General features: G+C 34.1%; 5 protein-coding genes, 1 non-coding gene and 2 pseudogenes across 6 annotated transcripts in view; 6 read left to right on the top strand and 2 right to left on the bottom strand.

Moving 5' to 3' along the window:
* Window positions 1-2466, bottom strand: part of LOC140894657 (presequence protease 1, chloroplastic/mitochondrial-like) — a 9551-nt gene extending 7085 nt beyond the window's left edge. The window contains exons 1-6 of the mRNA XM_073303224.1: window positions 2132-2466; window positions 1861-2044; window positions 1171-1345; window positions 953-1085; window positions 750-820; window positions 485-568 (exon numbers count right to left, since the gene is read on the bottom strand). Coding sequence (XP_073159325.1) covers window positions 485-568; window positions 750-820; window positions 953-1085; window positions 1171-1345; window positions 1861-2044; window positions 2132-2399 — 915 coding nt within the window. The 5' untranslated portion in view covers window positions 2400-2466. The remainder of the gene's footprint in view (window positions 1-484; window positions 569-749; window positions 821-952; window positions 1086-1170; window positions 1346-1860; window positions 2045-2131) is intronic.
* A 30150-nt stretch (window positions 2467-32616) lies between these two features.
* Window positions 32617-32722, bottom strand: LOC140869946 (small nucleolar RNA R71). Its single transcript, XR_012146934.1, has one exon. It is a non-coding gene; the product is annotated as a small nucleolar RNA R71 (small nucleolar RNA).
* A 16911-nt stretch (window positions 32723-49633) lies between these two features.
* On the top strand, window positions 49634-61256 carry LOC140894662 (chaperone protein ClpB4, mitochondrial-like). Its single transcript, XM_073303227.1, has 10 exons — window positions 49634-49954; window positions 51062-51280; window positions 51358-51595; window positions 55507-55702; window positions 57039-57093; window positions 57728-57878; window positions 58269-58577; window positions 59306-59571; window positions 59649-60578; window positions 60787-61256. Exons 1-10 carry the CDS (start codon window positions 49691-49693, stop codon window positions 61087-61089), a joined length of 2931 nt encoding a protein of 976 aa, XP_073159328.1. The 5' UTR covers window positions 49634-49690; the 3' UTR covers window positions 61090-61256.
* Window positions 61257-71604: 10348 nt separating this feature from the next.
* LOC140862662 (uncharacterized) lies at window positions 71605-108003 on the top strand (annotated as a pseudogene).
* Window positions 108004-113854: 5851 nt separating this feature from the next.
* Window positions 113855-116377, top strand: LOC140862661 (uncharacterized). Its single transcript, XM_073265691.1, has 4 exons — window positions 113855-113959; window positions 114423-114473; window positions 115618-115854; window positions 115949-116377. Exons 1-4 carry the CDS (start codon window positions 113855-113857, stop codon window positions 116090-116092), a joined length of 537 nt encoding a protein of 178 aa, XP_073121792.1. The 3' UTR covers window positions 116093-116377.
* A 1103-nt stretch (window positions 116378-117480) lies between these two features.
* LOC140894749 (polyadenylate-binding protein RBP47-like) lies at window positions 117481-125251 on the top strand. The gene is made up of 6 exons (XM_073303348.1): window positions 117481-117920; window positions 119624-120101; window positions 120457-120536; window positions 120610-120740; window positions 122815-122911; window positions 124861-125251. Exons 1-6 carry the CDS (start codon window positions 117579-117581, stop codon window positions 124987-124989), a joined length of 1257 nt encoding a protein of 418 aa, XP_073159449.1. The 5' UTR covers window positions 117481-117578; the 3' UTR covers window positions 124990-125251.
* A 3258-nt stretch (window positions 125252-128509) lies between these two features.
* LOC140864608 (serine carboxypeptidase-like 26) lies at window positions 128510-131045 on the top strand. The gene is made up of 8 exons (XM_073268891.1): window positions 128510-129319; window positions 129415-129522; window positions 129609-129880; window positions 129964-130206; window positions 130292-130410; window positions 130536-130631; window positions 130712-130817; window positions 130899-131045. The coding sequence occupies exons 1-8, from the start codon at window positions 128851-128853 to the stop codon at window positions 131043-131045; spliced, it is 1560 nt and encodes a 519-aa protein (XP_073124992.1). The 5' UTR covers window positions 128510-128850.
* Window positions 131046-143812: 12767 nt separating this feature from the next.
* The window catches only part of LOC140862660 (serine carboxypeptidase 1-like), a 1986-nt pseudogene continuing 1619 nt past the window's right edge, over window positions 143813-144179 (top strand).

Raw genomic sequence — 144179 nt, 5'->3', positions numbered from 1 at the left:
ATCTATGAATACAAAGCCACATCCCCAGACTATCTTTCTTAAATAAAACTATGAGTTATATCACAACAATGCTACATGGTGTCTATACTTTTTTCATATCAAGACACTGTCCGAGGAATTTCCAATTCAGAAATAGACTTTGGGCCTGGTGCAGGAATCTCTTGCGATAGAAAATTTTCTTACAAAAAAACTTGTTCATGTTTTCATGAGGATTTTAGATCTCGTTACAACTTCAAATCCATAAAAACAATTGCATGGTGAAAATAAAAGCTTAGGTATGCTCGATGCTGTTGAGGTGATGATTCTAATTATTTGTATATTCCATTTTATAAAGCATTGAACAAACAAATTAATTCAGTAAATATGAATGACAGGGGAAACACAGCCAAAGAAGCATCATCTGAACAAGCCATACGAGAAAAGAAAGTACAAAAAATAATGAGCGATTGAGGCATTGAGCGCACAAGACACTTGACCAACCAACCTTGAATTCCTCAAAAGTAAGTTTTGGAATGACTTGTGGATCGCCACCACTATCAACTCCATATGTATTGTCAGGAAAAAGTGCCTACAAAAGTGTATTATAGCAATTAACACACTCACAACTTCCTTGATGTACAGAAAAAAAAAATTGTAAAGCAAAACAGAAGCATATACTTTTAAATATTTGAAAAAACACTCATACATAAGCTATGGTCATACAGTACACAGAATTCTACACAAATCAATCCACACGACATTAAGCTTGCCTGTTGGGAAGCACGGCCCAGTATGCTGTCTGGCTGAGAATAGACACCTTTCATCTCATTGAAAACTACACCTGGAATAGAACAATTATCAACAACAGAGAGATCGTAGGCCTATATAGAAAGATAATCTACACACAGATCCGGGTACATTAGGTGCTGTCACTTGAACAAAGATGATAAAATGATTTGCTGTAACCACCAACCTTTATAAGTTATGTCTTCTGAGGGGTCATTCAGTTCATAATGCCAGCCTTCCTGTTGAAATGTCTTTATGTCATTCACACACTTGGGGAAAAAGACCGCATCTAAGTATACGTCGACCAAGTTATAGAAGTCCTGTGTTAAAACAGCAGCCATATGTTAGTTTAAGCAAAAATTAGAGAGAACTTCCCAAATTTTCAATAGAATCTAACTAAAAGACCTTTGTGTTTGTTGAAGCAACAGGATAGCAAGTCCTATCTGGGTAAGTAAAAGCATTCAAAAAGGTGTGCAAGCTCCCTTTCAACAACTCGACAAAAGGTTCTTTCAACGGATACTTCCTTGAACCACACAGCACACTGTGTTCCAAAATGTGAGGGATTCCTGTCGAATCTTTTCTGGAATAACAAATTGGCATTCAGAAACTATTCAAATCACCTTAGAAAAGAAATTTGGGCAGGTGACAACTATAACACAAACAAGGAAAGCTAACTTTATAGGTGTTATAATTGCTGTAACTTAAAAAAAGAATCGAGATACAATACCAATACTGCAAGAAGGTGAGATTTAAATACAAATCAATCTCCGTCCAAATTCGAATTTTGCAACCGATTTAAGAGTACATTTTATGAATAAGCAGATAAAAAACGATTCATCATGTAACAACAAACTACCTAGATAAAGTTCGAATCTTTTCACTTTAACTACTTCTCAGAAAGCAACTTTCAAAAATCTTTCCGATTCAATTTAGCACGTGTTTACAAAAACACACCTTTGCTGAGAATCTCACCACATGCTCCAAATAGGAAAAACCCGAGTTGCATATAAAATATCAATAGCGTCATTATAATGAAAACAAGTTATAAAAAGAACCGAGATTAAATTGTTATCAGTGATAGGCGGAAACACTTACGGAGGGGTCCGGAAAACAATGCCAAAAACTTTATTTTCATCCTCGTTGGATACAGACATAATCTCGGCCCCAGTCTTCTTGTGCTTATACAACACGGCTCTTGACTTACACTCCTCGATAAACTCCTCCGACACCTTCTCAAAACCAAGCTTCTCCGCCACGGAATCATCAGCTCCCAAAGCCTCTGAAGACTCAAACACGAATAAAACGAGTCAAAACAACAATCAAATTCAACTAAAATCCTCAAACAACAAACACACCAACTTACAACCTGGAGCTGACTGAGGATTTGAGGTTGCAACTGCTTGAACTGAGAAATTAGAGAAGTGTTTCTTCAAATGAAGAGACGGGAGAGAGGCGGCGGAGACAAGTCCGACATGGCGGCGGAAGAGCGAGCTACGGCCAGTGTTGGGGATCAAACGGTGCCTTTTCGGGAGACGAGAGAGGCGGTGAGTGGAGCGGGAGAAGAATCTCGCTGATACGAGCACGGAGGAAGAAGATGAAGAGGAAATTGTGCGTAGCAGCGTAGCTTTCTCCATTGCGACAACCAAAATGAGCAAAGATAATATCTTTCAAACATATATATGCATAGCGTGGTTTCTTGGAGAGAAATTTATATGGGCAAATTGAAAATAAATCCCCAATAAAAATATAAATTTTGTAACATAAATTTTGTAATTAGTCCCTAGAACCTAAAGTTTTTTTCTGCAATCCATGATACATCACATTCTTTGTTTTAACTCCCGTTTCACATTTTCTTTATTTTTCCATTAAATTTTATTCTACTCATCTCTCATTGGCCATAGCGCTTACTCTCTTTTCTCTCTTCTTCGTCGTTTTTCTACGCCCCCAACCAAAAACCACATCTGAAAAATCTCAAAGCAATGATTCGCCTCTGCACAACCACAAGTCCTTCATTCTCCTTCCCTTTTCTCTTATTCTTCATGGCTAGTTTTGGATCTACAAAAAATCTCATTCAAAAAATCACAAAAAGTTTCATCACAAGATGAATTTGAGCGATGAACAACCGAAATTTCCCATCTTTCTTGACAGGTTCGATTCTTTTGATCAATTATTTTCTCCCTTTTGGTTTCCATTCTCCTTATTTTTAATCTGTTGGCTGCCCCATCTCTCCTTCTCAAATAGGCAACAAACAACCGAAGCCATTATCCATGGGAAATCATGGACAAAGACACGTGTGCAGACAATGAAATTCTGAAATCTATCTGCCACTCGGGTAGAAAATGACACAGGTCGTCAAAGCCCACCCGCCAACGACACTGACACAAATCAAGTGACTAAGAGAGTATTAAGTTTGTTATTTCATCTAATGTTTTCCCTTGCCATTTCTTGAACATTGATTTATATGTTTTGGAATTGATTTATACTAAGACGCATATGGTGGAAGCAATTACAATAATTCAAACAGGATCACTAGAATAAACAATTTGATAAATTTGCTATATTTCTCTCGATTCCATAGCCCGTTGAAATATTTTTTTGATTATATGGTTGGTTTAGAATTGATTTATACTGCTACTCCTGTGGTGGAAGCAATTGCAAGAATTCAAACAGAGTCGCTAGAATAAACAATTTGATAAATTTGCTATCTTTTTCTCGATTCCATAGCCCGTTGAAATATTTTTTATTATATGGTTTGAAATTGATTTATACTGGAACGGATATTTTTAGGTAATTTGTTGTATTAAAACGATCCTAAGATAGTCATTTTTAAGTTGACAATAAATTTTTTTTGCAGTCATGTTTATATCTTAAAGTTGATTCTGCAAATATTAAGATAATACATTCGATCCAATATGTTATTGGGTTGTTGGTGGTTATGCCTTGAATTTTTTGTTTTTATGAATTTCCATAGTTATTGTGTGATTCGTGCAAGTTTATGTTTGATTTGTGTTTGTGGTTTGTTGTTGTAGTATATGGTGTCATTATAATACATTCGATCCAATATATTTTTTGTTTGTTTTTGCGTTTGTTCGTTCAATTTGTGTCGAATTCTCTTTGGTCTATGTTGGTTTCTTTTATTTATGACGGTTTTTTCCTCAAATATTTCTTGTTTTTATTGAAACTGTGATGATCTTTTTTCGACACATGTTTATTTTTGTTTGAATTATGTTGATTTTTGTTTGAATTATGCTGATTTTGAAGCAGTGCATGATAGTCCAATGAAATCTATTAAATTATGTTGTTTTTTGTTATGACTTATGACACACTGTTTTATTTTTTTTAATTAGAAATGGTTCGAAAACTAGTAGGATCTGAGGTGAAAGCTAGTACCCGAAGGCCGTATGAGGTACCAAGTCGTAGCTCTGCTTCAATATTTCGATAAGGACTAAGAAAAATGAGAATGAAGTGAACAATTTTGTTGGTGTATTTTGTACTGTACTTTGATCGGATGGATAACTAAGTTGATGAAGTTTGTAGTAGCCCGTAGCCAAAATCAGTAATTAAGGAATTAATCATAATGACTTGGGAAGGGTTCGAAAACTCCGAAGGCAGGATCGGAAGCTCAGGACAAGATCGAAAGCTCCGAAGGTGAGTTCGAAAGCTCCGAACAGGATTGGAAGCTCCGATCGAATTACGTCAGGCATGACGTGTGGCAGGATCGGAAGCTCCGATCAGGATCGGAAGTTTCGATCACCTCTATCCGAAGTCAACCAGTGAGATTTTGACACGTGGCAGATAAGCGAGATTGGAAGCTCCGATGTCGGGATTGAACGTTCCGATCGTGATCGGACGTTTCGATCGAGGAACGGAGGTTCCGATCGTCGTCTATAAATAGGGGGTGCCGAGCTCACATTTGAGTGCACCAATTCCTCTCTTCTCTCTCAATTCCTTAGCCTTCTAACTCAGATCTAGGGAATTTTAGGCGTCCCGTAGGGAATTCGGAAGTGGCATAACGATCCAGGCGTCGTAGCGGAGCTGTGGCCTAGTTTTGAGGCACTCGACATCAAAGGGCTAACGACGAACGAAGGTATAGCTTTTGCTTTCTATAAATATTTAGGAGTATGCAATAGCTTAGTTAAGGCTTTTAGAGCACTATGATGATAGTAGTATCATTTGGCAGTGTAGAGCAGACTATAGGCGTGAACCTAGAGTTGGTAGAGCTTGCACTGATTTGAGTTATGCAAAACTAAAAATACAATGACAAATTGGCCATACACTACAACAACATACCATAAACACAAATCACACATAAACTTGAACAAATCACACAATAACAATGCAAATTTGAAAAACAAAGAATTCAAGGTATAACCATCAACAAACCAATAACATATTGGATCAAATGTATTGTCTAAGATATTTGCAAAATCAACTTTACGATATAAACATGACTGAAACATAAAATAATTTATTGTCAACTAGAAAAGTGACTATCTTAGGATCATTTTAATATATATATTTTTGGTTCGGTGCCTAGTGTCTCCAATATATACGTTCCACCTTCAGTTTTAATTAATAAAAAATTTAAGGTTTTACTATTTTTAAGACAATCTAAAGAAATTAAACAACAAATCGAGAAATATGTGGATCAAGTTAGAAAACACGGCAAAAAAAAAACACAAATTGAATGAAGGATCATAATTCAAAACAAACAGAAACAAACTAAAAAAATACAGCAAATTGCCTAAAAATATTTTTTTAGTATAAATCAATTCCAATAAAAAATATTTCAACCGGCTATGGAATCTAGAAAAAGATATAAAATTTATCAAATTGTTTATTCTAGCGACTTTGTTTGAATTCTTGCAATTGCTTCCACTACAGGCGTCCTAGGGTAAATCAATTCCCAAACCATATAAATCAATGTTCAAGAAATGGAAAGGGAAAAACATCAGATGAAATACCAGAAACTCAATACTGTCTTGGTCACTTGATTTGCGTCAGTGTCGTTGGTGGGTGGGCTTTGATGACTTGTGTCGTTTTCTCCCGAGTGGCCGATAGATTTCAGAATTTCATTACCTTCACTCGTGTCTTTGTCCAAGATTTCCAATGGTTAATGGTTTTTGTTGTTTGTTTCTCATTTGAGATGGAGAGATGGACATACAACAAATGAAAAATAAGGAGAATGGAGACCAAAAAAGGGCAAATAATTGATCATAATAATCGAAACTGCCAAGAAAAATGGGAAATTCCGGTTGTTCATCGCTCAAATTCATCTTCGCGATCTAATATACTGATGAAACTTCTTGTAATTTTTTGAATGGGGTTTTTGGTAGATCCAAGACTAGCAATGAGGAACAAGAGAAAATGGAAGGAGAATAATGAAGAACGCGGGGTTGGGAAGCGGCTAATCAATGCTTTGAAATTTTTCATATGAGAATTTTGGTTAGGACCTAGAAAAACGGCAAAGAAGAGAGAGGAATGAGAGTAATCCCAACGGGAGATGAATAAAAATAAATAAATAAAATATTTTTTTTGCAAAATAAATGGTGTAAATGTTGTTGGGGAGTGCAGAATAAAGCTTTTGTTGTGTCAGGGAGCTCAAATAAAAACAAAGGGACTGAATCACAACCTTAGTTTCTTGATGGGGATTTTTCTCCAATTTGCCCTAAGTCAAACAAATCATGTTAGCAAAAGAGAAATCAAAAGTTAGTTAATGGGTTCTTTGCAAGTTCGTCGATTCTAGTGTTTATTATGATACTGACCACACTTTGACATCCGGAGTACTACTTGCAATAGTATCCTTTAAGTTAATTAGAATTATTTATGAAAAAGATAATATAAAAACTTAACATAATGAAATATTAATTGGAAAAATTAATTTAGCTAAATACCAAAATAAACCATATGAGTTTCCTATATGACTTTCTAAATTAAAAACAAAACACAAATCAAATAAAGCTAGAATAATTCGACAATACACCAAAAGGGCTCAAATAAAGCCAACATGATTCGATTGAACCAGCATAAATCGAAAGAAACTAGAGACAATTCAAAAAATAGCACAAATAGAATACATAAAACACAACCACCAAAAAATAATGTATGCAAAACTGAAAATACAATGACAAATTGGCCATACACTACAACAACATACCATAAACACAAATCACACATAAACTTGCACAAATCACACAATAACAATGCAAATTTGAAAAACAAAGAATTCAAGGTATAACCACCAACAAACCAATAACATATTGGATCGAATGTATTGTCTAAGATATTTGCAAAATCAACTTTACGATATAAACATGACTGAAACATAAAAAAATTTATTGTCAACTAGAAAAGTGACTATCTTAGGATCGTTTTAATATATATATTTTTGGTTCGGTGCCTAGTGTCTCCAATATATACGTTTCACCTTCAGTTTTAATTAATAAAAAATTTAAGGTTTTACTATTTTTAAGACAATCTAAAGAAATAAACAACAAATCGAGAAATATGTGGATCAAGTTAGAAAACACGGCAAAAAAAAACAAATTGAATGAAGGATCATAATTCAAAACAAACAGAAACAAACTAAAAAAATACAGCAAATTGCCTAAAAAAATTTTTTTAGTATAAATCAATTCCAATAAAAAATATTTCAACCGGCTATGGAATCTAGAAAAAGATAGAAAATTTATCAAATTATTTATTCTAGCGACTTTGTTTGAATTCTTGCAATTGCTTTCACTACAGGCGTCCTAGGGTAAATCAATTCCCAAACCATATAAATCAATGTTCAAGAAATGGAAAGGGAAAAACATCAGATGAAATACCAGAAACTCAATACTGTCTTGGTCACTTGATTTGCGTCAGTGTCGTTGGCGGGTGGGCTTTGATGACTTGTGTCGTTTTCTCCCGAGTGGCCGATAGATTTCAGAATTTCATTACCTTCACTCGTGTCTTTGTCCATGATTTCCAATGGTTAATGGTTTTTGTTGTTTGTTTCTCATTTGAGATGGAGAGATGGGCATACAACAAATGAAAAATAAGGAGAATGGAGACCAAAAGAGGGCAAATAATTGATCATAATAATCGAAACTGCCAAGAAAAATGGGAAATTCCGGTTGTTCATCGCTCAAATTCATCTTCGCGATCTAATATACTGATGAAACTTCTTGTAATTTTTTGAATGGAGTTTTTGGTAGATCCAAGACTAGCAATGAGGAACAAGAGAAAATGGAAGGAAAATAATGAAGAACGCGGGGTTGGGAAGCGGCTAATCAATGCTTTGAAATTTTTCATATGAGAATTTTGGTTAGGACCTAGAAAAACGGCGAAGAATAGAGAGGAATGAGAGTAAGCCCAACGGGAGATGAATAAAAATAAATAAATAAAATATTTTTTTTGCAAAATAAATGGTGTAAATGTTGTTGGGGAGTGCAGAATAAAACTTTTGTTGTGTCAGGGAGCTCAAATAAAAAAACACTTACAGAGAGACTGAATCACAACCTTAGTTTCTTGATGGGGATTTTTCTCCAATTTGCCCAATTTATATTTCAATTTGATTTATTATTATATCGATCATATATTAAAAATATATAATTTTATTTTATAACAATCTTTTTTATTGAGTATAGTTTTTTTTTTTTTGGGTATAAACATACTGTTTTTGTTTTTTTTAAGACTCAATAGTTTTTTGTTAAGTATGAGACATATAATACATTTCTTCAAAATATATATATATATATATTTAAAAAACAGATTCTCAAGTTTAAAAAATTATCACATAAGAATACATACAGTAATTTTTTTTAAAAAATAATATAAATAGAGCAAAAAATATTTCTTTTAAAAAAATAATCATTAGTCTTGCAAAATATATTGGATAATTTAGTATTTATTATGTGCATATTAGATGATGTCTTTGCCAATCTTTAGTAGGTGTTAGCTTTGATCTTCATGGAGTTGTAACGTATACATGAAGATCTTGATGGGTTTCTTGTTATTATTTGCATTCTGTTTGTTACTAATAGTTGGAAATTCTCTGTTATCTTATATACTCTTTGTATTTGAGCACTTTTATCATACTCTGCTATATATTCCTACCTATATTTTTAGTGTCATAGAGATCACTAAGCTCTTTTCCATGATGAATAACAATATCATCTGTTGGTTGGGATCTGTCATTAGTATTGCATATCATGTTTTTATAAATCCGATATTTGAATACAGATTCTCTTCTCTTATTGTCTCTTAATAATAAACACATCCCTTCAGACTCTTTCTATGTAACTTGATATTTACTACCTTGCAGGTTCTTTTCTCCATTTTGGATTTCTTCGATGCTGAACATATTTGTTTGATGTGAATTTTAGTTGAATCCCATTGAATGAATGTCTTGATTGCTTTCATGAGAGCACAATATGTTAGAAGTTTGGTAGTTGTGCGAAGGTGAATAAGTTTCCTCAAGCCTTCTGTTTTTATTTTCTGGCAGCTAGTTTTTATTTTGAATGTTAAATCTTTTTTCAGATTTATAATTACTTGAAAACTTTTGAGCTCCTAACCATCATACAATGCCCTTTATAAATCAAAATTTTTTCCTTTAATAAAATCCATATGTTGGCCCTAAAAGAGTCCCCATCTTTCACACCTCGTGTTTACCTCCCATCTCAATTATTTTAGGATGCTTCAAATTTTGTTTCATGGGATAATATGTAAACTTATAAAGGGTTTGTTTGTGTAGTGATATATCTAACCCGTAATCACTAATTAACCAAAGCTTAAAGGATGCAAATCGACTTAAAAGCGATAATCAAAAAATTTAGCGGAGGCTTAATTAAAAAAAAACTAAAATCCACTGGTAGAATACAACCGGTCCAAACAAATACTATAACAACCAATAATGTTATACAACCCCATCGAAGGTAAACTAAAATCTCAATTATAACTGAAACCTGGTACAGTACAAATCCACTCTATTGTAGCTCAACGACCGCTACCACCAAGTCCGTCCAATCTGAGTCATGTCCTATAGAGTGGGGTATCCTATACAAAAACCAAAGACGTGTGCATAAAATACTGAGTACGAAAACATGAGTATACAAGTGTTATGAGTGCATATGCAAGTGAAAGGTAATGGGAACCTATAATGAACACTGCTCAGTCAAAGACGTCATGGTATGTAGCACGTTGGGCCGTCGCATCAGGAGATGGCTCTCATAACATAAAACCATGGACTATCCGGATCCAAAACCATAGCATCCATCCACAAAATAACATGGGGCTGAGCGACCCCTCTACTGGTAGTATCAATAAAATATATGCTCAATGTGCCAATGCATGCAGCATAATATCTGTGACATAATAAATGCGCATATAATAAATGCCACATAAAACATGCAATAGAAAATGCATATTCAACCAGGGTATCTCGGATAGTACGTGTGTACCTCAAAGTAAGCAACTTAGCGATACAAGTCCTCTAGTCCAAGCCTATAAGCAGACAATCATTGTATCACTATATCTTCCAAAAGCCTTAACTAGACTAATAGATACTCACTTAGACTAATCTGAGTCTAGTAGTATACATGTGTGCGTCGTTAGCCCAATGATGGCGATAGTCCCAAAACTTGGGCACAACTCTACTACAACCCCGGTAGCGTCCCGTCGCCTCCTGGCCCCAAGAAGAACGCCTATAATCTCCTAAAATCGACCTAGAATAGGAGAGGGAAATGGATTGTGCGATTTCCAAATGGGGCTCTCGGACCCCTATTTATAGGCGGAGATCGGATGATCCAATCCCCAAGTTCAAATCTTCCGATCGTCCCCAACGATTCCCCTCTGAACATGTGTCCCCTTATCCTGACAGCTAGTTGCCGACAGAGTTCGGATGGTCTGATCCCAAGTTCGGATCGTCCGAACTCCCTATGCTTCCGAAATCAATTGGAGCCTCCGAACAGATCGGATCGTTCGATCTTCTCTTCGGATCGTCCAAACTCCTACAATTGTCTAATCAAATATCGATTTTATCTTATCTTATCCAATGGAGATTGGATCATCCGATCCTAGCTTTGGATCGTCTGATCTCCTCGGAGCTTCCGATCTATTGCCTTGCCTAGTTCAGATCGTCCAAACTCCTAGGCACTAGGATCTCCCCTTGGACTATTTCGAATGTTCTGAATCCTATTTTCCACTCCTTTAACTCATTTGAATTCTGCTTAATCATGTTTTGAGAAATGGATTAGTTAAATTATTAGTCGAGCTACTACAGTTTGTTGTACCGGATTATGATAAGATTATTTCAAAGTCCTTTGTTTGACTCGTTTTTATCATGTTCGAGGATAACTACGGGCTCGGTACAAAATTCATGTCGACACAGGAAATTGATGGAAAACATAACCCAAGTTGAATTAGGTATTGGGAAACACAATTGCTACAATATATGGGAATAGAAGAAGTAATGCCCATTTTCTCCCTTGCCTTAAAATTATACCAACTAATTCCTTCACAATTTTACCGACAAAACACACGAAGCCTAGGTTTGGGCGACGAAATATGAATTGAAAACCTGCTCTCCTGCTTCAGATCTGGTTTGATTTCTTCATTTTGAGGTAAGTAAAGTGTTTGGATAAGGCTTCCTCGTTGTCGATTTTTTTTTTAGTTTAAAAAATTGTTGCACCTTATCAAAGTAAAACTTATCGGCCTCATTTACTCATGCGGTGATTTTTCCTTGTGCCCCTAAGAATCTCAGCAAACTTAATGTCGAGCAGCTGGTCTTCTCTTACATGATAGTTTTTAAATTTTATTTATCAACTTGAGGCTATTCATGTTTGAACTAATTGGTTCGATGTAATCTTTTTTCAATTTTTGCACAATTGTGGTTTTTAATGGTTATTGGGCGAAATATTAACCAGTACAAATTTTTCATTGAAATTAGCTAGTACCCAATATTGTGTTCAATCTAAGACCCAGAAAAATGGCAAATGCAGATAGATTTTTTGTACACCTTCTGTCCAACATAAATTTCATGATAAATTTATTCCAATGTGTTGTGCTTCCCCCCATTCGTGTATTTGTTTTTTACTCTATCTGTAATTTTCAAAATTGTATTACAGGTTGTACGGTACAATAAATTTATGTACGTCAAACTAATGAGTGGTCACCTTGATTTTTTGAGAGGTAATACTTGCAATTTTATAATCAGTAGTAATGTGTGATGTTACAAGATTTATCAACCAAAAAGAAAAATTCTCTTGTTCTCAAAGAACTGGAGAACATGAAGATATAAAAAAATGAACAATTGTATGAGCTATCACATTTGGCGTTCTACGAATATGGAACAACTTCACATTTTTATTGGGGCCTAAGAGATGTAGGACTGCAGTAGCAGCCGCACCGACGTCACCTTGATTTTCATTCAAGTAGTAGTTGGCAAAAAAATTATTCAATATTTCTGAATTTCCTACGCTAAATGTAAGGCCCAGGATTAATTATTATTAATCTGAATTTATTTAATTTTAATTCGAGTATATTTAATTTGGGAATATTTAGAGTTTTGATTTTAAATTCTAATATTCTTAAATTATTTATGATTGAAATTGAATTAAAAAGAGGGCTGAGGACTGAATTGCAATTTACGAAGTTGTCAGGGACTAAATTGCAATATTTAATGAAGTTATCTGATTTTAAGTCTATTACTCAGCATGAATACGTGTTCTTTGAATATCCAATTCAGAAAACTTGTATAGAGCCGAGTTCATCTTCTTGTTTCGTTGATTTCATGATTTTTGAATTGCCATAACTTTTGCTCCGGTTATCCGATTTCGATTCCGTAAATTGTTCTGGAATCATTACGACGAGGGCTTCGATCTCGTGTAAGTTTTGTGTTGTTTTATATGGATTTCAAAATCAGTTTGTGGCAGAGATCAGGTTTTGATTTCTTGATCATGTTTATCGTTGTTTATGCGATTCTATCTCGAAACCGGACTGAAGAGTTTGTATTCAATGTATCCAATCTTGATTCCAGTATGTTAATCGGTTATTATAGCTATTGAGATGAGGATTTGAATGATATATCAGCTGGTTATTTACTTGAATACATGTATGAGTTGGTTTGAAGTTAGAAATAATTTCGATAATTTGTCGGTTACCGATTTTCAATCGCTACGCCATGGAATTGAGTTTTTAGACTGTTTTGATGGTCTATATCTGAGCTGAAGCCTTTATCTAGATATTATGATTGTTATAGCATTTTTATTCTTCAGTTTCAGTTGAGTTTGGAAGGCCAACGAATCAAGACGTCGACTTTGTACCGAAGAAGTTTGATTGAGAATTGAAGAGTTCAGAATCGAGATAAACGAAGGTATAATGACGACATAGAGAGTCAGGGCTTTTGAAACTCAAGATCGATTCTTCTTGAGTTGTCCCGCTAAAAACCACATACGTGTTTATGTTTTGATTTGATTTTGATGTTGTCGATCCATCCCAGGTAGTGGATCTTTGAATTTGAGTCGATATGACGCTATAATGAATTGATTCTATGTCAAGGTTGCTGTTAACCTTATTTTCTAGCCCAGAATGGCTACGATAGATGAATATTCATATCAAGATCGGTTACGAATCTTGATGGCAATGAAGATATATGAATCAATTCTCGATCGTTCAATAGAAGCGTTAACTACTCTATTTGTTGAGTTGATTTTAAATAGAGTCGTTTATGATTTATTTAACGCTTTCTATATGTTGATTATACTGAGATTGTTTTCTCACCGGAGTTTATCCGGCTGTTGTCTTGTTTTGTATGTGTGCATGACAACAGATGGGGCAGAAGCTGGTCATCGACGTTATTGACAGCTGGGAGAGAATCTAGCACGTGAGGACTCGGGTTGTAGCTGAACTTAGAAGAGATAGAAGCGTCAATAACCTTAGAACTTGTTGGATTTGAAGTATTGTATGGAACTTGAGATAGTTATGCCTTTTATCAACCTTTGAATGAATTGTTCGATGGATATATATATGCATGACATGTTGCTTGAGACCCTGTTTATATGTAGATGCAAGTTCCAGATCTTTTAAACAATGTCTTGTATTGATTTTGGTGATGGGAATTGATGGTGCACGGTTTTGACAGCAATATTGATACTGCAGATTTTTGAAGCAGAGAAGCTCGCTCGATCGGGTGAACTCTACCGATCGAGCGAGGCCCTTAATTTTTAAAGCAGAGAGTCGAGCATTTTGGGCTCGCTCGATCGGTAAGATTTGACCGATCGAGCGAGGCCAAATATTGTGCAGACCGAGAGCATGATTTTATTGCTCACTCGATCGGCTGATTTTGCCCGATCAAGCGAGGCTTTGATTTAAAAAAAAAAAAAATTTAGCTCTTGGTTTATTTATTCTAATGTCTGATTAATTGACTTATTAATCATTAGTTGCCCTAAGACGAGATTAGCAACCCGAGGTCCCCGCAACAGGTGGTATCAGAGCTTAAGTTTCTCGGACTGAGAATAGATGAGCGGGGTAGATCGAGTCTTCTATTCTGATTTATTTATTGCTTTCATACTTGTATGATTCATTGATTACAGATGTTAAATTGTCACATGATGCTGTGATAATTTGCGAAGAATATGTCGTACAATGTTTTGAATTACATGTTATCTTATTATCTGATTGAAGTAATAACATGTATTGAATGAGTATGAATCAGAACTCGATCTCTTGAGAAGGCATAATTGTGCTAATCAGAGGAGGAACTGAAACAGAAATGTGTTATGATATGATGAACTGTGCACTAATCTGTTTGTTTATTAGATATGCCTCCCCGACCAGCACCGAGAGTTAGACAGACATTGGCAGTGAATGAACCAGAACACACAAATGTTGCACAGGTCCCAGTGACAGCAACTGAACAAGGACAGAGTAGTATTTCTGTTGATCTGTTTGGTGATGCCAATCCGATGGAGAATCTTTTGAAGCGATTTCAGTCTTTCAAACCACCGACACTACAAGGGACTGAGAACTCTGTTGACTGTGAGAACTGGCTGGAGGATACAGAGCAGTTATTCGAGTCACTTGATTATGCAGATGAACGACGTGTAAGATTAGTGATTCATCAGCTACATGGCCTGGCGAAAAATTGGTGGGTAGCGACAAAGAAAGCATTTGAAAACCAAGGTACATTTATTACTTGGACTGTATTTAAAACTGCTTTCTATCAGCGTTTCTTTCCTGTGTCTTATCGGAAGGACAAGGGAGCGGAATTCTCAAGTTTGCAACAAGGCCAAATGAATATCGAAGATTATGTTGCAAAATTTACAAGTTTGATGAAGTTTGCTCCACATGTTGCTGCCAGTGATGAAGCTCAAGCCGAAAAATTTATAAATGGCTTGAATCCTGACGTGTTTACTCTTGTAAATTCGGGAAGACCAAGTACCTTTGCTGATGCTCTGAATCGTGCAAAGGGTGCAGAAGCAGGAATACTGAAACAAAGAGGAGCTCAGTTTGTTCCCCAACCTATGAAGCAACCACAAGAACAGCCACAGATTCCACAGCCACCTCGATTTGAAGCTGGAGGTAGCAGCAGTGGAAAGAAAAGTTTCTTCAAGGGTAAGAGCAAACAGTTCAAGAGATCAGGTGGTAGTAGCTCTTCTAGTTCAGGTAGTTCCCGACAGTCTAGAGCTGGACAGAGGTCAAATGTGTATTGCACCAAATGTGGAGGTCGATATACCAATGAACAATGCCGAGGTGTATTTGGAAGTTTCCATATTTGCAACAAGATGGGACACTTTGCGAGAGTTTGTCCACAACGAGATTCTGAAGGTGCTCAGGGTATTGGATCGTCTAGACCAGTAGCTCAGACTGATAGACAAGTAACTTCAGTACACTCTTTCCAACCACAGACTACAGCACAGAGTAGAGGATGAGGTCAGACGGTGAATCAACCTCCGAGGCAACAAGCACGAGTGTTTGCATTAACAGAGGAGCAAGCACAAGCGGCACCGGACGATGTGATTGCAGTAAATTTTTTCTTTATGGTTATCCTGCCTATGTCTTATTTGATACTGGTGCGTCGCATACCTTCGTTTCTGAACAATTTGTTACGTTGTATTCATTGTCTGTTGAGTCATTAACTACTGTAGTGTCTATATCTTCACTGTTGGGAAAAGGTATAATATCAGTGAAGTCTGTTAGAAACTGTGTACTACAGTACGAAGGTAATGAAGTTGAGCTTGACTATATCGTTCTTGGTTTGTCTGATTTTGACTGTATAATCGGTATTGATATGCTAACCAAGTACAGAGCAACAGTTGACTGTTTTCAGAAGATAGTGAGGTTCAGACCAGTGATGGCTGATGAATGGAAATTTTATGGTAAGGGTGCTAGATCTAAAATTCCCTTGATATCTGTTATTGCTATGACTAATTTGTTACAGAAGGGAGCAGAGGGATTTTTTATCTATGCAGTTGATATGCTGAAGACTAGTCCGAAATTGACTGATCTACCAGTGGTGAATGAGTTTGCAGATGTATTTCCTGATGAGATTCCGGGATTGCCACCATTCAGAGAGGTAGATTTCGGTATTGAATTGATGCCATGTACTCAGCCGATATCGAAAGCACCGTACCGAATGGCACCGATTGAACTGAAAGAATTGAAAGACCAACTTGAAGATTTGTTGGCCAAAGGATATATCAGACCGAGTGTATTCCCATGGGGTGCTCCAGTCTTATTTGTTAGAAAAAAGGACGGATCGATGAGATTATGTATTGACTACCGACAATTGAACAAAACAACGGTAAAGAATCGTTATCCTTTACCTCATATCGATGATTTATTTGATCAATTGCAGGGTTCGTCAGTATATTCGAAGATTGATCTACGATCCGGTTATCATCAGTTGAGGGTTAGAGATGAGGACATTCCTAAGACTGCGTTTAGAACCAGGTATGACCATTATGAATTCATAGTCATGTCTTTTGGTCTAACGAATGCACCAGCAGTTTTTATGGGATTGATGAATAGAGTATTTCAAAGATATTTAGAAGACTTTGTGATTATCTTTATCGATGATATTTTGATATACTCTAAGAATCTGTGTGAACATGCTGATCATCTCCGAATTGTACTGAGAACATTAAGAGAAGAGAAATTGTATGCCAAGTTATCCAAATGTGAATTTTGGTTGCAGAGAGTTGTTTTTCTTGGCCATATAATTTCAGGAGATGACATTTCAGTTGATCCAAGTAAGGTTGAAGCTGTGATTAGTTGGCAGAGACCGACATCTGTGCCAGAAATTCGAAGTTTTATGGGCTTAGCTGGTTATTACCGTCGATTCATTCGAGATTTTTCATCAATAGTGAAGCCTATTACACAGCTTAAACAGAAGAATGCACCGTTTGTGTGGTCTGAAGCATGTGAAGCTAGTTTTCTCGAGTTGAAGAAAAGATTGACTACCGCACCAGTCTTGATAATCCCTTCAGGTACTGGTGATTTTGTTGTTTATTGCGATGCTTCTCACCAAGGTTTGGGATGTATTTTGATGCAGAAAGGAAATGTTGTTGCTTATGCTTCTCGACAATTGAAACCACATGAAGTCAGGTATCCGATTCATGATCTTGAATTGGCTGCAATCGTCTTTGCATTGAAGATCTAGAGACATTACTTATACGGCGAGAAGTTTGAAATCTTTTCTGATCACAAAAGTCTGAAGTATCTGTTCTCACAATCCGAATTGAATATGAGACAACGACGATGGCTTGAATTATTGAAGGATTTTGATTGTGAAATCAAATACTATCCGGGGAAATCTAATGCAGCAGCGGATGCACTGAGTAGAAAGATATGTGCTCTATCCTTGTCTACAATAGGTGTATCTAATTTGATTGAGGATTGTTGTATTTCTAGGTATGTATTTGAGACAGATAGAAGGCCGATGAGAGTTTATGCAATCAGTGCTGAGCCAGAATTGCTGATTCATATCAAAGAAGTGCAAAAAGCCGATCATAATGTACGGAAATCAATTGAAATGATCCGATCAGGACATCAGTCTGAGTACAAGGTTAGTGAAGATGATATCTTGTATGTGAATAACTGAATAGTTGTTCCCAATATTGCATACTTGAGACAGAATATTTTGAAAGAAGCTCATTGCAGTCACTTCAGTGTTCACCCTGGAGGCAGAAAGATGTACAACGACTTGAAGAATCAGTACTGGTGGAAACAAATGAAGTCTGACGTGACTGAATTTGTATCCAAATGTTTGAATTGCCAACAGGTGAAGGCTGAAAGAAAGAAACTGGGTGGCTTATTACTGAGTTTATCTATTCCTGAATGGAAATGGGACCACATTTCCATGGACTTTGTAACGAAGTTGCCACGATCATCTCGAGGATGCGATGCTGTTTGGGTGATCATTGACATATTGACGAAATTTGCGTGCTTTATTCCTTATCGAATGACTTATCGTCATGATCAAATGGCAGATCTCTATATTCGAGAAGTGGTAAGATTGCACGGTGTGCCAAAGTCAATAGTTTCTGACCGAGATCCGAGATTCACTTCGTACTTTTGGCATAGTCTACAGGAAGCTCTAGGTACGCGCTTACATTTGAGTACTGCTTACCATCCTCAAACTGACGGTCAATCTGAACGAACTATTCAGACGCTTGAGGATATGCTAAGAGCTGTAGTACTTGATTTTGGTACTACATGACAAGATTCTATACCACTCGTTGAATTTTCTTATAACAACAGTTATCAGACGAGTATAGAGATGGCACCATTCAAAGCATTATATGGGAAGAAGTGTCGATCGCCTTTGTATTGGGATGATGTTTCTGAGGTACCGGAGTTAGGGCCAGATATGATCAGACAAATGACTAAGAAGGTGAAACTGATACAGCAGAGAATGAGAACAGCGCAGCATAGACAAGCCAGATATGCGAATGTAAGACGACGGCCGTTATCTTTTGAACAGGGAGATAGAGTGTTTTTGAAGATTTCACCATTCAGGGGCACAGTCCGATTTGGCAAACGAGGAAAGTTATCTCCGCGATATATTGGGACGTACGAGATTCTCGAGAAGATAGGCAATCTTGCTTATCGACTCGCTCTTCCTATGTCTTTATTTGGAATACAAGATGTCTTTCATATATCGATGTTGAGGAAGTATATATCTGATGTGTCTCATGTGATTCGATCTGATGAAGCTGAGTTGGATGACACTCTTAGCTATTTCGAGCAACCTATTCAGATTCTCGATAGAAAGACAAAACAACTCCGAACGAAGACCATTCCATTGGTGAAGATTCAATGGAGTCGGCACGGAGTTGAAGAAGTGACGTGGGAAGTTGAAAAAGACATGAGACAGATATTTCCTTATCTATTTCACTGATGTGAGTTCTTATTCAGTTTTCTGTTATTCTTTATTCTTATGAGTATACAGACTGCATATCTATACTGCTTATGAATTCGAGAACGAACTCATGTCTTAGTGGGGGAGAAATGGGATTAATTATTATTAATCCGAATTTATTTAATTTTAATCCGAGTATATTTAATTTGGGAATATTTAGAGTTTTGATTTTAAATTCTAATATTCTTAAATTATTTAGGATTGAAATTGAATTAAAAAGAGGGATGAGGACTGAATTGCAATTTACGAAGTTGTCAGGAACTAAATTGCAATATTTAATGAAGTTATCTGATTTTAAGTCTATTACTCAGCATGAATACGTGTTCTTTGAATATCCAATTCAGAAAACTTGTACATAGCCGAGTTCATCTTCTTGTTTTGTTGATTTCATGATTTTCGAATTGCCATAACTTTTGCTCCGGTTATCCGATTTCGATTCCGTAAATTGTTCTGGAATCCTTACGACGAGGGCTTCGATATCGTGTAAGCTTTTTGTTGTTTTATATGGATTTCAAAATCAGTTTGTGGCAGAGATCAGGTTTTGAGTTCTTGATCATGTTTATCGTTGTTTATGCGATTCTATCTCGAAACCGGATTGAAGAGTTTGTATTCAATGTATCCAATCTTGATTCCAGTATGTTAATAGGTTATTATAGCTATTGAGATGAGGATTTGAATGATATATCAGCTGGTTATTGACTTGAATACATGTATGAGTTGGTTTGAAGTTAGAAATGATTTCGATAATTTGTCGGTTATCGATTTTCAATCGCTACGCCGTGGAATTGAGTTTTTAGACTGTTTTGATGGTCTATATCTGAGCTGAAGCCTTTATCTAGATGTTATGATTGTTATAGCATTTTTATTTTTCAGTTTCAGTTGAGTTTGGAAGGCCAACGAATCAACACGTCGACTTTGTACCGAAGAAGTTTGATTGAGAATTGAAGAGTTCAGAATTGAGATAAACGAAGGTATAATGACGACATCGAGAGTCAAGGCTTTTGAAACTCAAGATCGATTCTTCTTGATTTGTCCCGCTAAAAACCACATACGTGTTTATGTTTTGATTTGATTTTGATGTTGTCGATCCATCCCAGGTAGTGGATCTTTGAATTTGAGTCGATATGACGCTATAATGAATTGATTCTATGTCAAGGTTGCTGTTAACCTTATTTTCTAGCCCAGAATGGCTACGATAGATGAATATTCACATCAAGATCGGTTACGAATCTTGATGGCAATGAAGATATATGAATCAATTCTCGATCGATCAATAGAAGCGTTAACTACTCTATTTGTTGAGTCGAGTTTAAATAGAGTAGTTTATGATTTATTTAACGTTTTCTATATGTTGATTATACTGAGATTGTTTTCTCACCGGAGTTTATCCGGCTGTTGTCTTGTTTTGTATGTGTACATGACAACAGATGGGGCAGAAGCTGGTCATTGACGTTATTGACAGCTGGGAGAGAGTCTAGCACGTGAGGACTCGGGTTGTAGATGAACTTAGAAGAGATAGAAGCGTAAATAACCTTATAACTTGTTGGATTTGAAGTATTGTATGGAACTTGAGATAGTTATGCCTTTTATCAACCTTTGAATGAATTGTTCGATGGATATATATATGCATGACATGTTGCTTGAGACCCTCTTTATATGTAGATGCAAGTTCCAGATCTTTTAAACAATGTCTTGTATTGATTTTGGTGATGGGAATTGATGGTGCACGGTTTTGACAGCAATATTGATACTGCAGATTTTTGAAGCAGAGGAGCCCGCTCGATCGGGTGAACTTTACCGATCGAGCGAGGCCCTTAATTTTTAAAGCAGAGAGTCGAGCATTTTGGGCTCGCTCGATTGGTGAGATTTGACCGATCGAGCGAGGCCAAATATTGTGCAGACCGAGAGCATGATTTTATTGCTCGCTCGATCGGCTGATTTTGCCCGATCGAGCGAGGCTTTGATTTTAAAAAAAATAAAAAAATTAGCTCTTGGTTTATTTATTCTAATGTCTGATTAATTGACTTATTAATCATTAGTTGCCCTAAGACGAGATTAGCAACCCGAGGTCCCCACACTAAACCTGTATTATTTGTCTATTATTTAGTTCTTTTAGCAAGATGAACATTAAACATAGAAACATTCTCCTCGTTCTCCTTGTGTGTCAAATGTTACGTCAAAATTATTTGATGTTAAGTCTTTTAATACGACTACGTATGAGATTACTCGAGAAACCGCGTAGCTTCCCTCACAGAGCAGTTGCATCGTACACCATGATCGTACGAATAAATGCCCAACTGAGCCATTTGCATAGGGTAATCGACGAAGGAGATGTTCAATGTGTTGTGAACTTAAGAATGAACCGCAATACATTTGGACAGTTGTGTTATCTGCTAAGTAACGTAAAATGGATAGTTGACTCAAGATATGTATGATTAGAAGAGAAAGTAACTATGTTCTCGTCAATTTTGGCGCATCATAAAAAGAATTGTGTCACTGGACATGACTACATTCGTAGTGGGAAGATTGTTAATGCGCGTGATGAGAGCACTTTCGTAATTACATCTGTTACTAATGGTTAAACTTGCCCCTGTTGACGAGACTTGAACAAACGAGATTGGAAATGATTCAAGGTATTGTAAATTTCATTAATTTATCAAAATATTCTGCTTTACTTTTTTTTTGAAATTTCCAATTTCAGTTTTATAAGAAACTGTCATATGTTTACGACCATATTTAGGGTTGTCTTGGGGCAATAGACGGAACATATCTCAGAACATGTACCTTCCTGAGATAGTGCGAAATACCGAAGTAGAAAGGGTAATATTTGTAGCGACCCAACCCGGATCCACTACCTAATCAGAGTTAGAGCATAATTAAGCATGCATTAAATAAAATCACTACGGAAGACTTAAATAAAAGCAAACTGACAGAATACAACTGGTTAAACAAATTCGATGATACAACTCAATCGAATAAACTTAAATAAAACCTACAGCTAATCATGTTGTCTCCAAGATCACTGGCCTCTCCAAGCTCCTGGTGCACAATCCTGCACCTACACCTGCTCCGTTGTAGTGACCCTTACCCAGATCACCTACTAAACAAAACTTAGGCATGCAATTAACTTAATAAAACAGATATCAGAATAAAACTGCGGAATCCAATAACATTATACAATCCCAAGTAAAGGAATCTGTAATTATCCAATATTATACAACCAAATCGAATAGCTGTATAAACCCAAACAACAGTAATAAAACCTAGACGAAGCTCCAGCTGGCCAACCACTGACTAGCCCCTCCTGGATCCACCCTCCTCGTCCAATCGCAAACCTGCCCCATGGAATAGGGTGTCCAGAAAATACAGAGTACGAGACGTGAGCATAAAACGCTCAGTGCGAGAGTATGAGTATACATGCATGCAAAGTGAACTCCCTATAGACTCGAGGTCAAGGATCAGATAACAGAGACAGACCGGGCCCTGGTATGTAGCACGCTGTGCCGTCGCTTCAGGAGGTGGCTCCCATACCGAGATAACCATGGAAACGCCGGACCCAAATCGATGGAAGTCCATCCACTAACAGGATAGGGTACAACCCTACTACAGACATCTCGAAGGAGATACAACAAGATGAAAATGAATGCAGCATAATATCATGGCATATAAATCATGCAGTCACATAATACATGCATACTCAGTCAGGATATCTCGAACAGTACTTCCGTACCTCAATACTGTGAAAGCTCTACCAACTCTAGGTCCACGCCTATAGTCTGCTCTACACTGCCAAATGATACTACTATCATTAAAGTGCTCTAAAAGCCTTAACTAAGCTATTGCATACTCCTAAATATTTATAGGGAGCAAAAGCTATACCTTCGTCCGTCGTTAGCCCTTTGATGTCGATGCCTCCAGAACTTGGGCACAACTCCGCTACGACTACCGAACGCCTCGCCGACCTCCGGACCAAGCCTAAGAAGACTAGAACAGCTCCAAAAGGACTAGAAAGGAAAGGAGAACTCGGAATTGGCAAATGAAAGTGAAGTCTCGGCCTTCTATTTATAGACAACGATCGGAACTTCCGATCCTTGATCGGAACGTCCGAACCTCGATCGGAACGTCCGATCCTGCCATCGGAGCTTCCGAAGATCCTGATCTGCCACGTGTAAAAATATCACTTGTTGACTCCGGATAGGGGTGATCGGAGCTTCCGGTCCTGATCGGAGCTTCCGATCCAACCACACGTCATGCCTGACGTAATAACATCGGTGCCTCCGATCGCTCATCGGAGCTTCCGATCCTGTTCGGAGCTTCAGATCGTGCCTTCGGAGCTTCCGATCCGTCCAATACCCAATTTAATTAATTAGCATTAATCATTTAATTACTCAATTAGGGCACGGGCTACTACATCCGTCGAATAGGGTGTCCAGATACACAGAAAAGACTGGATGTGAGCGACTACGCTCAATACATAAGCAATGATATATATAATATATGCAGCACATAAGTGTATTTAAAACAAGGTAAAACAGTATACTCAGAGGTGCCGGGAATATACAGGGCTGTGCCGGATAGCTAGTCCGCGGTGCCGCTCCTATATTCCCTTATCAACTATAGCGTCTACTCCACCGTCGTGGTTGCTCCTAGCGATAGCAAAACCAGGGGCTGAGTCTCCCCAGACACGAATCCATAAGGAGTAACTCATCACCGATGGAAACTGTCATGACTCACATCATATCTGATGCAGTTTATCGTAAAAACATGCATGCGCTAAAGCCGAAGAACATGGTAAAACACATAGCACATACTCATGCAACACATATAATATATATCATGTTGGTCATCTCATTCAGTACTTACGTACTTTATTACATGCAGTCCTAGCAGTCCCACTCTAGGTTTCAAGCCTATCATCAGCTCTACAATGCAATTACTCATGCATCATTAATTAAGCTCTAAAAGCCTTAACTAAGCTAATAGATGCTCCTAAATAATTTAAGGAGACCATAGCTATACCTGCGTCCGTCGTCAGCCCACTGATGGCGACTGCCTCAAAACTAGGCCACAGTTCCGCTACGATGCCTGGATCGCTCCGCTACTTTCGAAATCCCAATAGGAAGCCTAAAAATCCTAATACTAGCTAGAGAAGAGAGGAGAGGAAAAGTAGCAAAGAGAAATGATCTCGGTTGCCCCTTATATAGACAACGTTCGGATCGTCCGATCCCACGTTCGGATCCTCTGAACCAGTTCGGAGCGTCCGAACCCTCTGTCCAAACTTCCTCAGCCAACCACGTGTCTAGCTTACAGAGGACGCCTGCCGACACGAGTTCGGAGCCTCCGATCCGTCTTCGGATCATCCGAACTAACCCTTGTGATGTTACCAATGACAAATTATTCTCGGAAAGCTGGCCATGCAAGATCGGATCCTCCGATCTGAGTTCGGATCGTCCGAACTCTTAGGACCCTACGATCCTTGGATCCGTTCCCAGTTCGGATCCTCCGAACCTGTATCGGATCGTCCGAACCTTCGGAACTTCTCGGCTAATTTTGATTGTCCTGGATCTATTCTCGGACTCCGTTAATCCATCTGAAATTTCCTTAATCATGCTTTAATTAATCTAAATATGATCACACGATTAATATACTCATTAATCGTTAATTCTGGATACGGGTCACTACAATATTACAATCAACGTTTTGGATGTATGTGACCGGGATATGAAGTTCATTTACACTTTGACTGGGTGAGAGGGATCAGCAGCAGATGCGCACGTTTTAAGAGATGCATTGACTCGAGACGAGTCTTTTAGAGTTCCAAGATCCTGCTCAGTAATTTATATTTGTGTGTCTTTGTTTTACAAATGCATCGCTAAATTGTGAGTTACAAATGCATCACGAAATTGTTTTACAAGAGGTTATATTCCTGCTTAATATTTTATATTTTATTTAGATTTCACAAACATAGTTCCAAATACATGGATATTATATTTCGTAATATTAAGATCTAAGTAAGGGTATTTTTGTAAAGAAAAAATGCATACACACCTTCCTTCAAACAAAAAACCTATCTGCTAATGTAGTAGCACATTCGCTTGCTTCTTTTGTTATTTTCTCCCTCTCCCCGTTTGTTTGAGAGTGGGATAGTTTTCCTTTTTGGTTGATAAATCTTGTAATTAAAGACCTCTCTTGATTTTATTAATATTACAAGCTTTTATCGTAAAAAAAAAAAACAAATTCTATGTTTATCATTAGTACTAAATATCTATACATATCTATAAAATAATCAACCAAAACACGTATCCTTTAAGTATCACATCCTCCTTACCAAACACACCCAAACAAACTTGATCGGCTGATATATGAATTAGTCTTTGGTTGGTGCATACACAATGATTAACTCTAAATCCCCTAGCGGCTATGTCTTTTACTATTTTTTGAGACAAGTTATGGAATTAGAGTTTTGTGTGCTAGTTAGTTTCTTGCATATGTGCCACCTAATAGGGGCCAAACATATATTTTGTGTTTGTGCTTTATCAGATTGCTTCTACAAAGCAGGTGATCTGTTTGCTTTGGTTTTCAAATGCAAATTTCAGATCTGGCCTTTGATTTATCATAAGAGCTTTTATACATCGAGTATGGCGAAGCAGTAATACTGTTCGTAATCCAGTCAATAAATTTTGCCACATTTTATCGAATAATGATTAATATTGAGGATCCAGTTTTACTACGTTCTCTTGAGAAGGGATATTGTAGTGGAGATTTTTTAAAATAGAACACTCGTGAAAATATGCAAGTTTACAATATAGTTTTGATGACTGAGAAGGATGGTTCAACAGGTTAATTTATAGGGATAGAATCTTATATGTTTTGGGGACATTCAAATTGGTTTCACTTTAGACTTTTAAACTCGTGATCATTCGATTTTTACGTGTTACTTTTTATTTGGGTCTAAATTTTTTGATCAAGAAATGTAAATAAACCTCAATTATACAATCCGTTGATTTGATTTTCCATCGAACTTTTCGATAGCTATATTAGGATTTTTATTTTAATACAAAAAATGTGCCACCTTCATGATAAGAGTTTAAAAATATCAAAATAGAGACGTTTTTATATGTACTAGAAAATTGCACGTGATTTTCAAAAGAATATTGGTGATAAAGAGAATAATATATATATAGAGTGCTATAAAAGAATTTGAACTAAACAATCTACAACTAATTAAGAAATACCTTTTCGTATATCGATATTGATGTTTTTCTACCCATGACATCAATGAACTGATAAGTGTAATCCTGAAATTGAAAATATTTTTATCGATGTATATAGAATGCTATAAAAGAATTTGAACCAAACAATCATGAAATTGAAAATGCTTTTCCACCCACATTTTTCAAACTGTCTCTTTGTTTTGCACTTTCATATGTGCAATTCGAGAAGAGAAATCTCGAATAATTATTTCAGCTAGTTTTTCTAGTTATCAAAATATATTTAAAATCCTCATATTTTCTCCCAATAACTAAAAAAAATAGACTGTGCTACGTACCTTTTTTAAGTTGAAGATTTATTTCAGCTGGTTTGCAAGTAATCGAGAATCAATATGGAACTTAAGATATTCTTGTGTAACTCTCCGTCATTGTCGAAGTTTTAAATGAATTTTTCCAAGAATTTTTTGGAGCTGATTTGTGTTTAGTTAAGAAATAAACCAAAATAATGGATGACAATTGTGAGTGAATTTAAAGAATTGGGGACGTATTCAAATCAAAGACCGTTCACTAAAATTAGAATTAGAATATATATATATATATATTTGAAATTTAAAAAGCATGATAATGTAGAGATTTAAAAAAGTATAAAAAAAGTAAATAATTTGGTAATTTGAGAAAAATGTGGGTCAATAATTGAGAAGGTTCATATTAAATAAATTAAACCAGAATAAAGGATGTAATATTTTTTAAAAATGTAATGAAGTCAATAATGAATAATTTATAATGAAATATGGATTAGAGCACTATAAGATTTGGGTCAATTTTTAAAGGGTCAATTTTTAAGTGAAATAACCATTAAAGCATTATAAGTTCGATAATGATCAATAAATGATGTAAAAAATTTTAAAAAAATGTAATGCTGTCATTAATGAATAATTAAAAATGAAATATGGATTAGAGCACTATAAGATTTGGGTCAATTTTTAAGGGGTTAATTTTTAAGTGAAATAATCATTAAAGCATTATGAGTTCAATAATGAATAAAGGATGTAAAAAAAAATTTAAAAAATTTTAATGCAGTAAATAATTAATTATTAAAAATGAAATATGGATTGGAGCAATAATGAAATATGGATTAGAGCACTATTAGATGTGGGTCAATTTTTAAGGGGTAAATTTTTAAGTGAAATAACCATTAAAACATTATAAGTTCAATAATGAATAATTGATAAAGATATATGAATTAGAGCACTATAAAATTTTGGTGGTTCACACTTCATAGTAAATAAATAAAAAATATAAAGGAGGTAAGATTTTTTTAAAAAAAATTAATCCGAAAAAAGTAAATATTTTGGTCAAAATAAAGGTAAAAAATGGTTAGTTGAGTCAATTTTTAAGGGTCAATTTTTAAGGAAAATAACCGTTAAAGCATTATAAGTTTAATAATGAATAATTAATAATGAGATATGAGTTAGAGCACTATAAAATTTGGATAGTTCACACTTTATAGTAAAGAAATAAGTTCAATAATGAATAATTAATAATGAGATATGAATTAAAGCACTATAAAATTTGGATGAGTCACACTTCATAAGACATAAAACCAAAATAAAGGAGGTAATATTTTTTTAAAAAAAAATTAATCCGAAATAAGTAAAATAATTTGGTCAAAATAATTTGGTTAGTTGAGAAAGATACGGGTCAATAATTTGGTGGGCCAAGCTAAATGTAGAAGTATTTGTAGAATGTTAAATGTGTCAATACACAATTGGAAAACATGTTTTTCTATCCAGACTTTTATATGTAAAAAATAAATATAATGCCTTAACTGGAATTATAAAGATTTATATTTTTAACACCTACATTTATTTTGTATATAATGCTTTAAGTGCAAATCATGGTTTTTATTAATAAGACGTTAGTCCCTGAAAATAAATAAGATCAACCCTATGGGGCTTAAATGTTTTAAAAGATTTAAAAAATTGACGTAAAACTAAATCAAATAGTTGTATTATTGAGAATCTTATTTTATTTTTAGGACTAACGGAAATAAGATCCACAACTTCATCGGGTTAGGATTTTAAAATAAATCGACATGATTGTGAATTAAATTATGCTATTTAGTCCTACAATTTTTTTTAAAAAATGTCTCTATTTTAACGGTTAAAATTTTCTTTTATGCCTTAAGTGCAACTCAAGATCAATTTTTCATCGATTTAATATTTATATATATGTTAAATCTTTTTAACAGCTATATCTATTATTTTGGATTTACTACCTTGAGGAACAAGGGAAAATTTTAACATGCATGCAATCATTAGTTGAGTTGTAACCACATTTTGAAGTTTAATAACATAACATTGGTTATTCTCAATAAAACATTACAAAGTAAAAAAAGCATTCATTGTTGATGATCATCTCAACTTTTTTACATAATACATATAGACCTTTTATCATGCTAGAGTACTACAAAGAGTTGCTCCTACTGATACAAGAATTTGAAATCTACACCGTGATTGATGTCAGACAATGCGAAGACCTCTATATTACATTTAAACAACAATAAAGTTGCAACAAATCTGAATATCATTTTAACACCAGATGAACAATGGCACCTGATTTCACAAACCAACTCTTACTATTCAAATTTTTATATCTTATGTGTTGGACTGGTGCAAGGACGGATCTAGCTTAGGCCAGTCCTAGGCTGTAACCCACCCCAAAATTTTTTTATTACATATTTAAATTGTTTTACTTAATCCAATAAAACTTATTTTTGACCCCGGTAGCCTAGCCCATCTTCTTAATTCTAATGCACAAGTTCATTTTTTAGAGGAAAATTGCATTTTGGTCATGCAAATTTGTCATTTTATGATTTTGATTCTCTATGTTATCAAATTTCAGTTTTAGTCACACAATTGTTTTTGGTAATTCTACTCTTTTTTTATTGGAAGTGTTCATGTGACACTATACACTCCAGTGTCATATCAGTACTATACAATTACTACATTGTTTCCATGTCAGAGCGAAGTCGGAAGACAAATGAATGTTGCCAAAAAAACCAAAAATAGCGGACTAAAATTGAATTTGACAACATAAATGATCAAAATTCTAAAAACAAACATATGTGACCAAAAATACAATTTTTCTATTTTTTTTGAGTTGTACAATGTATGAATTTTTTTATAATATATAATTTATTGATTAAGTTCTAGCACACCCCAGCTCCAATTTCTGGATCCGTCCCTGGACTGGTATGTCTCTAATCAGTTGGGTCTTTCAAGCATCACTTTGGATCAAGCTCATATGCCTCTCTTGTTTGGGCCCTATATAGACGGTTGGGAAAACTGTTAAGTTGGTTTCTTGGACAACCGAGTGATTTAACCAGCTGGTGCATGGGAGACAAAAGGAAGTGTACATGCTACCGGCTTAAGGAGAAATCAAGTGAGAGCTGAGAAACAACTTATTTAACTCAAAATATATATTAAACCAAACACTTATAAAATCTTCTCTCTAAACTTGTGTTATTTCTTCACAAATGTTGAGGTCTATTTATAGATCCTCAATTGAGAAATGTTCAAAAATAAATATATCATCCATTACATAATCAAAAATTAAAATATCATCACATCACCATCACAATAATTTTCAATCTAATTTTAATATATAATTTTCAATACTCCCCCTTGTGATGATGATCGTGATATTACGTGTTTGTATACTGCCTCGTTAAAAACCTTACTAGGAAAAACCCAGTGGGATAAAAACCATAGTAAGGAAAAAAGAGTGCAGCCACGTAAACTCCCCCTCATGTTAATATGATCGATTCTTTACATACGCTGTAGATTTCGCATCCCAATATTATATATATGTTTTCTGAATATTGTCGTAGGAAGCGCCTTTGTGAAGAGATCTGATGAGTTCTCACTTGATTGAATGTAACATATATCAATATCTTTATTTTTCTCAAACTTTTGAGTGTAGGCAAAGAACTTTGGGGAGATATGTTTGGTTCTGTCATTTTTGATGTATCCTTCTTTCATTTGAGCAATACATGTAGCATTATCTTCATACAACGTCACATGATTCTTGTTTACTGATAATCCACAAGAAGTTTGGATATGTTGTGTCATTGATTTTAGCCAAACACATTCACGACTTGCTTCATGTAGCGCAATAATCTCGGCGTGATTTGATGAAGTTGTTACTATGTTTGTTTCTGTGAACGCCAAGAAATTGTGATGAGTGCAATTTATGCACTTATATTTTATATGATTTAGCTTGGCTTTTGTTGTGTTTTGAGCGATATTATGCATTTTTCTTGTTGTTTGTGTTGTTTGCAGGAATTTAAGTGTTATTCATTTTAATCGGCCAAAAGAAGTGAAAAGGAGGTGAAAAAAAAGTTAAAAAAAAAAAGAAATAAAATTGCCCAGACTAGCGCCCCAGCGCTACAAGCCAAGCGCTCCAGCGCTACACGGAGCTTTCCGAAGGGTGAAAAGTCGAAGAAACCAGCGCTCCAGCGCTATCAAACCAGCGCTCCAGCGCTGTTGAGGAAATTGGACGGGCGCTCCAGCGCCAATGACTAGCGCTCCAGCGCTGCGCAATCCTAAAATTTGGAAAGTTTTTGATCGAGTTTAAGAAAGGATTTTAAGGCTGATTCCTAGGGATACGAGGGTTAGGGAGAATTTTTCAGAGCATAAGACGGCTATTGAGCGATGGAAGTGCACAAGAGCTTGAGAATTCGGTACGAAGACGGAAGACGGCGGCATCCGGCGACGGAGAAGCTTCATTCTAATTCGTTCTAGTTTCTCTTTGAACTTTGTTTTTCTTAGTTTATGGATTGTTGGAAAAACATGAGTTATTTGATTTTGAATTGCGTTATGAACTAATTTCTTAGTCTAGAGGTAGACGGATCTTGACTGGAACCCATGATTGACATATTTTGATTTATATATTTAAATTTCTTCACACAGTTTATGTGTGTTTTCCTGATCTTAATGCTTTCAATTTACTGGCCATAGATTGAATGATATTTTATTTAGAATTTATCACTCGAGAGAGGAGATTTTGAATACGACATAGGAAAATACATCTTTGGTGTTTATACTGTTTGAGAGGCATATAACTCCATAGAAGTCGTTATAAGAATTCTTGTGCTATTTAACGGATTTAATAATTGAACTTTGATAGAGATATTGAGTTTGTTATTGAATACGAATTTCTGCTTGACACTCGAGAGAGGTAGTAGAAAATAATAGGGATTCTTGGCTAATAAACTAGAAGATTTTATAATTGAACAATCATTAGAAATAAATTGTGGTGTACAGTCAAGTGAAGTCGAACCTCTAGCATTCATCACTTATTGAATTTTTTCTCTTGAACTCGTAGTTATTTAGTTTTGTTTCTAGCAAATTTTAGTTTTATAAAAATCAAATCAACTTCGTAGCTCTACATAGGATTAGGATTATATTAGTTGCAAATATTTGATATAATATCATTTATTCATTCTCCGTGGGAACGATCTGGACTTAAATTCCTGTATTATAACTTGACATCGTGCGCTTGCGAGCGAAAAACACGCAACAAGTTTTTGGCACCGTTGCCGGGGATTGAATTTTATTTGATTTATATTAAATTGTGCTAATTAGTCTTAATTTTGATTTAGAGCATTTTATTTTATTTGTTGGTTCTAATTTTAAATTTTATTTTTATTTTTGTCTATGCAGTTTATGCGAAAAAGCCAAAGTTACGACTCACTGCTCTTTGATCCGGAAATCGAGAAAACTGCTAAAGCCTTGCGAAAAGCTAGAAGAGAAGAGTTGCAACAAATGGCTGAAGAAAGAGAAAGGGAAAGAGCTGTCAATAATGCTCAGGTGCCGATCAGAGATCACTTTCGACCGGTGATCAATACACATTATTCTGGGATTGCTCGGCAGAACATCACGGCGAATAACTTTGAATTGAAGCCAGCTCTGATTAATATGGTGCAGCAGAATCAGTTCAGGGGTGCAGCTACTGAAGATCCAAATTTGCACCTGCGCACTTTTTTGGAGATTGCTGACACAGTAAAAATTCATGGTGTTACTGAGGACACCATCAAACTACGATTGTTCCCGTTCTCTTTTAGGGACAATGCTCGTAGTTGGTTGGAATCACTACCTCTTGGGAGTATCACTACATAGGATGATATGGCTTCCAAATTTTTGGCTAAGTATTTTCCACCTGCTAAGTCGGCTCAGTTGAAAATAGAGATTACTACATTCAAACAGCAGGATTTTGAGCAGTTATATGAAGCCTGGGAGCGGTACAAGGAGTTGCTTAGAAAGTGTCCAAACCATAATTTTCCGGACTGGGAACAGATTGAATTATTTTACAATGGTTTGAATGGGCCAACTCGTATTTCTGTGGATGCTGCAGCTGGAGGTTCGATATTTTCTAAATTTCCTGAACAGGCTTATGAGATGCTTGAGCAAATGACTGTTAACAGTTATCAGTGGCCGAGTGAGAGGTCTGCAATAAGGAAGCCTGCTGCTGGAATTCATGAAGTGGATGCATTCACTGCTTTGACCGCTCAGATGGCTACTATTTCTACACAGTTGGCTGCACTGACCAAAGGGAATCAAAGTTCTAATGAGACAGCATCACTGGCGACTGCCGTAAATTCTGCTGATGGATTTGAGAGTGTGGAGCAAGCTCAATATGTGAACAACAGGAATTACAACAATTATCGAGGTAATCCTGTACCCAATCAGTATCATCCTAGTTTGCGTAATCACGAGAATTTTTCTTATGCAAACAATAAGAATGTGTTGAATCCTCCACCGGGGTTCAATACTCAGAATGGTGAGGGTAAGGCATCGTTGGAAGATTTGGTGGGTAGTTTTATTGCATAATCATCCACAAGATTTAAGAGGAATGAAAATAGGCTTGACAGTATGGAGACACACTTGACCAATGTGAGCGCTTCTATGAAAAATCTTGAAACACAAATTGGTCAACTGGCTAATGCATTGAATAATCAGCAGAGAGGTGTGTTTCCTAGCAATACTGAGGTTAATCCTAGGGAGCAATGTAAGGTTGTTACTCTTAGAAGTGGTAAAGAAATTGGGACTGATAATCCAAAGGCAGTGGATGATGAGGAAGTTGATGAGATTGTGGTGGAGTCCGAAAATTCTGATAGCAAAACTTCCAGCAAGTCTGCAGTTGTTCCTGAGAAACCGCTTGTGTCAAAAGCTGTTCTACCATATCCTCAGCGGTTCAAGAAGAAAGCGTTAGATGAGAGGTTTTCTAAGTTTCTTGACATTTTCAAGAAAATTCATATTAATATTCCATTCACTGATGCTTTGGAGCAGATGCCACACTATGCTAAATTCATGAAAGATGTGATGGCGAGGAAGAGAAAGCTTGAAGAGTTTGAAACAGTGAAGTTGACAGAGGAGTGCAGCGCCATCCTACAAAAGAAATTGCCACAGAAACTGAAAGACCCAGGGAGTTTCACTATTCCTTGTATTATTGGTGGTGCGACTGTTAATAGGGCATTATGTGATTTAGGTGCAAGTATTAATTTAATGCCTTTGTCTATTTTCAGGTCTTTGGAGCTTGGCGAGGTGAAACCAACCACGATTACTCTGCAATTGGCTGATCGTTCTCTTACTTATCCTAGAGGAGTTGTGGAAGATGTACTGGTAAAAGTAGATAAGTTTATTTTTCCTACTGACTTTGTAGTGCTTGATATGGAAGAAGATCAAGATGTCCCTCTAATTTTGGGGAGACCATTCTTGGCGACTGGCAGAGCGTTAATTGATGTGCAGGAGGGTGAACTAACTCTACGAGTTGGTGGTGATGCTGTCACTTTCAATATCTATAAAACCATGAAATACCAAGAGGAGGTACATTCTTGTAATCGCATTGATTTATCTAATTCTTATGAGAATAATTTTTGTGCAGGATTGGAATTGGAGGACGTTTTGGCGAGGTGCTTAATTAATTCCATAACCCAATTTGATGGGGATGATTGGGAACTTAGAGAGCAATTTCTCGCTCTTGAAAGTTTGCCAAAGGAAAAAGATGGCCAAGAAAAAATTGAATCATTGTCTTCGGAAGTCGAAAAAGAGGTATCAGTTTCTACTCCTGAATTGAAAGAACTGCCTGGTCATTTATGTTATGCATTTTTGGGAGAAAATTCGACTAACCCGGTAATTATTTCATCTTCTCTTACTCATGATGAAAAAGATAAATTATTAAGAGTTTTGAGAAAATTTAAATCTGCGTTGGGTTGGTCAATTTCTGATATCAAGGGAATTAGTCCCAATATTTGCATGCATAAGATTTTAATGGAGGAGTCATATAATCCATATGTTGATCATCAAAGGAGGTTAAATCCTGCGATGAAAGAAGTGGTAAAAGCTGAGGTGTTGAAATTATTGAATGCGGGTATTATTTATGCTATTTCTGACAGTTCTTGGGTGTCACCAGTACAGGTTGTGCCGAAAAAGGGAGGTATGACTGTAGTTAAAAATGAGAAAAACGAGTTGATTTCAACTCGTACTGTTACTGGTTGGAGAGTTTGCATTGATTATAGAAGGTTGAATAAGGCTACTACAAAAGATCATTTTTCTCTTCCTTTTATTGATCAGATGCTTGACAGGTTGGCAGGTTATAAACATTACTGTTTTTTAGATGGCTATTCTGGCTATAATCAAATTGCTATAGCGCCAGAGGATCAAGAGAAAACAACTTTCACAAGTCCCTATGGTACTTATGCTTTTAGGAGAATGCCATTTGGTTTGTGTAATGCACCGGCTACTTTTCAGCGGTGCATGATGGCAAATTTTTCCGACATGGTGGAAGAAATCATGGAAATTTTTATGGATGATTTTTCTGTGTTTGGGTCTTCGTTTGATCATTGTTTGCACAATCTGACCCTTGTTTTGCAGCGTTGTCAAGAGAAAAATCTAGTGCTTAACTGGGAAAAATGTCACTTCATGGTGCAAGAAGGCATCGTACTTGGGCATAAAGTGTCATCTAATGGGCTTGAGGTGGATCGAGCAAAAGTGGTTGCGATTGAAAAGCTTCCACCGCCAAATAATGTGAAAGTCATTAGAAGTTTCTTGGGACACGCCGGGTTTTATCGTCGCTTTATTAAAGATTTTTCTAAAATTACTAAGCCTTTATGTAATTTGTTAGAAAAAGATACATCATTTATTTTTGATAATGCGTGTTTGCAGGCGTTCACGAAAATCAAGGAGGCACTAATTTCTGCGCCTATTATGATTGTGCCTGACTGGAAGGAGCCGTTTGAAGTAATGTGTGATGCCAGCGATTATGCTGTAGGAGCAGTTTTGGGACAACGAAAAGATAAGATGTTTCGGGCGATTTACTACGCCAGCCGCACTCTTGACGGAGCACAACAAATTGTTGTGCCTCCACGAGTAAATACATATCCGATTTGGGAACGTGTCTTATGTGGATCAGATAAATATCCAGCATCAGCATAACCAATGATATTTTGATTGGTGTCTTTTGAGTACAAAAGTCTCAAATCTGTCGTTCCTCATAGATAACGGAATATATGTTTAATTCCATTCCAGTGCCTCTTTGTTGGATATGAACTGAATCTTGCTAATAAATTTACAGCAAAAGATATATCAGGTCTAGTGCAATTTGCAAGATACATAAGGGCACCAATGACACTTAGATATGGTACTTCTGGACCAAGAATAACTTCATCATCTTCACATGGACGAAATGGATCTTTTTCTATGTTTAATGATCTTATAACCATTGAAGTACTTAATGGATTTGATTTATCCATATTAAAACGTTTAAGGATCTTTTCTGTATAATTTGCCTGGTGAACAAAAATTCCACATTCTTTTTGTTCAATTTGCAAACCCAAGCAATACTTGGTTTTTCCAAGATCCTTCATTTCGAATTCTTCTTTCAAGTACATCATAACTTTTTGAATTTCTTTATTCGTTTCAATGATATTTAAATCATCAACATATACAGCAATAATTACACATCCGGATGTTGTTTTCTTGATGAAAACACAAGGGCATATTGGATCATTTACATATCCCTTTTTCATCAAGTGCTCACTTAGCCGATTATACCACATTCGGCCGGATTGCTTCAACCCATATAATGATCTTTGCAATTTTACATAATAAAATTCTCTGGGTTTTGAACTTTGTGCCTCAAACATCTTAAATCCTTCAGGAATTTTCATGTATATATCACTATCAAGTGATCCGTATAAGTAAGCTGTAACAACATCCATAAGACACATTTCCAAATTTTCAGACACGGCCAAACTAATCAAATATCGAAACGTAATTGCATCCATAACAGGAGAATACGTTTCTTCATAATCAATTCCAGGCCTTTGAAAAAAACCTTGTGCAACAAGTCTAGCTTTATATCTTGCTATTTCATTTTTCTCATTTCGCTTTCGAATAAAAACCCATATGTATCCAACAGGTTTTACACTTTTAGGTGTGAGGACTATAGGTCCAAAAACATTACGTTTATTTAGCGAATCCAATTCAACCTGGATGACATCTTTTCATTTGGCCCAATCATGACGAGTTTTACATTCACCAAAAGATTTTGGTCCATGATCCTTATTTTCATTTATGATGTCACATGCCACATTATAAGAAAATATCTCATCAATATCTTCTATATCTTTTCGGTTCCATATTTTTCCAGTATTAATATAATTGATAGAGATTTCACGATTCTCGTCAGTTTGTGGTTCTGACAGAATATTTTCATCATCAGATGTTTCTTCTGGAACACCATTTTCTATTTTATGATCATCGTGTTTCTCTATGCCTTTTCTTTTCCAAGGATTTTTATCCTTGGAACCGACTGGCCTTCCACGCTTCAAGCGTTTTATGACATCATGAGTGTCTTCAATTTGTTTTTTTGGAATTTCAATTCGAGTAGGGGCATTTACAGCATGTATATATGATTTTGTTACCCCTTTTGTGTCTGCAAATGCATCTGGAATTTGATTTGCAATTCTTTGCAAGTGCACAATTTGTTGTACATCTTTCTCACATTGTTTGGTCCTTGGATCCAAATGTAACAATGATGGTACATACCATGTGATTTCCTTTTCGGTGTGTTTCTTTTCTCCCCCTAACATTGGGAAGATTTCTTCATTAAAATGACAATCAGCAAAGCGTGCTGTAAACACATCGCCTGTCTGAGGCTCAAGATATCGAATGATTGATGGGCTATCATAACCGATATAAATACCGATTTTTCTTTGAGGACCCATTTTTGATCGTTGAGGTGGTGCAATAAGCACATACACTGTTAGAACCTAATCGGGGGGGGGGGGGGGGGGGGGGGGGGGGGGGATTTAGGTTCTATTGGCAACTTTAGCAATTTAAAGCAATTATGCAAGTACGCAAGCGGAAGACTTAAAGCAGTTAATAATAAGTGCGGTAAATAAATGCGTAATGTAAATAAAGCAGTAAAAGGAATAAGAGATGTTTATGGAAGTTCGACGATAAATCGTCTACGTCTCCCCTTCTTGGTTAAGATCGATTAACCAAGGATCCACTAGCACTTCAACGTCTTGGCCTGGATGGCTCCAAGGATAGCCGTACAACTCAACACGATCACCGCGCCGATACAACTCGAACACTTGGCCTTAAGGGCTCCAAGGATAGCCTCAACACAACACTTGGCTTCACACTCAAGTGCTTACAACGATAGCACAACACACTTGGCTTCACACTCAAGTGTTTATAACAATAGCACAACCAACTCACAAACTATTTTTACAAACACTCTCAAATATATCACACAAACACTTTGATAGTGAGAAATTGCTTGCAAAGGAGAGAAGAGATGAGTTGGGATGTCTCCAAATGAACTTGGATGACCTCTATTTATAGTTGGCAAAGATTTGAATCTGATTTGAGTGCTTGGAGCGTGTGTTAAGAAGTCAATGAGAGACAAAAAGTGTTCGGCGCCGCTGCCATCTTTTTCCCAGCACTGAGCGGATTTTGTGGAAAAATTATATCTTCCAATCCAACCGTTGGATTAATCTGAAATTTGAACCGAAGCTTTAAAACATCCAGATCTTTATTCGGAACGGTGGAGATTTGATTTGAACTAGTGAAACATTTCCAGTAATTTTCGGAAGTCGCTTCATCATGTTTTCGAACCTGTTCTGTGCAACAAATTTGAAAAATTCATATCTCTTAATCCATCCGTTGGATTGACCTGAAATTTGGACATAAGATTTATAACATCATTATTCTGAATCTGATTGGTGGAGATTTGATTTGGATTTCTCAAACATTCCCAGTTATTTTCTGAAGTCAAATCTTCATGGTTTCGTTCCTTGCAGCATATATGGAAAAATTCATATCTCTCATTCTAGCCGTTGGATTGCTCTCAAATTTGTACAGTACTTGTAACACTTCTGTATCTAGATTATGATCAGTGAAGATCCAATTTGGAGTCATAGAAAATTTCCAATAATTTTCGGAAGTTGCTACTCCATACTTTGGCTTCTTCTTGTCTTTTTCTTCATATCTCTTAACAATGTTCCATCCATTCAATGAGCAATACAAGACTTTATAAATACATGTATAACTTCAAAATAACTTTAAATAATTTATTTTTCAATAAATCTAATCTGCAAAATCTCACTTTAAATGGTTAGTAACAATTAACCGAGTTTTGTAATCATCAAAACATAATATTATGAGATTTGTTAATGCATTAAAAACATTAATCTCATAACACGAGATTTGTATGCGTTTAAGGCGTAACAATCTCCCCCTTTTTGATGATCACAAAACTTGGTTAAATAGGAGAAATAAATGTACAATATTAAATAAATAATTTAAATTTGCACAATATAATTGCATGAATAAAACTCCCCCTAAATTAAACAATTAGTGAAGAAGAGTTTGTTTATCAAATAACCGATTTTATTCTTCATGCATTTAACCATACTAACTCTTCCCTTTAGTTAAAGTATTTAACCAAACTAATTCTCCCCCTTTTTGTGATAATCAAAAAGACTGGAAAAGTATGCAAAAACATGAGAATTGAAATATGATTTCTAAAATGCAACACATAAATTTCACATAAATAACAAAATATGAGCGTATAATATTGAATAAATACAATTAATTTGTATTATCCAAAATTAAGTTGCTCGAATTTTATATTAAGCTCCCCCTTGATATGTCATTATCTTTAGAATATGTAAACAAGTGATTACAACTCAATCATGCCAAGTTCACCACGCAAACGAATAAAAGTATTTTCATCTAGTGGTTTTGTAAAAATATTGGCAATTTGATTTGTCGTGTCAACATATTGAAGTTCAACTTCATTTCATTCGATGTGGTCACGAATAAAATGATGACGAATGTCAATATGTTTGGTGCGCGAATGTTGAATCGGATTCTTTGTTAGACATATGGCGCTAGTGTTGTCACAGAAAATAAGGATTTTTGAAAAAGAGACGCCATAGTCGAGCAATTGATGCTTCATCCAAAGAATTTGCGCATAACAACTACCAGCAGCCATATATTCGGCTTCGGTCGTTGACAACGCAACACAATTTTGTTTCTTTAAAAACCAAGAAACTAAACAGTTTCCTAAAAAGAAATAAGTTCCACTAGTGCTTTTACGGTCCACCTTATATCCACCAAAGTCGGCATCACAATATGCTTTTAAATCAAAGAAAGAATTTTTCGAATACCACAATCCGAGATTTGGAGTATTTGAAAGATATTTGAAAATGCGTTTTAAGGCGAACAAATGTGATTCCTTTGGACATGACTGAAATCGTGCACACAGGCAAACACTAAACATAATGTCCGGTCTACTAGCAGTAGCATATAATAAGGAGCCAATCATACTACGAAAGGAAGATTGATCTACAGTTTTACCATTTTCATCCTTGTCGAGTCTGATTACTGTGCTCATCGGTGTAGATGATGATTTTGTGTTCTCCATTCCAAACTTCTTTAGAATCTCCTTGATGTATTTGCTTTGGTTCACAAAGAACCCATCCTTGCACTGTTTGATTTGTAATCCGAGGAAATAGTTAAGTTCTCCCATCATACTCATCTTGAAGTGTTCCTGCATCAACTTAGAGAATTCTTGACAAAGAGTTTTATTAGTAGAACCAAAAATTATGTCATCAATATAAATTTGCACAATTAATAAATCATCTTTGTCATGTTTGGTAAACAAAGTAATATCAATCTTTCCTCTTGAAAAATCATTTGAAACAAGGAAAGTTGATAGTTTTTCATACCAAGCTCGAGGAGCTTGTTTCAAACCATACAAAGCTTTGTTTAGTTTATACACATGATCAGGTAATAATGCATCAACAAAGCCATCAGGTTATTCAATGTGCACCTCCTCTTTCAATTCACCATTAAGAAAAGCACTTTTGACATCCATTTGAAATAACTTAAAATTTCTGGAGCAAGCAAAAGCAAGTAGCATGCGAATAGATTCTAGTCTAGCAACAGGCGCATAAGTTTCATCGTAATCTATGTCTTCTTCTTGACTATATCCTTTCGCTACAAGCCTAGCTTTATTTCTAGTGATAGTACCATGCTCGTCAAGTTTATTCCTAAACACCCATTTAGTTCTTATGATAGATCTATCGTGCGGCCTAGGAACAAGATTCCAAACATTATTGCGTTTAAACTCATTCAACTCATTTTGCATAGCAATAATCCAAGAATCATCTAATAAAGCATCATCAATACACTTAGGTTCAACATGCGAAACAAAAGCAAGATGATTGCAAATATTATTAAGAGAAGAACGAGTGGCTACTCCCTTCGAAAGACTTTCGATGATAAGATCCATTGGGTGATCTTTGTGAAGCGTCCAATCCTTCGGAAGTGGTGTTTCCTCAACGGAAACATCTATATCATTTAGGCTTGAGGAAGCCAACTCTTCTTCGAGTAATTCTACATCATCAATATTAGTGCGAACAATAGTAGACATAGATTCATCAAAAATAACATGCATAGATTCTTCAACAAGTAAAGTGCGTTTATTAAAAACTCTAAAGGCATTACTTGAGGTAGAATATCTGAGAAAGATACCTTTGTCGGATTTGGCATCAAATTTTCCAAGGTTGTCCTTACCATTGTTATGTATGTAGCATTTGGAACCGAAAGCTCGAAAGTAAGAAATGTTAGGCTTTCTCCCTCTCCATAATTCATATGGAGTTTTCTTGAGAATTGGCCTTATTGATACGCGATTGATAATGTAACAGGCAGTGTTCATTGCTTCAGCCCAAAAATATTTTGGTAGAGAATGCTCACATATCATGGTCCTTGCAATCTCCACAAGTGTCCTATTTTTCCTCTCAACGACCCCGTTTTGTTGAGGAGTCCTAGGACAAGAAAAATTATGACCGATGTCTTTCTCTTCACAAAAGTTTGAAAAACTCTCATTTTGAAATTCAGTTCCGTGGTCACGACGGATCTGCTTTATTGAAAGATTTTTCTCATTCTCAACACGTTTCACAAAAGTTTTAAAATAATCAAAGACATCATTTTTGTGGACTAAAAACAATGTCCACGTGAATCGTGAGAAATCATCCACAATGAAAAATGCATAAAGCTTCCCTCCTAGGCTAGCGTTCCTCGAGGGATCACATAGATCTAGGTGAAGAAGTTCAAGGGGCATAGAAGTTGATATAAAATTTTTGCTTTTAAAAGATTCCCTTGTATGTTTGCCAAGTTGACATGCATCACAAATAGAATCTAATTTTAAATTGAGTTTTGGCATACCAACAACTAAATCAAGTTTAAAAAGTTTTTCTATGGTACTAGGACCAACATGACCTAGTCGTCTATGCCAAAGAATGTTGTCATCAACATTCAAAGATACAAGGCTTTTAATATTTGATAAAGATAAATTATTTAAAGAAACCTTGTATACATTTTCACTTCTATAACCTTTGAAATTTATGGATTTGTCAGTCATGAGTGATATGGTACAGTGTTGGGGAGTGAATTTGACTTCATAACCTCTATCGCACAATTGACTTATGCTTAGTAGATTATGTTTAAGCCCATTCACTAGGAGTACATCATCAATCAAGCAAGATTCAGATATACCTATTGAGCCGATTCCTTCGACAACTCCTTTGCTGTTGTCTCCAAAGGTGACAGTTCCCTTCTCCTTTGGTTTGATGGATTGTAGAAGCTCCTTGTTTCCCGTCATATGTTTAGAACATCCACTGTCTAGATAACATATGCTAGGGAGAACATTTTTCCTATTTCCCTACAAAAAATTTATTTTGGTACCCTTTAGTTCTTTTGGGTCCACAGTGTTAGAAAAGAGAGATACAAAATAGACTTCTTAGAGTTCAGTCTCTCATAGCAACATCATCGCCACTTTCTAAGAGTGCTCCCAGTAGTAGGTAGGGCTATGCCTCTTTAAAAACCTATTTTCTTGGACAGAGCAGCGTTCATCAGGAAGACCAGTCGCATCAAGGCAATTTAAACCGGTCTATGATGAACTCCCTTAGATCATAATCTCATAATGCCAACTGATGAGTTGTTAAGTACTCTTAGACCTCCATTTCATATAGCTCTTTTGATTATATTGAAATCTTAAAGATCTACATTTATGTCTAACATGTCCTATTTTACAACAATAAGAGCATGTAGGGGGTAATCTCATTTTTGCCTTTGCAATTAGGCTAGTAAAGTCAATTGATTTCATACCATACCCTATTCCACCCTTATCAAAACTACATTTCTGCATGCTAAGTAAGTTACTCAATTTATTGCTACTAATATTGAACTTATCAAATGATTTTTCTAAGTGAGCTATGTCATCCTTTAATCTTAGGTTTTCATGCTTCTTAGAATCTAATTCATTTTTAAGAAGTTTATTTTCTTTTCTAAGGGTTTTAGCCATATCAAACATAAGTTTATATTCTTGAAGTATTTCATCATAAGATGGTACCTCATCATTGTCGTCGGAGGTGATGTCATCATCTTTGGCCATGAGACAAAGGTTGGCTTCCTCATCGTCGTCATCGCTATCGCTCCAAGTGGCTATGAGTGCTTTCTTCTTGCCTTTGTCATATTTCTTCTTGAGAGGGCACTCATTTGCATAATGCCCTTGTTGTTGACAATTGTAGCAAGTAACTTCCCTATCCGTCTTCTTTTTGAAGTTGTTTCCTCGTATGAATTTTTTGAATTTTCTTGCGAAGAGAGCCATATCATCATCATCTTCTTCGACTTGGGTGGATAAGACAATCCCCTTTGCCTTGGTTTTCTAATCCTCCTTCTTTGACTCTTTTCTTGTAGCCACTTCCAACTCATGGGTTTTTAGTGTCCCATGTAGTTGATCAAGATCGTAGGATGCGTTGTCGCCTTTGTTGGACTCAATGATGGCCGTCCTCTTGGCATCCCACTCCTTGGGTAGGACGCGTAGAGCTCTTCTCCAAACTTGCTTGGATGGATACTTTTCTCCAAGTTGGGCTAACTCATTGATGATTTGAGTAAGCCTTCGGAACATTGTGTCGACGTCCTCATTGGTTTCCATCTCAAATGTTTCGTATTTGAGTTGGAGTAGATCGATCTTCGTCTCTTTGACTTGATTAGTCCCTTCATGGCATATCTCCAACTTGTCCCATATTTCTTTAGCGGATGAGCACATCGAGATCCGGTTGTACTCGTTCATATCTAAGGAACAATGAAGAATATTCATGGCTTTAGCATTTTGAGATATAAGTTTCATATCCTCCTTGGAAAAGTCGTCCATTCCCTTAGGAATTTTGACACCCTCAACCTTTTTAGTAGGTATGTAGGGACCTTTCACAGTAACCTTCCAAAGGTCATAGTCTACGGATTGGATATATAGGGACATTCGGTTTTTCCAATACCCGTAGTTTATGCCATTGAAAAGAGGAGGACGATTTGTTGATTGCCCTTGAGCATAGTCGCTCGCTAGATTTGCCATAGAGCCTTTTTGAAAATATTTTGTAAAAAGGTGGCTCTGATACCACTTGTTAGAACCTAATGGGGGGGGGGGGGGGATTTAGGTTCTATTGGCAACTTTAGCAATTTAAAGCAATTATGCAAGTACGCAAGTGGAAGACTTAAAGCAGTTAATAATAAGTGCGGTAAATAAATGCGTAATGTAAATAAAGCAGTAAAAGGGATAAGAGATGTTTATGGAAGTTCGACGATAAATCGTTTACGTCTCCCCTTCTTGGTTAAGATCGATTAACCAAGGATCCACTAGCACTTCAACGTCTTGGCCTTGATGGCTCCAAGGATAGCCGTACAACTCAACACGATCACCGCGCCGATACAACTCGAACACTTAGCCTTAAGGGCTCCAAGGATAGCCTCAACACAACACTTGGCTTCACACTCAAGTGCTTACAATGATAGCACAACACACTTGGCTTCACACTCAAGTGTTTATAACAATAGCACAACCAACTCACAAACTATTTTTACAAACACTCTCAAATATATCATACAAACACTTTGATAGTGAGAAATTTCTTGCAAAGGAGAGAAGAGATGAGTTGGAATGTCTCCAAATGAACTTGGATGGCCTCTATTTATAGTTGGCAAAGATTTGAATCTGATTTGAGTGCTTGGAGCGTGTGTTAAGAAGTCAATGAGAGACAAAAAGTGTTTGGCGCCGCTGCCATCTTTTTCCCAACACTGAGCGGATTTTGTAGAAAAATCATATATTTCAATCCAACCGTTGGATTAATCTGAAATTTAAAATGAAGCTTTAAAACATCCAGATCTTCATTCGGAACGGTGGAGATTTGATTTGATCTAGTCAAACATTTCCAGTAATTTTCGGAAGTCGCTTCATCATGTTTTCGAACCTGTTCTGTGCAACAAATTTGACAAATTCATATCTCTTAATCCATCCGTTGGATTGACCTGCAATTTGGACATAAGCTTTATAACATCATTATTCGGAATCTGATTGGTGGAGATTTGATTTGAATATATCAAACATTCCCAGTTATTTTCTGAAGTCGAATCTTCATGGTTTCATTCCTTGCAGAAGTGGGTACTGTGCAGCATATATGGAAAAATTCATATCTCTCATTATAGCCGTTGGATTGCTCTCAAATTTGGACAGTACTTTTAAAACTTATGTATCTAGATTATGATCGGTAGAGATCCGATTTGGAGTCATATAAAATTTCCAGTAATTTTTGGAAGTTGCTGCTCCATACTTTGGCTTCTTCTTGTCTTTTTCTTCATATCTCTTAACAATGTTCCATCCATTCAATGAGCAATACAAGACTTTATAAATACATGTATAGCTTCAAAATAACTTCCAATAATTTATTTTTCAATAAATCTAATCTGCAAAATCTCACTTTAAATGATTAGTAACAATTAACCGAGTTTTGTAATCATCAAAACATAATATTATGAGATTTGTTAATGCATTAAAAACATTAATCTCATAACACGAGATTTGTATGCGTTTAAGGCGTAACATACACCATACATCCAAAAATTCTCAGATGAGAAATATTTGGTTCTTTACCAAATGCAAGTTGCAATGGGGAGAATTTATGATATGCACTTGGTCTGATGCGAATTAATGCCGCAACATGTAAAATTGCATGTCCCCATATAGAAATAGGGAGTTTTGTTCTCATAATCATTGGTCTAGCAATCAGTTGTAGACATTTAATCAATGATTCAGCTAATCCATTCTGTGTATGAACATGAGCAACAGAATGTTCAACAGTAATTCTCATTGACATACAATAGTCATTGAAAGTTTGGGAAGTAAATTCTCCAGCATTATCAAGTCTTATTTTCTTGATTGTATAATCGGGAAATTGATTCCGCAATTTTATTATTTGAGCCATTAATCTTGCAAATGCCACATTTCGAGTTGACAATAAGCATACATGTGACCATCTGCTGGAGGCATCGATCAATACCATAAAATATCGAAATGGTCCACATGGTGGATGAATTGGCCCACAAATATCACCCTAAATACGTTCAAGAAATATGAGTGATTCTGTTTGGATTTTAGCTGGTGATGGTCTTATAATAAGTTTTCCAAGAAAACATGCTTTACATTGAAACTTATTATTCTGAAAGATCTTCTGGTCTTTCAATGGATGACCATGTGTATTTTCAATAATTCTTCGCATCATTATTGAACCAGAATGTCCCAATCGATCATGCCAATTGGTTAATATTGAAGAATTATTAACCACCATATTTGATTCTATTGACCTTATATGTGTATAATGCAATCCAGTAGGGAGCATTGATAATTTTTCAACCTCATATTTCTTTCCTGATTTATATGTGGTAAGACATATATATTTCTGATTTCCATCAGTTATCGTCTCAGTATCATATCCATGAGAATATATGTCATTAAAACTCAACAAATTTCTTTTCGATTGTGGTGAATATAAAGCATCATTTATCCGAAATTTTGTACCATTTGGTAACAAAAATTATGCTTTACCACAACCTTCAATTAAGTCTACAGGACCTGATATAGTATTCACCATTGTTTTTGTTGGTTTTATTTTCATGAAATATTTTTCATCTCGCAGAATAGTGTGCGTTGTACCACTATCCGGTATGCAAATTTCCATGATATTATTTTCATGTTTGCTCATAGCATTTTCCATATCAAACTTCACAAAAATGCAATAAAAAAAAATTAAGTACAATACAAATGCAAAATATAACGTGCTTTATAATACAAGAATGCATGAAAAATACAAATTTGTTACAATCTAGTCCCACCAATCTTTTAATCAATGTCTTCGAAATCATTCAAAAAATCTGCAGCATTGAAACTAGTTGAACCAATTAAATGGTCACTATTTTCAATAAAATTGGTCTCTTTTCCTTTCCCCTTTGTCGATTCTTTATAGAGCTTACATAGGTGATCAGGGGTTCGACAAATATGTGACCAATGTCCTGGAGTGCCACATCTATAACAAACACTCTCAGATCTTTTTGAGTGATTTTTATTTTCACTCGTATTTTCATGCTGCCTTTTTGGTGGGTGGTTCGTGACGTTCTTTTGAGATGAGTTATTGAAATAACTATCTCGATTATTTTCATATCCACGGTCACGACCACGACCGCGATAATTTTTACGTCCACGTCCACGCCCACTTCCTCGACCTCGTCCACGACCAAAATATTGTCTATGCCTTTGATTTTGGTTTTCATTTTTAATTACGACATTTGCTTCTGGAAATGCCGTTGAACCACTGGGTCGGGATTGATGATTTCTTACTAACAATTCGTTGTTCTTTTCCGCCACAAAAAGACATGCGATGAGTTCAGAATATCTCGAAAATCCACGCACTCTATACTGTTGTTGTAGAGTTATATTTGATGCGTGGAATGTGGAAAATATTTTTTCAAGCATTTCCATCTCAGTAACAACATGCCCACAAAATTTCAATTGCGAGACTATTCGATACATCGCAGAATTGTAATCACTGACTTTTTTAAAGTCTTGGAATCTCAACGTATTCCATTCATCACGGGCGGTCGGGAGTATAACTTTCCTTATATGCTCAAATCTTTCTTTCAGCCCTTTCCATAAAATCATTGGGTCTTTTTCTGTGAGATACTCACATTTCAATCCTTCATCAAGATGTCTACGTAAGAAAATCATAGACTTTGCATTTTCTTGTGAGGATGATATATTATTTTCTTTGATGGTATTATTTAGACCCAATGACTCAAGATGCATCTCTACATCGAGAGTCCATGACATATAATTCTTTTCAGTGATATCGAGCGCAACAAAATCAATCTTTGCCAAATTTGACATGGTGGTACTAGAAAAATAACAATGCATTTTATTAGTTAATTTCTATTAGTACGACAATACAAAATAATGAAATAACAAAAATTACAATTGCGTGTACAAATAGAGAAAAAATATGTGGTAGAAAATCGCTTGTGAGTACAAGACTCGTAAGCATGAAGATCATAGTCGTTATGAAAAATAGCCTTATAAATGCCATCATCTTCATCTTCGAAAAATCGAGGAGAAATTATTTTGAGAGAAAGAGTGAATTTGGTGTGATTGAAAATGAGTTCGAGTGAACATATTTATAGGGCAAAAACTAGTTGTTTGTTACCGTTGGGGGTAAGAAAAAAAATCGAGTATGTGTTGAATAAAAATTTGTGATAATCATGTGATGCATATAATGATAATCATAATTAAATATATGCAATAAAATATATATCATATCATGTTATTATAAGGTCAGTGTCCTAGACAACCTCTTATATAATAACATGAAATTATATATTGATATAGTTAGTATATATACATAATAAATATATATCATATCACGTTATTATAAGGTCAGTGTCATAGACAGTCTCTTATATAATAACATGAAATTATACAAATATAATTAGACAATAAAATTATATAAGCAGTAATGTATAATCATATCACGTTATTATAAGGTCGGTGTCATAGACAGCCTATTATATAATAACATGAAATTATACAAATATAATTACACAATAAAATTATATAAGCAGTAATGTATAATTATATCACGTTATTATAAGGTCGAGACAGCCTCTTACATAATAACATGAAATTATACAAATATAATTACACAATAAAATTATATAAGCAGTAATGTATAATTATATCACGTTATTATTTAAAAACCTTAGAGGCTTTTATACTTGTCGTATCCCTTACTGGGAGTGTGGGATGTCGTCTTAACATCCTCCCAGGATTTATAACAAGTCTTTTTTAAAAAAAACTTATTTTTTTTATTATGTCTGATAATAACATGATATTATATATTAAATATATACACAACAAATAAATAAACAATAAAATAAATATACTTACTTGTTAAATATTTTTGTCTTCTCTTTGTGTTTTGGAGCGTCGGAAATTATAGAGAACCTTTGAGCGATCGTGCTGATAACCTGTTGTGAAAATTAAAAATTTATTGTAAAAACTAAAAACTCTAAAACTCAAAATATATATCAAACCAAACACTTATAAAATCTTCTCTCTAAACTTGTGTTCTTTCTTCACAAATGTTGAGGTCTATCTCAATTGAAAAATGTCCAAAAATAAATATGTCATCCATTACATAATCAAAAATTAAAATAACATCACATGACCGTCATAATAACTTTCAATCTAATTTTAATATATAATTTTCAATAATAATAACAATAAGCACAATTTTTGTTCCCCCTGCCACAAGCAAGTAGAAGCTTCTGGTACCAAAGTGTCGATCGTGGTGATGTTGGCGAGTTCTCGAAGCTCATCCGCCGCGCGGCTGAGAAGGTCGGCGGCGGCGGCGCTGAAGTGGTCACGTTCTGGGTCTCCTGTTTTCAATCCGCTGTGCTCCTTGACAGCTTCTTTTCACTCCCGTATTGCTGCTAATGGCTATGAATTCTCTTCTACCAAGCCGTTCTTTGAATCTCTTCTACCAAGCCCCAGCCACAGGGTACACCGCTCAGCCCTTTCCCGGTTGTATTCTGCATCTGCTGCTGCTACAGGCCAGGTTCGTGCCACTCTGTACAATAAAGTGTCACCTTTGCATTCTGGGTTTTCGTTTTCGCCCTTTACAAAATCTATACATATAATGCCTGATGAATGTTCATAGGACAAGCATATTTGCGTTCTTTGATAAGAAGGCAGCTCGTACCAATAATGGTTTCACTGAGAGCTGCCATGAATCGCAAAATCTTATGTTAGCTGTTCAAGATTTGCAACGGCAGTTTGAGGGTCATGACAATTATACTCATTAAGGACATGACTTTATTTTAGGTGTTAATAATTGGTTGCACAAGACATTTCTTTTCACTATTTTACTGTTTCTTTGGATTGAACTCCCTTGGAGAGGACAACCAGTTACTTTGCAAAGTGACATCGATTAATATCATTTTACTTTTCCAAAACGATCCAAGGTGAAAAATTGATACACACGGTTGCTGTTTTAGCCTTTTAGTTACCACAGGAGCCATTCAATTAGCTTTTCATTTTGATTTTGATGTAAAACTAATCCCTTTGCCTTATGTGGTGCTATTCATATGGTGCATAATTGAGATTTCTTTGCATTTTTTCAAGGTTTTGGGCCTGTTGGCACATATTTTTTTCAAACATTGCAATGTCCGTTTTCTATTTGTGCTTCTCACATTGACGAAGGGAAACATATACATTTCATTGGTAGGAATGTCCATCTGAAGTGGATGCCTAGGAGTGTTTCTCATTTTATGCGTCTTTATACCTCACTTCACCTTGAGAACAAGTTAGTTTTGAATGGGGAGAGAATGATACATAGTGGAAGTTGGGTTAAGGGGCTAGAAGTTGAATAGCAACTCTAGTTTAGCATTAGAGATCATAATTGATGACATAATACATAGGATGAGTATATACTCTATGACATTTAGTGTCAATTAGTTCTTGTGTATTTTCCTTTTTCAGTTGGTTGAGCAATTTCAAATCCCATGCAGATGATGTATTGAAGAGTATATTGGGGGATAAGGAAGTATTGCAATTGAGTTTAACTTCCTCTTTCTAATCTAATTTTTGTCTCCTATGATTTATTCTTCCTTCTAATGGCACTTCTGAAGTTAAGAGCACACATGACTATTTAGCTAATTGACAGATTAGTAACTCCGAGTTTACTGAGATGGCATGGGATGGTATTGTCAGCGCTGTGGATGCAGCAAGAGAAAGCAAACAACAAGTTGTAGAAACCGAGCATCTAATGAAAGCGCTTTTGGAACAAAAGGATGGGCTGGCGCGAAGAATATTCACTAAAGCTGGGGTTGACAACACATCACTTCTGCAGTCTATTGACAGCTTCATATCACAACAACCAAAGGTATGATATACGGGAGCAGATGAACATACTCTCATGAAAGTTCTCTAAAATACTCCTTGTAATATTTTTCCTTGCAGGTGATGGGAGATACAAGTGGACCTATTGTGGGCTCTTATTTAAGTGCTATGTTGGACAGTGCGAGAAAGTTTAAGAAAGAAATGGGTGATTCATTTCTGTCTGTCGAGCATCTAGTGTTGGCTTTTCCCTTGGATAAGAGATTTGGATTTCAGTTGTTCAAAAATCTCCAATTAAGTGAGAATGCTTTGAAGGATGCTGTTCAATCCGTCCGTGGCAGTCAAAGAGTTACCGATCAGAGTATGTTTACACATCCTGTGTAGGTCTATGTTTGAAAATGTTACCTATCTGAAAAGGGGTGAAACCATGATTTATGTTTGGGTGGGCTAAACTAAATATAAATCATAATTTTTTTAGTGAAAAAGTTATTAGTAAAAAATTAATTCTTCAAGATATGGTAGACAATATTTCTACCCAATATATAAACAAATAAGTTGAAATGATTAAAAAATATAAATTCGGTTCAAGTACAATGAGTTAATTTGAGTGATACTATTTTTACTTGTATCCTTGTCATTATAAAAATATTGGAAATAGAAATAAAACTAAGATGATAATATTTATTTTATTTAAATGAGTTGAAAGACTGACATTTCATATAAATCCATTTAATATTTTCATTTAATATTTTCATCAAACGGGGATTATCTTGCTTTTTTAAAATTGAAGAAGAACACCATGACCAAAAATGGACGAAGAAGTTAAAAAATATGGACCATTGAATATATGCTTGTAATAATAGTAATAAAAACTAAAATAGACAAAAAAAATTATAGAAGATAAAGGGTTAAGTTGAATTATTTGGTTGAAGCCCACTTAAGCAAAGCGCTAAGAAAGTTATTTTGTTGAAGCCATTCCTTTTAGTGGTAAATTGAAAGAGCTATCCTATGGCCAAAATGAATGGGCTAACCAGGGCTGAAAGGTTTCGCCCATGATTTGAACTAGGCGGAAATAATCAAATAATACGCCATGCATCTTTTGTAATCAGAAAATGCAGCGGTAGGCTTTGCTAACAATCAATTTTTTATTTTGACTACAATAATGAACTATCTGACCAGATTCTTTTTCAAGTTCTATTCAAATATATTTCTACTAACTACAGTTGGATATTTAATTTTTCAAGCATACTTAATAATCAGAAGGAAATTATTTGTGTTTTTTTTTGCCAAATCATCTGGAATGCTGTTGATCCTGTGTTCTTCTGGTCTCAAAAGCATCATCAGTATGCATACTTTTGCAGCTTCTTTTCTCTTTAGTTTTTTGTAGTTCTTGAGCTTCAAGATTTGAATTTATTAGTCTTATAAATATATGAGTTTCAATTGTGAATTTTTTAATTTGCTCTTCTTTATCTTACATACTATTAATTAAATATTTTTGTCATTTCCAATGTTTTTTTAGGTTTTCCAATTCATTTTCTACATTAGTCAATAGTAATTGATTTTTTTCCATTTATTTATATTTATTCAAGGTATATTAATTGTTAATATTTAATTCATGTCTTATCTATGATCTATTATCTATTACTCTATTACTCTTATATACTCTTATAAATATATAAGTTCCAATTGTGAATTTTCTAATTTGCCCTTCTTTAACTTACATACTATTAATTAAATATTTTTGTCATTTTCAATGTTTTTTTAGGTTTTCCAATTCATTTTCTACATTAGTCAATAGTAATTGATTTTTTGTCCATTTATTTATATTTATTCAAGGTATATTAATTGTTAATATTTAATTCATGTCTTAAATTAAAAAAATTATTCTATGTCTTAAATTAAAAAAAGTTATTCTATTACTCTATTATCTATTACTCTTATAAATATATGAGTTCCAATTGTGAATTTTTTAATTTGCCCTTCTTTATCTTACTACTATTAAATATTTTTGTCATTTCCAATGTTTTTTTAGGTTTTCCAATTCATTTTCTACATTAATCAATAGTAATTGATTTTTTGTCCATTTATTTATATTTATTCAAGGTATATTAATTGTTAATATTTAATTCATGTCTTAAATTAAAAAATTTATTCTATGTCTTAAATTAAAAAAGTTATTCTATTACTCTTATAAATATATGAGTTCCAATTATGAATTTTTTAATTTGGACTTCTTTATCTTACATACTATTAATTAAATATTTTTGTCATTTCCAATGTTTTTTTAGGTTTTCCAATTCATTTTCTAGATTAGTCAAGAGTAATTAATTTTTGTCTATTTATTTATTCAAAGTATATTAATTGTTAATATTTAATTCATGTCTTAAATTAAAAAAAATTGTAAAAATTTGCGTGACAAAAAGTAGAAAATCACACTAAATTCAAATCGATTTTAAGTCAGACAAGTTATTCTTATATCTAAGTTACTTAAATCGTAAAAATGATTGATTATAAAAGTTTTTAACTTGTTTAAAATATGATTGTTCATCCTCTAAAAAATATTTTTTCTTCACATTTTTTTGTCTACTCAAATTTTTATTGCAAATAATATATTTAACATACTATTCTTAAAAATTATATATTAATTATCATACTCCATATAAATGTTTTTTATGACATGTACAACAACAAGTGCTTTATATGTATATCAAATTTAAAACAACTCAATATAATTGGATTATTATTTAAGAAAATTAAAAATAAAAACATATTCAAGTCAAAAATTGAGATCGGACATTGTTGAATTGTCAAAAATCACGTCAGCAATTGGACTAACAATAGTCTAAAATTAAATGTTAGTGCATCAAAACCAAATTTGACAACTCAATGAACTAAAACTCAAATTTGGACAAGTTAATGAATCAAAAAATCATTTATCTGAAAGAAATTATTGTAGCAAGTCAAGCTACAACAATTGTCTAATGATTAACATGGTTTATCAAAGAAAAATAATACATGATTTATATTTACTTTATCAATAGAAGATCAAAATTCATCTCTAAATAAAGCTTTTAAATAAAGGAAAAATAGTTTTTTTTTTGTTCACTAGCTTATTTAATATTATGATTTGGTCCAGTAAGTTTACAAAGTTTATTTGTGATACGCTAAATTTTAATTCGGCTACTTTTGGTCTAATTGGAGACGTGACACTAGAAAATACTGATTTATAATAAATAAAAAAATACTGATTGAAAGCACAATTTTTGATATGATGATTGTTTAGGTGCAATAATTGTCTCCTTGGGTTGAACAATTGAAACATGTGTTTCTTTGAACTGCGATACGATCTAAAATATTTGTGTTACACAATTACCACTAACTATAGTTTTTAGTATAACACAAATATCTTGATCCTACAGTTTGTAACAAATATATATATTTTACGTTTTTCAATAAATATATAACATATGTTATTGTTTTAAAATTGTTAGCCAAAAAATAAATCAAACTCAATGCATAAACATATAATATCACTACAAAAAATCGTCGATCAGAAACCGACAAATACAACAAAAAAAAAGTTTAATAGGTCATATGACCACTTCAGTAGCTAATTAGATATTGAATCATGGAGACTGAAGTTTGAACTTGCCCGTAAAAAGTATAACACTTGATTTTAATAAAGCTAAACATTCGAAATTTGATAACTTCGGTCTCAATCAAATAAAATTGTTGTTACATGCAACGCACGTACATTTTTCTAGTTTATTAAAATACATGTCTTCTTTTGTCTGACAGTGTGGCTTTACTAGTTCCTTGCTTGTGGTATTATTTAGAACTACTAATAAATTGTAAAATTAAATTTGATTGCGCTTTTCTTTGAGAAGTAAATTGGGAAGAGGCTTGGTTTGTTGTGGCGAATAGCTTACAATCATAAATGCTGCAGAACATATTTAAAAATACCAGTAGTTTTTAAAGATCCATGCGGTGAACCTTTCACATGAAAACCTTGCTTCACTTTTTATAATTCGAACTTTTGTTAGGTTTGTAAAATAAACTTTCTCGATAGTTTTCTCAAAGAAACAATTGAGTCATTGTGAAATGTATGTGACAGCTAGAGAGGAACAGTTTAATCCTTATTTTATATGATCTGATTGCTTGTATGAGCAATACATATGTCTTTTTCTGCTGGGATTCTCCGTTCTTAAGAGTATGCATTTTTGCAGTTATTTTCTATTGCTGATAACTTAATCTTTCTGTAATTCTGTATAGATCCGGAAGGTAAATACGAGGCACTTGAAAAGTATGGGAATGACTTAACTGAGTTTGCCAGACGCGGAAAACTTGACCCGGTCATTGGGCGTGATGATGAAATACGGCGATGCATTCAAATTTTATCGCGCAGGACAAAGAACAATCCTGTTATAATTGGTGAACCTGGAGTGGGAAAAACAGCAATTGCTGAAGGGTACCACATAAATTTTTTTCACTATATTTCTGTCTACTCGTTCAGTTGTCTGCAATCTTAAAAAAAGGCACGAGAATATCTCTTTAATTTTCCTTTAGGATTGATCGCATTGTTTACGGTCATACTTGTGAAACCTTGAATTATCAGTATATGTTTACTTCTTTTGCGAGCTAGGATTTCAAAATTAAATAATATTATTACTATTTTTTTTTCATCATAAAGAACATAAAACTAGCATTATGAGATTTCCATTAAGTAATACTTCCAGAAGAAGTCATTTAATGTTGGGATATGGGTTCATGACTATATGTAAAGCACCAGAATGAAGTTGCTCGATCAAAGAAATAGAAGATAATTTTTTTAACTTTGGCTATATTAATTTCCTTGTAAATTTGTGTTGGCTTTGAAATCCAGATATAACTTGCAAATGAGAGGTTATATTTCTTTAGCTTGCACTTGCATCATTTGTTGCATTAATTAGTCATACAAAACGATGAGATAGTCCATCTAACAGTAACTTCTTGGGGAAGATGGTAGGATAACCACGTGTTTGGTGCCAGATCACTACAAGTTAAGTACGATGTAACAACGTATGTTATTTCTCCAAGTATTTTTCATGTAAAAAATGCTTATGTTAAATATATTGCCTTTGAGTGGTTTCTTTTGTCTTGGAGAGTATCGTTGTGTGAATATCATGTTTCGTGTTAATTGTCGTAAATGTTCTCAATGATGTATTCAAAGGTTTTTGCCGTGGAAGAAGTAAATGTCATGTTTAAAAACATTTACTTTTGATTAATTGTGAAGTAATGTTACAGATATCAAACCGTTCTTCCTATAGTCGAATTTCGTAATGTTCCAACTTGCAAATGACTTGTGATGCTGGCATATTTATTGAGGTAGAACTACCTGCGAAGAAGCTTTGTGTCGCATTATGAGTTTAATTGCTTGGAGAAGCCAATGGATTAAACGTATATATATATTTAAAACTTTTCTTAAAAATTATAGTATTTGGTTATATAAACTGTTTAGAAAATACTTTTTTAAGAAGCTAAAATTTATAACTTTTGGGGTTTTTCTTTTATTTATATTGAAAATATCAACAAAAGTACTTTTCAATATTTATCCGAACAACAAAACAACTTCATTTTTTTTCTTTTTCTTTTTCAATAAAGAGAAGCACTTACAAAAGCTGGACTTATTTAAGTGCCTTTCTAAGCTGCAACTTCTATATCCAAACTGACTGTATGTATTAAATTCTAATAGATAGAGAATATCTTTTTTTTTTTGGAGAGTAGATAGAGAATATCATAACAACATGATAACATGGATTTTTCAGGTTGGCTCAGAGAATTGTTCGCGGTGATGTCCCAGAACCTCTTTTCAATCGAAAGGTTATCTCATCCTTACATATTAATTATTAGGAGATGGATGGAGGATTTCCTCTCGCAATTTTGCAAATTAATTTAATCTCTCTTTAGTGATTTTTTTGTTGATTGTCTTTAATTATGCTTTTTGAGCGGGTGATAGAGGTGCTTTTCTTTTATGTGCTATTGTCTTAGAGAAGTGATTGAGGGGGAATTATTATTATTAAAAAAAACTGTCGATGCAAACCCAATGCATGTACTCAACATCATCTTTCTAATCACGTGTCCTACAAAAATCTGTCTAAAACCTATTCTGCTTTTATCTCCCAGTTATGTAGTGTGGATTTTCTTTAGATGATACACGAAGCTCTGAATTCTCCAAACAGTAGAAGACCGTCCTTGAGGAGATGAATGCCCCGAAAAGAATATGAAATATGGGAAATAATACACTTTCTTGAAGGGATAAAGACTGGATTGCAAGTGGGTCCTCAAATGTGACAAAGAATATTACATGTTATAAATTTCTTATATCTATTTTGAGGCTTTGTTATTAGTTACACATATTAAATAGTGTTCTTTCAATCCCGTGATTTGAATTCAATTGGATCATTCACTGGAGCATCATTGTAATTTGTGTAATTTCTCGTGCTTACGCATTCAGTTAATCTCTCTGGACATGGGTTCTTTGCTTGCTGGTGCAAAGTATCGTGGAGATTTTGAGGAAAGGTTGAAAGCTGTGCTGAAGGAAGTCACTGCTTCAAATGGGCAGATTATATTATTTATCGATGAAATACATACTGTAGTTGGTGCAGGTTTTTAATTCGTTTCATCTGTGAAATGTTGGCATCTTATCTTTAAATTTTTCCGTTGTTTTGCCAATTGCTCGCTTTATGATTCATTGCATATACGCATTCAGCAAGTGTTGATTACTACATGCTTGGAATATATTGAACAATAGCTTCTCTATTTGCAATGAAATTCCTGGGGACTGAAAGTGGTGATTTGAATTAATCACTTTAGTCTGTGGTAAAATCAATTAATTTTATGTCTGCTCCATTAATCACTTGACATACATGGATACATTGTTATTAGCTAGCTAGGTCCGAACCAGAGGAAGTTAATTTGCAAATGGCATTTTTATTTGTCTTTATTTAAGTATTGACTCCTTGATGATGAGTTGTGATTTGCAATTTCACGTTCAGGGGCTACTGGAGGAGCAATGGATGCCGGAAATTTGTTGAAACCCATGCTTGGCCGTGGGGAACTCAGATGCATTGGGGCCACCACGCTTACTGAGTATAGGAAGTACATTGAGAAAGATCCTGCTTTGGAGCGTAGGTTCCAGCAGGTATTTTGTGGACAGCCATCTGTGGATGACACTATTTCTATATTGCGTGGATTGCGTGAACGATATGAATTGCATCACGGGGTCAAAATTTCTGATAGTGCTCTCGTTTCGTCAGCAATTCTTTCAGATAGGTACATCACAGAACGTTTTTTACCTGATAAAGGTATGCCTTGGATTTGTTTTAAAATCAAAGTTATGCTAGAATAATTTTTCATGTCATCAAAATCATGATAATTTGTTGTGTGATTTATCATAATTTATTTGAATATTTCACCGTAGAATCCTGCATTTACATGAGAGTGAACTAGCTTGAACTCTTGTATTTTTGCCAATAATGGTTCAGAAAAAGGAAAATGCTCCAAAATATTTTTTTGACTTTTTTGGTGAATCCAATCGTAAAATTGTACGAATTATTTAGTGTGGTAAGTCATTGTTTGCTTGAAGATAATGGACTATTGCCACTTATAGTCCTCTTCTCTATTGGAAATGAAATAACTACAGTAGAAAGCCAATAAAAGATGGGCATACATTCTCGTGATTGTTCGAAGCATCACCATTCCCTGGAAATTTCGTTCTCCAAGGAACAACTATTTCTTCTTCGATGTACTTCTTTCTATTCTCCTCATACTGGGGATTTTTTTTTTCTTCAAATTTTTATGAATTTTTTTTTTCCTGTTTTGCGGGTTAGGTTGGGTTTGGAGTTGGATGATCATAGGCAAAAAGCATTCTAACATGTCCAAACGTCTGTGTGCTTTGTTATCTTTCCACCCAGTGGGCTGGGGGTAGAGCGTAGAGGATAATTGAAGGGTCTTCCTGGGTCTAAATGTTAATTTGTTGCTCCAGAATATTATATATGCTACTATGTTAAAGGTAATGTTTGTTCTATTTTAGCCATTGACCTCGTTGACGAAGCTGCTGCGAAATTGAAAATGGAGATCACATCCAAACCTACTGAGTTGGACGAGATAGACAGGCTTGTCTTGAAGCTGGAGATGGAAAAGCTTTCTCTGAAAAATGACACAGACAAAGCTTCTAAGGAGAGGTTTGTCAAATTGGAACATGATTTAGGTGCTTTTAAACAGAAACAAAAGGAGTTAAATGAGCAGTGGGAAAATGAGAGAGAGCTCATGAACAAGATTCGGTCAATTAAAAAAGAGGTGATAGCCTCTGCAGAATTTGAAGACTATCATGTCAAACTCATATTGCCTTGTACTTATTGAAATTCTTTTAATAGATTGACAGGGTTAATCTAGAGATGGAAGCTGCAGAGCGTGAGTACAATCTTAATCGTGCAGCTGAACTGAAATATGGGACGTTAATATCTCTACAACACCAGCTCGAAGAAGCTGAGAGTAACCTAGCTGATTATCGGAAATCTGGAAAATCTCTGCTGCGAGAGGAAGTCACAGATCATGATATAACTGAAATAGTGAGCAGATGGACTGGCATTCCAATATCTAATCTGCAGCAGACTGAGAGGGAGAAGCTTGTCTCTTTGGAGCATGTCCTCCACGACAGAGTTGTTGGTCAAGACTTGGCAGTCAAATCAGTGGCTGATGCAATACGTCGTTCAAGGGCAGGCCTTTCTGACCCAAATCGGCCTATTGCAAGCTTCATGTTCATGGGGCCATCTGGTGTTGGTAAAACTGAGCTTGCTAAAGCTCTTGCCCGATACCTTTTCAACACTGAAAATGCGCTTGTACGGATTGATATGAGCGAATACATGGAAAAACATGCAGTTTCTCGGTTGGTTGGTGCACCACCAGGTTATGTTGGTTATGAAGAAGGCGGGCAGTTGACGGAAGTAGTCCGAAGAAGGCCATACTCGATAGTTTTGTTTGATGAAATTGAAAAGGCACATCATGATGTTTTCAACATCCTTCTACAGCTGTTGGATGATGGGAGAATAACCGATTCTCAAGGACGGACAGTTAGTTTCACCAATACTGTTGTGATTATGACATCGAACATTGGATCCCATTATATACTTGAAACTCTTAGAAATACACAGGATAACAAGAATGAAATTTATGATGTGATGAAAAGGCAGGTTATTGAATTAGCCAGACAAACTTTCAGACCAGAGTTCATGAATCGTGTTGATGAGTACATCGTTTTCCAGCCTTTGGATTCCAAACAAATCAATAAAATTGTTGAAATACAGGTAACAAAAGCTTTTCAACGTTAAATTCCTATTTAAAATCTGTGATTTATGCTCTCCGAGGTTGCTTTAGGAGCTTCTCTCCTTTTTTTTTTATTGAGACTTCAAGTTTTGCCGGTGGCATGCTTTTCCATTTATAAAATTGCTTAGATGTACCTTCCCAATTAGTTTATCTAAATATATCAAATGACACCATTATATTCATATGCAGCTACGTCGCGTAAAAGAGAGACTTAAACAAAAGAATATTGACTTCAACTACACAGAGGAAGCTGTCAATCTTCTGGCAATATTAGGCTTTGACCCTAACTTCGGTGCAAGGCCTGTAAAACGGGTGATACAACAGATGGTTGAGAATGAGATTGCCATGGGAGTCTTAAGGGGAGACTTTAAGGACGAAGACTCGATTATCCTCCATGCCATCCCAGAAGCTAAAGACATCCCAAACGAGAACAGATTGTGCATTAAAAAGATGGAGAACTTGTCTGTCGATACCTTGGTTGCGAATAATTGAATCTTGTTTTCCTGGTTGTAATGCAAAATTTTTACAAATTTATGCCTATGTTGTATGAAGAATGACGATACATTCGTCCTAATGGTGACCCTTTTTGGTAAAGTGTAATACTTCATTGCAGAGTTCGAATTTTAGAGACGGTAAATTGATTAATATATGACTAAAACTTAGAAATTTTTTATTGTCGCAAAGTTATCTCATGTTGTTGTTATGAGGGTGTACTCTGAATTCTGAAGAAACTTGTACAGCAAAAGCAATAAAAACAGCAACTAGTCGAGGCGAGAGAATCTCTCTATCCGCAAGACGAAATTGCCTGTTAACAGTGCTCAACGTTGGCGGCAATCGTCTCTAAGATACAACGATATTCAATCGAGATATAGCAGCACAACAAATATCTCGATCTTCGTCGAACTAAAATATGTATCAACTTTTCTTTGAGAAAGTGAGGGAGAGATTTTTCAGAAATCTGATGTATACGTTATCAGATTTTTTGTATATGATTTTGTGTTGTAACCACCGTATATATAGACTTATACACGAAACAACACGTTTTAAGGCGTAAGCATGCAACTCATGACAGAAAAAGCCCAGAAAAAGTCGTGACTTTTCAGTCTACAGAAGGCGCGCTCGGTCGGTTATTTTTGACCGATCGAGCGCCCCAATTTTTACAGACTTTCTGTCTCGCTCAAATAAGGGTGCGCTCGGTCAGTAAAATTTGGCGGACCGAGCGCCCAACTTTTCTGAAGCCCACTGTCTCGCAAGGTGAGGGCTGCGCTCGGCCGTTCTTACTAATTTTTTTTCTTTTATCAATTAAATTTTATCCAAAAAGAATAATTGATCATAAGACCTCGCCTCGCCGATCGGCCGCGCGCGTGTGTGTTTGTTGCATCGATTAGCGTCTTGCCCCTTTACAAAATATCCGGTGCCCTAAGGGCCCAATCCCATAATCCAAAGTTGGATTATATAAGGTGATCAACACATTGGAGTTGTTTCAATGTCGGACAACCAATTCCCCATTTTCCTCCAATTTATTTCACCAAATTTAAATTATTTGTAACACTTGGGACAAGCTTTTCAAGCCATTTGGGACAAGCTTTTCAAGCCCATTATTTCCACAATTCATTCAATAACAATTTCCAACAATCTCCCACATGAATGAATTTCACGTATATTAGCATTCTCACTAAAAAGTCATTTTGAGTTATTGTTACATCAGGATAGGTAGCTTGTGGCTTTGAACCTACCGTAGTAAAATACTATCGGATTTACTAGTTGCATAGTGACACGATGTCTTGAACTAGTCAACCGTTTATGTAAACCAAGACAATAGTACTTACATAACAATACTCTAACATATTTTGTTCTCACGTTGTGTCCATTTCGGCCCTGAACCATATCTAGATTCATAAGTGTTGCAATCAAAGCGGCCAATACTTTGCACTTATATAGGTGATCTCCTATCAAGAGTATCCTGCGTTACTCCACCTCATAGTATAGGAATCATTAAAAGAAAACTTAACCTCACCACATTTTGCAGGTTTATTGTACTTGGATATTTCAGGAATGAGTGAGTTATTATTCCAAGTACTCAAACTAATATTTATAACTTAGTTGTCCCATTGAACCAAGGTTTTGGGATCTCCAATTCTCAAGGTTGGGTTACCGCTATAAATATTTTAATTTATGGATTTTAAACTCATTCCTCCAAGTAGTTTGTACATTTGATCTCTATTTATACTTTTTGTAAGCGGATTCGCAAGGTTTTTCTTTGACTTCACATAGTCAACCGAAATAACCCCATTCAAGATCAATTGTCTTATGGTATTGTGTCTCCGACGAATATGTCGAGATTTACCATTGTACATACTACTTTGTGCTCTTCTTATTGCTGACTGACTGCCAGAATGAATCGTAATGAAAGACACCGGTTTATTCCAACATGAAATATCTTTTAGAAAGTTTTGAAGCCACTCGGCTTCTTCTCCAACTTTATCTAGAGCGATGAACTCGGACTCCATAGTCGACCGAGCTATAAAAGTTTGTTTAGAGGATCTTTATGACACCGCTCCTCCATCGATAGTGAACACATATCCACTCGTAGACTTGGAGTCTTTCGTGTCAGAAATCCAATTTGCATCACAATATCCTTCTATGACTGCATGATATTTTTTATACACTATTCCATAACTAGAAGTGTATTTCAAATATCCAAGCACTCTCATTAATGTTTTCCAATGATCCTCACTTGGATTACTTGTGAACCAACTCAGTTTGTTTACAGTATATGCAAGATCAGGACGGGTACAGTTAGTTAAATACATTAAACTTCCTATCACCCTTGCATATTCCACTTGTGAAATAGGTTCTCTTCTATTTTTGGCTAAATGTGTACCCAACTCTATAAGTGTTCTAGCCGGAGGACGATTTGTGGCATTAAATCGTTCAAGAACCTTTTCTACATAATGAGTTTGGGATAAAATAATTCTAGCAGATGTTCTAGAAACTTTAATCCCTAGAATAATATCACACAATCCCAAATCCTTCATATCAAAATGTTGTCTCAACATTTTCTTGGTTTTCACAATCAATTCATGGTTGCTTCCCATGATTAACATGTCATCTACATAAAGACAAATAATTACATATGCATTTGTAGTACCTTTAATGTAGACACATTTATCACATTTATTTATTGTGAAACCATTTGACAACATTGCAGTGTCAAACTTGTGATGCCACTGTTTAGGTGCTTGTTTAAGTCCATACAATGACTTGACAAGTTTACACACCTTTTGTTCTTTTTCGGGTACAACAAACCCTTCTGGTTGTTTTATATATATTTCTTCTTCCAACTCTCCATTTAAAAATGCTGTTTTAACATCCATTTGGTGTAACTCAAGATCATGCAATGTTGCAATAGCTATGAGAACACGAATGGATGTTATTCTAGAAACCGGAGAGTATGTATCGAAGAAATCATATCCTTCCTTTTGTCTAAAACCTTGAACCACTAGTCGAGCTTTATATTTATCTATAGATCCATCTTCTTTGAATTTCCTTTTAAGAATCCACTTGGATCCCAAAGGTTTACATCCCGGAGGAAGATCAGCCAACTCCCACGTATGATTATGTATGATGGAATCTATTTTATTTTGTATGACTTCCTTCCAAAAAGGAGCCTCAGGATTTGATAAAGCCTCTTGAAGAGTTTTTGGTTCATTATCTAACATGTATGTTAGAAAATCAGGACCAAACGACTTTTCAACTCGTGCACGCTTGCTGCGTCTTGGTTCTTCTTTGGTTTGTGAAGTTTCAATTGTATTTTCATAAGTTCGCTTGTTCGAACTTATTTCTTTCCTTTTTTTACAAGGAAATATATTTTCAAAGAATACAGCATTCCTTGATTCCATGATTGTGCCTTCATTTACATCAGGAATTGTTGACTTATGCACTAAGAATCGATATGCACTACTATTGTATGCATAACCAATAAATATGCAGTCAACCACTTTAGGCTCAATTTTTATTTGTTTTGGCTTAGGTACTTCTACTTTAGCCGAACACCCCCATACTTTGAGGTATTGATAAGAAGGTTTACGTCATTTTCACTGTTCATACGGTGTTTCATCTTTTCCTTTGATTGTAATCTTGTTTAGAATGTGAGTTGCTGAGAGAATCGCTTCACCCCACATATTTTGAGGTAAGCTAGAATTTATTAACAACGCGTTCATCATTTCCTTTAATGTTCAATTTTGCGTTCTGCAACGCCATTGGATTGAGGTGAGTAAGGGGCTGTCGTTTGATGAATGATGCCTGAAGTTGAGAAAAATTCTTTAAAAGGAGCCACATACTCTCCACCTCGATCACTTCGAATCATTTTAATCTTTGAACTTTGTTGTTTTTCAATCTTAGTCTTATATTTCTTGAAAGATTCGATCGCTTCATCTTTGCTTTTCAATAAATATACATAACAAAATCTGGTGCAGTCATCAATGAATGTTATAAAGTACTTATTTTCACCTCGTGTTTGTACCATTTTTAAATCACATACATCAGTATGTATTAATTCAAGTGGCGTAGTACTTCTCGTGACATTATGAAATGAAGCTTTAACCATTTTTGCTTCAACACAAATCTCACACTTGTTTTGTGGATTTCTTTTAAACGTATGTATTACATTTAAATTTGCAAGTCGTTGCAACGTATTGAAGTTAACATGTCCTAATCGTTCATGCCATATATCATAACTTTCAGTCAAGTAAGCAGAACCAATAACTTTATTCTTCGCCTCAGGGCGGATAATATTCATTACATTCAATTTAAAGAAACCACTATCTTGATACCCTTTACCAACAAATACACCGAATTTTGTTAATACAAATTTATCAGACTCAAACACCATTCTAAAGTCTGCCTTGCTCAAGAGAGAACCTGAAACTAAGTTCTTCCGAATGTCTGGCACATACAGCACATTCTTGAGCGTCACCTCTTTGCCCGAGGTCATTTTCAACACCACGTTTCCTACTCCAACAACTTCAGACGTTGTGGAGTTTCCCATGAGCAGCTTTCGTTCCCCAACGGTGGCATATGTGGAATACATATCTTTATCGGCACAAACGTGGCTCGTAGAGCCGGTATCGACCCACCATCCTCTTGGATCATCCACCATGTTGGTCTCACAAATAACGACACTTAAATCAATATCATTAATTTCTAAAGGTACATACCTTTCTTGAACCATGTTCACTTGCCTTGGTTTTTGATTTTTGTTGTTTTGATTTGGAAGTCGGCAGTCCCTTGCCATATGATTTGGTTTGCCACAGTTATAGCAACTTCCTTGAAATTTCTTCGCTTTCCCCTTTTGCTTTCCATCATGGGGGCGCTTCCTCTTTTGAGTCGTACTAGACTCCGCCAAATTTGCTTTGGCCTCGGTTTCCATTTTTTTATGTGACTTGGCCTCGATATTTCTGTTGTCCCCGTCGATGCAAAGTCTCACGATCAGATCTTCAAGTTTCAACTCCTTACGTTTGTGCTTAAGGTAGTTTTTGAAATCCTTCCACATTGGAGGCAACTTCTCAATGATAGACGCGACTTGGAATGGTTCATTGATTTTCATCCCTTCGGCCAATAAGTCATGCAAGATGATTTGTATCTCTTGCACTTGACTCATCACAGTTTTTGAGTCTACCATCTTGAAGTCCAGAAATTTGCCAACCACGAACTTCTTTATACCGGCGTCTTTAGTTTTGTATTTCTTCTCCAAGGAATCCCAGAGTTCCTTGGCCGTCTTGACTGAGGAGTAGACACTATAGAGAGTGTCATCAAGGCCATTCAGAATATAGTTTCTGCACAGAAAATCGTTGTGGTTCAATGCATCAACTGCGGTCCTCCTTTGGGTGTCAGAATCGCCATCAATGACGACAAGGGGATCTTCCTTGAGAAATCTAGACAGATTCAATGTGGTAAGGTAGAAGAGCATTTTTTGCTGCCAACGTTTAAAGTCGGCACCAGAAAACTTAGGCGTCTTTTCTCCATGTGCGGGGCGAAAGCGAGCGGAGTGAATGAAACTGTAGACATCTTCAGAATCCAATAAATACAAAATTTCGTCTTGCGATTGTTATGAGGGTGTACTCTGAATTCTGAAGAAACTTGTACAACAAAAGCAATAAAAGCAGTAACTAGTCGAGGCGAGAGAATATCTCTATCCGCAAGACGAAATTGCCCGTTAACAGTGCTCAACATTGGCGGCAATCGTTTCTAAGATATAACGACTATTCAATCGAGATATAGCAGCAAAACAAATATCTTGATCTTGGTCGAACTAAAATATGTATCAACTTTTCTTCGAGAAAGTGAGGGAGAGATTTTTCAGAAATCTGATGTATATGTTATCAGATTTTTTGTATATGTTTTCTGTGTTATAACCATCGTATATATAGACTTATACAGGAAACAACACGTTTTAAGGGGTAAGCATGCAACCCATGACAGAAAAAGCCCAGAAAAAATCATGACTTTTCAGTCTGCAGAAGGCGCGCTCGGCTCGGCTCGCCACGCCACGCCGAGCCGGCCGGCCGCGCGTGTGTGTTTGTTGATTAGCGTCTTGCCCCTTTACAAAACATCCGGTGCCCTAAGGGCCCAATCCCATAATCCAAAGTTGGATTATATAAGGTGAACAACAAATTGGAGTTGTTCCAATGTGGGACAACCAATTCTCCATTTTCCTCCAATTTATTTCACCAAATTCAAATTATTTTTAACACTTGGGACAAACTTTTCAAGCCATTTGGGACAAGCTTTTCAAGCCCATTATTTCCACAATTCATTCAATAACAATTTTCAACAGTTGTAGCATTCCTTCTGCCATCATAGAGACTGGAAAATTGATCATATGTTGCATGGGAAACAAAATAATTTTTCAGAGACTTTCAATTGATGCAATGATCACTGCAATTAAATTAATAATCCGATGTTACTTTAATCATAAGGGAGTATGATCAGCATTTTTACGACATTAATGATCGATCAAATCTTTTTTTTTCTTGGTTTGTTACTCTAAGCTTTTGTTATGTTTCTAGACAAATTTTTATGTTATATCGACATGATATAACAAATAAGCTCATGGTGATTGGAGCATTGGTGTTATCTTATGGTGTTGGCGACACCAAAGACAATCAGTGCTAGATTGAAATATCTCAATAAGTTGAATATCTCAATAAGTTGAGATATTAAAATTACGTCCTAAAAACTATAATACTAGTATAGAAAAAAACAAAAGGATAAAAGCAAAAACAAGCCGCGGGGAGAAAAGCTAGAAAGATCTTCAATAGGCAATGAAGCGACAAGAATTCTTCAACCAGAACTTTAAATCTTCGATTGCTTGATCTCAGAATTCTTGTTTTAGTTCCTGTGTATATTCGCTCTCTTGTTCTTTGTACCTTGTATGCAGCAATTATTTTCTTTTGATAGAATTCTACAAGATAAAACAAATCTTTAATTCAAAAATGACTTTTTGAAAATAAGAGAGAGAATAATATATAAATTATCGAATCAACCATTAGTTTCACTTAATAAAAGATAATAATCTTTATAATTAAGGATAATAAAGAGTCAAAGAAATACAAAAATATGAAAAAAAATTTAATTAAAAGAAAAATAATTGAAGAGAATCTATGTGACATATTTTCCTTTTCACTTTAGATGAGGTATTTCCTGATAGAGTAACACTCCTGTGAGACGGTCTCGTTCGTGAGACGGGTCAACTCTACCCATATTTATAATAATAAGTAATACTTTTGACATAAATTATAATACTTTTTAATGGATAACCCATACAAGATACCCGTCTCATAAAAATGACCTTGAGACCGTCTCATAGGAGTTTTTGCCTTCCTGATAATGATCTTTGATTGCCTAAATATCTATATTTATGTTGCAGTTTCAATGTTGGTTGCTGCTTAATCATGTGAATATTTTCTCTAAATTTATCATATGTGCACTCGCATGAAGGACAAAAGTAAAATTTTGTTAATAAAAAGTATAAAATAATGAGTTTTATCCATGAAATTTGATGGATAGAAATCTTATAAATATAATTGTATTGTATATAGACAATGATGTTCTACAAAGCGGTAGGCAGAAAGTCATTTACCGCCTAGCGTCTAAATGTGCTTTAAGCGGTTTTTTATTTTTAATATGAATATAATCTTTTTGTTTATCTTAGTATTTTCCAATAATTACTTTTTTATCAAATTCAAACTCAAAATTAAAGACATTTATCATATTCATTCGTTACAAATTGATGAACAAATATTTTAAATGATTTTTTAAAAAAATAAAAAAATAAAAAAATCATATATTAATCTAAACGATCGTTTAATGTTTTAATGCATGAAACCATGAGAAATCAACTCTCTAAAAATGGGAGTAACAAAGTTGACGCCCATTGAATCACAGTTTTGTCCTCATTACCAATTTGGAAAACCAAAAACCCAAATACCAAACCAAAACACGGAGCCAAAATTTATCATAACGAAAATTTTCAAAAAAAATATTTCTTTCTTTTATCACAACGAAACCAAATCCACTCTCCAGCTAAAACCCACCACCGCTGTCCCCTTGATTCCATCATCGGCGCCGATATTTTGACCAAGAAACATGCCTTCATTCCATTATCCGAGTTACAATTTTGCAGTTATTAGATTTGTATTAGCCGGTGGCTGCTGTAAGATTACTCGTTTCATTTCTTTCTTTCTTGATTTCACTATTTTATAGGCATTAGATTAGCTGGCTTGGTCGGACAAGAAATACGAAGATTCGAATTCAATGATTCGACGTCTTTAAACTGTTTCAAGGAAGTAAATTGTCGATGATCCTGTGAAATCAGTTTTTTTTTTACAGAATATGTGACCAAGGGATTCTGGATTTCTTGATTACGGAAATATTCTACTTGGCACATCAATGACTGATTCTTCATAATTTTTCAATTTTGTTTGTTCGAATATCTGGACAAAAGAGTTTATTACGAGGCTTGTGATTTACTTGGTGATCCTTTGTTTTCGTTCTCTGCGAATTTACAGAGTTGTGATTTGGAGTGTGTCTCGTTACGTTACATTATGCTCGGAATTTGTTTGGATTCATCTAAAGTAACAAACAAGAAATACTTGTATTTGACAACTCGATCAAATTATAGTTCAGTGTTTCTTCCGATTCATTAATTTTTGATCAATAGAAGAAGAAAATCATGGATTATCCAGTAAAAAAAAATTAATATCCCAAAAATCTACCTCCATTAGTTTGTTCAAACTACAACTTTTTCAATCAATATGATTAATCCGCATCCTTTTTCCTTACTAACCCTTTAAGTCGCTCATAATGTCATAACTTGAATTCAACACTCTTAAAAAACACAGCTAGAGATGTCAAAGCGGTGAGACCCAACTCCTTGTAAAATAGATGGGTTGGGTTGACAATTCCCATCCCACCAAAATGGAGGTCTGGCGTGTCCCGTCTAATGGCGGGTTGCAGGCCGGCACGTCCCTACCCGTCAAATTGCATATAAGTCTGCCGGGTTAGGCTGTCTTGGCACCTATAATAGATGTGTTTGAGTTGGTGTTTTCTCAATCCACCTAAAAAGTGGGCCAGTCCACCCTTCTCAATAGTAGGCTGTGACGGTTTGTGGGACCGCAATCTCGTTAGCCCGTTTTGACAGCTCCAAACACAGCCACAACGTTATCAGCTTGCAAAGCATGACATAGTGAAAAGATACTTCATTTTTCAAAACCTTGGAGAAATCGATGGAATTTACCCAAACCCAAAAGTCATCACATAATATCGTATGACTTACGTGCAAGGATGAGTATCCAGAATAGCCTCATGTCAGCTCAACAGATGAGATGAGTCCATTGGCTCCTATAGAAATCGACATATATGACTTGATTTATCCAACTACATCGAATCATAATTCAACAACCCCAATAGCAAATATCGTTGCCGAATGCAAAAAACAAACAAGCTAAGCCACCTTAGACATCAAACAAATATTTGAATTGAGCAACTCAAGAAATGTAAAAGAAATCGGTTTCCAAATACATGGCAGGTTCGATAGCCGGCTCTTTACCAAAAAACTATAGACAATGGTATTATTGCTATTCGATCTTTTAAATGTCCAAACACTACTTTTCGTCCCCACCCAATAATTACGGTCTTTGCAATTGAGAATTGAACGTATGACAACTTCTCGTCCCCACACAATAAATACGGTCTTTGCAATTGAGAATTGGACGTATGATATTGGGTTCGAATACCAATTATACAATTAGAAAAACTATAAACTTGGGATGATGTCACTAGAATTTTTGAAATGTATTCCTACCTAGAGGTTAAATCTTTTTAACAATATGCCACATGTTACCACTTCTGTAACATACACAATTATTGCCCCAACACTCGGTGATTCACCGAACTTTGAGAGCCATTTTTGCAAGTGGAATTCTTTAAAAAGTATTTGGGAAAAGGTGTTGGAAATAATTATTTATTATAATAAAAAATTATTTGACTTTTAGCGTAAACTTGATTAGTATTGTAATAATAATATATCATTTAATAATCTTTAGCATAAGAATCCAACATCAGCTGAAGTCCCAAAAAGGTAAACAAACGAAAATTAAATATAACAAGAATGAAAGAAAACAAACAGAAGATCACCAAGCAAATGATTTCGTAATAACGTTGTCCTCGACTAGGTTGACTCATTTAAATTGTTTGAGGGAAGTTAATTGTCAATTATCTTATGAAAATCGTTTATTTACAACATATGTGAATCAGGGCTTATTGAAAATTTTCTAGTTGGAAAATATACATCATTATCCGATTCTTCAGGGTTATTCAATTTTGCGTGTTTGAACATCTGGGCTGTGGATTTTGTTACGAGGCTTGTGATTTACTTGGTTATCCTTTGCTTTCTTTCTCAGTAAATTTCATGTTCTAAAAATCGAGCTAGGCGACCGCCTAGGCGACCGCCTAGGCGACGACCGACCGACTAGAAGAGGCTGACCCTAGGCGAGTGGGGTACAAACGTGTCAAGCTACTCTGTTTCAAGAGTTGTCGACATGTGATGTATTGTTAAAAAGATTTGAGCGCTCAATAAGAATACATTTAAAATATTCTAGATTCCAAGGCTATATTTTTTCTTATCGTATAATTGGTATTAGAACCCAATGTCATATGTACAATTCTGAATTGCAAAGAGTGGAATTTGGGTGGAGACGAGAAGTAGTGTTTGGACGTTTCAAAAATGGAATTGCAATAACGATCATCGGCTATAGCTTTTTGGTAAATACCCGGCTACCGGACCTACCATGTATTTGGAAACGAATTTCTTTTACATTTTTTGAATTGATCAATTCTAATATTTGTTTGATGTCTGAGGTGGCTTGGCTTGTTTGATATTGGATCTGGGAACGATATTTGGTATCACGATTGCTGAATTATGATACGATGATTTCAATGATGGATTCTTTTTTATTCGAATTTAGTCGAGGGTTCAAGCTAATCAACAAATGAAACTATGGAGCCCCCACCACAAGTGATAGTCTGTGATGCTGATCATCTTCACAACCGATAAATTACACCATATTTTCATATACATTGCTTCCAACAGGAGCAATGGATGAAATTGCTGTTGACTCGTCTCATTTGTTGGGCCAACTGGAGGCTATTCTGGATACTCACCCTTGCATGCCATATGATATTATGTAATGATTTTCGTGTTTGGTTAAATCCCATATCGATTTCCAAGGTTTTCGCGAAATTGATGCATCATTTCACTACGTCTTGCTCAACAAGATAATGATGTTGTGCTGTTGTGTTGTTTGGAGGGTTGAATTCAGGTTATGACCTTAATGGGTTATTTCAAGGGGGTAGCAAGGAGAAAAGTGATATTTAAAATGGTAAATAGCCATTTTTTTTAGCTCCTACTAGACATTTTGCTAAACCTACAGGGATATGAATTATTCATAATGATTGATAGTGTTATGCATTGGATAAAATCTTGAAGGTAGATTTTTGTAATTTTCTCTTTTACTAGATAACCCATGTTTTTCTTCTGCTATTGATCACAAATTAATAAATCAGAAGATACACTGATGTTTGAATTTTCTCAACCATTAAGACTGATGAAGCTGTCACCTTGTTTGTTGGTGCGAGTTGATGAAACACGCATCTTTGAATAAATTTTTTTCAGAACAAATAGATTATCGAATCAGATTCTTTATGTTTGTTGGATTTTTTATCTGGTGTCATGTAGTTCTAATATCTAGTGTAATGTGCTGTCCCCAGTTGTCATCATTAAGGATTCTTTATTTTGCAATCACGTTAGGGTCATATAGTCAGATATGGTTATTCTGTTTGTGATATGAATGATATTTATTCTTTCAGTGATGAATTGGGGTTTATTCATCCATCCCAATTTGCTGCACTGGATGAAGAGGCCAATGGTTCACCTATATCGAAACCATCACATACTTGTATATCAACACTTGCTTTAATTCCACTGTATGGTGTGCTAAAGATGCCTTCATGGATTCCTTTAGACAATATAAAATGTTATTACACTCTCATGGACAGAACAACGAATCCACCGATGTTAACACATTGACGCGCTCACAGTCTGACCTAGACATTGTGGAAAGTGAAATGATGAGACACAACAGGGTTCTTGTTCTGTTGAGCTGTGATTTCGGCACTGCATGGAATTCCAGGTCTATTTTCTTGTGTACGATGTGACTTGTGTTAATCTGAAAAACTTAATTTTAAATCATGTTGACAAAATGCAATTCAATTTTCCGAGCTTCATATTGGTGATAGATATGCTGAATGAAACCTGTTTATATCTCGTGCAATTTGTTGGATCTTCTGAAGCATTAATTGCTTTTCCTGAAAATGACATTAAAAATTTGAAACTTCTGTTCAATCAACTGAATTATACTGATTTCTTTCCCTCAATTTTCTAATACTTCTCTTACAGAGAGTAGTTCCACAAGTGAGCATGATCAGTCCAAAGTTCTGTTTATTGTACTCTTCGTCTCTTCCGATTGCTGCTGTTCCCACCCCCACAAAATACAAAAATTTTAGCTTGTGTAAGCTTTCAACTTCATTGTTCACGATTGGGAATTGAAAGTTATTGTGCTTGCAAGTAATTCAGTTTTTATTGAAGGATTAATTAGCAAAGCTAGAGGAATGCCTTTCATCTCCTCTATATTGAATAGCTTAAACTCAACTGTGATGTTGGTGGTTACTTTTAGAACCTTACATTTTGGATACATCTTGTGAAGTGAACTGGAATTTTTCAAAATTCCAAGGGAGTTCCCGTTGAATTTTTTTCTCTCTTTTAGTGCTGTGAAGGAACTCCAAGTGTATCTTTTGGTGGCATAATCTCTTCTTTGAAGAATTGGTCGCAAGATAAAGCATTCAAAGAACTGATTGAATGTGTATGTGATCTTAATTTGCCTTTACTTCTGTCATGTACCTTTATGCTGGTGTTCTAGTCTGAAGAGAGCGGTTGGCTTCTGTCGTTTGTGCTTTGCAACATTCCACCCCTAGTCAATTCTGTCATAGACAATATAATTTGTGTGCTTTTTGTACTAGTAGGAAGTTAGTTATATTAAGGAAGCAGCAGGTTCCATTGTTCATGGATGAACTAATGTTATCAAATTTGGTTCTCTCCTGTGCACCAAAGAGTGAACGTGCTTGGAGCCACATGTAGAATACATTCTTAATCATCTTTATGTATCTGTGTGTGTTTGTGTGTACATTCTGTTTGCTTTCATATGCATCCATGAATGTCTGCATCTAGATGCTAAGATTAATTTGTGCCTTCATATTTTGAGTCTACCTTGTAATGAGGTTCACACTGATAGGAGGTTGGGTGATCAAGATGATAGCAGACAAGTGTGCAAACCTGTAAGAGATTGTGGAAAGAGAATCTGTATTAGTGAAAACTATAGCCGAGGTTCATTTCTTTCCACATTTGTGATTTACTGCGTGGAAAAATGATATATGTGATATCTAATGATTTATTTCCATGCATCCTCGGCATTTAGGTTTCTTTGTAAGATTTTATTTTTTTGTTTGAGAAATGGTAAATTCTCATTGCTCACTTGTTTTCTTCTGTTTGTGCACTCGTTTCACGTTTCCATCTGCATGAAGATAATTTCAGCTGCTAATTTGTGGTGATACCTAATAGTACGCAGATTAACCACCGATTTACTTTCCTTGACTGACTTGGCATAGACATCAAGGATTTACCCTCTCTGGTCAAAGTAGAATCCACCTTTGATGATTGCCTATAACTTGACATTATCTAATTCCTATTCGAGGGCATGTGCTGCTTTTTCCTTATTAACATTGACAGATTATACTTTTTACGTGATATGTTCATTTTTATTGTAGAATTCAAAAATGAACTATCGTGCTTGGAATCACCGTTGCTGGTTAGTGTTAGAGTAGATGCCCTGTAAGCCAAATGTTGGTCAGGGATTTTATTGACTCAAGTGTAATAACAATCTTTATTTTAATATAATTAATCTTTTATCTGGCATTTTCTTTATCTGTATACCCATGCAAGTTGCATAGATAAAGACCTTGAATATACTATAGTAAGATACGAGATTGTACATGTGATGACAATCATGAAACACATATTATTAATTACTGTATATTCTAAATCAAGTTCCTAGTCGATTGAGCCTTCCAAAATAAGGATAAGGATCGCTCGAGCTCGAGCTAAAATCTGGGATGATGTGTACCACATTTCATTGGTATGGACATAGAGATGTTCAATCATACAGATTGGTGCACATACGATGAGTTCACTGAACTACCCTCCCTCGAACTTCCCAAGTGGTTATCATTCATCGAGTGGATAAGTCCGTGGTTATGGTTGTACACCGAGGCTCTACATGCTAGGACTTTACTTTGACTCGTTTACCGACTCCATGAGGGTCATCAGGTGGCGAGGTTGGGTGCAGTTGCGACACATGTAGGAGCCAGTGCATTGTAGTCGGGGATTCACCGCTCACCTACGGGTGTGGATATCCTATGTGATAAAATGAGATAATAGTGCATGGAATCTCTGGCCAGAGTGTAAGATGTGTAGTAGAGTAAAGTGTTTACCAAGTTACACATGCGATGCCGCTATGTATTCTCAAAGACATCACATCGTTATCGAAATTCACGTGCAACCCTCGATGAACCAATGGTTGCAGTTTCGATCGGGATATATGAGATGAAGGGACTGTACTGTACGTTAACCGTAATCGACTGGTTCTTGCATGCACTATCAGTGATACCTAGGGAATCATGGGGCGGTGCTACTTAACGCTCTTACCATGATTCGATGGGTTAAATCATAAATGAGTTCTGACATTTTATGATCAAGGAGTTGATGCATAGAATGAGACTAATAAGGGTAAGCCTGGACCCACAGCTAGCTGTATCCCTGAACCATTGAGGGTTACACAAGTACTGATTTTCTTGTTCCCGTTGAGATAATAAATTCAAAGAGTTGAATGTATGATGAACAAATTTGACTGGATCGATAGATAAGCTTTATAAATGGTTTATAAAGGTTTATAGAAAATTTGAGAGCAAAATTAATTAAAAGGGTTTAATTAATTTTTCGGAGTTGGACTTGAATTTAAGGACCCATACAATATATATAAATGCATATATATATATATATATATATATATATATATATATATGGATATGTATAATATATATTTATGATAGTGGGACCTTATGTTTATAATAATATATTTATATATATTATATTATTATAATATTAAAAAAAAAAGTTAAATGAGTTGTCGGCAATAATAGCCGACAATCTCATTTAATCCCTTCAATCAATTGATTGAAGGGATTGACAAAAGAAGAAAATTAAGTGCATTGGATGCACAGAAAATTTTTCGTTCTCTCTGCTCGAAGCTCTCTGAAAAGGCAGAGAAAAGAAAATGTTTCTTTGCTGCTAAAAACTTTCTTCTCGGCCAGTCATCTTCTTCAATTTTTCAACGAAAATTTCTTCTTCTTTTAAGTGCAATTTAGAAGAGGAACAGGAAATCCGGTCGTGGACCTGATTTGAAGAAAGGAGGAAAAATCCAGTTGTTTATTCATAGGGATTTACAACAAGAGCTATTTTCGAAATTGTTTCGAAATAGTTGGAGCCATCGTCAATCTTTTAAGATTGATAGGTAAAATTCTTGAAACACCCTACGTATATTTATTTAAACCATACGAGTGTCCAAGCATATTTTGAACGTCAAAATAATTTTTAAATTTCCGCTGCGCCTTGGGCACGATAGAGATCCGAGATCCAACAGTGGTATCAGAGTCAGGTTCTCTATATCGTATGGTTTATTTCATGTTGAGTATTTTTAATTTCTAACCGCATAAGAAAATATTTCAATATCGCTACACCATAAAATTTATTTTTATAGAATTTAAAATACGTATATAGATATATGTATGTATATATATATATTACGATATATATATATATATATATATATATATATATATATATATATGTACATATATAGATATATATATTATAAAATATATAGATATATGTATGTATATATATATTACGGTATATGTATATATAGATATATAAGTATAATTTTGCTTTTCAAAAAGTTGATTAATATGATTAATAGTAACAGACAACATATCATCCTCAAATATTTTTGAAAACACATTAAAATTTAAAATTTTTTCATTCTTTTCTATTTGAAAAGAATTCTGTGGAGGATACATAGATTTCTGAATATTTCCAGAAGAAAGTTTATAATTTCTTTCTATAACAGAAATATAATCAACAAGAAAGGTTTTTATAAACCAGGGAACAAAATAAATCATTTTATTTTTTTCTGCACAATCTTTATAAAAAGTATTAATTATATAATCAAATTTTTTTTTTGGAAAAACTCTTAAAATACCATTTTCTAAAAGATTTCCATTTATGATCACAGAATTCTTTATTAATCTGAGCTCTTGCTCTAGATCCTTTACTGAAATCTATTTTGGTTGTACTATACATTTAAACAAAATTCATTTCTGAGATAGTATCTGATTCTGTAATGTTCTGGACATTTCCATGTACAATATTATTTCTGTTTATAATAACCTCTTTAATGTTATTATTTTTAGAGAAATCAGATTTAACTTCTTCTCGAATTTGAGAAGTAGAAGCTCTAGAAGATTGAGGAATATCAATTATATAATCTAGAGGAAAAGAATTGACTTCTTTAAAAAAGAATATCGATAATATTTTATTGGTCATACAACAGATCAAGCCTAATGTACACATTGAAGAAAAGAAAGATAGAAATATAGTTTCCATAGCTTCTTCTTCTATTCAATCTCCTCCAAAAATATAAGATTTTAAATTTAAATCTTCTGTTTCTGAATTTGAAAAAATTTTATCAGAAAAATTTAAAAATATGAATATTTCTGTTATTAATAATAATGAATCATTTAGTAATAATAATACTGATGATGATGATACATATAAAATTCAAAAAATGAAATGGGCCGATAGGCCAACTCAAAATCGTTATTACTATTCTCGTCCTACTCCTTTGGATGTTCTTAATGAAGAACAATAGTACATTATAACAAATAGTTATAATGGGAAAAGCATTTATGAATGAAATGCTGATGGTTTAACAGATAAGCAGATTTATAATCTTGCTCATAGAATGCTTATGTATAGTAATGTTTGTAAAAGTGCTGGTAATACTGATAAGAATATAGCAAAAATGCTTATTTCTGGTTTTACAGGCCAACTTAAAGGTTGGTGGGATAATTATTTATCTCAACAACAGAAAAATGATATTTATGATTCTATTAAAATAGAAAATAATAATCAGACTGAAAATGTTGTTTATAGTCTTATTATGACTATTATTGAACATTTTACTGGTCGTTTTACTGATAATAGTGAAAATATTAGAACTCTTTTGAGTAATATGAAATGTAAGACTCTTACCGATTTTAGATGGTATAAAGATACTTTTCTTTCTAGAATTTATGAATTACCGGATTGTAATAACAATCAATGGAAGCCAAATTTATTGATGGTCTTCCTCATCTCTTTGCTGAAAGAGTCAGAAAAATTCTTCGTAAAGATAATATTACTATTCAGTATGATAATTATACTTACGGTAACTTAATTAGTACTTGTATTCAGGAAGGTTTATTTTTATGTAATGATTTAAAATTAAATAATCAGTTAAAAAGACAAAATATTTTTGAAAGAAAACAGCTTGGTCATTTCTGTGATCAATTTGGGATTGATATACCCAAGAAGAAGATTCATAAATCTTTAGATAAATCACATAGGAAGAGACATTTGTCTGAAAGACAAATATTGAAAAAACAAAAACGAAAAGAATTTCGAAATAATCAAAAAGATGCGAAGAAGAGACAATTTTGGAAAAAAGATAAGGATAAAAAGCCTTTAATTACCTGTCATAAATGTGGTAGACCTGGTCATTATGCTAATCAATATTGGGCTAAGGAGAAAATTAAATCTCTTGATATCTCTGATGATATTAAAAATACTTTATATGAAATTGTCATGAAAAATTATTCTGAAGAATCTCATACTTCTGATTCTAGTCCAGATACTGATGATATTATTAATCTTGATAATGATTCTTTAAATTCTTCAGAAGATTGTGATAATTGCATCCAAGGTCAGTCTTCTAATTGTTGCAATTATATTAGTAACAATGATGATGATAATGATGAATTTTATAAGTTAAAATCTCAATTTGAAGATTTAAGTATTAATGTTTTATCTGATGATAAAATTATTGAATTTTTAAAATTAATTAAAGATCCTAATCTTCGTACTTCTATAATTGATCATATTGATAACAAAACTTCTACTAGTTATACTGATCTTTTGAAAAATGATCAGACTTATTCTTTAAAAGAAATAAGAAAACTTTTAAAAGAAAAACACAGTGTTAATACTCCTGTAACTTTAGATAATTTAAAAATTGAAATTGATCAACTTAAACAGCAAGTTGTTATTTTACAACATGAGAATATTCGTTTTAATAGAAGGATTTCTGATTTAGAAATGCCTGAGTTAGATAATAGTTCTAATAATGTTTCAGACCAAGAACAACATTTATTTGTTCTTAGTAAAATAAAATCTCAAAAGTGGTATACTAAAATAACTTTATTAATTGATAATAATTATAAAAAAGACTTTATTGCCTTAATTGATAGTGGAGCAGATTTAAATGTTACTCAAGAAGGAATAATACCTTCAAAAAAATTTCATAAAACTTCTCACTCTCTTTCTCATGCAGGAGGTGAAAAATTACAGGTTAATTATAAATTACCAAAAGCTTATATTTGTAAAAATAATACTTGTATTCAAACAAGTTTCTTCTTAATAAAAAAAACCTTTCTACTCAAATCATTATTGGTTTACCTTTTCTTTATAAAATCTATCCTATTATTTCTGTAAATCCTACAGGTATAATTGGTACTTATGAAGGTAAGAATATTCACTTTCAGTTTATTACTAAACCTTATTTAAAAATTTTAAATTTCATCCAAGATCATATTGACAGAAAAATCTTTCATATTAATTCTTTAAAAGAAGAAATAAATTCTTTAACTATTGATGATACTTTGAAAAATCCTAAACTACAAGATAAAATTAAATTGCTTCATAACCAATTCTCTTTAGAAATTTGTAATGATTTTCCCAATACTTTTTGGAATCGTAAGAAACATATTGTTTCTCTTCCTTATGAAGAAAGATTTGATGAAAAGAATATTCCTATCAAGGCAAGACCTTGTCAGATGAATTTTGAATATTTAGAATTATGTAAGAAAGAAATTCAATCTCTTTTAGATAAAAAGTTAATAACTCCTTCTCAATCTCCTTGGTCTTGTACTGCTTTTTATGTCAATAAACATTCTGAGATTGAAAGAGGTGTTCCTCGTCTAGTAATAAATTATAAACTTTTAAATAAAGTTTTAAAATGGATTAGGCATCCTATTCCTAATAAAAAAGATCTTTTTGATAGACTATTACATGTCTTAATATTTTCTAAATTTGATTTAAAGTCAGGATTTTGGCAGATCCAAATTAATAAGGATGATAGATATAAAACTGCTTTTAATGTTCCGATAGGACATTATGAATGGAATGTTATGCCTTTTGGTCTGAAGAATGCTCCTTCAGAATTTCAGCAGATTATGAATGATATCTTTACCCCTTATAGTGACTTTATTATTGTTTACATAGATGATATTCTTATATTCTCAAAAAATATTGAGACTCATTTTAAACATTTAAACATATTTAAAACTCTTATTATTCAAAATGGATTAGTTATTTATAAACCCAAAATGGTTTTATTTCAAATCAATATTAAATTTTTAGGTCATAATATTGATAAAGGTAAGATTATTCCTATTCAAAGAAGTATAGAATTTGGTAATAAATTTCCAGATATTATTACTGATAAGACTCAATTACAAAGATTTTTAGGTAGTTTAAATTATATATCTGCCTATATTAAGAATTTAGCTAATGATACTGCTATCTTATATGATAGACTTAAGAAAAATCCTTCCCCTTGGACAGATCAGCATACCAATTCTGTCAAGAAAATTAAAGAAAAAATTAAACATATTCCTTGCTTAATGATTTCTAATCCTAGTTGGGAGAAAATTGTTGAAACAGATGCTTCTGATATAGGCTTTGGAGGTATTTTAAAACAATTAAAACCCCATAGTAAAGAAGAATATCTTGTTAGATTTCATTCAGGAAAGTGGAATTCTGCTCAGAAAAATTACTCTACAGTTGCAAAAGAAATTCTTTCTATTGTTAAATGTATTCTGAAATTTCAGGATGATCTTTACAATCAGAAATTTATTATTAAAACAGATTGCAAGTCTGCAAAATATATGTTTAATAAAGATTTTAAACATGATGTTTCTAAACAAATGTTTGCTAGATGACAAGCTAATTTAGCTCCTTTTGATTTTGAAATTATTTATAAAAAAGGAGAAGAAAATTATCTTCCTGATTTCTTAACCCGTGAATATTTATCTAATGATGGCAGGAATGAATAGGGGTCGTGGTGAATTTTCCTCTTATAGAGGAAGAGGAGGAAGAGGAAAACCCCCAAATTATATTGGCAATGCTCCAAGGCTGATAGCTCAATTTGGAAATCAACGCCTCATGGGCCAACATATTTCTAGTTCTTCTGATAGTAATACTATCCAAAAAAATGATCCTTTATATGATGAGTTTCAAGAATTCTTAAAACAAAAAGGTAAGAATAAGGTAATTCCTGATTCTGAAGAATCTTATGCAAATATTGCAAAAGAAAATGAAAATGATTCAGTATTATATACTGAGAATAAAAATAGAGAAATCATTCTTCTTGTAGAAGAAAAAGATGAGCAATGGAAAAATACTCCTTGGACTATCATAGATAGATATCTATCACATACATCATATGTTCATGGTGCTTATAAGCCAAGAGGATATTATGAAACCCTCTTAATCTCTACAAACACGGTGGAAATTACCCATTTTCAGAGTAATACTCAGCAAACGGAAAGTTATAACTTTTCCAAATTTATTATTAAGAAAATTATTTCTATTGAAGAATGGGGAATTTCTTCACTAGCAGAAAAAGAATTCTATTCTACTCAAAAACAAATTACTTTTAAATATAATTACTGGGATTATATAAAGAGTTTTTATACAACTTTATTCTACAAAAATTCAAAAAGAAAAAATTCTTGGTTCTTGAAAATATGTGAAAATAATTCACATGATAATATTCCCAACTGGTTCATAAACTGGTGGCAATTCTTTGGGCCTTCATCAAAAATTTTACCTGAAGAATTCAAAAATTACTTTGAAGATTGGATCAGATTCTCTCCAAGAGTTATACAGAACATGACTACAAATTGGGTCAACAATAATTTATCCTGCAATTTCTTTATTGAATTCGGTATCCCATGGATCTGGAAATGACAACTAGAATTTGGTTATAATGATCATGGAATTCCTTGCTTATGGAGGAAGAGCTTATCAAAGTTTTGGGAAAAATTGCTCAGAAATGATCTTGAAACTGGAAAACCACATGGCATAGAGATATTACAAAAAATGGAAGAAAATATCTCTCAATACAAGAATGATTTTGCACAACAGGAGAAGGAAAAACAATCTGATGTGATAAGTCCCTTCAAAATTATCACTCAGAAATATCAAGAAATCTACTCAAAAGAACAAATGATCGACTTATATTTTAAAGAAATAAAAAAAGATTTGTTTAAAAATATTGGTAACACTGATACAAAATCTGATCAGTCCATGACTTCAACTGACAGCCACAATCAGTTTATCAAATTAATGCATATGCAAGATGGACAGGATCCCGAAGATGATGATCTTGAAGAAAATCAAATTGATGAAACTTTTGAAAAATTAAAAGCATCGCTAAAGTCCAAGATTGGATGAAAAAGGAATCCTTTAAGATAATATATCATTTTCAACTTTTATAAAGTTTGTCAGAAGTTATTCTACTTTTTCAAGATGTAATAATGCATCTTTTTATTATTTTAATAAAAGTAGTTTTATAAGTTTAGCTTGGAATCCGGGGTTGATGTCCGGCTCTTCCTATTTATAGGAGTATTTTGTAAGTTTAGAGGCACGCTTGAGTTTGCTCGCCTCTCTCTTTTCTTTCTCTCTCTATCTCTCTTGTAATAAAAGCCTTTCTGGAAATAAAAGTAGGAAGTTTCTGTTTACAATCTTTGTAAGTATTTCTCTTTTTTATTTTGCCTATTTCTATTTTCTTATTTAATTTAGCCTAATGACAGGCTAAATTCTCTTTGCTAGATCATAATTATCCTACGAAATGACCATTGTATTGTAATGGTTTAAGATATTATGGGGATCAAAAGGGAGGTTAAAAAATTTCTATAAGGTTCGAGGTTAATATTAAGTAGATCAGATTCATGTACTACCCTTCAGCTCGTGTTTGCCTTGAAATGACTTTTAGAGCATTGTGGGTATTTGTTTTGAATCTTGATCTACTTAATTAGTCTCGATAAACTCCTTATATATTTTTTGTAAAAAAGATTAAATAATAAATTTTTTCCAATTTAATCGAGAACCTACCCATGATTCCATGATTCTCATGTGTCAAGATCCAGAATAGTATATATAAGAAGTTTACCGAGACTAATTAAGTAGATCAAGATTCAAAACAAATACCCACAATGCTCTAAAAGCCATTTCAAGGCAAACACGAGCTGAAGGGTAGTACATGAATCTTATTTACTTAATATTAACCTCGAACCTTATAGAAATTTTTTAACCTCCCTTTAGATCCCCATAATATCTTAAACCATTACAATACCATGGTCATTTCGTAGGATAATTATGATCTAGAAAAGAGAATTTAGCCTGTTAATAGGCTAAATTAAATAAGAAAATAGAAATAGACAAAATAAAAAGAGAAATACTTACAAAGATTGTAAACAGAAACTTCCTACTTTTATTTCCAAAAAGGCTTTTATTACAAGAGAGATAGAGAGAGAAAGAAAAGAGAGAGGCGAGCAAACTCAAGCGTGCCTCTAAACTTACAAAATACACCTATAAATAGGAAGAGCCGGACATCAACCCCGGATTCCAAGCTAAACTTATAAAACTACTTTTATTAAAATAATAAAAAGATGCATTATTACATCTTGAAAAAGTAGAATAACTTCTGACAAACTTTATAAAAGTTGAAAATGATATATTATCTTAAAGGATTCCTTTTTCATCCAATCTTGGACTTTAGCGATGCTTTTAATTTTTCAAAAGTTTCATCAATTTGATTTTCTTCAAGATCATCATCTTCGAGATCCTGTCCATCTTGCATATGCATTAATTTGATAAACTGATTGTGGCTGTCAGTTGAATTCATGGACTGATCAGATTTTGTATCAGTGTTACCAATATTTTTAAACAAATCTTTTTTCATTTCTTCAACATATAAGTCGATCATTTGTTCTTTTGAGTAGATTTCTTGATATTTCTGAGTGATAATTTTGAAGGGACTTATCACATCAGATTGTTTTCCCTTCTCCTGTTGTGCAAAATCATTCTTGTATTGAGAGATATTTTCTTCCATTTTTTGTAATATATCTATGCCATGTGGTTTTCCAGTTTCAAGATCATTTCTGAGCAATTGTTCCCAAAACTTTGATAAGCTCTTCCTCCATAAGCAAGGAATTCCATGATCATTATAACCAAATTCTGGTTGCCATTTCCAGATCCATGGGATACCGAATTCAATAAAGAAATTGTAGGATAAATTATTGTTGATCCAATTTGTAGTCATGTTCTGTATAACTCTTGGAGAGAATCTGATCCAATCTTCAAAGTAATTTTTGAATTTTTCAGGTAAAATTTTTGATGAAGGCCCAAAGAATTGCCACCAGTTTATGAACCAGTTGGGAATATTATCATGTGAATTATTTTCACATATTTTCAAAAACCAAGAATGTTTTCTTTTTGAATTTTCATAGAATATAGTTGTATAAAAACTCTGTATATAATCCCAGTTATTATATTTAAAAGTAATTTGTTTTTGAGTAGAATAGAATTATTTTTCTACTAGTGGAGAAATTTCCCATTCTTCAATAGAAATAATTTTCTTAATAATAAATTTGGAAAAGTTATAACTTTCCGTTTGCTGAGTATTACTCTGAAAATGGGTAATTTCCACCGTTTTTGTAGAGATTAAGAGGGTTTCATAATATCCTCTTGGCTTATAAGCACCATGAACATATGATGTATGTGATAGATATCTATCCATGATAATCCAAGGAGTATTTTTCCATTGATCATCTTTTTCTTCTACAAGAAGAATGATTTCTCTATTTTTATTCTCAGTATATAATACTGAATCATTTTCATTTTCTTTTGCAATATTTGCATAAGATTCTTCAGAATCAAGAATTACCTTATTCTTACCTTTTTGTTTTAAGAATTCTTGAAACTCATCATATAAAGGATCATTTTTTTGGATAGTATTACTATCAGAAGAACTAGAAATATGTTGGCCCATGAGACGTTGATTTCCAAATTGAGCTATCAGCCTTGGAGCATTGCCAATATAATTTGGGGGTTTTCCTCTTCCTCCTCTTCCTCTATAAGAGGAAAATTCACCACGACCCCTATTCATTCCTGCCATCATTAGATAAATATTCACGGGTTAAGAAATCAGGAAGATAATTTTCTTCTCCTTTTTTATAAATAATTTCAAAATCAAAAGAGCTAAATTAGCTTGCCATCTAGCAAACATTTGTTTAGAAACATCATGTTTAAAATCTTTATTAAACATATATTTTGCAGACTTGCAATCTGTTTTAATAATAAATTTCTGATTGTAAAGATCATCCTGAAATTTCAGAATACATTTAACAATAGAAAGAATTTATTTTGCAACTGTAGAGTAATTTTTCTGAGCAGAATTCCACTTTCCTGAATGAAATCTAACAAGATATTCTTCTTTACTATGGGGTTTTAATTTTTTTTAAAATACCTCCAAAGCCTATATCAGAAGCATCTGTTTCAACAATTTTCTCCCAACTAGGATTAGAAATCATTAAGCAAGGAATATGTTTAATTTTTTCTTTAATTTTCTTGACAGAATTTTATAAAGAAAAGGTAAACCAATAATGATTTGAGTAGAAAGGTTTTTTTTATTAAGAAGAAACTTGTTTGAATACAAGTATTATTTTTACAAATATAAGCTTTTGGTAATTTATAATTAACCTGTAATTTTTCACCTCCTGCATGAGAAAGAGAGTGAGAAGTTTTATGAAATTTTTTTGAAGGTATTATTCCTTCTTGAGTAACATTTAAATCTGCTCCACTATCAATTAAGGCAATAAAGTCTTTTTTATAATTATTATCAATTAATAAAGTTATTTTAGTATACCACTTTTGAGATTTTATTTTACTAAGAACAAATAAATGTTGTTCTTGGTCTGAAACATTATTAGAACTATTATCTAACTCAGGCATTTCTAAATCAGAAATCCTTCTATTAAAACGAATATTCTCATGTTGTAAAATAACAACTTGCTGTTTAAGTTGATCAATTTCAATTTTTAAATTATCTAAAGTTACAGGAGTATTAACACTGTGTTTTTCTTTTAAAAGTTTTCTTATTTCTTTTAAAAAATAAGTCTGATCATTTTTCAAAAGATAAGTATAACTAGTAGAAGTTTTGTTATCAATATGATCAATTATAGAAGTACGAAGATTAGGATCTTTAATTAATTTTAAAAATTCAATAATTTTATCATCAGATAAAACATTAATACTTAAATCTTCAAATTGAGATTTTAACTTATAAAATTCATCATTATCATCATCATTGTTACTAATATAATTGCAACAATTAGAAGACTGACCTTGGATGCAATTATCACAATTTTTTGAAGAATTTAAAGAATCATTATCAAGATTAATAATATCATCAGTATCTGGACTAGAATCAGAAGTATGAGATTCTTCAGAATAATTTTTCATGACAATTTCATATAAAGTATTTTTAATATCATCAGAGATATCTAGAGATTTAATTTTCTCCTTAGCCCAACATTGATTAGCATAATGACCAGGTCTACCACATTTATGACAGGTAATTAAAGGCTTTTTATCCTTATCTTTTTTCCAAAATTGTCTCTTCTTCGCATCTTTTTGATTATTCCGAAATTTTTTTCGTTTTTGTTTTTTCAATATTTGTCTTTTAGACAAATGTCTCTTCCTATGAGGTTTATCTAAAGATTTATGAATCTTCTTCTTGGGTATATCAATCCCAAATTGATCACAGAAATGACCAAGCTGTTTTCTTTCAAAAATATTTTGTCTTTTTAACTGATTATTTAATTTTAAATCATTACATAAAGATAAACCTTCCTGAATACAAGTACTAATTAAGTTACCGTAAGTATAATTATCATACTGAATAGAAATATTATCTTTACGAAGAATTTTTCTGACTCTTTCAGCAAAGAGATGAGGAAGACCATCAATAAATTTGGCTTTCCATTGATTGTTATTACAATCCGGTAATTCATAAATTCTAGAAAGAAAAGTATATTTATACCATCTAAAATCGGTAAGAGTCTTACATTTCATATTACTCAAAAGAGTTCTAATATTTTCACTATTATCAGTAAAACGACCAGTAAAATGTTCAATAATAGTCATAATAAGACTATAAACAACATTTTCAGTCTGATTATTATTTTTTATTTTAATAGAATCATAAATATCATTTTTCTGTTGTTGAGATAAATAATTATCCCACCAACCTTTAAGTTGGCCTGTAAAACCAGAAATAAGCATTTTTGCTATATTCTTATCAGTATTACCAGCACTTTTACAAACATTACTATACATAAGCATTCTATGAGCAAGATTATAAATCTGCTTATCTGTTAAACCATCAGCATTCCATTCATAAATGCTTTTCCCATTATAACTATTTGTTATAATGTACTCTTGTTCTTCATTAAGAACATCCAAAGGAGTAGGACGAGAATAGTAATAACGATTTTGAGTTGGCCTATCGGCCCATTTCATTTTTTGAATTTTATATGTATCATCATCATCAGTATTATTATTACTAAATGATTCATTATTATTAATAACAGAAATATTCATATTTTTAAATTTTTCTGATAAATTTTTTCAAATTCAGAAACAGAAGATTTAAATTTAAAATCTTGTATTTTTGGAGGAGATTGAATAGAAGAAGAAGCTATGGAAACTATATTTCTATCTTTCTTTTCTTCAATGTGTACATTAGACTTGATCTGTTGTATGACCAATAAAATATTATCGATATTCTTTTTTAAAGAAGTCAATTCTTCTCCTAAAAGAATAAGATATAAATTAGTATAATTTTGCTTTTCAAAAAGTTGATTAATATGATTAATAGTAACAGACAACATATCATCCTCAAATATTTTTGAAAACGCATTAAAATTTAAAACATTTTCATTCTTTTCTATTTGAAAAGAATTCTGTGGAGGATACACAGATTTCTGAATATTTCCAGAAGAAAGTTTATAATTTCTTTCTATAACAGAAATATAATCAACAAGAAAGGTTTTTATAAACAAGGGAACAAAATAAATCATTTTATTTTTTTCTGCACAATCTTTATAAAAAGTATTAATTATATAATCAAATTCTTTTTTGGAAAAACTCTTAAAATACCATTTTCTAAAAGATTTCCATTTATGATCACAGAATTCTTTATTAATCTGAGCTCTTGCTCTAGATCCTTTACTGAAATCTATTTTGGTTGTACTATCCATTTAAACAAAATTCATTTCTGAGATAGTATCTGATTCTGTAATGTTCTGGACATTTTCATGTACAATATTATTTCTGTTTATAATAACCTCTTCAATGTTATTATTTTTAGAGAAATCAGATCTAACTTCTTCTCGAATTTGAGAAGTAGAAGCTCTAGAAGATTGAGAAATATCAATTATATAATCTAGAGGAGAAATATAAGATCTAACAGATTGAGATCTAGTAATAGGCAAATAATTTTTATTTTGAAATTGTATATTAACAGATCCTTCATTAGTCTGTATTTCATGCTGTAAATCCATATTCAAAATAGGATTTCTAGGAATAGAATTTTCAAAAGTCCACTTTGATGAAAAGTCTATTTCTTCCCATTTAATAGATCTACGGGTAGTTATTTTAGATTTATTGAAATTAGTCTCAATAAGAACAATTTTATTATTCTTTTTGTCAATTCTTTTACACATTGGATTTAAAGTATAAAGAGGTTTATAATAAATATGATAACATATACATATGACTTCTATTCCAACAGAATAATTATAACCATGAGTCTTAACATTTAATGTTAAAGAATCTAAAATATTTATATCAGTTAATGATAAAGAAAGATTTGGATACACATCAAAATAAACTGGACCATGAGCCAGACTGGATTCAATTATTCCGATTAAAGATTTTTTCCAATTTAAATTTCTACCATCTCTTAAAGCTGCAATAAAGCTTTCAGGTAAACCTTCCAAAGTAAGAGGTCTAAAGGCAATTTGAACTAGATCTATATGAAGAAATTTATAATCTTTAGAAAATGTTAATATATCTTTTTCATTTAATAAATGAATAACCATCTCTTCATTATTAAGAGGAATTGAAGACTCGGTAGTCTTAACAATTTGTTTAAGACCGATTTTTTCAAAGGTTCCTAATTGATAGAACATTTTAGGTTCTATTTTAGGAATAATCCATTTATTTAATAAAACAGTATTACTCAAGAATATTATCATATATATGTATAGATATATGTATATATTTATTACGATATATATATACATATATATATATATGCATTATTGTTATTAAATATATTATTATATATAGATATGTGTATATATATGCATTACGATATGTATATATAAACATATATAGATATATATATATATATAATATAATAATAGTAATCATGCTTTGCATTAAATGCAAAGCATGATTGCCGAAACAGCAATTGGGCTGACTGTCCGAATTTAATTCGGGCAGTGTTCGATCAGTAGGTGTAGGGGTGAGTCTGAAAATGTTTCGGGCAGCCTTATACATATACATATTTTTCGAAAAAAGTTTTGGATCCGATGCGATTTTATAAAATATTTTTTATGAAATAAATAATTAGAATGTGATTTTAATTATTTATAGTAAAAGGAGTTTTACAAGAAAATCAATTATTATTGAATTAATTAGAAATTAAATAAAGGAGTTTATTTAATTTGTTAATTTATTTAATAATTGTGGCGGTTAGTGGTAAAATTACAAGATACATGAAATTGATGAATTATATAATATGTGATATTATATGCATGAAGGATGATTGAGAGCCATGACCAATGTGCTAGGTGTATGTTAGGATATTTTTTATGTCTCAACTTGTATAATTTTATTTGATAAAATTAAAGTGAGTCTGGTTTATGGCTCGTTTCCACCCCTTGATATGTATCCCTTATGTGCCATGGCTATTCAAATGTAAATATTTGTAATAGTGGGAGATCAAGATTGGAAGATGGTGGACCCGATGATCAAGATGCGACATGTAAAATATTGGAAGCTTATGTAATAAGTTGCATTTGCATCCCTGCATTTACCTAGGATTTGGACCTTGATCCATGCTTGGCTCGCATGGATCAAATAGTATTGACAATCGATCATCCTTATTTAATTGTCATATTATGATATATGCGATATATAGTAATATGCATGTATGTATATTATTCGATAATATAGTTGCATGAATCCGGCAAACATACAAACTCATGGCACGCGATTTTAAATAAAATGATGAGACAATTTCAAAATTAAAATCCCTCAGTTTGAATATGATTCAAAATTTATATCAAGCCATAAAAGTAAAAATTAAAAGAGTTTAATTTATTCTTGTCTTCCATCAACGGTGGTTGCATGTTGAACGCTACCCGCGGTCAGTGTTTGGCTCATATTATTGGAGAGACCTGGACGCCGAAAAGCTGTGACTTCCACTGCCATAGGTGATGTGAATTGGGTGGAACTCCCATGACTTCAGCTCATATTATTGAGGGAACTCATGGCGACCGTCTACTACGATTCAACATTGATGGGTCGGTTTGACACTCGAAGATAAACGACGTCATATTATTGGGTCCTTATCAAGAGTGAGGCGAAACACGTAGAGGTTGCATGAGGATGCAATTGGGCTCTACCTTTTAGAAATTTTGATTGGCTGATATTATCCGGGATCATAGTTATCTAGATTGGACTCTACATGCTCACTAAGGAAATACGATTTCCCGTTTTCATCAGAGGGTGGTGAAAATGTCAAAATAGTGGGAGGAAATTTATAAAATTAAAGTACATATTTTATATCTTAAAATTATTTTAAAATAATCAGTAACGATTATCTGTTTTCATTTTCAGTATGTTTAAGATGTCGACACGCAATCCACTTTCTGCTATTCTCGAACAAAACAAGCTAACCGGACCTAATTATCAAGACTGGCTAAGAAATATAAAGATTGTTCTAAACTCTGAGAGGATTGCGTATGTGCTTGAAAAGAAGCCACCAAAGGAAGCAGCTCCTAACATCAGTGAGACTGAGTTAGCCAAGCTTGAGAAATGGTGGGACCATGATCTCCAAGCTAAGAGCTACATCCTGGCTTCTATGTCGAATGAACTGCAAAGGCGGTTCGAGGATGCTGCGAATGCTGCTGACATTCACTTTCATCTGAAAGAGTTATACGGTGTTCAAACTCGATCAGAAAGACATGCAACTGTGAAAGAACTCATGACTACACGCTTGCTAGAAGGGGCTTTGGTCCATGAGCATGGTGTTAGGATGATTGGGTTAGTTGAGAAATTAGTGGGACTCGATGTGGTTATGCCTCATGAGCTCTCGATTGATATTCTCTTGTTGTCTTTACCTTCCTCGTTCGACGGATTTGTGGTTAATTTTAATATGAACAAGATAGAGGCCATCCTTGAAGAGTTGATCAATATGCTTGTTAATTATGAGGCCACAATCAAGAAAGAAAAGCCTGTTCTGATTTTGGGCTCGTCGTCTGGGACGAAAAAGGGAGCCCAAAACAAGGGAAAGAAGCGTTCTGCCCCTGCAGTTAAGAACAAGCCTAATAAGAAGCCATACAAGAAACCTGCTCAAGGGCCCAAAAGACCAAATAAATCAGAACAAGTCTGTTTCCACTGCAACAAGCCTGGACATTGGAGGCATAATTGCACTGAATATCTTGCCCAGAAGCGTTCTGGCCATGGTATGTTTTATATTGAAATTAATATCTCAATGAATTCTTCTTCTTGGGTATTGGATACTGGATGTGGTTCTCATCTATGCAATGATTTGCAGGTGATGACAAGAAGCAAGAAACTTAGAGAAGGTGAAACCTTTCTAAGACTTGGAAATGGAGCAAGGGTTGCTGCCAAGGCCAAAGGAGATATTATTTTAATATTAAACAATGATTTTATGTTGCTTTTGAGAGATGTTTTGTATGTTTCTGATTTGGTCAAAAACATTATTTCTATTTCTATGCTTGATAGAGATGGTTATTCTTGTGTTTTTGCAAAAGGTGTTTGCAATATATATAAGAATGAATGTTTGATTGGAACTGGTGAATTACAAAATGATCTCTATAACTTAAAATTAAAAGATATTTCATTGAACAATGTCCAAACAGTAACAACAACAAATAAAAGAAAACAAGATAGTCAAAACCCAACACATATATGGCACGCTAGACTAGGTCATATTTTTCAAAGAAGGATGCACAAACTAGTGGGAGAGGGCATGTTCGACATGTCAGATATAAACTCTCTACCTACTTGTGAATCTTGTCTGAAGGGAAAAATGGCCAAGACTCCCTTTAATGGGAATGTAGAACGTGCACATGGTCTTTTGGATTTGATCCACACAGACGTATGTGGCTCGCTAAATGTTAGCACTAAATATGGGCAGTCCTACTTCATTTCCTTTACTGATGATTTTTCGAGGTATGGGTATGTTTATTTGATGAAATACAAGTCTGAAGAATTTGAAAAGTTCAAAGAATTCAGATCTGAAGTAGAGAAACAATTGGGTAAAAGTATTAAAACACTCCGATCTGATCGAGGTGGAGAATACTTGAGTACTGAATTTTTGGACTATCTTAAAGAGAATGAGATTATCTCACAGTGGACTCCACCAGGAACACCACAATTGAATGGTGTTTCTGAACGTCGAAATCGAACTTTGATGGATATGGTTCGATCTATGATGGGATTCACTGAATTGCCTAGATCGTTTTGGGGCTTTGCGCTTGAAACTGCGGCAATGTTGTTGAATAATGTCCATATGAAGGCAGTGGATAAAACACCATATGAGATATGGATGGGAAAGGTTCCCAAATATTCTTATTTGAGAATATGGGGATGTCCTGCTTACGTGAAGCAGACAGTGGGAGACAAATTGGATAGTAAATCCATTTTGTGCTACTTCGTGGGATATCCAAAGAACTCTGTTGGATATTATTTCTATCATCCAAAAGAAGCAAATGTGTTTGTTTCTAGAAATGTCACCTTCTTGGAGAAGGAGTTTCTATTAGATAGAAAGGCAAAATGATAGAACTCGAGAAAATTCGAGATACACCCACGACTGTAGAAGTTGAACCCAATCTCCAACAGCCAGTAGTTGAATCACACATACCTAGAAGGTCTGAAAGAATAATCAGACCGCCTGCAAGATATACGCTTCTTCATGAACAAGGCCATGATGAGCCTAGTGATGGATGTGATCCACGAAACTTCAAAGAAGCAATATCTGATGCTGAATCATCTAAATGGCTTGAAGCTATGTAGTTCGAAATGGACTCCATGTATTCGAACCAAGTATGGACTTTAGTAGATCCACCTGAGGGAATTGTTCCCATAGGATGCAAATGGATTTACAAGAGAAAACTTGGGGTGGATGGGAAGGTATTGACCTTCAAAGCAAGACTAGTGGCAAAAGGCTATACTCAAAGACAAGGAGTTGACTATGAGAAAACCTTTTCACCAGTCTCTATGTTCAAGTCAATTAGAATATTGCTAGCCATAGCTGCATGGTATGACTATGAAATATGGCAGATGGATGTGAAAACAACATTCCTCAATGGAGACATTAAAGAAGAGATCTATATGTCTCAACCTGAGGGTTTCACATCAGTGGGAAGTGAGCATAAGGTATGCAAACTTCAGAGATCGATCTACGGTCTCAAACATGCATCTAGGAGTTGGAATCTCAGATTTGATAACACTATCAAAGAGTTTGGTTTTGTTAAAAATCCTGAGGAGCCATGTGTGTACAAGAAAGTTAGTGGGAGTGCAGTGACATTCCTAGTACTTTATGTTGATGATATCCTTCTCATTGGAAATGACGTAGGATTATTGCAATCAACTAAAGTATGGTTAGCAAGTAAATTCTCCATTAAAGACATGAGTGAAGCATCTTATGTATTAGGAATACAAATCTATAGAGATAGATCAAAGAAGATGCTGGGGCTCACCCAAGTCACGTATATTGATACCATACTTAAAAGATTCTCTATGAAAGAGTCCAAGAGAGGATACTTACCAATGTGTCATGGTGTTACTCTATCAAAATCAATGTGCCCTAAGACTGATGAAGAGATAGAGATGATGACACGTGTTCCCTATGCGTCATCAATTGGTAGTATCATGTATGGTATGATATCAACGCGTCCTGACTAGCTTCCAATGTGACGTGGATGATTCGAAATCGACTTCTGGTTTTGTATTCATGCTTAATGGTGCTGCTGTCTCTTGGAAGAGTTCCAAGCAAGACACAGTTGCGGATTCCACCACTGAGGTCGAATACATAGCAGCATCTGCTGCAGCCAAAGAGGCAGTTTGGATGAGGAATTTTGTCCAAGAGTTGGGCGTTATTCCAAATGGAGTTGATCCAGTCCCGGTGTACTGTGACAACACTGGTGCCACTGCTCAGGCAAAGGAACCAAGGTCTCATCAGCGATCCAAACACATACTGAGGAAATTCCACATCATTCGGGAGATTGTGGGAAGATGAGACATATCTATCGATAAAGTTGCCTCTGCAGATAATGTTGTTGATCCACTAACAAAGCCCTTGCCAGGACCATTGTTTGAGAAGCATCGCGAAACAATGGGATTAAAACTAATGAGTAGTTGGCTTTAGGGTAAGTGGGAGATTGTTAGAGTAGATGCCCTGCAAGCCAAATGTTGGTCAGGGATTTTATTGACTCAAGTGTAATAACAATCTTTATTTTAATATAATTAATCTTTTATCTGGCATTTTCTTTATCTGTATACCCATGCAAGTTGCATAGATAAAGACCTTGAATATACTATAGTAAGATATGAGGTTGTACATGTGATGGCAATCATGAAACACATATTATTAATTACTGTATATTCTAAATCAAGTTTCTAGTCGATTGAGCCTTCCAAAATAAGGATAAGGATCGCTCGAGCTCGAGACTAGAATCTGTGATGATGTGTACCACGTTTCATTGGTATGGACATAGAGATGTTCAATCATACAGATTGGTGCACATACGATGAGTTCACTGAACTACCCTCCCTCGAACTTCCCAAGTGGTTATCATTCATCGAGTGGATAAGTCCGTGGTTATGGTTGTACACCATTAGTCCTTACGACCCGGGACAACAATGAGGCTCTACATGCTAGGACTTTACTTTGACTCGTTTACCGACTCCATGAGGGTCATTAGGTGGCGAGGTTGGGTGCAGTTGCAACACATGTAGGAGCCAGTGCATTGTAGTCGGGGATTCACCGCTCACCTACGGGTGTGGATATCCTATGTGATAAAATGAGATAATAGTGCATGGAATCTCTGGCCAGAGTGTAAGATATGTAGTAGAGTAAAGTGTTTACCAAGTTACACATACAATGCCACTATGTATTCTCAAAGACATCACATCGTTATCGAAATTCACGTGCAACCCTCGATGAACCAATGGTTGCAGTTTCGATTGAGATATATGAGATGAAGGGACTGTACTGTAAGTTAACCATAATCGACTGGTTCTTGCAGGCACTATCAGTGATACCTAGGGAATCATGGGGCGGTGCTACTTAACGCTCTTACCATGATTCGATGGGTTAAATCCAAAATGAGTTCTGACATTTTATGATCAAGGAGTTGATGCATAGAATGAGGCTAATAAGGGTAAGCCTGGACCTACAGCTAGCTGTATCCCTGAACCATTGAGGGTTACACAAGTACTGGTTTTCCTGTTCCCGTTGAGATAATAAATTCAAAGAGTTGAATGTATGATGAACAAATTTGACTGGATCGATAGATAAGCTTTATAAATGGTTTATAAAGGCTTATAGAAATTTTGAGAGAAAAATTAATTAAAAGGGTTTAATTAATTTTTTCGAGTTGGACTTGGATTTAAGGACCCATACAATATATATAAATGCATATATTATATATATATATATTATATATATATATATATATTATATTATTATAATATTAAAAAAAAAGTTAAATGAGTTGTCGGCAATAATAGCCGACAATCTCATTTAATCCCTTCAATCAATTGATTGAAGGGATTGACAAAAGAAGAAAATTAAGTGCATTGGATGCACAGAAAATTTTTCGTTCTCTCAGCTCGAAGCTCTCAGAAAAGGCAGAGAAAAGAAAATGTTTCTTTGCTGCTAAAAACTCTCTTCTCGGCCAGTCATCTTCTTCAATTTTTCAACGAAAATTTCTTCTTCTTTTAAGTGCAATTTAGAAGAGGAACAGAAAATCCGGTCGTGGACCTGATTTGAAGAAAGGAGGAAAAATCCAATTGATTGTTCGTAGGGATTTACAACAAGAGCTATTTTCGAAATTGTTTCGAAATAGTTGAAGCCATCGTCAATCTTTTAAGATTGATAGGTAAAATTCTTGAAACACCCTACGTATATTTATTTAAACCATACGAGTCTCCAAGCATATTTTGAACTTCAAAATAATTTTTAAATTTCCGCTGCGCCTTGGGCACGATCGAGATCCGAGATCCAACAGTTAGTTTCCTACATGTCACATGCACAGGTTAGAATATTGTTATGACATCTTAATGCTGATTGTACCTTTTTTTAAAAGCAAATAATTGGATTGTGCAGAGCGCACACACTCAGATTTTATTATGTAAACTAAAATTTTGTTTACCATGTAATACACAGTCTTCTTCTATGGATAGAAGAGAAGAGTTTGTAGTGTAGGCTTTGGTAGTTCCCATGTCTGAATGATGCCATAGCACTTCGACTGGCTCAACCATTTCTTCTTTTCTTTCAAAATGAAATATGTTTTCCTATTTTCCCCTCTCTCCTCTATTTGTGCACCTCAAAAATGATTTTCATGTCCTAAAATTTATTTCTTCTGAAAGATTGTAGTTTTCATCAGGTGATACTCGATTTGCAAAATTCTCGAGAATGGACAGTGCTTCATGTTGCTGATAATTCTTGTTTGCATTACCGGGCTGTAAGTTTCACACTTTTGGGCCTATATTCTTGATGTTGTGGACAAACTCTTTTTGAAATGTGAATAACTTAATGTGATTGTCCCGTTGTGGAAAATTTTATTTGGTCTCATTTCCTGGTCGTGTTTAAGTAGTAAAAACTAACCAGCATGTTCTTTTCTTGTGACATTTTTAAATTTTCTTATTTCCTCAATTATGTATTTCATCTGTTATGACTAATCATTCAAATGCATTTCTTCTACTCAAAGGCAAAAATCTCAGCAACTACAATTAATAAAGGCTCAACAGATAAATATGATAGCATAACAAATCATTGATCTATGACTATATGCTATGCAATCAATATATAAGCGGTTAACTATAATTAACTCACTTACCTGTAATATTTTTATCTGATACAACTTGAGCCTTCTTTTCTGTACTTTCTTATTGCCTAAAGTTTCAGCTGGGGAAATTATGCTTATATGTCTTCATCTGCTGGCGTTTAGGCTGAATCGATCTTTGCTGTTGTTGTCACTATCTCTTGCTTCATAGCTATGCTGCTATGAAAGTTGTAGTGGAGGTGATGATCATAGTGTTTTCACAATTACAGAGGCGTGAATAAAAATTCAACTCTGTCTAGTACTACCGGTTCATGATTTCGTTCTTCTCTTACTGGCTTGAAATCAACTTATGCGTCTCTACTATTCTATCATCTTTAGCATATACGGAAAGAAACAATTCTGTTTACTTACCTGCCAAAAAATTTCAGTACTTCTTCTGGAAACTTCATCAACTTCTTGCTAAGTCCTGGAGTTGATATAAAATCAAGCTGATTCTATGTTCATCTGAATATGCTTCTCTTGAACAACTGATCCAGCTCTTCAAATCAACTCCTTTCTAGACATAGAATATTCTGTATCTTTCTGAGTTGATGATCAATAGCTTTGCTGTTGTTCAACTAACATACTCCTCAGTACAATCGGTTCAAAACCTTACCTCAACACGGTTCTGTTCTATCTGAGGTTCTGTTCTGTCTGAGGTTCTCATGCTATCTGCATAAGCTGTCTTATTCAATAACAGAAGTAATATATATGGCAGAGATTATAACATACAATGTCAGTATATCATACATATAATCTCATGCTTCTGAATTGAACACATACTTGCAAAGTATCATGCTTTTTCATATATTACATGCTTAAGACGAATTCACTATTTCTAATGAATTCAAAAACTCAGGCATACATATCAACATATAAGCATGTAATTCTATCAGTAAAGCAAGTAGTGGCAATCAATACTCATTGTCGCATACAATTCTGTAAAGCAAGTAAAGCATAATCATGCAATACTATAAATGCATGCGACTCAATCTACCCTGCTCAACTTCTATCTTAGTCCAAGACTTTATGCTCTGATACCACCTGTTGTGGGGACCCGGGTTGCTAATCTCATCTTAGGACCCGGGTTGCTAATCTCATCTTAGGACAATAAATGATTAATTAACAATTAATCAAACAATACATGAATAATAAACCAAGAGCTAAAATTTTTTTTTTTTTAAAAGAAGGCCCCTCGCTCGATCGGGTAAATGTTACCGATCGAGCGAGCATAAAATTGCAGCTCTCGGTCTGAATCCATTTTGGCCTCGCTCGATTGGTGAAATCTTACCGATCGAGCGAGCCCAAAAACTCACTCCTCTGTTATGGCAAAATACAGGCCTCGCTCGATCGGTGAAGTTCACCCGATCAAGCGGGCACCCTGTCCAGAGAATAAAAATGCTTCTTTGCTGTATAATTTGATTCCAATCTCATACACACCTCATAAAAACTTCTAAACATGCTTCTAGATAATTTACATGCATTCAAACTAATATCAAGTGATCTAGAATACATGACTCTCAAGTAAAAATCAATACTTGGCAAAAACAACCTATACAAAGGTTCTTGCTTTCTAACATGTTACCAAATCATAATTACATGTCAATCTGCTTAAAACCCGAATCACCACATGCTATCTCTCTTCTCAAGCTATCCAAGCCAACTCTAGCTTGATCATGCCCCAACCTGATGCAATGCACACATACAAACAAATCAACAGCCGGATAACTCCGGTGAGAATAAATCTCAGTATGAAAGACATGCATATACATCATAAAAGCATATGGAATCTATATGCTATAAAACTCTAAAATCATAAAACATGTAATAACATGTAAATCATAGAATCATCATCGATGCTTAAACTCTTAACACATAATGATTCATCTAAAGCAATAGCACATATTCATATCTTGAATAGCGCATCACAACATGCTAGCATTTATAACTGCATAATCTAAACCATAGAAAACTCTAGGTTAATGCATAAATGCAATGCATGTGCCAAGGAATAGGCTGTCAAATCTGATATCAATAAAGCTTAGTTCTTTGGGGATCCCGAGGAATAAAATAACTATCAAACCGCCGACACTCCCAATCGAGGCGGCATCAAGTATTTTAATCCTCTGACTTTGGTGAAATTATAGAGAGTCTTCTGGCTCTGAAAGCGAAGGCTGCAATCCATGCCACTCAACTATAATTCTCCAAACGTCATTTCGCAATCTAGGCTAATCTGCCCTTATGCTTTACAGGCTGGAGTTCAAGATGAATGCAACATAAACTGTATGCATTAAAGACTATAAAACATCTTGAACATATAATCACATAATCAATCAAAGCATCAAAACTCATATAAATCACATAAGAGCACTGAAACAACTAAGTATGTGATTTCAGGATAACTCAAAAACCACCACGTTCTCGAGTTGTTCTACCTGGCAGGAATAATGTTGATTCATACCTTTCATCGCGATTCAAACCTCTTGAATCTGTTGCCAATTCTGATCATCTCAACGCTAGCCAAATCGGTCATCAAAATCTTCTTTTTCAATCAATGCTACTTGAAGGTATTCTTGATTCAACTTCAAACACTTCAAGTCATTCAAACTCGAACTCGTCGATTCAACTTCAATAATCTTCAATTCAAATCTGAAATAGATTATAACATATCTAAACATCAATTTCCAATCTGAATCGATGTTTCTTTAAAACTTATTCAATTCAAATCTTGCTAATACAATCGGAATTCAAACCGACGTCGCAACTATTCGAGTTCGATAAATCTTTCGATTCAAATATCATTATATCTTCATTTTAAACATAATCTCATATTCAATTAATCCACAATAAACTTGAAAATGAGCTCTAGACATTTAGAATGTATAACAATTCAAAATCTTGAACCGGCGGCGTAACGATACGATTTCGATCTTTCCAAAAGCTTAAACCTCAATATGACAATCATATCAATCTCATATCATCACCAATTCTACAGCTAAAATTCGAAATATGCAGCTCCATAATTTCAGAATTTTAACAAGTCTTTCAAAAATCGGAAACATGTTCAAACGACGATCTTTTCACGATCCGTCTTAGATATGCTATCGTCGTATATGCTAGAACATGTTTATACAATCAAATCTTAATTCTAACAACAACTTAAAATTCAAACATGGTAGAACTTCACAAAACTTATATCAAAACGTAGCACTCGGAGCTGTGATCGCAAATATATGCTCAATCGGAAATTCTACCGGGGGGATCAAAAGATATCGGCATTTAAAGGGACAAAAATGGCTTTGGAACCCTTTCTCTCTTTCTCTCGGCAACTTTCTGATTCCTTTCTGATTCACACGTGAAAGACTAGGAAATATGTGAATTTTGGATATATATTGGCCTATTTGCAGTTTAGTCCCTGAACTTTGGCTTAATTGCCATTCAGTCCCCGGACAAGCGATTTAATTCAATTTTAATCCTAAATAATTTAAGAATATTAGAATTCAAGTCTAAACTCTAAATATTCTCAAATTAAATATTCTCGGATTAAAATTAAATCATTTTGGACCTTATCGCATTTTAGTCCTTGAACTACTCAATATATGCAAATGGGTCCTTGCTCGAATTTCATCCTCAAATTCAATTCTTGATATTTATAATCTTGGAATTCACATCTTAAATTCCATAAATATCAATTGCAAATATTTTTAATCTTTTAATTTAAGAATTTCGGATATTAAAATCTTAAAATCCAAAAATCCTCAAATTAAATATTTCTGACCCGAAATTAAAATCTCTAATTTTCATAAATTCTTAAATTCATCTTTTCTCTCTTATTCGGAATTTAAATCTTAAATCCCGTAATTAAGAACTTAATATTTTCGGGCCTTACAGGGAGTATGCTATAGCGTAGTTAAAGCTTTTAGAATAAGATTATAATGCATGAGTACTTTGCATTGTAGTGCGGATTATAGGCTTGGACATAGCGCTGGTCTACCTTGCCTAGGTTATGAGATACGGAAGTATTATTCGAGATATCCAGATTGAGTATGCATGTATTATGTGTTTGCATGGATTATGTGATTGCATGTTTTATATGCCTTTATATACAGCATGTCATGACTGTATGATGCATACATGAGCATATTGAGTTTTTACCTTAGAGGTATCCTGTAGTAGGGCACTCACCCTACGAGTTTGTGGATTGTTGGATACATAAGTCTTGTGTCAGGTCACCGTGATGGTTGGACACATGTACTAGTATCAGCTCACCATTATCCACTGGGTATATGAGCCACCTCCTGATGCGACGGCGCAACGTGCTATATACCCTGGGCCCGGTCTTTGAGCTTGTTTCTTGACCTGAGAGTCTTGGTACCCAATTCACTTGCATACATGCACACATAACACCGTATACTCATACTCTCGTACTGAGCTTATCATGCTCACGTCCCGTACTTTGTTGTATCTTGACACCCTATTCCATGGGGCAGGTCTGCGGCTGGATGAGGCGGGTGGTTCCAGGAGAGCTTAGGCGATGGAGGACCAACAAGATTATTGTCTAGGCTTTTGTTTCAGTTGTATTTGGGTTAATACATTGGATTTTATTCGATATGGTTGTAAACAATATTTTATTGTTGTTTAAGTTTTCCGCTGTTTAATTTCTGATTTATTTATTTAAGTTTAATGCATGCTTAAGCTTCTGATTAGTAGGTGATCACAGTGCGGGTCACTACAGTCTAGCTGTCTATTTTTGTCGGCAGTGACACTCCTGTGATATAATAATGGATCTCCAGTGCCTTACATGACTTAAGATAGAAAGTGATTCTTGTAGGAGTAACATATAAGCTGAATATTCTTGACTGGGATATCAAACCATACCTCTCTCCCATAACTTAAGATAGAAAGTGTCTTATAGGAGTAACAAATACGCTGAATATTTGTAAGGCACGAGATTATTTAATTTAATCCATGATCATTTAATTTAATCTGAGATTATTTAATTTTAATCCGAGTATATTTAATTTAGAAATATTTAGAGTTTCGATTTAAATTCTAATATTCTTAAATTATTTAGGATTGAAATTGAATTAAAATAAGGGCCGAGGACTGAATTACAATTTATGAAGTTTTTAGGGACTAAAGTGCAATATTATTTGAAGCTATCAGATTATTAGTTGCTTCATCAGCATGTATACGTGTGATGTATAGAGAAATTCAGAAAATGGAGAGAAATTGAGAAACAGAGCCGAGATCTTCTTTGTTTTCTTTGATATTTGATTTTCAAATCGCCGTATCTTTTGATCCGATCGTCCGATTTCGATTCCGAAAGGTGTTCTGGAATCCTTACGACAAGGGCTTCGATCTAGTGTAAGTTTTTACTTCTTTCGGCATGGTTTGAAGTTCGAAAGTTGGTAGATATCAGATATTGATGATATGTATATGTTCTTCGACATTTATGTATTCCGATATCGAAACCGGGTTGAAGAATTCATGTTGCTTGTACTTAGTCCTGATTTTCATCTTGTGTTCGATGGTTATAGCTGCTGTTATATGGTTTTATGGTGATAATTTCTGTTGTGTTATGCATATGGATTGTATTCGAAGTCGGGAAATGTTTGATATTTCATTGGTTACCGATTTTCAATCGCTACGCCGCCGATTTAGGTTGTGAAGTTGTTTTGATAGCCTATGATTGAGCTGAGGATCTTGTGATTGTATACTGATACTTCTTGATCATAATCGTTACATTTAAGATTAGTTTCAAGCTCGATCAACTCAGGAAGTCTGACTTTGAACCGAGGAAGTTTGCTGGAGGTTTGAAGTGATTGTATTGACGTTATATTGATGAGTTTGATCCGATTTTGGATTGATCATCTTGAATGAAGTTTGATATGATTGTTCTGATTGTTATATTTTAGATTGGAAGTGTTCAGAACCAAGATATACGAAGGTATAATGACGACATCACGAGTTAGGGAGTTTGAAACTCAAGATCGATTATTCTTGAGTTGTCCCGCCAAAACCACATACTTGTTTATGTTTTGATTTGATTTTGATGTTGTCGATCCATCCCAGGTAGTGGATCTTTGATTTGAGTCGATATGATTATGATACGAGATTTTATTGAATTGGTTCTATGCCGAGGTCGGAGGTTGACCTTATTTTCGAATCCGGAATGATTTCGATAGATGGATATCCATGTCAAGATCTTTTACGAATCTTGATGGCAACGATGTGATATGAATCAATTCTTAATCGATATATGCGTTATTTACTCTATTGTTGAGTCGATTATGAATAGAGTCGATATGATTTATTTAATGCTTTATATATGTCGATTATACTGAGAATGATTTCTCACCGGAGTTTATCCGGCTGTTGCTTTGTTTTGTATGTGTGCATGACAACAGAGGGGGCAGGAGCTAGTCAACGACGACATTGATAGCTCGGGAGAGAGATTGAGCAAGTGAGGACTCGGGTTGTAGCTGAAGGACTAGGCCTTTGAATGTATCAAACTTAGTAGACAATTAGAAACTTGAAGCATACTTTTGAGACTTTGTGTAGCTTGTGGTATTATGCTCCTTATGATCTTCGTTTGATGTAATAAAGACATGAATTTATACTTGAGTTGTTATATGTGTATATATGCATGTTCCTGATTTTATCAACCATGTTTGAGTTGGTTTTGGATTAGATTTCCAAGTCTTGACAGCATAAGTGTTTCTGCAGATTTTTCTGGGCAGAGAGGCCGCTCGATCGGTAGGATTCAACCGATTGAGCGAGGCCTTAAAAATGAAAAACAGAGAATTGAAATTTTGAGCTCGCTCGATCGGTAGGATTTGACCGCTCGAGCGAGATCAAAATATGCTCAGACCCGATAAATGAGATTTCCAGCTCGCTCGATCGGTAGGATTTAACCGATCGAGCGAGGTGCAATATTTTTTTAAAAAAATTTATTTGGTTTGAGTAATTTTTTAAATACATGATTAATTGTTTATTAATCGTTAATTGCCATAAGATGATATTTGCAACCCGAGGTCCCCACAACAGGTGATATCAGAGCGTTAAGTTTCTCGAACTGAGAATAGATGAGCGCGGTAGATCGAGTTTTTATTCTGATTTATATATTCGTGAAGCATGTGTACTATCTGAATTGATTTACAGCTTTAAAAATTGCATGCTATATGTTATCTGATATCAGTGGAAGCATGTTAGACTGCAATTAAATCAGAACTCGGTCTCTTGAGAAGACATTGTGTGCTTATTAGAGGAGGGACTGAAACATAATTGTGTTATGATGTGATGATGAATTGTATACTAATCTGTTTGATTATCAAATATGCCTCCCTGACCAGCACCGACTACTAGACAGACTTTGGCAATGAATCAGCCTGAGCAGATTAATGCTGCACAGATACCAGTGACAACACCTGAACATGGATAGAGTAGTACTTCTGCTGATGTGTTTGGTGATGCTAATCCGATGGAGAAACTTCTGAAACGATTCCAGTCATTTAAACCACCAACTTTGCAAGGAACTGAAAATTCTATTGATTGTGAGAATTGGCTTGAGGATATCGAGCAGTTATTTGAATCCCTCGACTATACAGATGATCGTCGTGTGAGACTGGTGATTCATCAACTAAATGGCCTTGAAAAGAGTTGGTGGATAGTGTCGAAGCGAGCGTTTGAACACCAAGGTATTGTTATTACCTGATTAGTACTTCGAACTGCTTTCTATCAACGGTTCTTTCCAGTTTCTTATCGAAAGGACAAAGGAGCAGAGTTTGCAAGTTTGCAACAGGGACAGTTAAATATCGAAGAATATGTTGCAAAGTTCACTAGCTTGTTGAAGTTTGCTCCACATATTGCTGTTAGTGATGAAGCTCAAGCCGATCAATTCATCAAAGACTTGAATCTTGATGTGTTCACTCTTGTCAATTCGGGACGACCGAATAACTTTGCCGATGCTCTGAATCGTGCAAAGGGGGCTGAAGCAGGAATACTGAGGCAACGAGGAGCACAGTTTGTGCCACAGCCGATGAGACAACCGCAAGATCAGCCACAGATTCCACCACCACCTCGATTTGATGCTGGAGGTAGTAGTAGTGGTAAGAAAAATTTTTAAGGGCAAAAGCAAACAGTTTAAGCGTCCAGGTGGTAGCTCTTCGAGTTCAAGTGGATCCAAACAGTCGATAATTGGACAGAGGTCTGAAGTATACTGTACCAAGTTTGGAGGATGTCATACTAGTGAACAATGCCGAGAAGTTTTTGGTACTTGTCACATTTGCAATCAGACAGGTCATTTTGCACGAGTCTGCCCACAGCGTGGTTCTGGAGGTGCACAGGGTACTGGATCATCGAGACCAGTGGCTCAATCAGGATCTTCTGTGCATTCATTTCAACCACAACCAACAGCATAGGGTAGAGCAGGAGAAGGTGGAGGTCAGTCAGTGAATCAACCTCCAAGGCAGTAGGCTAGGGTGTTTGCACTGACTGAAGAACAAGCACAAGCTGCACCAGATGATGTGATTGCAGGTAACTGTTTCCTTTATGGTTATCCTGCCTATGTCTTATTTGATACTGGTGCATCACACACATTTATTTCTGAGCAATTTGTTTCATTACACGAGTTGCCTGTTGAACCTTTAGCTATTGTAGTATCTATTTCATCTCCGTTGGGAAGAGGTATCATATCAGTGAAGTCTGTACAAAATTGTATATTACAGTCTGAGGGACATGAGATTGAGGTTGATTGTGTTGTACTCGGTTTGTTTGATTTTGATTGTATTATCGGTATCGATACGTTAACCAAGTACAGAGCTACAGTTGACTATTTCCAGAAGATTGTAAGATTCGGACCTGATATGGCTGATGAATGGAAATTTTTATGGTAAGGGATCACGAGCCAGAATTCTTTTGATATCTGTTCTTTCTATGACTGACTTATTACAGAAAGGGGTAGAAGGATTTTTTATCTATGCAGTTGTTGTATTGAAGACTAGCCCGAAATTGGCTGACTTGCCAGTGGTTAGTGAATTCGCTGATGTTTTCCCTGACGAGATACCAGGATTGCCTCCGTTTCAAGAGATAGATTTCAGCATAGAATTGATGCTAGGTACACAATCGATATCAAAAGCACCTTATCGTATGGCACCAATCGAATTGAAAGAGTTGAAAGAACAGCTTGAAGATCTGCTAGCCAAAGATTATATCAGACCGAGTGTTTTGCCCTGGCGAGCTCCGGTTTTATTTGTTAGAAAGAAAGACGGATCGATGAGACTATGTATTGACTACCGGCAATTGAACAAAGCAATGGTAAAGAATTGCTATCCTTTACCTCGTATCGATGATTTTTTTGATCAATTGCAGGGTTCGTCAATATATTCGAAGATTGATTTACGATCCGGTTATCATCAATTGAGGGTAAGAGATGAGGATATCCCTAAGACTGCATTTAGAACCAGTTATGGCCATTACGAATTTATAGTCATGTCGTTTGGTCTAACGAATGCACCAGCAGTTTTCATGGGATTGATGAATAGAGTATTTCAAAAGTATCTAGATGATTTCATGATCATATTTATCGATGATATTTTGATATACTCTAAGAATTTGTGTGATCATGCTAATCACTTGAGAACAGTTTTGAAGACGTTGAGGGAAGAAAAACTGTATGCTAAGCTATCCAAATGTGAGTTTTGGTTGAAACAGGTGGTTTTTCTGGGTCATATTATATCAGGAGATGGTATTTCAGTTGATCCAAGCAAAGTTGAAGCTGTTATCAGTTGGCAGAGACCGACATCTGTGCCTGAAATCAGAAGTTTTATGTGCATGGCAGGATATTATCATCGATTCATCTGAGATTTCTCATCTATTGCAAAGCCTATTACTCAGCTTACACAGAAGAATGCACCGTTTGTGTGGTCTGAAGCATGTGAAACAAGTTTTCTTGAGTTGAAAAAAAGATTGACTACAGCACCAGTCTTGACAATCCCTTCAAGTACTGGTGATTTTGTTGTTTATTGCGATGCTTCTCACCGAGGTTTGGGATGTGTTTTAATGCAGAAAGGACATGTTGTCGCTTATGATTCTCGACAACTGAAACCACATGAAGTCAGATATCCAATTCATGATCTTGAATTGGCAGCTATTGTTTTTGCATTGAAGATCTGACGACATTATTTGTATGGTGAGAAATTCGAAATATTTTCTGATCACAAAAGTCTGAAGTATCTGTTTTCACAATCTGAACTGAACATGAGACAACGAAGATGGCTCAACTTACTGAAGGATTTCGACTGTGAAATCAAATATTATCCAGGGAAGTCAAATGCAGCAGCTGATGCCCTAAGTAGGAAGGTATGTGCCTTATCCTTATCTACTATAGGTGTATCTAATTTGATTGAAGATTGCTGTATTTCTGGATATATATTTGAGACAGATAGAAGACCGATAAGAATTTGTGCTATCAGTGTTGAGCCTGAGTTGTTGATTCGAGTCAAGGAAGCACAGAAATTTGATTTGAATGTTCAGAAATCGATTGAAATGATCAGATCAGGACATTAGTCTGAATACAAGGTTAGTGATGATGATATTCTGTATGTGAATAACCGAATTGTTGTTCCCGATCTTTCAGATTTGAGACAGAATATCTTGACAGAAGCACATTGTAGTCGATTTAGTATTCATCCTGGAGGCAGAAAAATGTACAAAGATTTGAAGAATCAGTACTGGTGGAAACAAATGAATTCTGATATGACCGAATTTGTATCAAAATTCTTGAACTGCCAACAGGTGAAGGCTGAGAGAAAGAAACCAGGTGGCTTATTACAGAGTCTATCTATTCCTGAATGGAAATGGGATCACATTTCTATGGACTTTGTAACAAAATTGCCACGATCATCCCGAGGTTGCGACGCTATTTGGGTGATCATTGACAGATTGACAAAATTTGCGTGCTTTATTCCCTACCGAATGACTTATCGTCATGATCAGATGGCAGATCTCTATATTCAAGAAGTGGTAAGACTACACGGTATGCCAAAGTTGATAGTATCTGATCGAGACCCAAGATTCACTTCGCACTTTTGGCATAGCCTACAGGAAGCTCTAGGTATGCACTTACATTTGAGTACCGCTTGCCATCCTCAAACTGACGGTCAATCTGAACGAACTATTCAGACGCTCGAGGATATGCTGAGAGCTGTGGTACTTGATTTTGGTACTACATGGCAAGATTCTATACCACTCGTGGAATTTTCTTATAACAATAGTTATCAGACGAGTATAGAGATGACACCATTTGAAGTGTTATATGGGAAGAAGTGTCGATCACCATTATATTGGGATGATGTGTCAGAGGTGCCTGAGTTAGGGCCGGATATGATTAGACAGATGACTGAGAAGGTGAAGTTGATACAGCAGAGAATGAGAGCAGCGCAGCATAGACAAGCCAGATATGTGAATGTTCGACGACGGCCGTTATCTTTTAAACAGGGAGATAAAGTATTTTTGAAGATTTCACCTTTCAGGGGTACTATACGATTTGGTAAACGAGGAAAATTGTCTCCATGATTTATTGGGCCGTATGAGATTCTCGAGAAGATAGGCAATCTTTCTTATCGAATCTCTCTTCCTCCATCCTTGTCCGGTATTCATGATGTTTTTTATGTTTCGATGTTGAGGAAGTATCAGCCTGATGTATCGCATATTACCCACGTTGATGAAGCTGAACTCGATGACACTTTGGGTTATTTTGAACAACCGATTCAGATTCTGGATAGGAAAGAAAATCAACTTCGAACGAAGATCATTCCATTGGTGAAGATTCAATGGAGTCGGCACGGAGTTGAAGAAGCGACATGGAAAGTTGAAGAAGACATGAGACAAAGATTTCCTTATCTGTTCCACTGATGTGAGTTCTTATTCAGTTTTCTGTTATTCTTTATTCTTATGAGTATACAGACTGCATATCTATATTGCTTATGAATTCGAGGACGAACTCATGTCTTAGTGGGGGAGAAATGTAAGGCCCGAGATTATTTAATTTAATCCATGATTATTTAATTTAATCTGAGATTATTTAATTTTAATCCGAGTATATTTAATTTGGGAATATTTAGAGTTTCGATTTAAATTCTAATATTCTTAAATTATTTAGGATTGAAATTGAATTAAAATAAGGGCCGAGGACTGAATTGCAATTTATGAAGTTTCTAGGGACTAAAGTGCAATATTATTTAAAGCTATCAGATTATTAGTTGCTTCATCAACATGTATACGTGTGATGTATAGAGAAATTCAAAAAATGGAGAGAAATTGAGAAACAGAGCCGAGATCTTCTTTGTTTTCTTTGAAACTTTGATTTTCAAATCGCCGTATCTTTTGATCCGATCGTCCGATTTCAATTTCGAAAGGTGTTCTGGAATCCTTACGATGAGGGCTTCGATCTAGTGTAAGTTTTTACTTCTTTCCGCATGGTTTGAAGTTCGAAAGTTGGTAGATATAAGATATTGATGATATGTATATGTTCTTTGACGTTTATGTATTCCGATATCGAAACCGGGTTGAAGAATTCATGTTGCTTGTACTTAATCCTGATTTTCATCTTGTGTTCGATGGTTATAGCTGCTGTTATATGGTTTTATGAGTGATTATTTCTGTTGTGATATGCATATGGATTGTATTCAAAGTCGGGAAATGTTTGATATTTTGTCGGTTACCGATTTTCAATCGCTACGCCGCCGGTTTAGGTTGTGAAGTTGTTTTGATAGCCTATGATTGAGCTGAGGATCTTTGATTTTATACTGATACTTCTTGATCATAATCGTTACATTTAAGATTAGTTTCAAGCTCGATCAACTCAGGAAGTCCGACTTTGAACCGAGGAAGTTTGCTGGAGGTTTGAAGTGATTGTATTGACGTTATATTGATGAGTTTGATCCGATTTTGGATTGATCATCTTGAATGAAGTTTGATATGATTGTTCTGATTGTTATATTTCAGATTGGAAGTGTTCAGAACCAAGATATACGAAGGTATAATGATGACATAATGAGTTAGGGAGTTTGAAACTCAAGATCGATTATTCTTGAGTTGTCCCTCCAAAACCACATACTTGTTTATGTTTTGATTTGATTTTGATGTTGTCGATCCATCCCAGGTAGTGGATCTTTGATTTGAGTCGATATGATTATGATACGAGATGTTATTGAATTGGTTCTATGCCGAGGTCGGAGGTTGACCTTATTTTCGAATCCGGAATGATTTCGATAGATGGATATCCATGTCAAGATTGTTTACGAATCTTGATGACAACGACGTGATATGAATCAATTCTTAATCGATATATGCATTATTTACTCTATTGTTGAGTCGATTATGAATAGAGTCGATATGATTTATTTAACGCTTTATATATGTCGATTATATTGGGAATGATTTCTCACCGGAGTTTATCCGGTTTTTGCTTTGTTTTGTATGTGTGCATGACAACAGAGGGGGCATGAGCTAGTCAACGACGACATTGATAGCTCGGGAGAGAGATTAAGCAAGTGAGGACTCGGGTTGTAGCTGAAGGACTAGGCCTTTGAATGTATCAAACTTAGTAGACAATTAGAAACTTGACGCACACTTTTGAGACTTTGTGTAGCTTGTGGTGTTATGCTCCTTATGATCTTCGTTTGATGTAATAAAGACATGAATTTATACTTGAGTTGTTATATGTGTATATATGCATGTTCCTGATTTTATCAACCATGTTTGAGTTGGTTTTGGATTAGATTTCAAGTCTTGACAGCATAAGTGTTTCTGCAGATTTTTCTGGGCAGAGAGGCCGCTCGATCGGTAGGATTCAACCGATCGAGCGAGCCTTAAAAATGCAAAACAGAGAATTGAAAATTTGAGCTCGCTCGATCGGTAGGATTTGACCGCTCGAGCGAGACCAAAATATGCTCAGACACGAGAAATGAGATTTCCAGCTCGCTCGATCGGTAGGATTTAACCGATCGAGCGAGGTGCAATATTTTAAATTTTTTTTTATTTGGTTTGAGTATTTTTTTAAATACATGATTAATTGTTTATTAATCGGTAATTGCCCTAAGATGAGATTAGCAACCCGAGATCCTGACCGCTTAATTCGGTATCAACTAGCAAGTGCACTAGGTCAAGTAATAGTAAAGTGGACAGAGAGTCCAAGTATCGATCCCACAGGGACTGTTGTCAATTCTCAAGAATTAATTATTTTACTTAATCTAGACAAAATAATAAAACAAGTGCTAAGAATTAATTAAAATTTAATTACTAAAATAAAATAAGAATTAAACTAGAAGAAGAATAAATTCAATTAAATAGAGACAACCAAAACACACGCAGGTACCAAACAAATCATGCAAACCAGTGGCAATTCCAGGATCCAGATTTAATCTTAAATCACGGCGAATTATCCTATCTTGTTTAACAGTCTATTTCTAGAACATGTTAAACCTATTCAAGTTATGACGGATTAATTTTCATAATTCTAATCAAACATGAATGCATTCAATATTTGTGATAATTCAGTTTTCACCTAAAATCGCATACTGAAACCGAATACTATTTTTAGTCGGTTTAACCATATGTCAATTATTGGAGTGATCGAAATCAATTCCTAACCTTTCGACTCGGAATTAATTAACAAACAAGTAAATAATTGATCAGGTTATTCACAAGACATAATTTAAATCCAACAATCAATAATATTAACAAAAATCCAAAAATCCTAAATAAACATCCAAATATTCAACATAAAACTGTCTGGCCCAATCTCGCGGTCTTGGTTGAAGAAAAACTAATCAATAAACGAAAATATAGTTCAAACAAAAGTTTAATAATCTAAAGAAGAAAAGAAGAAAAACTCAAAAGGAGCGTTCTTCAATCTCCAAGCCTCCTAGCCGCCGTCTATCTGATACGATTCGAACCCCCTTTCACGTCTGACAATCTCCTATTTATATGTCTTTGAAAGCCCAAGAAATAAAGCCCGGAAACTTGAAAGTTTTAATTCCCGAAAATTCTATTTTTTCTGATTCTGCGACATGCACGGACCCTGGATAAGGGTCCGTGTCTAGATCCGTGCATTAAACTGAAAACGCCGAATTTTTTACGAGGATGCACGGACCCTTATCCGGACCCATGCACGGATCCGTGCATACATCCTTGCCTGCGCGCAGGTTTCTTGAAAAATTCATATCTTCAGTTCTAGCCATCAGATTGAGCTGAAATTTGGACAGCAGCTTCAAAACATCTAAAACTTCAGTTTGAACGGTGGAGATCGGATTTGAATATCTTTAAAATTAAATTTGATTTTTTGAACAAAGCTGCTCCGTAATTTACTCTTCAACAATTTATTTTCCTACAAAATTAACCCGAGGAGGAAATATACACACATGCACTAAAACACATAAAACAATATGAACACACACAAAATAAACATAAAAAAATCACGAACTAATGCATACAAAATGTACTTATCAAGTCCCCACAATATTCCCCACAATATTCTTGCTTGACTGGGATATCAAACCATACCTCTCTACCCCATATTATAGACTGCTTCACAACCATACCTTATAGTCCCTCCTGCTCAAGAATATCAGTAGAAGAAAAACTGTATTATTAAAACCTCATGCTGTTCTATGGCAATACCAAATAATCTTGTCGGTGAAACTTCCTAAAAATGTTTTGCTTGATGCAACGATTGCTACTCCAGATAGTTGAGAATTTAAAAGATAACCATGGACCAGATGCATATTCAGGTGCAGAATTTCATCAAATGTGGAAGGTTTGGTGTTGCCTCTTTTTTTTTTTTTTTTTAAATCTATTGTGAAGATTATTTTCATGAAACTATTGTATCTTAATGGTAATTATGTATCGCTGATCATTTGAAAAACACCCAATCTTTATGATCTGGCGAAAAGTTGAGAAGTTTGTTGTGTCAATCTTCCTTCTGAGAGAAATAATGAGAATTAACAAAAAATATGGAAGACATTGCAACTAGATAGTTGTTTGGTTCACATTGAACAATATGATATACCATTGATCTGGTTTACATGTTTGGTTTAAGAATGTGGTGGCTTAAGCTTTATAGAATTCATCAGTATTGGCTTACTTGATGATAATGTAATTGTTCATGTTATAGTATTATTTGGATCAACATGATGGGTTTCTGTATATTTTGAAGTCGTCAATCTTTTTCTCATGAATTTCTTAAATCTAATTCTCTGGTTCGATTGGCATGCTTGTAGGAGGAGCTGCACTGGAATGAAGAGTTGATAAGACGTTATTTTGGAAGAGAGGTATGCATGCCACTAATGTTTTTTTGAACTTAAATAGCTCACTTAACTTTCAGAAACAATGACTTGGATTTATATTGTTTCCATCCAGATGAGCTCGTACTCAATTTCTCTGGCTCGTCGTGTCAGGACTGTTATTGTTTGTAATATGTAGCATACAATATTAAGATAGTAGAACTATGTAAGACATCGAATTTCTTTTTAAAGGTAAATCCGTCTTCATTGAAAGCTAAAAAAACAAAGTACACAGGAGAGAGAACCAAAACATATCAATAACTAAAATACAAATCCTAACAAGATTGTTAAGCGGACTACAAAGTGACGACCAGACATCACTAAGTTATCCTGGTAAGTATTGACACCATCTCCAATCAAGCCTGGGAAACTCTTTGATGTGGCCGGAAAACATATTCTCTGAGTATAAATGAAACCATCTTTCATCCAAAGCTATCTCCAATGAACATAAAATGCTCTAATTGGGTTCCCGTCATCTTGAAGAATACCACCTACAGAAGATTCTCCTGTACTCCCATGAGAAGCGACCACACATGTTAAGTTTAAACAAAACCAGAATGTGGTTTTTCTCATCTAATCATTGTTAACCCCCACAACAATTTCAATAGCAAGTGAGATTCCCCGAACTTTGGCGGTAGAAGATTAATCTGTCGAATGTCCAATTTGTATGTTCGTGAATCAGCACATAAAAAGATAAAGTTTATAAGCTAGCATTGACTTTTTGGATGCTTTATATGAGTTTCGAGCTTGCCCTGCACTTCTATTTACGTTTGCCCTTTGAATTTCTATTTTGTTACAGGCAAGGGAAGTAAGGCAAGACCTTTGATTGCTGAACCTTAGACAAGAATATAAGTCGTCAGGAAAGTATGATTGGCAGTTTGGCACTTAAGATATTAGTCGTAGTATTGGAAATGCTTGCGCTCTTGATGGCTTTAAAATGCAAAAAGTCCATGCATAGTCTTTCTCAACAATTTTCCATTAAAATTAGCTAGGCTGTAGTTTGTCTTTTACCCAAGTTGTCCCCTTGACATTTGAATCTCTTTAAAGAGGAAAAGACTACCTAATTTGTTCGCTACCTTTTACCTGGATAAGGTCGTTAACGTTTGTTTTCTAATGTTTGTTTTTTTACAAGGCTTTATGGCTTCACCGACGCTTCCTCTCACTGTTTTGGATGAAACATTTGACATCTGACAATCAAAATGTGAATTGCCGTTCTCTGTGCAAAAGTTCCGAGGATGATGACATCTTCATGTTTATAAATGCTGAATTAAAGCTACTCGGTCATTGCACAATCATCCCCGATAATGTGTTTGAGGATTATGAGGCGCAGTCAGTTCATTCTGCCACCTATGTAACATGGCTTGCGAATGTACATTGATTTTTTCTAGTGTCTGATATCTAATATGTGTTTGTTTCACTCATCACCATAATCACTCACTTTTTTTCTGCCGATGGTTGTTAAGCAAATTCCCACGTCTTTTGGACTCGAACTTCGAAACAGTTCACTGTACGAGGCACTCGAGACATTGCTCAAGAAAACCGGTAAGAGTTTTCTTTTGGAATCTGATCTGGCCGAAAATTGTGTCGGCATACAATCTTTGAAATGAAGAACCTACTGCATGATAATAAAGATCGGTTGAACCCCATGTATGATGATTTAAGATCTCATTGTTTGAAAGATGTGGATGTATCGGTTCCAAGAAATTCAGTACATGCATCGATTTCTTCAATGGATTCAGTTGACGGAAACTTTTCAGTTCTAGCCGACTACTTCGCTATTTTAATTCGCGTTGCCCACACAAAAATGAGTTTGCAGTATAGGTTGCTTTTAAGTGGGTTACAAAAATAGAAAACAATGTGTATTTTTTTGGTTATAAATTCATCAAACAACGATGCAATCATGCAAGTAGAGGCCAAATTTTAATGATAGCTAGATACTTAAATTTTCTCCTACGTTTCTTTTTGTAGATGCCGACGAGGCCTTACCCAATGACTAAAGTTGAGTTCAAAGAAATCAATGAAAATAATAAGATATGTTCAAAAATCATGCGAAAAGTCTAAAAGGGATCAATTGAATTCTGTTGATAAATCTGTGAGATTATATAAAAGTAAATAAAAATTCATCAACTTCACATAAGTCTATAATTTTAAAAAATCAATAAAAAACAATAAACCTCTGGATTGAATACACCTCTGTTCATTTGTAGATTTGCAAGTCGTACCTGTTCTATGCTTGTAGCACATTTGATTTGGGTAGAAAAATATGATTTACGCAAAGGATTTGGAAGTTAGATTTTAAAATGATATCCATATTTCGTAGATCCTTGCATTTGTTTTTTCAAGAGCTTAAATTTTGCATTGATGAAATTGAGACTCGTCATATCTATCTATCTTTTTTTTTTTATATTATAAAATGATGAATGAGAGATATAGTTGTTACATGATGTCAAATTTCATTATTGTTCAAATTTTGTTTAGAGTTTTAAGTTAGTCAAATTTCATAGCCGATTGAATCGCAGGTTTGCCCCTAAGACTAGGTAGTATTTGAGAGAGTTTTTGGGAAATCCTTATCAGTTTTTCCTTAACAAAATTTTCAAAATTTTGCTGTTTGGCAGAACTTCTAAGAAACATGTCCCACCTTTAACTTGAATTTTGAAATTTTGTCAAGGAAAAATGAATAGTGATTCTTAGAAACTCTCCCAAACAATAGCTAACATGAGAGTGTTGATTAAGAATTTAAAAAACCGAAATCAATAAAATAAACCGAATCGATCTAATCAATTCGGATGAATTGTTTGTCATCATAAATTAATTGTTAGGAAGGACACATGTTATGCGATAGAAATACGAAACTTCCTGACCGTCGATTCAAAACCAACGGCCAGATCTACGTCATCATGGAACCCATTACACCAATCTCAATCGACGGCTACGAATTACCCCCGTCATCCATCTACGGCCCACATTGAACATAGCAGCCCACGTAAAATCCACCCTAGATCCATCAAATTGGCCAACTCCCCTATCAGCCGTCTTCGCGAAATCTCTCCTCCTTCCTTTCCGGCTACAACTGAAGATTGGAGGGAGGGGTAGATGAACGGCGGAGATTCGAATCAGCAGCAGAATATGCAGCAACAACAGCAGTATCAGCAGCAGTGGGCGGCGATGCAGCAGTATCAGCAGCAGTGGGCGGCGATGCAGTATCCGGCCATGGTGATGCAGCAGCGGATGATGTACAATGTGCATTACGTACCGTACTACCACGGCAACCATATGCAGCAGCAGTATCAGCACCAGCAACCGCCGACGCAGCCGGTAAAGAATAATCATCAGATTCAAAGCTCGGGTGATGACAACAAGACCATCTGGATTGGAGATCTTCAGCAGTGGATGGATGAAGATTATCTGCAATCTTGCTTTTCTCAAACTGGAGAGGTAAAAATGTTATCTTTGCTATATCAATAGATTAAAATCTTGTCTTGATCGGTACTTGGAGTTTCTAATTAATCATTTTTACAGTTGCTGACTTGGTTTGACCCTATAATTTGGAAAATAATTGGTCGACGTAAATACCTGGTTTTGTTTTTACTTGTTTAAGCATTTTTTTTTCCTGATGGATCACACGCAAGCATCAATGATTTGGAAATAAATTCAATAAAGTACCTAACAATCGAGGTTCATGGGAAACAAATCTCATCATCTGAACACTTGGACCACCAATAAAACTGAACCTACGGTAAAATCTCTTTAATCAAGAAAGCAAACCACTACACGCCTCTTGATTATTGCCTTAAATCAACACACGTTTTTTTAGTTCATATGTGGTTAAGAGTTTTACTTGGTCAAAAGTTATTGATTTATAGGCTCTAGAGCCTTTACTTATCTTGAGGATATTGGGGTATAGTTTGGTATAATATGGAATTTTTTGGTGTGAAATTCTTCTACATCAGTGGTTAAAGGAAAAATGATGAACTTTGACAATCTTCATTAAGTTGTTGATGACTTGGTGTTTGAATGAGCTGAAAGCCATGGTCATTAATCTGCTATAGGCTGTAATAGGATTTTGTAAGTGGTTGAACAGTGTTTTGATTTGAAGTGCTCGAGAAAGTTTTTTTGTTTTTGTTTTTTTGTGAAGAACTAGCTGTGTTTAAAGAGTTCTGGTAATATCACTACTATGTATAATTGTGAGCTTGGAAGATGGTGCTTGAGCTTAGTTTTTATTGTTTTTAGTTCCTAGATTTTGGATTAACTAAGTTCTTATTGTTGAGAAGGTTGTCTTCATAAAGGAGATAAAAACGAGAAAGATTTCCCCTTTTTTTCTCGGATGAAGTTTTGTTGGGTTAACTTTTCTCATGGATGAAGGTTAATCACTGTCCGTTGGTCTAGGACATTCCTCTTGATTTAAAAATTTGAATGTAGGAGATTTCTGAGATCAGTTGAGCACAACATCTTTTCATTTAGTTACTAGTCTTGAAATTTTGGTTCCAACTTTGAGAACTCTCTTTTGTAAAACACATGTCCTTTTTAATCTTAACGTTTATCTAATTTTGCAAAACATCCGTCCTTTTTGTAACTGCTAGAAGCAAGGAAAAAATTGGTCTTCTAAGAAAGGAAAGATATCTAAAGCTGTATACAATCCACTTAATGATCCTACAGTATCCAAAACATCAATACCACAGAAACCCTGCACCCTATGGTACGGGGATCAAAGATTATGGTAGTGACTGAGAGAGATTCTAGTAAGCACTTCTCAGCTTTTCCTTCACAAAAATTTGAAATTTCGTGAAGAAAAAACTGAGAAGTGCTTCCTAGAAGCTCTCCCAAACACTACCTATATATAACAAATGCGATACTCATATAGAGCAAGAGTTCCAAAACATCAAAATAAATATTAAAAAAAATTAACAATCAAATTTTACCCTGGAAATCTAAACATTGCCACCTGTAGAAACAACGTAAGGCAAATTTAATGTCCAGTAACATTCTACAGATACAATTATTTAGATTTCCAGGGTAAAATTGGATTGTTAATTTTTTTAATATTTATTTTGATATTTTGGGAACTGTTGCTCTACATGAGCATCGGATTTGTTCTTTATCATTGCTGGAATTGATCTCTTACGAGACCATACATGCAGGTTGCTTCGGTCAAGACTATACGCAACAAGCAGACTGGCCAATCAGAGAGATATGGATTCATCGAGTTCAATTCTCATGCAGCAGCTGAGAAAGCCCTGCAAAGCTACAATGGCACTGTGATGCCAAATACCGAGCAACCCTTCCGCTTAAACTGGGCAGGATTTAGCACTGGTGATAGGCGCCCTGAAGCTGGTTCAGATTTGTCAATATTTGTTGGAGATTTGGCTACTGATGTTACTGATGAGATGTTGCATGATATCTTTGCCTCTAGATATCCATCTGTCAAAGGTGCAAAAGTAGTAGTGGATTCGAGCACTGGTCGTCCAAAAGGTTATGGCTTTGTCAGGTTTGGTGATGAAAATGATAGGTCTCAAGCCTTGACTGAAATGAATGGTGTCTGTTGTTCTAGTAGACCTATGCGTGTGGGAGTTGCAACTCCTAAGAAACCTTCAGTACAGCAACAATATTCTTCACAAGGTATGGAATCCTTTGCACTGTTCTGCAACTTCTGAAATTTTTGCTCCAAAGATTCACTACCTCACCTGTATATAAATTGTTCTCCATATAATTTATCTGCGGCGGGTGGTAGAGAACTTGTGTTTATCTATAAATACCTATTATTTGACACGGTCTTACTTAATTTTTGGTGTCCTTTTACTTTTGATGCTTCACTTGCTAAAAATTAAATGGGAGCTACTGGCTTGCATCTTCGTTTCATCTTTATTTAGGGTCAAACCTCATTGGAGTTAGTCTTCTATTCTGTTAATAGCAGTTCAGAGATGTACTCTGATTTAATTTTTCTTGAAATTCTGTACTTACTTTCACTGTGTAGCTGTGGTATTTTCTGGTGGATATGCACCAAATGGTGCTGTGCCCCTAGGTCAGTCAGATAGTGATTCGCCTAACACGACTGTGAGTCCCTTCTACAGTTAGTTACCATAAATTTTTATTGTACAACTATTCATGGTATCCGTTTTTGTTCTAGATATTTGTGGGAGGACTAGACTCTGATGTCACTGATGAGGAACTCAAACAGTCTTTTACTCCATTTGGAGACATTCTGTCTGTAAAAATACCTGCTGGAAAGGGATGTGGCTTTGTACAATTTGCTAACAGGTAAATCCTGTGGTGTGAGTCGCAAGTGCATAGATTATGCTAGAAAATGAGTTAAAAAAAATTTAAAAAAGGTTCAAATCGAAAGTTGGAAACATTTGTTCATTCAAACAGCTTGTGAGCAAACAGCTTGTTAGGTTTTTAGAGCGTAATTAGGCTTTAAAATTTTGTTTATAAAAAAAAAACTTATAGGCTGTCAAAATAAACTGTTTGATAGCGTATAAGTTTTTTTTTTTTTAGAAAAAAAGGTTGGGTTCCCCCAATTTCTTTTTTAAGTTCTTGTTTGAATGTGTTTAAAATATCAAATTATCATATATTTTATAACATTTCAAACATATCCTCTTATTACTAATAATAGTGAATATTTATTATTATTAAATAGTATTTTTTATTTTTATTCTTTTTATTATAAATTCATTCATGATTGATATAATTATTATATTATAAATATTTTATTTATCACTGTAATAAATTGATATTATTAATTATAATTATGTGGACCTCTTTTTGAATTTATATTTTTTACACCTCTATTAATGTATTTCGTTTCCTATCCCCAAAAAAAATAAAAATAAATGATATCTTTTATTATTATTACTATTTATATTACCATTATATAAAATTTTATTAATTATAATTATTTAATAACTATAGAATGATGATTATAATTAATAATTACTAATAAGTTATCACTATGCTATTATTATTACTTTCATAAAAACAATTAATATTATTTCTACAATTAATAATACTATTATACGAATGATAATAAATATTATTAGTTACTATTCCAATGATATTATCTAATAATATTAATTAATTACTAATAATTTTATAATATAAATATTATCATAATTATCAACAATTACCATTATAACTATATGATCCACTATTTCTATTGTAATAAACATTTTATTTATTATATTTATAATAATATCTAAAATTATTGATTATAATAATGATTGTTTATAATTATATTAATAATAATTATTATTATTATTATTATTATAGAAAACTATAAGTCATGTTTGTGTTAAAAATAACCATGTGTGTCAATTTCATAATGTCATACTCTTTTAATAACTATCCTAACCAAAAGATCTTGCTATGTCAAACATATTAACAGCCTTAAGCTCATAAGATGCAAACACTTGGCAACATTAAAATTGCATTTTGCGAACATTGAATTTTATTGGGTTTGAACTCAAATAATTTTAGCTTCCTTTGATTTGAAATATTGGTTGGATGGATGATGCAAGATATTTAATTAGTAAAACCCTTCGCATTAGGATGGTTCGTTCATCATGATCTTTGGTCGAGGTAGTCCTATCCTATACTGAGTCTAAAGGGTCTCTTAACAATCCCGTGCTTGTCCATCTTCTTATATGTAGTGCCTTCTATAGAAATGTGTTTTTCCTATCATATAGTGGAGAATACACCATATTTGATGTCACAAAATTCTTGAAAAAAGTAGAATAAAAGTTGTGATTCTTGGTATACATGTTTTTGTGGCGATGGACACGATAACTTTTTTTTTTTTTTTTTTCCCAAGAGTATATTATTAACTAAATAGGGGTGTTCTAAATTAAAATCCTGGATGTTGGGCCTAAGGGTGCACACAAGAGAGTCAATCGAGTACCTTACTACTCGAGCTCGACTCGATTTAAATTCTATCTGCTTGAACTTGACCGTGCATATGTCGAGGTACTCGAGTTCGTTCTCGAAAAGCTCAAAAGTCATGAAAAATTTTAGGGGTATAAATTTTAGGTATATATCTGCAAAAATTCCTTGAAGTTTTACATCTTCTAAATTAAAAAAATGTAGTTACTGGAGTCGCTCGTGAGCTACTTGAGTAGAATTATTAAAACTCGAGCTCGGTCAAATCAAGCTTGAATCGAATTTTAACCGAGCCGCTCAGGAGTAGCTTGATTGACTTGCATCCTTAGTCAGACCCTCATTAAAAAAAAGCATGGAATGAGTCTAAGCGACTAATTTGCTACCAAGAAAATTGATATACATGCAGCTACTGCATTACCATGGCATGACCCGTTGAAGTTTTAATATACCATTTGAACAGAAGCGATGCAGAGGAAGCAATTCAGAGATTAAGTGGCACGGTTATTGGCAAGCAGACAGTTCGTCTTTCTTGGGGTCGAAATCTAGGAAACCGACAGGTAAATCTTCCATTTTTGTTTCATTTCGATGATGGGGATATTTCTTCCTGGGAAAATCTTAATTCTTTCCCATTTAACTGTATAGTGGCTTGAAATTTATCTTTTGTTTCCTCAAAACAAAACATTTGGCTGAAACATAACTAGGCATCTCTCTCTGTATTTTCTGCTTATTCACTTCTGTAAGGTTATGTTGAATGGAGAAGTGGAAAAGGTGCACTTTGGCCACCTTTTTAAATATTTTCTGTTTACACAAGACCCATCGTTTTTAATATTTGCCGTGACAGTTCTGATAATGAAATCCGGGGAAATATAGATATAGTTCTTCACCAATGTGAAACGTCCATGCATCAAAATATATATTGAAGATCAAGTCCTATCTATTGTGTGCTGCACTAGAGGGAGAGTTGATGATGTTTCTTTTTTCCAGTGTTCTAAATGGCGGTCGAGGCGGCCGCCTAGGCGGTAGGCAGCCCTCGACCGCCCCGCCTTTGTCTAAGGCGGTCTCTGAGGCGGTTCGAAGCCATCCGGCGGGCGAGGCGATGAATGATTTTAAAATCCCAGTCTACTATCAAAGTCAAAGATTTTTAAAAACCAGTCAAAGACAATCAATTGAAAAAACCCTAGATAAAATAAAAACACCACATTCTCTTTTGCATTTACTTTTGGTTTCAAGTGTCATCCATCGTCAGCCACCGCCTGCCTCAAACCGCCTCCAGCTGCCCTCCGCCACTGTTGCCATCAGTCACCACCTTAATTGTCTTGTTAGTTTGCATTTATATATTTATTTGCACTTTGTTTAGATTATATTATATTGTATGAAGTTTTTTTATGCATAAATATTATTTAGTTACATATATTTAGGGGTGGGCGTTTATTCTTGGGTATCGGGTACCCGAACCGACCCGATCGGGTCGGGTAATTTCTAAAATTTTTGGGTTCGGGTTTTACCCGAACCCGATAATTCAGTTATCGGGTTGGTGTCGGGTACCATATTTATGACCCGATCGGGTTCGGGTACCCGACACAATAGAAGCCCAATACTAATGTGTCTAATATATTGTACACCAACCCAAACACAGATCTGATGTTTCCCATTTAACGGCTGGAAATATTAATTTCTCACCCAAATCTCATCTTCTTCACTTGTTCTGAAATTTCTCGGTTATGGACTTTGCATCTATTATTCTATCTCATGTCATGTCATCTAATCTCATCTTCCTCCTGGCTGTGAAATTTCTGGGCTCTGGAATCTATACTTATTTCTCCATCTCTCGCCGCCGCTCCCCTCGTTCTCGCATTCTTCCTCAGGCAAGTCGATTCGGCTATGTGAAAAACTGAAGTAGCTTAAGATGTGTCTATTCGGCTATGTGCAGTGTGCTATATGGGTTCAATCTATTCCTTCACGCTCATTAACAACAATCGATGCAATTGATGAGTGGAATTTCTTTTAAATTGCTCGAATCAAGTCTTAACAAAATTTGTACTTTTCAAGCCATTTTTATTCAATAGAGGCCCAATCTTTTCTGGATGTTTTTTTATGCATTAAATTTCGGATACCCGATGTCGGTTACCCGACACTACCCGAAAAATTTCGGTTACCCGAAAATCGGGTAGTTGATTTTTCGGGTCGGGTTCGGGTAGTAAAAAATGCTACCCGACCCGAAAAAACCCGAACCCGAGCTATCCGACCCGACGCCCACCCCTACATATATTACATAAAAATTATGACTATTTGTGATTACATTGCATTATTATATATAATTACCTATAAAATAGCTAAAAAAAATTCAACCGCTTAGGCACTGCCTGGGCACCGCCTAGGCGGCCGAGGCGGTAGGCGGTCACTGACCGCCCCGCCACCGCCTCCCGCCATTTACAATATTGCTTTTTTCGCATGTTTCTTATCTATTTCACCATGTATTACCTTCTCTGTCCTTTTTGCTTTGCAGATGAGAATGGATTCTAATAATGGCTCATACTATGGCAAACAAGTTAACAATGGATATGGACACAGCAAGACTACAGCCTTTGGGGCCTCTTCAAACGGTCACGCTAACCATCAGCAGCCAGCGAGCTAATATATTCTGCAATTGTTCTGAGATTTAGCAGAAATATCGTCACTCAGAAGAACAAAGTCTCCTATAAAGGATTTTGTAGCATTAAGGTGATACCATCGTGCATGTACTGAGACTACATATATATTGTTGAAAGAACTTAAATAGAATGTTTCATGAATTTTGTAGGTGGATTAAATACCACGTGAGAGACAACCTCAGTAGTTGGTACTTTTTCTTGGTGTACCTTTACGTGTGAAATTTTGAATGTGAGATTTTTCCTTTTTGTTGTGGTTTCTAGTCCTTTATTTATTTATCTTCTTTCTTTTACTTTTCAAAATGATCTCCCCCCCTCTGTTTTAGCTCGTGTACTTGATAATGTGAATCAAATACCTATTTGGGAACCTATATATCTATAGCTGTGCGTCGTATTTTGCATCATTCACACTCCATTTAATATCATAATATTTTATATATAAGTGGAGTGCAAATAACAATATTCTTCGTCATCCTCGTGTGATAAATATTTTATTATCCCATGTCATGAGCCAACAATACATTAAAATACCAAGGACATTGATAAATTTTGAGCCCCTGAATTAGCAAATAATATCCGATTAGAAGTTGACAATAAATTGCGAAATAAAATGGAAAACAGATAAAAATTAGATTTAAAACTAAGTACGTGAAGAGCCAGTAGGCCTGAGTTATGGGAACAATACTTGCCCGAAAAACATAAGAGTGATGTAGAAGTGATAATATTTAGTTATTTACCACTAAACACTAAGCAATCTACAAAGAACATAAACAATTCATATCTTTAGAGACCTCAAGATCCAGTTTCAGCCCCAACTGTCAAACCAAGTTCTCAGTTCCGAGGCTTATGAACATACGGTTACCTTCAAATCAAAGAGCATGCCGGGATACAACGAATAAAACCTGTGATAATTAAGCACAAATTATTACTTGAGTTAGTAAACTGCATACCTTAATATTATCAATTTACTAGAACAAGAACTAAAGCAACGAAGAGGTGGATATCAAGATAAAATCAATAGTACCAGCATCTGCCCATTTCATAGTTTACTGACTTTAATTTCAAGAAAAAAGAAAATTATTTCCATTCACCGAAAATTTTGATTAACTTGCTCAATCTGATACAAATTTTTTGTTAACTGTGCCAACCATAGGAAAAACATATATAAAAGATAATAATGTAGTTATTTGGGAAATAACCAAAAACAAGCCTTTCTAATATTGTTAGCTCATCCACGTGCAGCAACTGAATATGTGTTTGCATGACCCATGACAACATCTGAAGTTTTAATCTTCAACAAAATACATAATACTGTAGAATAATTTTAAACACGCAACAATCAAAGAAAAAATCTACTCTTGCTATAGATGACACCTTGTTAACCGAGTACTCCCTGGTTTACGGTGTATCTCAGGAAGGACTAAATGAAGCTGATAAAATGTTGAGGTTGCCTGGTCAACTAGAGGTGAACTTTTCTCACCATTCGGGTTATGTAACAGTTAATCGTTAAGCGGGGTGAGCACTGCTTTATTGGTTTGTTGAGTCTGAGGAGCCTTCAGACAGGGACGAAATCCTCTGCTACACTTGGTGCTGCAGTTGAATGGGGGTAAGGGATTTAAACTAGGAAGGTTTTTCTGGTTTTTAAGCAATTATTTGTTGCGTGTTCGGGGATTTTAGGCGCTTCTTCAATTGGGGCCGGAGCATTGATGGAACTTGGGCCGTTTCATTTGAATCCTGCTGGAGAAGCATTATGTTACAAGCATGCTTGAAACAATGGTAGGTACTTGTTTCTTGAAACAATCTACTTCCATTTATCTATTTCTTGAAATTTATTGCAGTTGCAAATATCTGGTATTCTCTGGCTGGTATTGGATTTTCTTAATCAAATATGACAACATATTATGTTACTGGTGACAGAAGAACTGCTGCATATTCTTACAGCTTTCTGGTTAACTGGCAAGCAGCCCTGTATCAGAAGATTGTGCTAGCTATTGGGATAAAGTCTCGGATTAGATACACGGGATCTACATTTTTATGCACCAAGATGTGGTTATTCTTCAAGTGATCCCTGGGTATACATTCTTTGGTTATTCTTGAATTAGCACAAAACATTTTTCTCTATCGAATGCTTATATAAAACTACATCTTATATTTTGTTTTCCTAAAAGATGTGTGTTAAAATGCAAATAGGTACTCGATGACTAACCTTGGTGAACCTGTCAAAACTCCATTACATGCCTGGTACTCGAAATACGAGGTTAGGAAGGAAAAACTGAAGATATTTAACTCTTGAGTTCATGGTTGGATAAAAAATGACGGTTTGCATCACTTCTTAGACGTTGGAGGCTAAGTTGCTGAGTATCAGAATGTGACGTTCCTGACTAAAAGAGGATTAGGACATTTTGTTTTGAGTTACCAGACCGAGCATGCTCTTGTCTTTTTCTCATCTTTCTTGGAGGGGAAGCCGCCTCCGAATAATTATCCCTCTTAAAAGGGAAAAACCTCAAATTATCATATTTGACAGGGTCTCAGGCTGGTTGCTTCTACGTATGTTTACTTGAGAAAATATTAGGCAGAGATATGATAATCATCGAATTTCTCACACCGATTCAGTTAGCGAAGAAGCATGTCCGTGTGGAGGTGGCCTTATCTTTTAGGTAGTTTTTGGGAGGGCTTCTAGGAAGTACTTATCAGCTTTTCTTTCACAAAATTTCTATCAAATTTCAAAATTTTGTGAAGGAGAAGCTGAGAAGTTCTTCTAAACACTATCTTAATATCTGATTAATAATTGGCGATTTAATCTTTGATCAAATTATAAGCAGCAGGTGGCAGGAAGAAATCATGCAAGGAAGAGCAGAATCAGATATATACTTAGCCGTTGGGAAACTGAGTTAGTTGTTGGTTAAAATGAGTTACTTGTAATGCAAAGCATAAATGGAGAATAAACATTTACATTTCCTTGTATCTTGTAATTGAGTTTCTTGTGCAGAGAAGTGAATAAAATCTCTGCTTGAGTTCCGAAATTAAGCGTGCTTCAATTCTCTCAGAGTTCTCTTCGAGCAAGCTCTCACTCTATGTGGCATTAACTTAAATAAAACACATATTTCTTTGATTCAAACAAGGTAAAATAAGCATGCCCCTGGTTTCTCGGCTGACAAGCATTCCACACGGTCAAAACACAACAATTTTTATTTATCACACATTCATTCTACAATGTATCATATCATGCTTATCCCGAGTTTTTACCCTGTCAAACATCCTTCATATTTGGTCATTCATGCACTTGAAACATTTCATTTAGACACAAAATATGATGTATCTTCTGATATTTATTTGAAAATCACAGAATCTTCTGTGGTGGAGTAATCTCTAATGCTAGTGAAGTTCACAAACTAATCAAAACTTAACCATCAAATCTAAATGCGAAAAACAAGACCACACGAATGTTAATCTCGTGGTAAATAAAACAATTCATGAAAATTCACTGGTTCGATCTTCATTTATCAGAATAAGTAATAAAAGTCCTGTATAATTTGTTGGATCAGAGGAAATGGTGCCATTTTTGTTAATGAAACAATCAAAACAGAGAAACTATCAGGTGAAAAAAGGGGAAACAGAAACTGGCCGGCGCGTCCTCTAGTCCAGTCTTGTTCACTTGTCTCTTTCATATCAACATCTTCCTTTCGTCCCATTATGAAAATATGAACATTCAATCATCTGTTTGTATTTTCTCACAACTATTAATAAATATTATTCCGAAGGCATCTTTTACTCAGCAATGGTCTACTTTCCAAGATCATCATAGAGAATGCCAATGAAGATCAAGTCGATAAATAAAAACAAGCATAATGTTGATACATACAATGATTTCTTGTTTGGTAAGTGTCCCAATGAAACTATATATAAACACCATGATCCTATTCATGAAAAAAGACCTCTCCTGTGGCTGTTTCGTACAGAAAATGAAAGGGCCTTCTGTGTTTCTTTCTGTTTTGTGCCTGGTGGCTTCAGTACAATGTTATGGTGGGAGAGGACGCGACCCTCTTGGGAAACTTCTCAATGCCAAAAGGGCAAAAAGTTCAGAAAACTATGTCACAGAAGATGCCTCGACTGAATATTCACCGGTTTACATAGCACAACAGGACGGATTAAAGGACTGTGACAAGATTTTGAATTTACCTGGACAACCAAGTGTGAACTTTTCTCAGTATTCGGGCTATGTTACAGTTGATCCTAAAGCAGGGAGAGCACTCTTTTATTGGCTTACCGAGGCTGAGGACCCGTCGGATAAGCCTCTAGTCCTCTGGCTAAATGGAGGTAATTATTATAACTAGTAAATCTAGATATGTTTGTTCTTCATAATGCCATGATTTGTAACACAAAACTTGATGTAGCAAAATTTTGAGATGCAGGACCCGGATGTTCTTCCATAGGAAATGGAGCTATGACTGAGCTCGGGCCGTTTAGGGTGAATCCTGATGGAAAAACATTATGGTACAACAAAAATGCCTGGAATACAGGTAGATTAAAGACCACTTAGAATCTAGAAAAAAATTTACAAGAAAAAGTACTAATGGATTAAATTATGACTCTGAAATCGATGCAGTTGCAAATATCCTGTTCTTGGAATCTCCGGCTGGTGTTGGATTTTCTTATTCAAACACAACATCAGATTATGTCACTGGGGACACGAGAACGGCAGCAGATTCTTATACCTTTTTACTAAACTGGTTGGAAAGATTTCCCGAATACAAAACCCGCGATTTCTACATGACAGGAGAGAGTTATGCTGGTCACTATGTGCCTCAGCTGGCTCAACTGATCCTTAAAAACAATAAAATAACAAATCAAACTGTCATTAACTTGAAAGGAATTGCTGTGAGTAATAAACTTACTTTTACTTGTGTTGAAAATGTGGTTGAATAATTCACATATCTTTCTATGGGATTCTTGGTTTACAGATTGGGAATGCATATATTGATTATGAAGATGAAATGAGTGGCATGTATGATTATTTCTGGTCACACGCCCTCGTCTCTGATGAACATCAAGAGGCCATTCTGGCGAATTGCAACTTCTCTTCGAAGGCGACAGTGACCCAAAAGTGTCAAGAATCAACAGATGCAGCAGATTTCGACGTAGGCGACATTTTCATCTATGGCATTTACGAACCTTGGTGCGACTCTAACTCCACGGCTCCATCGGTATGCAAGCAAGAATCAGCTCCTTAACACAACCTTAAACCTTTGACCAGTATCCTTAATATAACTCATTCTTCATTAAAAATAGATAACTGGATTCGATCCTTGCACCGGTGACTATGTTGATCCCTACTTAAACTCACCAGAAGTGCAGAAGGCGCTCCACGCAAACGTCTCTGGGATTCCAGGACCATGGGAGGGTTGCAAGTACTACACCTATCCATTTTGCCAAAAAAAAATTCATGAATAGTCTTTTCATAAAACCAGACTTTTAACAGTTAGATTTGGACACGTTTTTTTTTTTTTTGATTAACCACTCGATTTCTATGAAGTGACTTCATATTTACCAACTGGAATGATGAGCCAGAATCAGTTTTACCAGTGATCAAGGAGCTAATGACTAGTGGCATCAGTGTTTGGATTTACAGGTTTTTGACTCTCTTTACTTAATCTCATCACATATCATACATTGTTCTCACTAAAAATTTCTTGTTTTCAAATGAAACAGTGGTGATACAGATGGAAGAGTGCCAGTGACAACCACTAGATATTCAATGAACAAGATTGGATCATCAGTAAAAACATCATGGTACCCCTGGTACACACAAGACGAGGTCCGTATCATTCCTAGGAAACAAAACACTTGGCCTTGATCAGAGAATATGTTTCTAATGATTATTCTTTTGATCTTTAAGGTTGGAGGTTATGCAGTAGAATACCAAAATGTGACCTTTGTGACGATAAGAGGAGCAGGGCATTTTGTTCCGAGTTACCAGCCTGAGCGCGCACTTACCTTCTTCTCATCATTTTTAGCTGGAAAGCTTCCTCCAAGTCAGAGCTAAATAGATCATCAAGAAATATGTCTTGAAAACTTGTTAAGAGTGGTTTGCTCTCACAAAAGAGTGATCACAAATTGCTTTTGTTTAAAATTAAATGCATTGAATGCATAGTATTTGAATTTATTCTGTTTGAGGATATCTTTTTGTCTATTTCTTTGTTCTTTCTTTAAAAAAAAACGACGAACCATATTTCCTCGTGTATAAACATAAATTAATGGCCAAGATATAAGTTTATCAATTTTCTAAATTTTTGGTATCTTTATATTAAATTAAAATTATAAAAAGCTTTCACCCACGTATCAAAAGTTTGTTGCTCTAGAGAGTTTAATTTTAATTAACTAGTAACAGACAGATACGTGCGTTGCACGTGAATATCGAACTTGAATGCACTATGAATGGTTACAAAATTTTACAAATGAACGTTATACGCAATTTTTTTCATCTCTTATTCAACTATTTTAAACAACCGTGATTTTTTCAATTATTTTCTTGTTCCATTTTCTAACATCATTCATTTTTTATCTTTTATTTTTATTTTTCCTAATTTATTTTCGATTAAATTCACCAATCCTATCAGCGTCTCTTATTTCCATGTTTCTTTGTCAATATAAAATTTGATGTTATTTAGTCTCTTTGACACTTACATATATTTTTATTGTGATATTATTGCTTTATTTATTTGAGTTATTGTAATATACTTTTTTATTTATTTATTTAAGTTCACTTTTTGGGTTTTCTTTCCTCAATCCCCCCCTTTTCCTTTTGTGTTTTATTAAGAATCACTCGATTTTCTCACTTTTTTCCACCGTAACTAACAATACATCATTTTAAGGTATTAATTTGTCAAATTTAAAAAAAAAACATTGTGTGATTTGTTGTTTGGTTCTTTAAATTTTTTTTATGTTTAGACATACATATTTCTTGTAAATTAACCAAATGTAATATTAAATAAATTTTCAACATTCTCCTTCGACACATACTAAAGTTATTAGTATTACTAATAATTATTATATACATAAATTAATTAATTTTGTATGGATTTTTAGTTTATAATAACTTTTATATATAAATTTGGATACAAATTATTCATGTACCAAATTGAGAGATAATAATGTAAAATCACAATTTAAAACTCATACTTTTATAATAACTAATAACAGATACGTGCGTTGCACGTGGATATCGAATTTGAATGCACTATGAATGGTTGCAAAATTTTACAAATGAACGTTATACGCAATTTTTTTCATTTCCTATTCAACTATTTTAAACAACCGTGATTTTTTCAATCATTTTCTTGTTCCATTTTCTAACATCATTCATTTTTTATCTTTTATTTTTATTTTTCCTAATTTATTTTCTATTAAATTCACCAATCCTATCAGCGTCTCTTATTTCCATGTTTCTTTGTCAATATCAAATTTGATGTTATTTAGTCTCTTTGACACTTACATGTATTTTTATTGTGATATTATTGCTTTATTTATTTGAGTTATTGTAATATACTTTTTTTTTTTATTTAAGTTCACTTTTTGGGTTTTTTTCCCTCAATCCCCCCCTTTTCCTTTTGTGTTTTATTAAGAATCACTCGATTTTCTCACTTTTTTCAACCGTAACTAACAATACATCATTGTTTTAAGGTATTAATTTGTCAAAATTTTAAAAAAAAACATTGTGTGATTTGTTGTTTGATTCTTTAAAGTTTTTTCATGTTTAGACATACATTTTTCTTGTAAATGAATCAAATGTAATATTAAATAAATTTTCAATATTCTCCTTCGACACATACTAAAGTTATTAGTATTACTAATAATTATTATATACATAAATTAATTAATTTTGTGTGGATTTTTAATTTATAATAACTTTTATATATAAATTTGGATACAAATTTTTCATGTACCAAATTGAGAGATAATAATGTAAAATCACAATTTAAAACTCATACTTTTATAATAACTAGTAACAGATACGTGCGTTACACGTGGATATCGAACTTGAATGCACTATGAATGGTTACAAAATTTTACAAATGAACGTTATACGCAATTTTTTTCATCTCCTATTCAACTATTTTAAACAACTGTGATTTTTTCAATCATTTTCTTGTTCCATTTTCTAACATCATTCATTTTTTATCTTTTATTTTTATTTTTCCTAATTTATTTTCCATTAAATTCACCAATCCTATCAGCGTCTCTTATTTCCATGTTTCTTTGTCATTATCAAATTTGATGTTATTTAGTCTCTTTGACACTTACATGTATTTTTATTGTGATAATATTGCTTTATTTATTTGAGTTATTGTAATATACTTTTTTTTATTTATTTAAGTTCACTTTTTGGGTTTTCTTCCCTCAATCCCCCCCTTTTCCTTTTGTGTTTGATTAAGAATCACTCGATTTTCTCACTTTTTTCCACCGTAACTAACAATACTTCATTGTTTTAAGGTATTAATTTGTCAAAATTTTAAAAAAAACATTGTGTGATTTGTTGTTTGGTTCTTTAAAGTTTTTTTCATGTTTAGACATACATTTTTCTTGTAAATGAACCAAATGTAATATTAAATAAATTTTCAACATTCTCCTTCGACACATACTAAAGTTATTAGTATAACTAATAATTATTATATACATAAATTAATTAATTTTGTGTGGATTTTTAATTTATAATAACTTTTATATATAAATTTGGACACAAATTTTTTATGTACCAAATTGAGAGATAATAATGTAAAATCACAATTTAAAACTCATACTTTTATAATAACTAGTAACAGATACGTGCGTTGCACGTGGATATCGAACTTGAATGCACTATGAATGATTGCAAAATTTTATAAATGAACTTTATACGCAATTTTTTTCATCTCCTATTCAACTATTTTAAACAACCGTGATTTTTTCAATCATTTTCTTGTTCCATTTTCTAACATCATTCATTTTTATCTTTTATTTTTATTTTTCCTAATTTATTTTCGATTAAATTCACCAATCCTATCAGCGTCTCTTATTTCCATGTTTCTTTGTCAATATCAAATTTGATGTTATTTAGTCTCTTTGACACTTACATGTATTTTTATTGTGATATTATTGCTTTATTTATTTGAGTTATTGTAATATACTTTCTATTTATTTATTTAAGTTCACTTTTTGGGGTTTCTTCCCTCAATCCCCCCCTTTTACTTTTGTGTTTTATTAAGAGTCACTCAATTTTTTCACTTTTTTCCACCGTAACTAACAATACATCATTGTTTTAAGGTATTAATTTGTCAAAATTTTAAAAAAACATTGTGTGATTTGTTGTTTGATTCTTTAAAGTTTTTTCATGTTTAGACATACATTTTTCTTGTAAATGAATCAAATGTAATATTAAATAAATTTTCAATATTCTCCTTCGACACATACTAAAGTTATTAGTATTACTAATAATTATTATATACATAAATTAATTAATTTTGTGTGGATTTTTAATTTATAATAACTTTTATATATAAATTTGGATACAAATTTTTCATGTACCAAATTGAGAGATAATAATGTAAAATCACAATTTAAAACTCATACTTTTATAATAACTAGTAACAGATACGTGCGTTGCACGTGGATATCGAACTTGAATGCACTATGAATGGTTACAAAATTTTACAAATGAACGTTATACGCAATTTTTTTCATCTCCTATTCAACTATTTTAAACAACTGTGATTTTTTCAATCATTTTCTTGTTCCATTTTCTAACATCATTCATTTTTTATCTTTTATTTTTATTTTTCCTAATTTATTTTCCATTAAATTCACCAATCCTATCAGCGTCTCTTATTTCCATGTTTCTTTGTCATTATCAAATTTGATGTTATTTAGTCTCTTTGACACTTACATGTATTTTTATTGTGATATTATTGCTTTATTTATTTGAGTTATTGTAATATACTTTTTTTTATTTATTTAAGTTCACTTTTTGGGTTTTCTTCCCTCAATCCCCCCCTTTTCCTTTTGTGTTTGATTAAGAATCACTCGATTTTCTCACTTTTTTCCACCGTAACTAACAATACTTCATTGTTTTAAGGTATTAATTTGTCAAAATTTTAAAAAAACATTGTGTGATTTGTTGTTTGGTTCTTTAAAGTTTTTTTCATGTTTAGACATACATTTTTCTTGTAAATGAACCAAATGTAATATTAAATAAATTTTCAACATTCTCCTTCGACACATACTAAAGTTATTAGTATAACTAATAATTATTATATACATAAATTAATTAATTTTGTGTGGATTTTTAATTTATAATAACTTTTATATATAAATTTGGACACAAATTTTTTATGTACCAAATTGAGAGATAATAATGTAAAATCACAATTTAAAACTCATACTTTTATAATAACTAGTAACAGATACGTGCGTTGCACGTGGATATCGAACTTGAATGCACTATGAATGGTTGCAAAATTTTATAAATGAACTTTATACGCAATTTTTTTCATCTCCTATTCAACTATTTTAAACAACCGTGATTTTTTCAATCATTTTCTTGTTCCATTTTTTAACATCATTCATTTTTATCTTTTATTTTTATTTTTCCTAATTTATTTTCGATTAAATTCACCAATCCTATCAGCGTCTCTTATTTCCTTGTTTCTTTGTCAATATCAAATTTGATGTTATTTAGTCTCTTTGACACTTACATGTATTTTTATTGTGATATTATTGCTTTATTTATTTGAGTTATTGTAATATACTTTCTATTTATTTATTTAAGTTCACTTTTTGGGGTTTCTTCCCTCAATCCTCCCCTTTTACTTTTGTGTTTTATTAAGAGTCACTCAATTTTTTCACTTTTTTCCACCGTAACTAACAATACATCATTGTTTTAAGGTATTAATTTGTCAAAATTTTAAAAAAACATTGTGTGATTTGTTGTTTGGTTCTTTAAAGTTTTTTCATGTTTAGACATACATTTTTCTTGTAAATGAACCAAATGTAATATTAAATAAATTTTCAACATTCTCCTTCGACACATACTAAAGTTATTAGTATTACTAATAATTATTATATACATAAATTAATTAATTTTGTGTGAATTTTTAATTTATAATAACTTTTATATATAAATTTGGATACAAATTTTTCATGTACCAAATTGAGAGATAATAATGTAAAATCACAATTTAAAACTCATACTTTTATAATAACTAGTAACAGATACGTGCGTTGCACGTGGATATCGAACTTGAATGCACTATGAATGGTTACAAAATTTTACAAATGAACGTTATACGCAATTTTTTTCATCTCCTATTCAACTATTTTAAACAACCGTGATTTTTTCAATCATTTTCTTAATCCATTTTCTAACATCATTCATTTTTTATCTTTTATTTTTATTTTTTCTAATTTATTTTCCATTAAATTCACTAATCCTATCAGCGTCTCTTATTTCCATGTTTCTTTGTCAATATCAAATTTGAAGTTATTTAGTCTCTTTGACACTTACATGTATTTTTATTGTGATATTATTGCTTTATTTATTTGAGTTATTGTAATATACTTTTTTTTTTATTTAAGTTCACTTTTTGAGTTTTCTTCCCTCAATCCCCCCTTTTCCTTTTGTTTTTTTATTAAGATTACTCGATTTTCTCACTTTTTTTCCACCGTAACTAACAATACATCATTGTTTTAAGGTTTTAATTTGTCAAAATTTTAAAAAAAACATTGTGTGATTTGTTGTTTGGTTCTTTAAAATTTTTTCATGTTTAGACATACATTTTTCTTGTAAATAAACCAAATGTAATATTAAATAAATTTTCAACATTCTCCTTCGACACATACTAAAGTTATTAGTATTACTAATAATTATTATATACATAAATTAATTAATTTTGTGTGAATTTTTAATTTATAATAACTTTTATATATAAATTTGGATACAAATTATTCATGTACCAAATTGAGAGATAATAATGTAAAATCACAATTTAAAACTCATACTTTTATAATAACTAGTAACAGATACGTGCGTTGCACGTGGATATCGAACTTGAATGCACTATGAATGGTTACAAAATTTTACAAATGAACGTTATACGCAATTTTTTTCATCTCCTATTCAACTATTTTAAACAACCGTGATTTTTTCAATCATTTTCTTAATCCATTTTCTAACATCATTCATTTTTTATCTTTTATTTTTATTTTTTCTAATTTATTTTCCATTAAATTCACTAATCCTATCAGCGTCTCTTATTTCCATGTTTCGTTGTCAATATCAAATTTGAAGTTATTTAGTCTCTTTGACACTTACATGTATTTTTATTGTGATATTATTGCTTTATTTATTTGAGTTATTGTAATATACTTTTTTTTTTTATTTAAGTTCACTTTTTGAGTTTTCTTCCCTCAATCCCCCCTTTTCCTTTTGTTTTTTATTAAGATTACTCGATTTTCTCACTTTTTTTCCACCGTAACTAACAATACATCATTGTTTTAAGGTTTTAATTTGTCAAAATTTTAAAAAAAACATTGTGTGATTTGTTGTTTGGTTCTTTAAAGTTTTTTCATGTTTAGACATACATTTTTCTTGTAAATAAACCAAATGTAATATTAAATAAATTTTCAACATTCTCCTTCGACACATACTAAAGTTATTAGTATTACTAATAATTATTATATACATAAATTAATTAATTTTGTGTGAATTTTTAATTTATAATAACTTTTATATATAAATTTGGATACAAATTATTCATGTACCAAATTGAGAGATAATAATGTAAAATCACAATTTAAAACTCATACTTTTATAATAACTAGTAACAGATACGTGCGTTGCACGTGGATATCGAACTTGAATGCACTATGAATGGTACAAAATTTTACAAATGAACGTTATACGCAATTTTTTTCATCTCCTATTCAACTATTTTAAACAACCGTGATTTTTTCAATCATTTTCTTGTTCCATTTTCTAACATCATTCATTTTTTATCTTTTATTTTTATTTTTCCTAATTTATTTTCCATTAAATTCACCAATCCTATCAGCGTCTCTTATTTCCATGTTTCTTTGTCAATATCAAATTTGATGTTATTTAGTCTCTTTGACTCTTACATGTATTTTTATTGTGATATTATTGCTTTATTTATTTGAGTTATTGTAATATATTTTTTTTTATTTATTTAAGTTCACTTTTTGGGTTTTCTTCCCTCAATCCCCCCCTTTTCCTTTTGTGTTTTATTAAGAATCACTCGATTTTCTCACTTTTTTCCACCGTAACTAACAATATATCATTGTTTTAAGGTATTAATTTGTCAAAATTTTAAAAAAAACATTGTGTGATTTGTTGTTTGGTTCTTTAAAGTTTTTTCATGTTTAGACATACATTTTTCTTGTAAATGAACCAAATATAATATTAAATAAATTTTCAACATTCTTCTTCGACACATACTAAAGTTATTAGTATTACTAATAATTATTATATACATAAATTAATTAATTTGGTGTGGATTTTTAACTTATAATAACTTTTATATATAAATTTGGATACAAATTTTTCATGTACCAAATTGAGAGATAATAATGTAAAATCACAATTTAAAACTCATACTTTTATAATAACTAGTAACAGATATGTGCGTTGCACGTGGATATCGAACTTGAATGCACTATGAATGGTTACAAAATTTTACAAATGAACGTTATACTCAATTGTTTTCATCTCCTATTCAATTATTTTAAACAACCGTGATTTTTTCAATCATTTTCTTGTTCCATTTTCTAACATCATTCATTTTTTATCTTTTATTTTTATTTTTCCTAATTTATTTTCCATTAAATTCACCAATCCTTTCAGCGTCTCTTATTTCCATGTTTCTTTTTCAATATCAAATTTGATGTTATTTAGTTTCTTTGACACTTACATGTATTTTTATTGTGATATTATTGCTTTATTTATTTGAGTTATTGTAATATACTTTTTATTTATTTATTTAAGTTCACTTTTTGGATTTTCTTCCCTCAATCCCCCCCTTTTCCTTTTGTGTTTTATTAAGAATCACTCGATTTTCTCACTTTTTTCCACCGTAACTAACAATACATCATTGTTTTAAGGTATTAATTTGTCAAAATTTTAAAAAAAACATTGTGTTATTTGTTGTTTGGTTCTTTAAAGTTTTTTCATGTTTAGACATACATTTTTCTTGTAAATGAACCAAATGTAATATTAAATAAATTTTCAACATTCTCCTTCGACACATACTAAAGTTATTAGTATTACTAATAATTATTATATACATAAATTAATTAATTTTGTGTGGATTTTTAATTTATAATAACTTTTATATATAAATTTGGATACAAATTTTTCATGTACCAAATTGAGAAATAATAATGTAAAATCACAATTTAAAACTCATACTTTTATAATAACTAGTAACAGATACGTGCGTTGCACGTGGATTTCGAACTTGAATGCACTATGAATGGTTACAAAATTTTACAAATGAACGTTATACGCAATTTTTTTCATCTCCTATTCAACTATTTTAAACAACCGTGATTTTTTCAATCATTTTCTTGTTCCATTTTCTAACATCATTTAATTTTTATCTTTTATTTTTATTTTTCCTAATTTATTTTCCATTAAATTCACCAATCCCATCAGCATCTCTTATTTTCATGTTTCTTTGTCAATATCAAATTTGATGTTATTTAGTCTCTTTGACACTTACATGTATTTTTATTGTGATATTATTGCTTTATTTATTTGAGTTATTGTAATATACTTTTTTTTTATTTATTTAAGTTAACTTTTTGGGTTTTTTTCCCTCAATCCCCCCTTTTCCTTTTTGTGTTTTATTAAAAATCACTCGATTTTCTCACTTTTTTCCACCGTAACTAACAATACATCATTGTTTTAAGGTATTAATTTGTCAAAATTTTAAAAAAAAACATTGTGTGATTTGTTGTTTGGTTCTTTAAAGTTTTTTCATGTTTAGACATTCATTTTTCTTGTAAATGAACCAAATATAATATTAAATAAATTTTCAACATTCTCCTTCGACACATACTAAAGTTATTAGTATTACTAATAATTATTATATACATAAATTAATTAATTTTGTGTGGATTTTTAATTTATAATAACTTTTTTATATAAATTTGGATACAAATTTTTCATGTACCAAATTGAGAGATAATAATGTAAAATCACAATTTAAAACTCTTACTTTTATAATAACTAGTAACAGATACGTGCGTTGTTCGTGGATATCGAACTTGAATGCACTATGAATGGTTACAAAATTTTACAAATGAACGTTATACGCAATTTTTTTCATCTCCTATTCAACTATTTTAAACAACCGTGATTTTTTCAATCATTTTCTTGTTCCATTTTCTAACATCATTCATTTTTTATCTTTTATTTTTATTTTTCCTAATTTATTTTCCATTAAATTCACCAATCCATGTTTCTTTGTCAATATAAAATTTGATGTTATTTAGTCTCTTTGACACTTACATGTATTTTTATTGTGATATTATTGCTTTATTTATTTGAGTTATTGTAATATACTTTTTTTTTATTTATTTAAGTTCACTTTTTGGGTTTTCTTCCCTCAATCCCCCCTTTTCCTTTTGTGTTTTTATTAAAAATCACTCGATTTTCTCACTTTTTTCCACTGTAACTAACAATACATCATTGTTTTAAGGTATTAATTTGTCAAAATTTTAAAAAAAAACATTGTGTGATTTGTTGTTTGGTTCTTTAAAGTTTTTTTCATGTTTAGACATACATTTTTCTTGTAAATGAACCAAATGTAATATTAAATAAATTTTCAACATTCTCCTTCGACACATACTAAAGTTATTAGTATTACTAATAATTATTATATACATAAATTAATTAATTTTGTGTGGATTTTTAATTTATAATAACTTTTATATATAAATTTGGATACAAATTTTTCATGTACCAAATTGAGAGATAATAATGTAAAATCACAATTTAAAACTCATACCAACACCTCGGCGCCTGTTTGAGACCGTACAGAGATTTGTTCAACCTGCAAACCAAGTTCTCTTTTCCCTTTTCTGCAAAACCTTCTGGCTGGAGCATATAAATTTCTTCCTCAAGATCGCCATGAAGAAATGCCGTTTTCACATCTAGTTGTTTTAGATGTAGGTCAAACACCGCACACAATGCCAATACTACTCTGACTATTGAAAGTCGAATCACAGGAGAAAATATCTCATTGAAGTCAATACATTCTTTCTGAGCGTACCCTTTGACAACCAATCTTGCACGATACCGCTCCACTTGGTTATTGCCATCACGCTTGATCTTATAGACCCATCTGTTACCGATAGCTTTCCTCCCTCGTGGTAGTGTAACAAGATCCCAAGTTTTATTCCTGTCCAATGCTTCCAATTCTTCCTGCATCGCTGTCATCCACAGGGATACATCCGAGCTTTGAGTAGCCTCATGGAAACTCGACGGCTCACCATCCTCTGTTAATAGACAATATGCAATGTTGCTTTCAGTGACATAATCTGAAAGCCAACCTGGTGGTCTTCTCTCTCGAGTTGACTGCCTCACTTTGGAAACCTCTGACTCAACTGGTTCTTGTTCCTCGTGCTCTGGTACTGCTTCACAAGAAACTTGATCTTCATAGTAGTTTCTGAATTCAGTGTGCCTTTGTCTCCCTTCACTTTATCTTCCTCGAAGATAACATCTCTGCTGATGATAAGCTTGTGGACAGTAGGATCCCACAAGCGAAACCCCTTTACTCCATCAGCATAGCCCAAGAAGATACACTTTCTGGATTTGGAATCCAACTTCGATCTTTCTTGTTCATTGTACAATACGTACACCGGAATTTCAAATGTATGTAACCGAGAATAATCAGCTGGCTTGCCAGTCCACTTCTCCATCGGAGTCTTCAAATCATTGCCACTGAAGGAGAACGATTGATGATGTAAGAAACGGTTTTGACTGGTTCTGCCCAAAATGACTTTGGTAGACCCGCAGTACTCAACATGGCCCTTGTTCTGTCCAACAAAGTCCTGTTCATCCGCTCTGCCACTCCATTCTGTTGAGGCGTGTAAGCCGTCGTGAACTGTCTTTTGATGCCCTCATGCTGACAGAATGCATCAAATTCATCACTGGTATATTCTCCTCCATTGTCAGTCCTCAAACACTTGATTTTCTTATCAGAATCAAGTTCAACCCGCGCTTTGAAAACTTTGAAGACTTCGAAAACATCTGATTTCTTCTTGATTGGATACACCCAACATCTCCTAGAGAAATCATCAATAAACGAGACAAAATATCTCGCTCCTCCTAGGGATACCACCGGTGCTTGCCAAACATCAGGATGAATCAGCTCCAATATGCCTTTGCTTTTGGCAGTAGATGTGCCAAACTTCAATCTGTGTTGTTTACTGGTAACACAATGCTCACAAAAGGGTAGAGTCACTTTTGTAAGCCCCGACAATAGCTTCCGTTCTGAGAGAATCTTTATTCCTTGTTCTGACCTATGCCCAAGCTTTCTATGCCACAACACTGTTGATTTTTCTCCTGAACCAATTGATGTAACAGTTAGTTCCGCCTCTTTGTGTGTTTCCCCCAACAATACATACAGATTTGCAGCAACCTTTTCCGCCTTCATAACCACAAGCGCGCCTTTCAAAATCTTCATGATCCCTTTCTCGATACGGGTTTTGCACCCAATATCATCCAATTTCCCCAAAGACAAAAGTTTTTTTGTCAGGCCCTTCACATGTCGTACCTCCTATATGGTGCGAATAGTACCATCAAACATTTTGATTTTTATGGTACCGACCCCAGCGATTTCCAAGGCATGATAATTTCCCATGAATACAGATCCTCCTGAGACTGGTTCATACTGATCGAACCATTCTCTCCTTGACGTCATGTGCCGCGTCGCTCCTGAATCCATAATCCATGCATCACAAAATTTATGTCTGCCTTCTGCAACTGTTGCTGCTTCGCTGAATAATATTTCATCACTTCCTGAAGTACTGGCCACATTTCCTTGAGATCTTTTCTCATTCCACTTTTGATCGTCCGTGACGTCCGCCGGTCTATCTCCAATAGCTGTCAAGAAACGCTCCTTTGTTAGAATTGCTTGCAACTTCAATTTCCATAGGAAAAAATTGCTCCCATTGAACTTTTCTATCTCGTATTTTGCCGACATCTTGACTACAAGAATCCTGCCTTATAAATTTTTCAAAAAATCTTTTATGATGTGGAAGATCAGTCACAGCTGCAACCAAATAGCATACTCAGAATTTTAAGAAATTTTATGCCAAGGCTCTGATACCACTTGTTGGTCCCAGGTGCGGCATTACGAGATACAAACTATGGAAATTGAAGAACAAATAGACACCAAAATTTACGTGGAAAACCCCTTAAAATATTAGGGTAAAAACCACGGGCAAGACCAAAAGATTTCACTATAATATTTGGAGAATTACAACCTCTCTCTGTGTTTTCAAAGAGACACACACTCTCTTAATACAGGAGAAAACCTATCTCACAAATATATATAGAAATACACAAGGGAGATGAAGAACACTAAAAAATCAGATGAGAGAACTTGAGAATGGGATAATCTCTTCTGAAGGAAGAGGCACCTATTTATAGGTGCAGGCTCTCGTTTAAATGCATGAAACCGCGTGCAATTATTCTCACCAATGAAATGCCAACTTTCCAACTTCCGACAGCTCATTAAATGAGCATGACTTTGAATGTTCAACTCTGACAGTAGGGATGGATCAAAGGAAAATGACAGGATTATGATGTTGCCAGGGCAACCATCGGTGAATTTCGATCAGTATTCGGGATATGTAACAGTTGATCCAAAGGCCAGTCGAGCACTGTTTTATTGGTTAAATGAGGCTGAAGATTCTTCAAGCAAGCCTCTGGTACTATGGCTAAATGGAGGTAATCTATGATAGTTTCGCTGCCCGTTTTGATTCGATCACGTTTCGTGTTAACGCATCCCACAAAAAAATTATGAAAATTCTCCATGCCAGATGAAAAATAAAATTCAATATCATATACTCGAAGGTAACTCAGAATCATCAGATATTTGACTCTACAGGGCCTGGCTGC

Source organism: Henckelia pumila, chromosome 4 (genome assembly GCF_033568475.1).
Source record: "Henckelia pumila isolate YLH828 chromosome 4, ASM3356847v2, whole genome shotgun sequence".
Lineage (NCBI taxonomy): Eukaryota > Viridiplantae > Streptophyta > Magnoliopsida > Lamiales > Gesneriaceae > Henckelia > Henckelia pumila.
This window is presented reverse-complemented; position numbering and strand designations above follow the sequence as displayed.

Coding starts and splice junctions, on each gene's coding strand:
- LOC140862661 (XM_073265691.1), top strand. CDS start 113,855: ATGTTTTGCTTGATGCAACGATTGCTACTCCAGATAGTTGAGAATTTA. Junction 113,960..114,422: donor AATTTCATCAAATGTGGAAG/GTTTGGTGTTGC, acceptor GCATGCTTGTAG/GAGGAGCTGCACTGGAATGA. Junction 115,855..115,948: donor ATGTAACATGGCTTGCGAAT/GTACATTGATTT, acceptor ATGGTTGTTAAG/CAAATTCCCACGTCTTTTGG.
- LOC140864608 (XM_073268891.1), top strand. CDS start 128,851: ATGTTGATACATACAATGATTTCTTGTTTGGTAAGTGTCCCAATGAAA. Junction 129,320..129,414: donor AGTCCTCTGGCTAAATGGAG/GTAATTATTATA, acceptor TTTGAGATGCAG/GACCCGGATGTTCTTCCATA. Junction 130,411..130,535: donor GGACCATGGGAGGGTTGCAA/GTACTACACCTA, acceptor ATTTCTATGAAG/TGACTTCATATTTACCAACT.
- LOC140894662 (XM_073303227.1), top strand. CDS start 49,691: ATGTTGGCGAGTTCTCGAAGCTCATCCGCCGCGCGGCTGAGAAGGTCG. Junction 49,955..51,061: donor CTGCTGCTGCTACAGGCCAG/GTTCGTGCCACT, acceptor GCTAATTGACAG/ATTAGTAACTCCGAGTTTAC. Junction 51,596..55,506: donor TCAAAGAGTTACCGATCAGA/GTATGTTTACAC, acceptor AATTCTGTATAG/ATCCGGAAGGTAAATACGAG.
- LOC140894749 (XM_073303348.1), top strand. CDS start 117,579: ATGAACGGCGGAGATTCGAATCAGCAGCAGAATATGCAGCAACAACAG. Junction 120,537..120,609: donor GTGATTCGCCTAACACGACT/GTGAGTCCCTTC, acceptor TTTTTGTTCTAG/ATATTTGTGGGAGGACTAGA. Junction 122,912..124,860: donor GAAATCTAGGAAACCGACAG/GTAAATCTTCCA, acceptor TTTGCTTTGCAG/ATGAGAATGGATTCTAATAA.